The following is a 144,179-nucleotide window of genomic DNA, read 5'->3' as shown; positions in this document are numbered from 1 at the left end:
TCCTGATGGATTTCTTCAAAGAAAGAGGAAAAGCACAAGAAGCACAGACATGCTGCTTAAAAATAAAAGAGAGAGGTGGGCCAAAGGTGATGGAGAGCAGATGACTGTCAACAGAAATTATACATACTACAGGTAGAATAGAAGTAGTCTATGAAATCATTTTAAAACAAAGTTGACTTTTGCTTAAGAATCACCTTTTACTTTGTGAACCAACCTCAGATCAGTGGCTATGTTTGTACCTCCCGTTGTTCTCCAGATGCTTGGTGTTTTGTGAAGGATGCACTTCTATGGGTTCCTCAATGTCCACTACCAGATAGGGGATCAGTAGTCCCATGCCATTTCCTTTGCACTGCACGCTGGTGTCAAGGCACAGGCTGGAGGATGTATCTCCATTGGCTCCTCAGCACTAATTCCTGGATGGCAGATCAGTGTCTCATGTCATTTTTGCACTGGGGGCCAACACTGAGCCTCATGGTGATCACTGGTGGACTGAGCAGTGACTTCAGAGCATTATTTTCATGGTGGTCATGACTTGGCTTCTTGCCTCTCATTGGACAGTGGAAATAATTTGCCTCCATGGCATCTTTTGAACAGTGGGCATGTCTGCACCCTACACTGTTCATTAGCTGATACACACCACTGTTCCTCATCTTGTTCTCTTCTTCATATTTGCTCATGGGCTGAACACAAGCATTGTCAATGATTCTCATGACATAGTGCCTCTTGCTGTGCTCATTCCACTTAGTCTCCATGAGGGGTGTTGATCCCTCATCTGTCAGGAACTCCTCTTTTTAATCCCACGCTCATCTGGGCGGATAGCTGCCTTGCTGCTCTGGCTCCTCTCCCTTTTGGCTTCCAGGGCACACTGCTGATTCAGACGCAACTTGCCATGAATCAGAACTCTGAGATCCCTTTCTCTGGGACTGTTCTCCAACCTTTTGGCCCCCAGTCTGTACATATAATTCAGGGTTGTCCAGCCCCAGGTGCAGAATCCAGCCTCTCTACCCACAAAGGAGTCACTAACTCCTTCCAATTTGGTGCTGTCTACAGACTTATTTAGCATTCATTTGAGTCTTGACTCCAGAAAGTAAAAAGTCATGTAGTTACTTGCTGTGGATGACTAACAGATTATCAGTGGCCATTAAATACTGTATCAGATATTCCAATTATCATTTAAATGATTTATTTCCAATCAACCTGGCCTGATATGCCACATTCTAACATCTTCCATAATAGACTAACTGACCACTTAAAATCTCAGACTCACCTTCTATCATGCTGCAATTCTACGTCAATAATAACTATAAATTGTATAAACTTAACCGATACTCCACCCCAATACCTGTGTACATCTGTCAAACTGAGTTCCTTGCAGCAAGAAAAAACATTCATGGCATGCTGAAAGTAACTAAGAAAGAGCTGGGGCATATTTCTTATATTTACAGTTTAAAACAGTTTGTGTGCTAACAGAATGTTTGCCAACAGAAAAAAAAACACAGAGAAGGATTCAGCACTTGCACTTTGTAAAGAAGCATGATATAACACAGCAAGGACAACAGCTCATTGCTTAACTCCTTTTGAAAAAGGATTACATCATTTTACCTTAATTATAAAGGGGGAACTCCCTATATTTCCAAGTCAAGTAAGCCTATGAGGCCTAGGTAAGTTCCAAATAATATAAAAATTAAAGTTAAAAAAGAAAACCAACCCTGTAAATTATTTCAAATTATCAGTTCAGTTGTCAGTCAACTGTTTTGGATAGTGGAAATCCATGGTCTCCTGGCTTCCAAGCACGTTTTCTTGCAGGCTTCAGAATAGTTTATCAGTGGTTTATCTCTTATTTGCCTACATTCACACTGATACCCTCTCTCTTTACTTCAAGACAAATTTATTCTCTTACTTTGGCTATAGGAGATGACAAGAGTGATTAACGTGACCAGAGACTCCACATATGACCTTTTCTTTTATGGTGTACTCTGTGTCACAGAGGTTCATTACATTTGTGTTTCCTAAACTTACTTCACTCAAGGAATGAACTTTTAAGATGGATGAAAACTCAGCATAGCTGCTTTAAACAAAACCATCCTGTGATTTGTAAATAAGAAGTGATTAGAGAAACTTGCTGCAGAAATCAGTCACATTAATCAACTGGTTACAACAGACTGATGAACAGCCACCAGAGCTGTCCAAACAATTTTGTTAACCTTTAACAAAAATGTGAAAGAATATGCTGCAAAGCAGTTCAGCTTTAAATTGATAGGACATGTTCCTTTTGGAGAAGACTGAAGTTCTAAGTTTATTATTTTATTCAGATTTTGCCAGATAAACCAGTCCACAAAAGAGCAATTTATAGCTATAGTATTTCTTTCCACAAGTTCATCACAGACTGTGAGCAATAAAAGCCTAAGGCAGGACATACAGCATTTATTCAGCATCAGATCACAGCCAGGACTCCTTGAGGGAGCCTAATGCTTAGCCAATGCACAAAGAAAAATGAAAGAAAGCCTCTGAGGATTTACTTCAGCATTGCTTTCTCTCCTGTGCCACCACTGGTGTTCTGGTAAACAAAGCCACCCTGGAACTGGAGAGCAGTCAGTACAACACAGTGCCCAGCAACTTGGTGCTTACTGGTTTGTTTGCTTGTTTGTTTTTTGTTGTTTGTTGTTGTTTCTACTTTAAAGAAGCATTCGATTCATGTTTTGATACAGGCTAGTGGATTTCAGATGACAGTTTCCAGATTTTTTTCAACAACCACCAGAAACAAAAAGCTGACTTATAGAAAGGTGAGGTGCAAGAGGGAGACAGACAGCAACCCCGCAAGCAGTCTTTATCAAATCATTTTCTTCCATGAGCTACAACACCAAAGTAGGTTGATAATGCCATGCTTATGTCAGTCGTAACATATCTCATAGAGCCTTTCAGAAGAAAACCTTGCAAGGATGACCTTTCAACTAAATTTGTTCACAGAAAACACAAACTCATCCTCTCTGTAGCCAAGTAAGATCTGTTCTTTTATATGCAGGATAGTAGACATAAGCACTAGCAGTTCTAAAGATGCACATTTTATTAGATGGCAAGAAATCTGGACAAACTCCATGAGATACACTTTATTTTTCTTCATATGCATCTACTTCCTAAATTAACATCAATCCTTTTTTACACAGAGCAAAATTCAATATGGAGTCAGCTCTTACTGAAGATTTCATAGCTGGAAGGTGTGTGATAAACTCCACTCTGTTACAATAGCATATCTCAGTTAAACTCAGCAGGGACATTTGTTTAAGTGACAAAAGAATTTGGTGACAGTTCCTCTTACGGGGTACACTGTACTTATTCTGTACAGCCAATGAATAATAAATCAACACAAATTACACTGCTTTATCACTAACGACCATTTCCTGGTCAACTATACCACAGACTACAGACTCTCCCACAGGAGGAAAATAACCCCCAGTGACATAAAATAGAAGTTATTTATAGCCTGCAGGGGAACAATTGGGATCTAACATATAATTTGCAATACTCTTTATATTCATAGTGAATTTGGCCCTTAAAATCTTTGGCTGCATGAAGGCGTAAGCTGCTTTCATCATTAATGCATGAACCTGCAAAGTATTCAAACATCAATTAAAATAATTAGCTGCCAGACAGCTCCCCATGCCCCACAAGAAGCGCCTTGCACTTGACAACTGGGTCACATGTACCATGTTACTTCACCACCTCTACTTTTCCCAGGCTTTTAACTGAGAATGTAACTATCTTAGGGTGCAAGCAGCTGAGGCTAAAGCAAAGCTCTGTGTTGGGACTATGGAACTCTTCAGCAAGGCAGGCTTCTGACTATCTCAAGACAGTTTAAAGCTGTTCCTGCTCTGATGGGTGAGGGAGCGCAGCACCTCAGAGCTGTCAGGAAGCCGCACAAATGGACAGAAGATGACTCAAAGAGGCACCAGTGCTGGTCAGGCTCCAAGCACTCAATGCTCAAGAAACAAAGACCACAGTACTCTGCTGATTGTGTGATTTTGTTTGTTTGTTTGTTTGTTTTGTTTTTTCTTTTCTTTACATTTATCCATAAGTTAATGTTAAGCAGAAAAGGAAAACATCACATTGATGCAAACTAAGGGTAGCTCTCTATCTTCACAGGACTGACAAGAGCACAGAATAATGCATTAAACTGCCATAGCTGTGCTCAAATCATCCAGTGTATTCTTGCCCTCAGTGGTTCAGCCCTGACATGCAAAATTCTTCATAAAAAAGTGCAGAAATCATGTGGGATAGAAGGAGGGAGAGAAAACCGAGCCAGGAGAAGGGAGAACAAGCAACTCTCTGATGCTTCTATGCCAATCTCCATCCAGCAAAGGCAGTATGGGCTGCTGCAAGGTCCCACGATATCAGTGCAGAGATCTGAGTGCATAAAACAATGCAAACTGTGGGTGTCTGGCTAGAGTCTTCTCTCTTTGTGACTAAGAAGCTGCCTTTATGGTTGGGTTGGCTTGCCCTGAAGGCTTCACAGAGCATTGTATAATAAAGATAATTGAAACACAGACTGTGTCAACAGACACTTCCTTTGAGAGAGGTAAACAGGAGGACAGTACTTCGCTCATCGAAAACAATGAAACGTACCTATAGGGCATGCAAAGCCAGCCAAGATCCTCTTGGGCTTTCTCTTTCCTTTTAAAAAGAAAATATTTATTATTTTTTCCTCAAATTTAATACTTAAAGAAGAAAATACTGGCAACACCCACAATGATGTCATATCAGTTGCTCGTTTCAGGTCAAGTGCAGTGCAAGGGGAAGCAGGGGCTCAGCAGGGATCCCACTCTGTTCCTCCTACCCACACAAAGAATGCAATGCCGTGTCCAGTGGAGAGGCCATGTTCAGACTTGCCCACCAGCCTTGTCACAAGGAAAAACAGTCTTATATATATATGAAAAGTTAGACACACCAGGATGTATTTCCTATACAATCGAATCCAACAGTTCCAGAAACATGATGAATGTAGTGCTCAAAGCAAATGAACACAAAGACGGAGAAGGTAAAAATGATTTCAAGTTTCTGTTTCTCTATCAGTGAGATGGTATCATCCATACAACACCATCCTCTAGTGTCTTCATTAAAACGTTTACTTTTCCATCCACATCACGCACATTTACAGCTTTTTCCAGCAGATCAGTCTAATGCAGAACACACTGGGGAGCAAGCAGCAGCAGAGCTGTTTTTCGCTTGGCCAAGCACCTTTTCCTAGTAGAGAGCAGGATGTGACTCGCACCCACTGCAAGACAAGCCAGATCTTTACCACTCCACAAAACAGTGTTAGTCACATTTTCTCTTAAGCTCATCAGCTATTTTCCCTGCACCGGGAGTCATACGTAATGTCTCAACAGCACCTATGGAGGTCAGACTGTCACACAGTTATGCCAAGCACCCGAGCTTGTGCCATTCAGCTCCTTCATGGCTCTGCTGTGTGCCTCCACCACCGTGAAGAAGTCTTAACATGACCAAAATGTACAGCAGGAATATCAAACTGCTGCTAACTGCAAATTTTAATTAGAGCATTTGCCTCTGGTGCAAAGCAGTAATAAAGAGAAAATGGGTGCATCTGCTTTCTTTTAAGGATCTCTATGCAGGCAGGTACAGACAGACCTCAGCTTTCTGGCTCCCAGCTGGAAGCTCTGCGTTGCTTTGTATGCAGCGCAGCACGCGGTGCATGAGCAAATAGGCCCTACCGCTTAGCACACCTAAGCTTGCCTAGATGGCTGCAAACAGAAAGAATTGTGCCCCTGCAGCAAGGGAGGAAAAATAAATCCACATTTTTTTTTCCTTACATCCAACACTTGTTCGCACTTGTCCTAAGAAAAACAAGTTTGCCAGTATTGCTCTGGTCTTCTCATAGAGATACGCTTTTAGACATTTTCTGGCTTGCTGTTCATCATATTTAGGTCATTTGCAAGAATTAAGCTATCATCCACACATTGATGATAGCAAGTATAACAGGAGAGCAATATTCAGAGAGGATAAATCACAGTGGGTAGTGGATTATAATAAAGAACTGGCGAAGCCTGGCTGACCCTTTTATCAGTGAGAGCCAGCTTTTGCTAACACCTTTAAACTGGAGTTTACCACATTTGTTTTCTCCAACTGGTTATTTTAAAACAGAATCACAATGCAATAACAGAATGTGAACAGGAACATAAAAGGGTGTAAAGCCAACAGAAGTGTCTGTTCTTTTTATTAGGAGGTTTACCGAGTGGCTAGCCAGTCAACAATTAAGTCACTAGCAAAATACGATAAAATCTGAGGCATTTTTCCAGGACATTTGCAGTTTTAGGGTTGAGCATTTTATACTTCTGTTCTCTCAAAATCTTTTGTTCTACTCCTGGTGAGATGGTTTTATCACAGAGAAAACCCAGAAAAGGCTGGGAACGGTAGGGCTCCTCCCTAGCACCTAGAACCAAAAAAGGCACCCAGCAGACTTCTCTCCTTGTTCCTGTTCCAACAGCTGGGCAGAAGCCAGGTGATTTCCTGCTCTAGCCCAGAGGCAAGTAGCCTTCCTGCCCTCCCAGGAGGGCTGCTCTTCCCAGCAGGGAGCTTCCAACAGGAAATACCAACTCCAGCTTCCATCAGGACACAGCCAGCCCTTCCTCATGGTCTGGAGAGCAGATGCTCCCAGGGCTTACAGCTGACTTAGACCACAGCATGGCGTTTAAGTCACACAACTCTGCTTTCATGTTTCATTTCAAGAGCCCACTTGTCCAGAGAAGCTGCCTTGCTCACTCTTATCTGCGTTTGGTTCCATATTTAGCAAACAGCAGACCATAACAAATGGCACTAACTCATCCTTCAGTGCCTTTGTTAATGGTAATGAAGAAAGATGCTAAAGACAAATAGATGAATATTACAGAGGAAGAATGTGTGTCACATCAGTAAATTAATCAGTTAATATAAATTAATTTTAAAAAACATCAACAGAAAACAACATCCATAGATTATAACACAGCAGAGAGAATATAAACTCTATATATCTTTGCCTTTTTTTCCCTAGCCAGCAAAATTGAGGGAGAACACATAAAGCAACATCACAGCTTTAGATGCTGTCAAAAATCAAGACAGAATATAACCCAGCTTCAAGTGGATCTGAAGAGCCTGAAAGTTGAAGTCCATACACCAGCTTTGTAATTACTGAAACACTGGACCTACCCTTGCTTCTGAGTACTGGCCTAGATTAGCAAGTCACCTGAAAGTTTACAGTGGGAAAACTATATGGACGTATTCTTGTAGCTACAAGTGTACAGTAATTATGGCAGAGGTAAGCAATAACACACGCCTAAGGCATCAAACTTGGTGAGGCATGAGGCTTACGTGCATATCTACAGTTATGACTTCAGACTTCAAAGCACCTCTACTGCTCAAACAAAATCAGTAGCCTACTTTCCTGTAAAACACACACAAGAATCTATTACTGTAAAACACATATAGGTGCTTATATAACATGAGAATTAAAGTGTGGGTACCAGAACTGTGAAAGTGTAGGGAGGATCCTACTTGCCATGTTTCCCTATTTAAAGTGAGCTGACTTCAAAGTAGCAGACAAAAGTTAATGCAGCAGTTAAGCTTTGAATCTGCCAGTTTCACTCTGATGCCTGAAGTCAGGTGACTTACAGCATGCCCCACTTCAAGCTTGTGCTCCCCTTGGAGAAGTGGAGACCATTCTAATACATTACTCACTCAAGAGCTTTCAGACCTATAATCAATCAAGAAAAAGCCATCACGAGCACATGATTAGTGTCTGTGAGCATGGCAATGTATGACAAAAATCAATAAACATTTCCCGTTTACATGATTTTTTCAATATAGAACCACATTTTACAAAAATACATTTTTCTGAAGATTGGTTTTGAATAGCATCAACTTCAAAGCAAATGTTTCTGTGAGGGCTGTTATAACATTCGAGTTCTTACATGATCTTCAAGGCGGTAGTGTGACCTAGGAGGCAGCCATAATGAGACACAGACAGTGAATAAAGCACTGATTTAATTATATCGTTTGATATATTATGACCTCATCTGCTGGTGTTTATACTAATGTAGTGTTTGAAATGCTTTATCGACATATGGGAAGGCATGGTGACCGTCCTGAAGAGCTTACAGTCTCAAAGACAGAAACCAGATGAAGGGTGTTTTCTTCCTGTAGTTTATTGTACAGTATAAAGCTTTGCTAATTTCCCTCAGGCCTTAAATATGCATATAAGGCAGTAGAGTGAGATGCTGGGGTAATGCTCTAAGCTTTCTGGACAAAATATCTGTAGCATTGTTACTTTGAACCATAACCGAGGACTGCCAATATGGCAAGGCTATGTTTTGACATGCAGCCAACAACAGGAAGATGCAAACAATGTGTGGGGCACAGGGAAGCTACAGCTGGTTATGGTATCTCTACCAAATGCCTCCAGTTCTGGAGATATCTCATGCTCCAGTGTGGGCTTTGTCTCACTCTTGTGTTCTGCTACAGAATTCGGAAGAAACAGGTAGAGAGTCAGTACAACTCGCTAGATCCTCCACTAAAGATTTCCACAGAGGTGAAAGTGATGGGCATCTTCCCTCAGAAAATTAAAGCTGGCACTCCAAGTTTGGTTAAATATGCATGCATATATATTTTTGCACTTCTGATTAAGATTTCCTGAAAAATCTGCAGTTAAGTAATTCTTTATGGTGCTAATGCCATTAAAAACAAAAAAACAAAAAACAAAATAAACAAATAAACAAAAAAAACCTCTATGAGGAAGTGAATAGTTCTGTGCTCAGTGCACCATCTGCCAAGCACACAGTAAAAAAGGCCATACAATAAATGGTGAGAAAGAAAACATCAACAACCTACCCACTCATTACGCATTAGCTATGCTGTGTGCTGAATGATATACAGGCCTTGTATGAAATAAAACCAGACAATCAAAATGAATATTTACCAAGGGGGTGAATAAGTAGCTTTAATTGCACAACTTTCTTGCCTCCTATTTCTTGGCTTTGCAACCTTCAAGTTCAGCCCTGCTCTGTAATCGAAAGGCCTAACTGTAGGCATCATTTATCTTATTTTACTTCTGTACAGGAAACCCACAAAACACATACAGTTGACACACATTTATCCTCATTAGGTATGTGCACATGTACAAGACCATTGCTTTCACTGACGCCTATCATAGCAAGCAGACACAAAGGCTGAAGAAAAGATACACTTGTTCTGTTTTATTTCAGTTTGATTTAGTTTTGAAATGGGCAGACGTTCCTCTCAAAGGAGACTTTTCTGAGCTACATGGCATTTCAAACTTCTGTTAAAAAAATGAGTCCTGCTAAGCAAGAATAAAAGATCAAAAGAGTATAAATTTAGTGCACTATTAGTAGAGAAAATATATTCACACACACATGCATGTATTTGAAAGCTTTTACATGGAAATGAACCAGAGAGAAAGCATTTGCAGAGCAGAACTGAAAAACAGCTGAGAGAGACTAACAGTAACATGTTTTCATTTTCTTTTCAAATTCTGGTACAAATTCAGCTAATATCATATTGTATGATCTCATACCAGGATAGGAGCCAGAAGTTTCACTTGAAATCTTTTCAGTTATCAGATCTGGAAAGCTTTTCAATCACTTAAGTTTGAGAAGCATCTAAAAACAAACAAAAAAATAAAAATAATTTAAAAAAATGGAAAGAAAGAAAAGGAAAGACTAGAGATAAAAGGCCAGAGGCTTGAAACATTTATCACTTCATCATACTCCTCCATTTGATGCTAGGTCAGCATCTTTACAGGTACAATGGAATGCCTGCTCTACTTATATTCTGAGAGGTTTTAAAATAATAAAATTAATGAATGTACAGGGTTAGAAACAGGCACAGAGCAACAAGGCCAGGCAATCCATATGAGGTAAAGTTCCTTAGCTAGTATGTTTAGGAATGGAAACATTCTCAAGTATATAGGGAGATTTCCACTATTTCCTTCCAGCAGTGAAAATCTGCAGACATGCAGCACTACTTCGGTGTTAGCCCTGCTGGGTACATAAGGAACCAGGACGGGGGTAACAGACACCAGAGAACCAGCCCAGACAAAAGTTGAAAGTAGAAGATGGGATGTCCTGGAAAACACATCACCATGTCTGGAAGAAAATATTTCCAACGTATTTAAGCAGCTGCTAAAACAAAAATCTTCTCAGCCCCATATAACACAACATAGAAACTTTATGAAGACAGATCAGGGTAAAAAGCACTTTTCTGGCATATATTTGCGTTGCCAATTCTAGTGTATCCCACTGATAAAACTAATATATCACACACACTTCACAAACACACTGACAGCCATGGAAACACAGGCATGAGACAAAACCAACTAAAACCACTCTCTACCTCGCCAAGCTTAGTGTTCTCTTGAAAGTCTGTGCCAACTTGAGATATTACAGCAGCCCAAGGCCTGCTCTGTTTTCTGACAGAAGCCACATCTCTCCAGGTGACAGCCCACTTACCCATTACAGAACAAACACTATTCATGCGAAGCACAAATTTGTAAAACATGAAAAATCATTTTCATCTTACCTTAGGTGGTGAATACACAGGCCACTGTATAACTGAACTCATTTATGACAAACTTCAAAACCAGTTTTTAAGCCATTGGGGTTTTTTTGTTTGTTTGTATTTGTTTTTTTTCCTAAGCAAATCAACATATGAAAGATTGGAAAAACGAGCACATTTTAAAACACAAGGCACTCAGGTGTGGATCTGTAGGCTCATGGTAACTCAGTTGCCTCTCTTTGAAACTTAGAAAGTCCAGAAGGCATTACCAAAATGGTTCTGTTGCTTTCACACATTTGCATTAGTGCATTCTTCATGCCTGCAAACAAATCTAGTAAGCATTTTCATTTCCTTGCCATGCTGAAGTTTCTTTCCTCCAATGTGAGCTGCCATTTGCATTATACTGGTGAATAAAAATGAGAAACCTAGATATTCTGTTTTACCACTATACTTCTTCCCTGTACATATCCCTGCTTTAGAATCACAGAATCAAAGAATCATTAGAGTTGGAAGGGACCTTTGAAAGTCATCCAGACTAACTCCCCTGCAGTAAAAAGGGACATCCACAGCTAGATCAGGTTGCCCAGGACCTGATTTAAACTTGCCTTGAAAGCCTCTGGGGATGGGACCTCAGCCACCAACACTTAGTAACCTGTTTCAGTGCACCCTCACTGCAAAATATTTTTTCCTTATACCTAAACTAAATCTGCTCTCCTCAAGCTTGTAGCCATTTCCCCTTGTCCTGTCACCACAGACCCTGCTCAAGAGTCTGACCCCTGCTTCATGGAGCTCCCCTTTAGATACTGAAAGGTCGCTATCAGATCATACTGCAGCCTTCTCTTCTCCTTGTAGCAGAGGTGTTCCATCCTGTGGATCACATCTGTGGCCCTTCTCTGGATGCTCTCCAACAGGTCCACGTCTCTCTGATACTGAGGCCTCCACACGTGGATGCAGTACTCCAGGTGAGGCCTCAGCAGCACACAGCAGAGGGGCAGGATCACCTTCTGTTGATGCAGCCCAGGGTACGGTTGGCTTTCTGGGCTGCGAGGGCACATTGCTGGCTCATGTCCAGCTTGCCATCCCCCAATACCCCCAGGTCTTTCTCGGCAGGGCCACGCTCACTCTTTTCGTCCGCCAGTTTTTCTTGGGAGTGAGGATTGCCTCGACCCAGGTGCAAGACCGTGCATTTGGATCTGTTGAACCTCTTGAGGTTCCCCTGGCCCCAGTGCTGCAGCCGGTCTTGGTCCCTCTGGAAGGCATCCCATCCCTCTGGTGCGTCAGTTGCACCCCACAGCTTGGTGTCATCAGCAGACTTGCTGAGGGTGCTCTCAACCCCACTGTCAGTGTAACGGAGAAAGATAGGGAAGAGCCTGGGCCTGTGACCACTGCCCTGGGAGTCTCCCAGAGGCCGACCACCCTGTCCGTGATGAACCTTTCCCTGATGCCCAGTCCAAGTCTCCCCTGACGCAGCCCCATGCCGTTCCCCAGGGTCCTGTCCCTGCCATCAGAGAGCAGAGCTCAGCACTGACCCTCCTCTCCACTCATAAGGAGCTGCAGGCTGCCGTGAGGCCTCCCCTCCGCCTCCTCTGCTCTGGGCTGAACAAGGCGAGGGACCTCAGCCGCTCCTCATAGGCCTTGTCCTCTGGATCCTTCAGCATCTTTGGAACTCCCCTTTGGATGCTGCCTGCTCATCTGCGCTTCTATGACGGGTTCCTCCTACATTGTGATGCCCCTGCTGGATCCTTTTTAGGTCAACACCCTTATATTTACACAGAGGGGAAAGCAAGTAATTGGTTGCAAAAGCTTTCTAGTTGCAAATGGCCTTAAGGATGTAAACTCAAAGACTTGGAGGGCTTTTTGGAAACCCACAGGTTCATAGCTGACTGCGCTTTATGAGCTCGAGGTTGGGCTGGACGGGCACCTTGGCTCTCTTGCAACCTAGCCTACCCTGCGGTTTGTGAGCCTGTGCTTGGCATGGTGGAGGATACTCCAGAGCCGTTGCTGGAGGGAACATCTGTGAAACCAAATTCAGCAGAAATTCGTGGTCTGCTTTTTCTTGCATAGCTGCACTTTCACAGAAAGACCCGCAGGACTGTGCTCTTTTTTGCCGTCGGGCACTGGAGGAGAACACGGGTTTGTCAGTCGCTAGGCTGAATCACCTGCCAAATGTTGGTCTACAATCAAATTGTTGCATTGGCACACCAGGGAAAGGTCATACTCATCTGTCCCCCACGCCTCCCCAGACTACCCAAAGAAATAGATGCAGAAACCCTCAGCTAGGGTGTAAGGGGGGGTTTATTTTCTTAAGAACAGGAACGTGTTGGCCTTTTCCTGTTCTCAGGGGAGGGGAAAGTATTTGGTTAGATGTTATTGTCTTCTCAGTGGCCATGGCCGTGTCTCCGTCAGCAGTCGGATGGGTAGCTGGAGCTGTGGCTGCCATGGCCGTCTGATTGGTGGTCGTGTCCATGTCTCAGGTGGTGTTCTGAGCGGTGGCTGTAGCTGTGGCTCCCGAAGCTGCTTGTTTAGTGGTGGCAGCTGTGCATCCCGTCGTTTTGTCCATGTCCGGCATGCCTGGGCCTCACGACATGTCCATGGGCACCACGGCATCCACTGCCGGGTGCGGGATGAGGAGCCCCATGCCATTTACTCCCCAGCAGGTCCTGCTGGGGCTGGAGGCACACTGATCAGAGTCCACCTCCATGGGCTGCACAGCATCCACCGCAGGATGGGGGATGAGGAGCCCCATACCATTTACTCCCCAGCAGGTCCTGCTGGGGCTGGAGGCAGACTGATCGGAGTCCACCTCCATGGGCTGCACAGCATCCACCGCAGGATGGGGGATGAGGAGCCCCATGCCCTGCACTCCACAGGGGCTTGTGCTGGGGCTCGAGGCATACTGGGGGGGCTCCACCTCCATGGGCTCCTCAGGATCCACTGCTGGATGGGGGATGAGGAGCCCCATGCCATTTTGCCCACAAGCGGCAACGCTGTTCTTTGTGGTCTTCTCTGGGCACCTGAGCATTGCCCGCAGAACATTCCTCTCATGGCGAGCACGTTGAGATCTCCAGCCTGCCCGCGGACGGAGGAAAAGATTTGCTTGCACATCATTCTGCAATCGCTGCGTGTGCCTCTGCAGCACACCATTCTTAGGCTGATGAAGTACAGGTGTGTTCTTCATCTTGTCCCTTCCTGGAGACTAGAGACTAGCCTCTGGTGGGCTGCACAAGAGAATTGGCATAAGAGCGATGGCTCTGGCTCTCATGCACTAGTGCCTCTCGTGCTCCCGTCGCACTTGGTCTGCGTGCCAGGTGGCGTCTTCCTCTGCGCTTCCTGGCACTGCCTCTCTCTCGCCCCACACCAAGGTGGGCAACCGCCTGCCTTCCTGCTCTGGCTCCTCTCCCGTCCACGCACGCGTGGCACCCAGAAGGCCTGAGCTCAGCAAGTGTGGGCCTGTACTTGTGGGGCGCAGCACAAGGGCGCGGCAGTGGTGGCCATTGTGATGTCCGCACACCACTGCAATGGCCACTGTGACAGCGTGTGATGCATGTGGCCAACTCTGGCCATGTTGGGCGTGGCAGGGGGGAGCGTGTTCTGTGGCCTCATCATGGAGTTGTGGCCCGTCATCGGTACGGCACAGCGTAGCATCACGTAGCGTACTGGGAGTTAAAGAGTCCGTGCTGCAGTTCCGTGGATTGCCGATGGTTCCGGGTACCTGGTTCTCAGAAGAGAAGAGTGAACTGCGGCTCCCAGAAGGCTTCGTTGTTCCGTTTCCGTTCTCCGTTCAGAGGGAAAGACGAAGCTGACCGGGAGTCACGAGGTTATTCCTCTTCTGCCCACCATGGCTCTGTGTGCTCCCTGGCCAGCTTTTCTACAGCACGTGAGTGAGGCCTTTGGCTTTGGACTCTCTGACTTACTGGATTTATTAACTTCAGTTCCAATTATATTGCATTGCACTGTATAATCTCGCATTCTGCTGTCATTTGTAGCGAGTGTGGGTTTATTAAAACTTAGCTGGTGGCCACTGATTTTCCTCGTCCCGGCCCATCTCCCTACCTTTTCCCTGCCCCCCTTCCCCTTTTCCCCAGGCGTGGAACCGGGAGTCCTATCATCCCTTGTCATGCGAGTTGGCTGAACCAGGCTGAACCATGATAAGCCTGACCTCCCCCTGTGGAGACACAGGATTGCAGAATCCTAGAGTTGAGTTGCAAGGGACTTCTGGAGGCCGTCTAGTCCAACTCCCCTGCAACGTACAGGGATGCCACAGCTAGACCAGCTTGCCCAGGGCCTTATCCAGCCTTGCCTTGAAAGCCTCCGCGGACAGGACACCAACCACCAACGCTCAGCAACCCGTTCCAGTGCCTCAGCACCCTCACTGCAAAAGATTTTTTCCTTGTACCTTACCTAAACCTACCCTCCCTGAGCTTGTAGACATTTCCCCTTGTTCTGTCACCACAGACCCTGCTCAAGAGTCTGTCTTGTTCTCCCTTGGAGTTCCCCTTTTGATACTGAAAGGCCGCTATCAGGTCATACTGCAGCCTTCTCTTCTCCAGGCTGAAGAGCCCCAGCTTTCTCAGCCTGTCCTCCTCGTGGGAGAGGTGTTCCACCCTGCAGATCTTGTCTGTGGCCCTTCTCTGGATGCGCTCCAGCTTCTTGGCAGGGCTGTGTTCAGTCCTTTCATCCCCTAGCTTGTATTGGTAGAGCAGGTTACCTCAAATGAGGTGTGAGACCATGCATTTGGATCTGTTGAACCTCATGAGGTTCTCCTGGGCCCACTTCTCAAGCCTCTCTAGGTCCCTCTGGAAGGCATCCCACCCCACAGCTTGGTGTCATCAGCAGACTCACTGAAGGTGCACTTGACCCCACTGTGAGCATTATGATGAAGACAGTAAAGAGTATGGCTCCCAGCACAGACCCTTAGGGGACATCACATGTCAGCGATCTCCATCCAGACACCGAGCCACAGACCATCACTCTCTGGACTCGATCCTGCAGCCAGTTCTTTATCTACTGAATGGTCCAAAAAGTTCATCCTTTTTACCCTTCTTAAAAATTGGTGTGATGTTGCCTTGTTTCCAGTCATTAGGGACTTAAACTGATTGCCAAGACTTTTCAAGTAACATAGACAGTGGCTTGGCAACCACATCAGCCAATTCCCCTAGGACTCTGGGATAACCCTCATCAGGACCCCATAGACTTGCAAGATGTTTATGTTTCTCAGGTGGCCGCAAACCTGATCCTCACTTACAGTGGGAGGGATGGTGCTTCCCCAGTCCCCTCCTACCAAACCAAACATTTAAGGGCAGTGTGACGATACTTTCCCATTATCTTCCAAATTTCCCCTTCAAAAAAATATTTTTTGTTATTATTGCCTGCACACTTTTCACCCCTGTTTTTTTCCCCAGTTCACAAAGTTTTATTCTTGGCTCTTAACTTTGACTTCGCTTTTTCTCTCTCACCAATTGTAGAGGATGGAGATTCTCAAACTTACTCTCAAATACAGCCCTACAAAAAAACATCTACAGAGGAAAGAAAGTATTTGTTGCACATCGTTCAATTGAAATACTCCCACTCTCTTCACCCTACAGCATCCTTTCATCCCACTCCTTGTTCTGGAGAAGCCATATGAGTTACTGCTTGCATTTGCTTTCTTCCTCTGCTCACAGAGCTACAGCCACTCCAACACACTACTGACAGCCCTGCTGTTCTGATGCCTACCCTGTTCCTTCTCCATGTGCCAAGATGCTCCCACACCTTGTCGTAATCTGCTCCACCTCACTATAAACTTCCCCTTCCTCTCCATCAGTTGCAGATTTGTGGTTCAAGAAAAGCTTCACACTTCCTCCCTAGCATCTTGGAGGCAACAGTATCATCATCAGGACCATTCCTCCTGTCCCATTTCCTCCGGGTTGCAGTGCCATAGGCAGTGTGACAACATCTCAGTGCTAGCCTTCTGAAGTCCTGCCCGGACTCCCATCTCTTTGGGGGAGGATTATTTGTCCTCACTCATGTAAGGGAAAGACTCATTTAGGAAGCCATCCCAAGCTGCCATGTATACACAGCTTCTATTTTTAGCCCTGCTTAAATAGACAAAACAAACATGTGCTATTAGAACATTCAAATTAATACAAAGATTCTGCTCCTAATCTGCTTGCATTAGAGTTCAGTTTTACTAGTTCTTGTGTTACAGTTCAATTTTACTGGTTCTTAACTATTTACTGTTCTGTTACAAGAACAGTAACAAGAGTTATGCAGGCAGTGATATCTGCTATCCAAAGTTCACACTCCTAGGCACTGCTCAACATCATTTCCTACATAGAACTACTAACATCCACCCTGCATGGACAAAGTATGAACCCCATCAAAAAAAAATAAAATAAAAAATAAATAAATAAATAAAATTAAGATCTCCACTACCTTACACTTTTGCAACACAATTTGGATCTACTCCTGCTGAACAGATTGTACTAAGAAGCACATATCTCATTCACTGGTCAAAACTTGAAGTCTGTATGCATTAAATGCTTTCAAGGTAGAAAGAATCAAGAAAGAAATGATTTAATTTCAATATCATTTACTTGCCATTTTCTCATAATGGACCTATGCATCAGTGAGAAACAAAGAAAGAAAGCCAGGAGTGAACTCACACCAGTCCACTTAAAGGGTTTGGCTCCTGATTTCTCTCTTCACTCCCGTGGGCAGGGAAAAAATAAGGGACAGATGCAAGAGAAACCCAAGCCTGTGCTGCAGATGCCAGAAGCAACTTGCACATCTCTACTCCCCTTACATCATTTCAGAATTCTCCAACTTTGGGTGAAAAGTTACCAAATACAAAAGCTCTGCATCAGAGGAAGTTCTGGAAGGCTGAGGAAGGGGTATAATTTGTAGCAACTTCACACTACTCTTTATGGGAACCCTCTTTCCACTAAACAGGAACAGAAAATTCTGAAGACTGGTGTTTGTAATTAAGGGGTGTATCTGCAGCATCTGAAGTCTCTTCTATTCTCACATACATTCATCTGAATTATATCTTCCTGTTTTGACTAACGACGTTCTGAAGTAAGGACCAAGTTAATTATGAATTATCCCATATTCATTCACCTATCCTTCCTGGAGCAGGAAGTGAGGGATTTCAGAGTCCTCCATGTAAATCCTGCAATCACATTCATACTTCTATTCCAGAAACATAAATCCTCACTGCTCTGTGACTCCAGTCTGAAATGAAGGAAGGGAGAGCAGGATGGGAACACTTAATAACTTAATGTAATGCACTGAAAAAGTAAAACTATCATAGTAAGTGCTTTAAAACAATTAACTCACATTATGTCTTGCACATACTCAGGTCAAAGACACTGATTGAATTCAAGGTTAAATGACTGTAAGGCAGCGACAAAACACGATGCTTTTATGACACAGTATAGTTCTATATTTGATGCATTTTCATGCTCAGTTGCAACAAACAAACAAACAAAAAACAGGCACTGCAAACTCTTCCAAAATTTGTCAGGATGTTTCCTTACTAAATACATAAATAATTAAAATATCTTCTTGAGCAGAAACACAACTTGGAACGTGCTGTTAAAACAGAGCCCTGAGAAAGAAAGCTTACCAATCTTTCATGCTATGAAAAAAAGCCAGATTGTGTCAAAAGAACACAAATCTGCCCCCAGAAATTGGTTTTCTTTTTCTTTGTAGCCTCCACTATCTCTGGCTTTCAGTACCTTTTATTTAATTTACCGAATGAGCTCAGTGATCACTCCATAATGCATGCAGAACACTGTGCACAGCATGCCCTTTGCTTACACGCTTTGCCACTATGCAGGGCACACACAATAGCACGTGCCCATCTTAAAATTCTATCTGCAGTGTGTTGGCAGCTGTTGGATTAGCAGCCAAAAGGTACTGCTATGACTTTAGCCTCATTAAGTCTGCAGTAATAAAAGATCCATCCCAAACATTAAGTACAGAAAACTCTGTATTTGCACTTTGCTCATGCAAGTACAAAATATGCTGTGGTACCATTTATTTATTCCTAAAGTAATATCCGATTTTTATATAGCGTTACTATAAAAACTCTTCTAAATCATGCTGTGTGGATTTGCACACACATATGTGCATGTGTGTGCAGCATCTGCTTCTATGAAGTTGGAAGAAATCCAACAAAATCAGGTGTTCCAGCCTGAAACACCAAGTTTTAAAGTGCACATCTGTAACACTGGGAGCCATACAGAGTGAACTAAAAGCACCAGGCCCCTGCAGATCAGAGACATCCCAAGATTTAGCCCCATGGATAGCACTACAGGCTCTTCCAATGCTGAGAAAGCCAAATAAAGTCACTTCTGCAAAACATTTTGAAGAGGATAAAAAAGATGTTTTATCAGCAATACGCTTCAGTTTTATAGAAGGATAGTGAACCTTTGATTTTTCTTTTTAATAAAATAAATAAACCACATTGTGTTTGCATGTGGAAAAAGTTTGAGACTTAGCTAATGCGATCCTTGTCCAAACTAAATCTTGAGAGTGAAAAGAAAGGAAATCACAAGCCTTCATGTTAAAAACATAAAGGAGAGGGAGATGGAACTAAGACATGAAATTGGATTAATTAAACTAAGAACTTGTAGCCACAACTGTGATGTGCTCATATGGAGAGGTTCTGCAGCACATACTAAAAGACACCCTCACAAGTGTGGGTACCACATCATGACCTCTGAGATGTATCAGAAAGATTCCATGATACCCACACACACATTCAGAGTTCTGCAGGGGTTACGGCTGAGGTTGCTGGCTTGGTAACTGGCAGTTTGCGGTTTATGCAAATGGTTTGGGAATTTGCAATCAGTTCTTATACAGCCATGGTGTATATAGACTGCAGAGCTCTCCTGATCTTCTGGAAATGCATCCACAGTTACTGCTGCACAGAGCTTGGACTGCTTTGTCTTTGGAGACCTTTTTGCACCTGAAGCAGATAGAGCATCTGTGAACACAAATTTCTTCCTATTATACACTTACGTGATTACATGTGACTAAACTTAAAATGCTGCATTCAACTACCTTGCTCAGGAATGTGCTACACATTAAACCAGTAATGGAGAGGAAACCACTGAGTTTCATAACCTAAAATCTCAGCCTTCAAAGGATAAAACAGCATCTTTCTCAGCTTAAGCAACTAAGGAAAGATATCCATAGAAACTTTTCAATTAGAGGGCTTTAGGGGAAATCACGTGAGTTTGGACACTCCTGATAGCCACAAAAAGATGAAAGCAAATATTGATAAATCAGTATCATAAAAATGTTCCTCAGATCCTTGACCTTAATAACTGGAACAATTTCTGTGGATCAAGAGGAAGTTCTCTAGCTTCTCAAGCTGAAATAGTAAGAGAAGTCATTAGAAAACTGACAGATGAAGGAAATATGGTCTTGTAAATGTTCATGCACCTTGTGCTGCCTGCCAAAAACATTTAAAAGCCCAGCTGTTACCAACATCTATGATAGCTTCTTCAAACATGCAGAGGCATACACCTTAAAATCTATCAGCAGCTGGTGTGAACAAGAAGAGGCCAGAAGACCCAGCTAGTACTTGAAAAAATCACATTAAATGTACACTTTATTGCTGTAGCATTAAAAATAATAACATATGGGCACCAGAATAGAGATGAGTTGTTTAGAAGGCAATCCTTGAGGTTCACTCTCAAACTTGGAGTCACATAAACCAAAGGAAATCTGGATTTTTTTTTTTATTTGACCCTAAATTCTGACAGCAAAATGTATGCCACAATGTTTGCTTCATTTCTGTGCAACAGAACCTGACTATACAGATCAACCATATTACATTTCCTTACATACTTTCAAAAGGCAGGGAAAATGGAGGAGTTCATGAAAATGCATTAGATAATTGCAGTACATCTTTCATTCACTTAGCTTGGGTTGAAAGTCTGCCTGGCTTCAGGTATCTAATTCTGAATGATCTGATTTAAAGTTTATCATAATCTCTGCAAATTGGAAAAATCTGTTTATTTTCAACACATTCAAAATAACGCTATCTTTATTTAAGATTCAAGATGGCCAGATAGACTATTTAACTTCATTTTTTATGTGACCGTGTGCTTATATTTCATGAAGCAGCTGACTAACTGAATAATTCAACCAAGATACATGGCTGAGATACTGAAGAGTAAATCCCTCCTCTGCATAAGCTCTACTATCCAGGCAGCCAACAGTAAGTATATTTTAATACTTTTATCTTAAAGAAAAAATTAGAATAGTCAGAAAAGCCCAATCTTTCTCTTCAAGACTATCAGAAACACATTTGATAAATGCATATATAAATAATATGCATACAAATAAAGAAGGATCTTTTCAGCATATGGGAGAACATGAGGGAAGAGGAGAAAAACCAATCAATTACAACACCGCAGAATAAATCAGACCACTTAAACACACATGCACTGCCAAAATGGACCTGGCTGTATGATCACACAGCTGGCTGTGCAGGGTGGTGAAATTTTCCTTTTTCCCTGTTTTTAATTCCAACCGCTTTATAACACAGCAGTCTTGAGGAAAATCTTACGTGCATGCTCACACACACCACACAAACGGGTAGTAAGAATATGGGAGTGCCACCTGTGTAGCACCACCAATGAGATAAGGGAAGTTAAAGAGCAAGTGAGCGTGAGGTTTCTAAAGACAGTCTTGATGTTCTTCCCTTCTCCAAATAGTGCTATGCTCGCCCCCACAACAAGAAGGTCTCCTAAAAGTCAACTTCCATAATTCTCTTTACCACTCAGAATCATATTGCTGTACACAATGCTGATGTGACCCAAGAGTTTGGGTACTTTGTTTCCAAGAATATTATCAAACAAGAGAAAAATTGAGTTGTACTGATCCCGGATATCTGGGGGAAGGGAAAGAAGAAAGCCAGCTCCAGGATCCAAGTGCTTCTCACTTTGTGCATGTCTGAAAAGTGCTCATATACTGTAACGATAATGGCAGATCTTGGAAATGTCAAAGAAGTAATTTGCATTTGCTTATATCTGTTCAAAGACCTATCCAATAAAGGTTTTTTGTTGTTTTGTTTTGGTTGTTTTTTTTTTAATCTCACCTCGCCTTCAAGAAACATGATAAAAGTGCCCACTTTCCTTATATGTGTAATTAACCACAGCAACAAATGAATCCATACTTTTAAAGTAAGAAAAAAACTGCAAGCTATATTTTTCCACGTAGTCCTCTAAAAATAAAGAATTAGCAGCTACTCAGAATTAAGCTAAATCAATGAACTTAACTAATCATTTAGGAAAGAAGAAGAAATTTGGCTTATCTTCTGCTATCTATCTGCTATCATATAAATCATTATAACAACTCAGGAAAAAATTATCACCTTCAGAAGACCAAACCGTTTTTGGATGTAAGTTTTCACCACAGCCAACCTATTATCACAGGGGACAGAAACCAAGAAAATGCAAGTATTCCACATTTTCACATTTCCAAGGAAGGTGCCCATTATTACTCAAACACCTTATCCAGTGTTTATTTGTTACATAGTTTATGGATGCTTGACATTAAGTATTTAGTGAAACTGCAGAATACTCTCACTTCAACCTTGTGTCATCAACCCTATGAGGAGAGGCTGAGGGAGCTGGGGCTGTTTAGTCTGGGGAAATGGAGGCTGAGGGGAGACCTTATCACTCTCTTCCAATATCTGGAGGGTGCTTACAGTGAGAGCAGGGCAAGTCTCTTCTCACTGGTGACAAGTGACAGGATGAAGAGAAATGGCCTCAAGTTGTGTCAGGGTAGGTTTAGGTTGGATGTTAGGAAACACTTCCTTACAGAAAGGGTAGTTAAACACTGGAATAGGCTCCCCAGGGAGGTGGTTGAGTCACCATCCCTGGATGTGTTTAAGAGCCGTTTAGATGTGATGCTCAGAGATATGATTTAGCAGAGGGTTGTTAGAGTTAGGGAACTATGGTTAGGTTGTGGTTGGACTTGATGATCTTTGAGGTCTTTTCCAACCTGGGTAATTCTATGATTTAGACTTAACAAATAAATTTGATTTATTTCCATTGAAACTTATGACAACTAAATTCACTACAGTGCCTCTTGTATTACTTAATATATTACATGCTACTTCTTTTACATCTTCCCGAATTTCTTCTGCTGCTGTAAGTTATGGTGCTGGAGTAGAAGTTGCCAGAGAAAAAAGATTGTTGTTTGCTTTTTTTGTTTGTTTGTTTTTTAACTGCAGAGAAACTCATAACATACAAAACTGGACCAACTCTTTCATTATCATAAAAACATTGGATATTTCTAAATTCTCAGCAGAGAACCAGTTAAAATGAAATACCAGATATTAAATACCAAGCATTTCTATCTCAGAATACAACACTACACAGATGCAAAAGGGCAATTCACACTCCCCTGACCCACAGCAAAAGAAATCAAGACTTGCATTCAGATAATGCTTGGAAATTTTCTCTGGTATTATTTTAATAATATATTTCTATTTAGCTTCTTTCCCAGATCTGATTGGTATTTTCTGACAAGAATCTCATTCATCCAAAAAAGAATCCTAATCAGCTGAACAAAAATGTTTCAAGAAAACAACAGATCCAATTAGCTGGCAAGGAAACACAGTCACCCAGCCAGGTTCCCACCATTTTCCCTGGCAGGCAGAGGGAACTAACATTCCCCTCTGTAAAGCCTAGATGAACTTTGAGTTCTGCAGCAAGAGCTCCCCAAAACAGGCTGGAGCACAGTCCAGAAGAACACAACCAAACAGATTTTAGGAAGAATTTTTTCACTTGGGGTGTGGTGATGCAAGCAGGTTGTGCTCGCCCCACCTCTGGAGGCATTTAAGGCCAGGCTGGATGTGGCTCTGGACAGCCTCATCTAGCAGTTGGCAACCCTGAACATAGCAGGGGGGTTGAAACTAGATGATCTTTAAGGTCCTTTTCAACTCAGGCTATTCTATGGTTCAATGATTCTATGATTTAGGGCCAGACATCCCTAGTCCGCAAAGAACAAGGTGCTGCAGACACAAAATTGGCATCAAGCAATGGTGGAACAGGCAGCTGCAGAATGGCAGGCATGGGTACGCACACAAACAGAGGCAGAGAAACGGTGCATTTACAGCTCTGCATAGACATAAGTATCAAACATGACTTGATTTTCTAGTGGACATGAAATGACTTGGCTCCAAGGCTGCTAATAGGAATGTCAGCCCTCCACTGTTTCTGTGCTGGAGTACGGTCCATCCTACTTTCACTACATAAAAACACCAACTTACACGGAGATGGTTCAAGAACTTCTGAAACAAAAATGTACTGGGGATAAAGGTCCTAAATTTCTTCATAAACCCTTCCTTGCAAACACTGACACACCACTTGGTTTTTATCAGTGGTTTGAAAACACTTTGTGGTGTAGGCATAATTGTCCTAGTAATGTACAGGACACCAAGCCACACACAGATCTGTCACTTCTGCAGAGCATCAGGATAGATGCAAATCCGTAAGAGATGTCACCAGAGCTCAGTATTGCTAGAGCCTACTGAACTTTCCAGAAGAAAAACCCATTCAAATCATCCAGAACAAAAAAAGCTATTTCTGTTTTTTTTTTGTTTTGTTTTTGTTTTTGTTTTTTAATTTGTTTGTTTTAATTTATTTTTTTTCTTGTCAATTCGATGTTTAAGAGGCAAAAGTTTATAATGGGCTCTGTTTTAGCTACTCTGGGTTCATATTTCACAGAAAAGCATGCCAGCCATCACAGTATTTTGCCAACCACCACAGTATTTTGCTAAGATCACCAGTATTTCTGAAGGAGTTGTTTTTGAAATGTTTTTATCAGAACAACATAAAAGCATTCAGAATCAATGCTGGCTCTTAATATTAAAACCTTAATTCTCTTCGTCCCTCCACACCTTCCCAACACTCCATTAAAGACAATCTAGTCCCATTTTCCTTCCAATGCTTTTTGCTCTCTTGGCAAAGACCAGACTGCAAAGCTTATCAGAAAACAGAGAATGGAGGAAGGAAGGATGAAACACAGCAGGAGAGCTGTGCCTAAGGCTGACGAGGTGAACACAATTTAGCTTACAGTTAACACACAGCAGGACTTTCGTAATGTCCTTTATCACCTCTGAAGCCATTTCCTCATTACTCATTATCCTTACACATAACAAGACAAGGAAAGATGCTTCTGTGCAAAATGGAAAACCATTAGCACAGTATCACAAATTAGAAAAAAAAAAAAAAAAGATGATTTTTAAAAAAGAATCTGATTCTTGTTTCTGTTTGATAGAGTATAGAAAGAACAGTACATCCCACTGCAGGCAATCTGAAGCAATAACCCTGTACATCCTGTGTGAAACTTCCACTGGACTGCACATAGTCTCTGAGGAGAACTAAAGAAACCCATGTGGCTTTGCATCATCCAGTTCTCAATCTTATGTTACATACAGCACAAATTAATACTTTTAGTTTGTTCTAAATATCTAAATACAGGGGAGGGCATCTACAAAGAATACAAGAAATCAGTGTAACGTACATTTCAGTTTTGCTCATTACTGAAACCCACTGCTAAGATACTTTAGCCACAGTGTACCAGAAAAGTCTTAGCTTATTGTCATTTTTCAAAGCTGCAGTATGAATCACAGGGACTTAGCCCTCTGTTGCATTCATTTGTAAAAATGCACAAAATAGGTTTCACCATCACAGACAATAAATCTGTGTCACTAGATAAAGACAACTAACTAATCAAGCCAAGAATCAAAAGTATTTCAGTGCCAAGCACCAGTCAACACGGCATTTCCTCTATCTGGTCTTGAACTCTGCTTGTACGTGGCAAAAGTAAAACAAGCCAATAACATTTGTGCTGTCTCACTGTTGAAATTGGATTCGTATGCACCTGTGAGAAAGCAAAGGGCATATTGCAAGCCCTTAGCTTCCTTTGCCAAATTAAGGCATTTTCTTTATGATGAACAGAAGTCTGAAAAAAACAATACCTTGGGAGAGCAGAATCTCTTCAAATCAGAGCCATGTGGGAACAAAAATAAATAAATAAATAAATAAATGATGACCAGAGCTTTTATATTTCCACAAAACAACAATTTAAGCTTTAGTGAAAAAAAATCCTTCTGAATGTCGATGACAGAACAAAGACCATTTACCTACACATAAGTAACAATCACAGCAAAACACAGCCACTAAGCTTCCTCCCTTCTGCTAATCCCCTATACTATTCACTTCTTTCAACTGACTGTTTCTTCTCATTTGACCTGTTTAACCTCATGGTTTAAGCTTTCTACTCCCAGACCACTTCTGCTGCTCTCTCAGGTCACAAACAGGCTTCCATTAGAGCTATTCTCAGCCTGGAGGAATGCTAATTGTTGTAGAAATTACACTGTAAAAATCAATGTCACAAAAAAAAAAAAAAAAAAAAAAAGCTGAGCAACAGAAACTCAGCCACTAGTCCATCACATTTGGTTCAGTTGACATCAATGAGAAAATACAAAAAGCAAATCAAAACAGAGGCTTTGTTTTGAGACGTGAAAAAAAAAGGGAAGAACATTACACATCTGAAACAAAAAGTTGAGTATGACAATTAAAAAAGAAAGAAAAACAACTCTGGAGATGAAATGACATGATGCAAGAACACACGGAAACCACAGACAGAAATCTTGGCAGAGATTAACACTAAAAGACGTAGATATGATTGTCTGAAAGAAAATATAACCCATCCTAACACAAGAGGCTTATTTTTCCTGATTGTGCAATTGGGCACTTGTCCCAGATCGTACACATGTGCATACTATGGAAACACCCAGTGGTGTTTTGTTTGTTTCTTTATGTTTTGCTGTGGGTTTTGTTGTTTTTGTTTTGTTTTTAATACTTTATGTCCACCAGACATGACTTATTATTTAAAAGGTGTTTCTATGTAAAATCAAGTGCATTTTTTATTGTATAGTTCTAGTAGCTTCATTTATTGGGCCTTAATGAACAGAAGCAAAATACATGTGTGAATGGCCTGGAGCACTGTTCTAGCCATACACCTGTTGCAAAGTCATGCCAGTTGCGCCTGCCCTAGGAAATCACCGAGCAGACAGAGGCAAGGCAACTATGCCAAGAGGACTGGTGGAGTCAGGACAGAGAGGCTCACCAAGATTTCCAGAGGGAAACATAACAACACGTGCTCAAGTAGCTTTTTCTGACAGACCCAGCAGTTAGATGCAAGCCTTTTTTAAGCCCACTGGAAAAGACACACACAGAAGGCACCAGTAAATTACAGAAGACGTTATACCAACCTGCCACAGCTGAAATGTTGTGGCCTCTGCACTGGGCTTGGTACTCAGCTTCTGCCTCCACCTCTTCCCACCACAAAATATCCTTGCTAAATGCAAGATGAGTTTGTGGCCTCACCGCAGTCCAACTAGAAGTAATTTGCTCTCCAGCTTCCCTCCAGCTACCAGATTTTTAGATTGCCCTTAAGTCTGATCTTTAAAAAGACAACTTCCCAGAGGGTGAATCCCCTGCTGCCACTGGAATGGACCACAAGGGTCAAATCCAAAACTGTGACCCTTGCACAAGGCTCACAAAGATACCTGGACACTTCTTTTCATCATTAGTGAAAAAGCAAAGGATAAAATAATATACCATGAGTATATGAGCCCATCCATGAGTGACACTGGTTGTTCCTCTGTAAGAGCAGATCTAAGGAAGGAGAAAACTGCTGGGCAACAGCAGCTGGGAGGGAAGAGTGACAAACACTGAGAGAAACAGCCATGCAGCCATCAAGGACAGTGCAGAAGGAGGGCAGGAGGTGATCCAGGTGTGGAGCAGAAGTTTTCTGCAACCCAGGAGAGGCCCGTGATAGAGCAGGACGTCCCACTGCAGCCCATGGGCTCCATAAGGAACATGGAGGAGCCCATGATACAGTACTGGATATGTCCTCAAGTAGGTCACAGCTCATGGAGAGACTCCACAGCAGTAGGCCCCTGGCCAGAGCTGCCGCCCAAGGAGAGGCCCATGGTGGATACGGTCTGTCCTTATGAGAGGGAGTAAGAGAGAAGAACAGTAAAACTGAGTAACTCAACGGTATTAAATCACTACACCTCCCTGCACAAGACACATAGCACACCCTTTTTAGGAGCAGACACACTGATATTTTGACGGGTTTTGACAGATCTTCTCATCATCTTCTTTGAAGTCTTAAAAGAAATGCACTTTACTATATTTTTACCATCAATACAGAGGATCTCTACAAGCAGTAGGTTGACTCCCAGCTACAGGTTTCCTAGGAAGCCCACAATCAATGCACAGAGTATTTCCCTAGAAAATCCCCACTGGTGTATCAGTACTAACTGTACTTCATAGGTCAATTCCCTTTCCATCAGCAATTTAGCTTACTACTATGTTGTTCCCAGAAGCGCGGCAACTACACTCACCCCAACTCAATTCCCACCTTCTCCTAAAAAAGTAATTTTTATCTTTTTGTTACTTCATCAATCCAAGTGAGAGAATGCATGTATATGTGAATGAGCATGCAATGGAAAGGAAGCTTCAAAGCCATCCCCCAACCCAAATCTCTTATTAGAGCTGTAAAATCAGAATCAGACAGGATGTTTCTTTCATCACATCACTTGCACACAATCAGTTGCATCTGATAACAGGCTGTCATAATTTCTCCTTTCAGAAGGACACTGGTTTGTCTTGTTGCTATCCCTTCTGAAATCTAGTCTGACATTTAAGGGGAAAGGTGAAAAGAACTGCATCATTGCTGGAGTTTGCCTTTAAACAGAATATAAGGAGTGGAAATGACTGGCAACCCACGCGTCAAGACAAGAAAATGCTAAATGAGATGTTTCAAACCTCTTCCCAGGTAACTATTTGCACCTTCAGATTTGAAAGCACAGTCTTGATTAAGCTACTTCCACTAAGAAAAAAAAAAAGAAAAGTTACTTCAATCAAATCAAATCATTATGGAAACCTCTTTTAAATACCACTGTCTACAGTCTCACTAAGTCCCAGCTGCAGTTCCTAAAGATTTCAATAAAACCTTTGTCTGGGAAAACGAGTGCTAGATTTGGCCCAATTTAATGCATTAACTCTGTGGTAGGTGAAAAGCTGAGACATAGAGACATTGTGAAACTGCCCTCATAGCCAACAAGATAAGAGAAAACGGCAGTGTTCTTCCCTGCAGTGTGCAGAAGTGTAACGGGTGGATGGGAAAATTAAAGAGGAGCAGGGAGCAGGAGTTTTAGGCTAAAAAATATTTCATATCCTCCCAGCATGAGCTGGCCAGGATCGCAGTGTGCTTGTTAGCAAAGCTGGCTGGAGCGGAAGGCTGAAAAAGCTTCAAGGGGGTGTGGGTGGGCAGGGGGTGTTACAGGCCAGGCTTATACAAGTTCATGAGGTTCAGTAAATTCTTCTGCCAGCTCACCCAGGCTGGGGGCAAATAGAGATAACCTTGGCTTAACCCAACTGCAAGCAAACCTTCCCTTCTCACCCTCACCCTCAATTAGCAAACTTAAATCCAGGGAGTCTAAAAATAAACTATGAAATCACTTCAGTTACAGCTCTAGTAATGCACTTCTCCATAAACTCCATATCACCGAAACTCTCCAAGCCTCATTAGTTAAAGCTCTGATTTGTTAAAAAACAAATAAAAGTATGGGAGGAGTGAAGAGGCTTAGTTTTCAGAAAAATCTCTACTCTTCTATCAGTTTTTATACCCTTATAATAAGCAAGGTATTCCTGACTGCATTATTGTTATCTGCTTTTGCTTTTAAGATAAGCAATGCTAAAATAGCTAGTTGAAGAACTTTTCAGGTAAGATAGGTTTCTTGCACTGCGAAACTAAGGACTAATAGGCTTATTTCAGAATTTCAGAATCTTTTTTCTCTCCCTGTCCCCCAGCTGTGAACATTCATGCTCACATCAGTCTCTGACATCAAGACCACCCAGATTCATCTTCATCTCTCAACCATCTGCCTCTGCTGTGCCCAGATAAGAATCTAGACAGAGTCTTTATTATTATTTTATCCATAACTTGTCTAAACCTTCATCTGCAAAACACTGACTCATTCCATTTTCAAGCACCTAAAGAACCTAAAGGAAGAGAAATTAACTAATGGATGTGGAAATTAAACATGTAACAACACAAACTTGCAAGCTAAACAATAAAAATCAGATCAACAACAAAAGCTTTTAAAGATGATGATAAATCAAGCCCTAAAAATAGAAGCCAAAGGAATCATGACTGATGCATTCCTTTCTACCATCAGATGATATCTGGTAATATTTGCCCTTATTAACGCCTCATCAGCCCAAAATAATATCATTGAATACAGAACAATCATCTACTTCATATCCCGAAAATGCCAGTTCCCATCCTTGGCCTGCAGCAAGAAAGTAAAAATAAATAAAAAATGCACTCACACTGAAATACAGTTTTAGGCAAGATTCTCCTAAGAAAACAAGACATTGGCAAATAGATAACACCTTCAACTCAGGTGTTACAACCAAAGGAAGCTATAGCAAGCTTGGTTGTTGCAAAACGTGTTGAGCCTTGGTAAAAAGCTGGTGGATCATGAGCAGTCATCACTTCAAACTTACAAATGAACTTTAATGCTACAGCACGCTTCTTCTTCCCTCTTGACTTCAGCCCACATCTCTACGGCTACTTCAGTGACAAATTGGGGCAGCTCTCCTATGGGTATAATTACACGGTCTGGATCACAAAAGCTTCTGGTGAGAAATAGGAAGCACAAACCACTGGCTTTCATTTTGACAGCTACCATTCGATGTGCGGAAGAACCTTCTGCCTGCACATATTAGCAGATCTTAATGTTCACTGTCTTGCTTAGCAGAATGCATTAACAGTTGTTAATGGTGGCAACATGCAAGGCTCTTCTACTCTGAAGGAAGCCTACAGTGCTGTCCCACTGAAAGATCATGCCAGATATTTGAAAAGACAAAGAAACCTCTTAAAATATACTTGAAAATAAGAACAAAACACCACCCTTCAGATTACAAGAAAACCTTCACCAATCAGTTTGACAGTTCACACACCAGTATGACGAGATTATCATACAAGAACAAATGTGCTGCGTTAGCACACTGGAAGCAGACACTTGATCAGTTCCCTTCCAGACCTCTAATTATACTGAAATTTAAGCACCCAAAATACTCTGTTTTGAATGTTACAAAAGTAAAAACATTTACACTTCCAGCATTATAAATGATAACACAGTATCAAAAGGCAACCATGTAAACTATTTCTATGGTGTTAACCCCCAGCCTAACTTTGTTTCATTTTTCTCAAGCAGGAAATTCAGTCCTACAACCCCAAGTGGAACAGGAGGAAACAAGATGTCATTAGCAGAGGGCAGCAACTCCAAGCCATGATCACCTTCATGCTACAGCTTGAAAAAGAGACATATTCAGCAGGGGCAAATCAGGAATTCATTGGCTTTGTCCTCAGCAATTCGAGGATAATTTGCTTTTTGTTATTCATAAAATAATGAAGAAGTCATTAGTTAAAAATCCACTGTAAATTCATTGAGTGAAAGGCACTTAGGGTAATAAGGAAGTAAGGTGAAAGCTACAGGTGACCACAATTAATTTACCTTACAGCAAAACTTGAAGTGCTTGGTATCCCTCTGTTTTTGCAACCAGCTACTAATGCATGCTCCTTACTGTGTGATACTTTGGGGAGGGGCTGAGAAAGGAGCTGTCCTCACATTGCCATGCTTCCTTACTCACTCAGTCTTCTGTTGAAAGTCAATATGGTTGAAAATGTTTACAATAACAGTATCTCCATATGTGAGTTACAAATACTGATTTCTGTTTTTCTTTTCTTTTTTTGCCAACAGGAAAGAGACATATTCTAACATCATTTTCTCAAGGAAGTAAAGTCCTTAGCTGCACTGTGTAAAGTCAGGGTAAGTACTTAACATGTTTCTGCTTGTGACACTGAAGTGGTTGACATATATATACAACAGGATCTGCTGCAACCCTGAATCCAGTGCAAACATCCAGGAAAAAGCAAATGTTGTTTGAATATATATATTTTTTTTCAATAATTACGTGCTTGGATACTGTCCTTGCATTTGTGATTTTGTATTTCAGGAGAAAGTAGAAAAGTATTCAGAACGATTCCCTGCAATTATTCATTATCACAACAAGAATAAAGAAATGCCTTCAGTTGATTGGAAAACCTCAGTTAAATTAACATACTTTATTAATTCTTTGCTCAGTTTAAGTAAATAAGCATGCTTCATGTGAGGTTAGCTCCAGGGTTTATTCAAGTCACAAATTAATGTTTGAAGCAAGTGCATTATGCAGCGATTTTCATGGCCTTCCTCAAGAGGAAAAGTACATAAATAAATAAATAAATAAAATGAGAGACTTCAGAACATTTGGGAAAGGCAGACTTGGTATTTTCACAATCCTGAGAAAATCTTTGGCTTCTCCCACAGTGCAATTAAAAAACAAATAATCACAAGATGACACTCCCTGGAGGGGTGGTGCGGGATTCCCAGCCCTTGTGCCTGAGCAGCAAGATCCTGTCCAGATGGCATCCAGATTTTTCTACAGGCCTCGACTAGGCCCAAAGCTGGAAATAAAAACCACGGCAGGCCTGCTTCATTCAGATTACGGTCAAGGCAATCAAAGACCCGAGTTTACACACACACACACACACACACACAAACCCCAAAAAACAAACAAAAAAAACTCCAACACAGTACATCTATCACTGTAAGTTTGCCCTGCAAGTTTGCCCCTACAGAAGAAATGAGTATTTTGAGAAAGTGTGAGGAAAAGAAAGCAAAGCGAATACACTGTAATTATAATATCTTGCTGTGAAAAGTAGTATTTTCACAAACTGCTCCAATAAGTGGAAAGACAGGTTTGCAGGAATTTAAAATCTTTCACCTGAAGTGCTAAGAGCCCAAACAAAAGAGCACTGTTCTGCAAGGGTGGGAGGAAAAGCCATAAAGCAGAACTAGTTGAATTTCTTAATCCGAGCTGCCTGACAGGGTGAAGGCAAGCCAGAAAGTAAAATGATTAAGTATATTACTTCAAAATGTATCCTTTTAATAAGCCAAAAGAATTTCCAGTAAAGATTTTTAATACTCAACATATATCTTCAGATTTGTAAGTAAATCAGTTTAGAAGTCTTGGCCAAATCAAGAAACAGCTTCAGCAGAAAGATTATTTACCGTGCCATGTGTCCAAGACTTACAATAATTCCAGCATGGTGACAAGCTTTCTACAACACACTTCTCTTTTCTTGTCTACTCTATTTACTATTTGCCATGAACGTCATGAGAAAACCAGCTATTTTGATCTTCATTATGGCTATTGGTTCTAACTTCTTTGCAGTCCACCAAAAGCACTGCAAAGAAAGGCCTTTTGTTGTACTGCCTTAAAGGCTAAATTCTCACAGCAGAAATAGAAACAGTACTGTGGAAAATCCATAAGACACAGTAGCTTTCTTCCCAGTCTACAAATGATGAAAACAAACAGGAAATAGAGATTAAAATAGGATAAGTAAAAAGAGAGTTTGAACTCTTACTGAAAAAATGACAATTTTCAGTTTTTCTTCCTAATACTCAAAAATAATAATAAAATAAATAAATAACACACTATTTTAGCTATAGCACAAAATATCTTATCCAAAGTAGCAACCCATTCTTTTTGACAGTTTAGGCACTACTGTTAGATTTTTGTACATGTTATTTCCCTTACTGGGGGAATGAAATGTGATTCTCATGGAAGGAAGGTGTAGTCTGTTTACCTTCCCAATCTACAGAAGAGAGTGTTATGTTCTTATGTGGCACAACCACAGTAAGTTCAAATCTGAGTTTGTAAACATACTGTAGAATTTAGACAAAAATGTGATACAGCAATACAATGTCAAGGTACAGACATTTGAATGCTTAATTCCCTCTGTATACTGCCCATAGTTCAACAGAAACACACTCTGATGCAATGGGATCATGCAGCTGCCCTGCAACCTCTCCTCTTTCAGTCACTATTGCCCTTCTGATGGCACCAGGGAGTCCACTCTGACTCAAAATCTTGTCTGCTTAAGCAACTTCAGCACCTTGCCTTCTATTCCTATTCATAAAATGAGAATGTTCATCCTGGCCCTCATTACTGCTGCTGAGATGTGAGATAATCTCCTTCCTCCTGGCCATGACAGAAGCAATCTTGTCCCCAGAAATCCATTCAAAATGCAAATGCAAAAATCATCTTTCTGGATTACTGCCTCAAGCACGTTCCCCCTATTTCATCCTGCCAGCTCTCTTATGGGCTCCCCCTTTTTCTACTACATTAAGCACAAATTGCTCGCCTTCATTTCAGGAGTTGTTCTTGGATGGTGACAACTGATCCAAATGCCCTACACATCTATTTAAAACCCAGGTAATGAAGCCTAATAACTACATACAAAATCTTTCATGTAATGAGAAGACAGCACTCAATGCTGTGCACTTTAATAACCAATTCAGTGGAGTATGCCTTCTCACAATAAAAACTATGGCACATGGCTGAAGTATTTTACATGGTCCTTTTGCAGGTGGAATTCAGCGCAGGCTTTTAAAATATCTGCCCCTTGGAACCAATTTATAATGAACTATTAAGCTTCTGATAAAAACAATTCTTTTACATATCTGTTACACTGAAAGTGTTGTGGGTTCTTCTTGGTATGAAAAGAATTCACAAAAAACAAACATCATAGCATTCATAGAAAAAACAAACTTCAAGAAAGTGTTGGTTTGGTGTTTCAAGAGAGATTCTCTCCAAGAGACTCCCCAGGAAGAACTACCACCTCCCTTGATGCACTGCTCTTAGCAAGCTGTTATGATTTCCAAGAAGCAAATCAAGCTACCAAGAGAAACAGCTACAAGCCGCACATCTTTACAGAACAGAGGTGTAGTTTCCAATGCACAATAAACACAGAGGTGCACAGCCTGTAGGTATAGAAGTATTTTTTGCACAATCTCCTAGACCCTCTGCACCTAGTGTCCGAAAAAAAGAGGAATAAGAATGCAGGTGGAGAACCTGTAATTCCAGTTTATCATAGGGAAAGAGGAACAACTTGAGTTTCAAGGTTTGTATGTAGATATCTGCTACAGTCCAAACCTCTGGCTGGACAAGTCCTAAGCAGACATTCTCTCCACAAATCTGGGGGATTTCTGGCCTGGCTTGTATGGAAATGAAATCTAAAGTATTTAGACTAAAAGAGTAGGGGCACGTTCTATCTTGATTTCTGCAGATCATTTCAGAAGGTGCCAGAATCTGTTTGGAAGAGTCCGACAAGTGTAGAGGTTCACATTCACAAAACAGGCTCAAAAAAAAAAAAAAAAATCCAAGCAAATAACAGTCAAATATTCTACATGTGAAAGAAAGTTGAAAGATAAATAAAAGAAAAAGAAATTCCCAAGAGAGCACAAGAGCATGTGCGTGCTGCGTAACAAGGAAATGTCTGCACCCAGAGACTATTTTAGAAGACACCACACATCTCACCAGCAGACTAAGTTTCACGTGAGCAAAGTCAAGGGAATTGCCAAGGCCAAAAAAGCCCACAAACCAAACCCAAACAAATGAATTACAGTAAATATTTAGGCCTGTGCATACTTGAGCCCTGTAGGAAGACTAACTATGAGGAAAAGTCTCTCTTTTGTCAAGGGTGGTTGGGCAGTGGAATAGATTGCCAAGGATGACTGGCAAATTATCATTAACAGAGGTTTTTTTAAGAACAGATTAGACAAACATCTGCCAGGAATGATACAAGGACAACTGATTCCAGCTCGGACACAGTGAAGGACACCTCATGCTATTTTCCATGTTTCCAAACAAACTACATCACACAGTACTCCATATTCTTCACAAGGTTTCTCAGTGCTTCAGTCCATTACATTAAATTACATTAGTCTCTCCCCACAATGAGTCTGCATTGCCTTTGGTGGTACCTGGTGAGGTATCTTCCTATCCTTATCTCAACCCATGAGCCTTTTTTTCATCATATTTTCTCCCCCCTTCTTTTGAGGAAGGAGGTTACAAAGGAGTGGTGTGGTAGTGCTTAGCTACCCATCCATTTGAAACCACCATCAGCAATTAATATAGCTCAACTGTGCTTCATGTCTTATACTAGACTTGCTCTAAATACTCTTATATACTTCATGCTTAACTCCCCATTTCTACAAAATTCACTTTGTGGAATGGCATCCATTGGTAAGAAGTGTATTTGGAAGGATGAAGGAGGAGTGCTGTTCTATACTAGCATGAAGAATATCACAGTTTAGTATAAGGTTACAAATGTGCAAAATAAAGACAAAGGAAATGAATCAGCAAACAAAGAGTAGCACAAAAGTAATATCTTTCTTCTGACTTGCCTCCCACGTGACCACAGAATAATCCCTACACAGGAATCTGGGGTGAAGCACAGGGCATTCGGCTCAGGCACTGGAAAAGAATAGGGTTCCCTATACACAAGGTGGAGATATAGAATGTACTGACAATATATGATGACAACTTTTTCATAGGTAAACATTTCCTGCTGATTAGAACAAATACTGTGATAAATCCAGGCATTTATTTTAGCAGTAGGGACTGACAATCATGTTTTTTCCTCACTCTCAAGTATAACAAATTAACAAGAAAAAACTCCCTTGCTCCACTACAAAAGAAATACATGTTTTATTTCTATACACATGTACACACAAAAATAATATAAAATAAAACAAAAAACTCTATATTTAGACTGTAAAAATACTAAAATTATGGTGGCCAGGGACCAAGAGCACGCATGGTAAACCAAGGATCATCCTTTACATTGTGTGGTGATGACGAAGCCTAATAATACATCTAATTGCAGGAAATTCCACAGAAAGGGATGAGAACAGAGAAATCCCTTAGAAAAGCAATCACAGCCCTGATGTTTGCATTTACTTTCCTTAAAAAGGATCAGAAAAAAAGAACAATTAATCAACAAATCAGCAACAATGCAAAAATGTGTTAGAGGTATTGCTACTGTACTAATAAATAAATTAACAAATGTCTACTCAAAAATGAAAGCAGAGGAAACAAACGTGGAACTACAATTTTTATTTGGTGATTATCTTTTCTTAGAACCCGACTCTTCAGTGCTTTCAGAAATCACACAGCAATCAAATATAAAAATTATTTGTAAATCGTGGTTATTATGGGTGTGAAAACTGAAAGCGTCTCTTGCTCAAAAATAACCTCTGCGGTCTCTGACTGAAGAAAAAAAAAATGTACCAGATGATGCTGCCATTCACTTTGCATCTCATGAATCTGGCTGAAAGATGAGACTGTTTCCATAAGAGTTAAGAACCCTCCCACCCTTTTCTCATCCCCCATCGTTTAAAAAAACGCTGCTGCAAACAACAGCTTCACAGAACCTGTAAGTGTACATTGTGCAAACCCAATGTCAAAATGAGAGATGCCATAATCAAAATATAACAGATAGAAAATGTCCCTATCGCATCTTGCTGAATGACCTTATTTGTATGCATCAGTGAAAGTCCCTCGCAGCGGATAAAAGGCCTTCATTAAATCCTGAGATGGAACCGTAATGCGTATGATTGGAAACATCTCTAGATTAATTCATTTATTACTATTTGGGGTGCTATGGAGTTGGTTTTCTGGTTTTTCTGTTTTGGGGGATTTTTTCTTTTTTTTTTTTTTACTTAAGTACCCAGGACATAGGCTGAGATTATTTTTGAACCCCAGGTATCTAGATAGGTTTCTTTTCCAAGCATTAAGCCAAGGAAACAAGCCAAGAAAAATGGAAATTCCTAAAGATTCTGAACTTGTTGGGTGGTAGGTAAATATTTAGATGTTGCTTTCCTCCTTCCTAGCCATGACTTCTTTTTTTCCATCGTTTCACTGGATTTAATTTTTTTCCTACAGAGTGATTTATGAAAAACAACAGTTAGCCAGCAGCAGAAGCAGCAACAGCATGAGCTCCAGGTGTTAGGAAAAATCACTACATAATTAATTTTCTCTTTGATATACTATCACATCTCAAAAAATATTATCACAAAAGATTCAAAGATCTATCACATCCCAGCATGGTTTTATTCCATTTGTGATATTTTCCTTTGACTCGGACAAGAATGTATTCCCTCCCAATGTATTCCCACCCATGCAAAGAAAGAAGGATTCAAAAATGAGTTGTTCAGCAGCAACTAAAAACATATTAAACAGTGCTTCAAGATTGACACAGTCTGTTGTTGTTTTAAGGCAAGAGCTAGCAAAACAGATGGCATTGGATTTCAAACTCCTTTGCCAACTCAGCTAACCAGTTAACTGAACGCTGACTTTCCATGGTTATCAACTTCCAAGAAGTTTCCAAATTTCAAATCTAAATTCCTTTTTAAAGGAATTTCGGTTCCCTTGGTACTGTTGAAAGTTTGAACGTGTTGATATAACATATAGCATATAATTCCACAAGCTCACTCACAATGACTATAACAGCATTTGAAGCTTGGATGTTTTTTCTTAGCAAGACATTATGTTGCAATCCGAAGTTCATAGCTGGAATTGGATTATTTTGCTATGCTGTTGTACACTTTTGCAAAACAGGTATTCTGGAATTACGTATCCCCTAGTTTATACTCTGTAAAATGGCATCTCTTCCAGAAATATGGAACTGCTTAAACTAGGATGACCAGCTGCCAAAAGCTTATTGGGGCTGGGAATTTTCATCATGCTCTGAACATGAATCCAGAAAACAAATGAACAAAGTGCAGTGCAAGCAAACAAGGTGGGGTACCTAAGGATAAGTTGGCACTGCAGGAAATGATGAGCTGAAAACAGCCAAGATGAGAGATCCCTGGAGCATCAGAATGGTTACTTAAAGCTGCTCTCAGAAGCAGGAAAAGATACAGGGAAAGCTTTCGTAAAGTTTCAATTTATCCAAAGGCAGGAAAAAGCACCAGAGATCTGTTGAATAGTTATATTCAAATTCTAAGTCTAAATGTTTTCTTTCCTCTCTACTAGCAGAGCAATAACCTCACCTGACTCCTTCTGTCCAGAAGAGCCAGGAGCTGCCAGCTCAACATGCAGGTCAGGGGGCTGCATGCATCCAGCCCCAGGCCTGCTCTGGAATAGGTTTGCAAAAAAGCCAGGTAGATGCCATCCCTGATCAGTCCAAAAACGCCTGAGTAACTTCTGTACTAGCCTCTACATTTCCATATATTCCATTTTGAGTGTCATGCCTCCACCCAGTTTTGCCATGAGTTTAATAGATTTTTTTCATTGCCACACAATTTGAAAGCTTCTGGAAGTGTACCAGTGTCATTTATATATTATATTGTGAATTAAAAACAGAAGCTTTTCTCTCCCTTTTTTTCTGAACAATGTTAAAAGAATACCTGTTATTTAAATAAAATGCATGGGATGATAAAAACTGACATAACAGTTTCCAAAGTTTGATGCCGAATGCATTTACACAAGCACCAAGAAGTAATGTAGTTATGTATTTATCGCTAGATTGTTTCAAAGAACAGACAGAATGCTCTGCATTCAAGGATAGAGAGAGAGGGGAAAAAAAAAGAAAACCACTGTCTTCCTTCAATCTAACTCTATTTAGGAAAGCCCGCAAATATTTCATTTCCAGCTTTCTCTTGAAGAATAATCAAGTTGAAGAGACACTGCTGGCGGCAGCTCTGAAAGAATGAAGAAATTTAACAAAGTGAGTGCCTTCCTTTTTAATCCTAACATTTTTAAACTGAAAGGGATTATGATTCCATTATTTCCCCTCTGAATCTAAACAAGGAGGCTTTGAAGCAAGAAGGAAGTAAGATAGCTCGTTTAATATCCTCTAAGTGTTCTGCATGAGAGAGATTGCTTTCTATGATCTTGAAGGAAAAACCTCTGAAGGATGGGAGCTGGAAGAATAAGGTAACAGTATCCAGTGGTATATTAAATATTAAGATTCAATGTGCGGTATTTCACAGGAATTAATTTTTATCTAAGACTTATCTACCCATCTAGTGGTGGCAGGTTTTTCTTTACCTGCCTCATGTAGAATCTGACCGTCCCCTGATTCACACTGAGTACCAGCAAGTACAGCAAGCTTCCCCATCCCCAGTAACACATACAGTTGTTAAAGGACATCACTCTTCCTTTGTGGGTTTTTTAAAAGCCATTCAAATAAGTTTGGAGACTGAGGAGAGAAAAGGGCAGCTTTGGCCTGAAATTAAACCAAAATCTCTGCCATAAGGCAACTCATGTAGAGCCTTCCTAGATTAATGCACAGATTGCATGTGGCTGGATATAGAGGCAGCCCCACACTTACACTGCATCAGCAAATTTGCATTGAACAGTTTAAAAAATATATATATAAGGGGAGAAAGGAGAAGGGAGGTGGGGAAACTGAACTGTTTGAGCACTGCGGTCCTAAGCATGACATCATTCAATGACAAACTGGGCTGCACTGTGTATTTTTAGGTCATGTGTGGGTGCTTATATGCCATATGCAGCTTTTTACCGCTATGTGTTATATCCTATATATAGGCTCATGCTCCTGTGTATAATTGTGGAAATTCATGCTCCAGCCTGAAGCCACAAGGGAAGAAGCAGCTCTTAGCAGCAATGACTCTGAGGTTAGAAATTCTACCCCAAAACCCTGCCCAGCTTTCTTGCAGACTCATTTTAAGCTGAAAGAGATTTAAGGATCCTTTACTCAATGCCCAGTCTCATTGTAATTATAACTTATTTGCTTCTCTTGTCAACACCTCCTAAACTCTCAGGTCTATTCCCTTAAGATATCCCTGCAGAGGCCATGCCTGGTGTTTACTAGAGGAGGGGAATAATGGAGACATGACCATTTAAGACAGTTCACGGAACTGTAACTGCATCATCATAAAAATAACCTTGTAGATTAAAAACAAGCAGCTTTTAAAGTACAGATGAGGCAAGAGCAGCTTACCAGGACTGGGGAGAGGTGGAGAGGTCTGGCAAGCCCTGTACTTCAGAAAGGGAAGTGCTGCATTTGGAGTAGAGATGCAGCAACATCCTGCCTTTTTTTTAATTTTAAAAAAAAAAAAAAAAAAAAAAAAAAGTAGGCTGAAAATCACAGGGTTTGGAGAGAGGAAGCAAATAAAAGAACTGGCTTGAAGGCTGGACCACCAACATCAATGAAAGAAAAGACATCTACTTGTCTACAGTTTCCTTTCAGTTGCCTCCATTTTTATATAAAAACCATAAACAACTCGTCATGGCTTGCTTGCAAAGCAATATGCACCTCTGCAGCTCCCCAGAGCTGCTGCGCACTATAGGAAAGCCATGTGAAAGAACACGCCTGGGGAAAAAGGAGGAGGGGAGAAAGGTGGAGTAGGAGGAAGCTCCAGATGTAAAGTGCTACTAAGAACCACTCCTGCCATGCAGCATTGCCACCAGCATCACCCTGAGGCCCTATGTAGCTGCTCCAACCACTTTGCGTGGGATTGGGTATCTGATAGCAAGCAATGGCCTTGCTTGCAACGGCTTGCATCAGATCAAACAGCAGCACAGGAGGAGGAAGCAGCAGCAGGAGCAGCAGAACAGTGCCTTTCCTCCTGGATGGAAAAAGCAGTAATACTTCTTTGAATTGCTAACCTTATCCAAGCCAGCACCTGCACATAAAAGACCAGCTTTGGTTGCAGCTCACCTACAATTATAACTTGCCAGAGGCTGTATCTAACCTGGAACCCAGAAATAACCGTAAGCCATTTCATAAGGATGACTCTTTTGCCTCCTTTTGAATCAGTCAGTTTAAGGATCTGAAGCATACAGAGAGAGAAGATCCAAAAGTGTTTTTAAAGGAGTAAGCCAAACTGCTTGCTTAAAGTCTTATTTATCCTAAAACTTCCGTAAAATCATACAATTCAAATTATCCCTGAGCAGGTATGCGAGACTGATGACAGAAAGGAAGTTTTTAGTAAAAAGGAAATAGAAGAAAAATATTGCAATAACCATTTTCCTATATGTTTCTATTTATACAAGCAAATTCATTCCACTTAAGGCTTTGTTTAGAAAGGGGGGGGAAGGAAAAACCAAACCTTATTGCTAGACCAGCGCAAGAGCCTTGGAAAATATGACAGTCCAGCTAATCCCAAACCTCAAGAGATTTCTTGCTCACAGTCTTCCCCCTCACCCCCCACTCTTTTCTTTTCTAAACAGCAGACTATCATCTCTCAGAGTAAGAGTATTAGAAATACTGGCTAATTTGCCATGCATGCCATACAGTAGTAGTATGCTAACTAAAAAGCCCAGAAATCCATTGATAATCTTGCAATATAGCAGTACTGTCTAGAAAAACAATGTAATTGCATACAGTGTCCTAGATTTTGCAGATATGGGTGGGTGGAAAACTTACCATTTCTACAAAACTACATTTGTCCCTTCGGTTCCACCCCTCTTCATCTACTCACCCTCCTTTTCTCTAAACTGGCTATCACGGCATTTGACACTTAAAAGCTAGCTTGAATCTCCCACCTATTTCATTAGTAATGAATTCAAAGAAATGCCAACTACTCTCAGACAAATGTTAAAAGGAAGAAAGCAAGAAGGGCACACGCATGCCTATCTATGTATGGTAAGACAGAACACTGCCAGACTCAAGAAAAGACCTAGGTGTCTTCTGTAACCTCAGAAGTGCAATAATGTCCTAAAAACATGCTATCCTGAAATGGAATTTCTGCAAATAAGGAAAGCTAATCACTGGGTAGAGTAAGATCAATATGACATCAGCAGCTGCCAATCACAGTACTCCGTTTGTTTCTGGTGTTTGTGCACTACTTCGTATTTATGGATAATCACCAGGAGGGTGTTAACCCTAAAGCTCTGTTTTTCCTCCCTATCATCTTCTAAATAAGGCAGCTGCTTCCTTTCGGCATCAAACCTGACAGGACAGAAAAAAAAGCAAAAAGAAAAAATAGCAGCCTCTCATCTCAGCATGTTCTCTGGCAAATCCTGAAACAATATGTGGAAAGCGGGGGAGAGCAGCTGGAGCTACGTGTCACCACTTCCTGAAACCTGTAGGCAGCCCAGAGCTTCAGCTTAGCTCTTCCTTAGCTCTGAGGTGCAGAACCAAGGGAAAGGAAAGCATATAAGGTCAAACATGGGGTCAAGGGTTTTGTTGTTTATGGGAAAAAATGAATGCAATTGTTATTTCCATCCAGACATTTCAGACCCTCTGAATAAGCAACATGCTGCACTTCTTCCACCACCACCACAATACCCTCTAATGTCTTCTTTCCAGGGGAAAAGCCTCTTTAAGATAAGAAGTGAGGCCTTTCGCTCACTGACACAACTGGTGTGAACAGTTCAGGCAGGTGCTGAAAGGCCACAGCTCCCCAGTCCATGAGCAACCAGGCTCCAACTCCTGGACTGACTCCGTACAGAATAAAGGGCAAGCACATCTGTGTTTGACACAGCCCACATGTGCCCCATCCAGCAGGCATTCAGGGCTGGACCTTTGATGCCGTACTGTTCAGGCATAGCAAGAAAATGTGGATGTTGACATCAGAGATTAGAAATAGCACCCCTTCCCAAAAGAACATGAGGTTTTTCTCAGTGCCAAGCAAAACCAGAACAGCCTGCACCCATCCTTTTCCACAGACTTGAGACTCAGCACCCTAAGTTGTGTGTCCATATTCATGCTTGTACACAGATACTCTAGATGCATGCAAGCCTAACAATAGGCATTTTTTGACCTCCAAGCCTTCACCACAAGAGTAGGATTTCTGATGCAGCCATCTTGTCAGAGAGCAAAAACAAGGTAGAATTCATCACATTGACTTCCAGCTAAGCTGACACACCTCTCAGGCCATTCTAACTAACAGATTTAGCAACTTTGCAAACGGGAAACAAAACAAAACAAATGACCAATGTCATCTTCAAACAGATCTCCTCTGAGCACTTTGAAAGACACCATTTCTCTATTTGTACATAAGCTCTATGATTATGTTACACACCACCTTTTAGATAGCATGCTTAAATGACCAGAAGGTGCAACATAGATATAATGAGTCTATTTAAAAGGCAGATCATGTAATGCAAAACCATAGGTGTTTTTTTTCTGGCCAATACTATTTAATCAAAACCCATTCATTTTGCTTGTACTGTATTGCTCAGAGAGAGCTAAGGTCTGTTGAGCTGGCTCTGCTCTTTACTACTTGTTCAGATACATCTGTTTTCCAGCTGTGACAATATACATATATATACACTCACGCATACAGTGCATATAAATAGCACAATATTGTAACTAAATACAAGTGAATAGCATCATATTATAACTTACCTACTCAGTTATTTATTAACTGCCAAAGATGTACTTACTTTCTTTCCTCCAGGACATAACTCTGCTAGTCCAGGGCCCTACAGCATAGCTCATCAAGACAGCTCATTGCTATGGGAAGGGAAATTCCAGCTTCACACTAGGCTTTCCTTGTACATTATTTTGGGGAAATATTCATTGGTAAAGGTACTGTACTGTAACTCTGCCTGCAGCTCAAAGGGCCACTGGGCATCATACATCAAGCATAACAGAATAAATTGGGATACTTTTGCAAATGAACCTGTGTGGAAGGAAAAAAATGTATTTCAGGTGGTAGGCCTACAGTTACAGTCTAAATCCCATTAGGGAGATTTTAGGTTATGTGCCACAGCACGGAAATATGCTGCATGAAGAGAAAACATTTCTAAAGGCACACTGAGATGCAGTATAAGCCTACTTTCCAAAGGCTAAAAAGTCACCTCCTAATCTCCAGGGGAATGCATTAACAAAAAGCTCCGCATGTATAAGGAGGAGCTAAAACTGCACGTTTGAGATTTATGAGATCAACAAGAGATCATCATCAAGGGATAATATTTCTACCACACTCACAGTGCTACCCTGCCTAAAACCAAATTACACAATGTAAACGCTGTTGTGCTTCTCATTGATCAGAGTTGGCCAGTAATTGCCCAGCTTCATTTTTTTTCCCACACAAAGAAAAATATTTTCTGTGGTCAAAACTGTGTTCAGTATGTGATTAGGACTAAAACCAGTTTAAAACCCTGCACCAATGTCTTTTATTACACAAATCTGTATATTTTTTGCTACCTTGTAAGTGATGATACATGAAATCTCACAATATCCTCCATCATATAGGATCTATCACTGTGTCCTCACCCTGAATTTTCTTATGGTTTTGTGATCTGTATGTACCACTACCTGAAAAACTACAAGACACCTGTAGTTATTACTCTTGCAGGGCAGCGGAAAGGCAAAGTCTTCAAACAAGGAAAAAGAATAAATATACATCATTCCCCGTCTTTACCACTCAGAACAACTTCCACCAGAAAAACAATCTTGCATTCTCCCATCTAGCTTACATCTCTTCCAGAACTGTTCAAGTTATTACACATCTCAAATACATCCAGAAAATTAAGGATGGAACACGTAGACTTGCATTTACTAAGACTGAAATAAACTTCACTAACAGCAAGACTTATAGCCAACGTAGCTGCAACAGCCATTAGGCAAGAAGACCCCCCTCAAAAGAGGCATCTTTTCCCTGATTTGGGAGGGGGGAGGGGGGGAGAGGAGATTTTGTTTCTCTTCAAGCACATGAGCTCCACAGCTCCCAGAACCCACAGAAAACAAAAAATGAAAACTATGATGTCACTTATGCATTCAAACTTCTCTTTGAAATCTTCCAGTTGCCACATTTCACTTTATTTACTCCATCAGGAAAATAAATAAATAAATATTGGTTAATACTTAGCATAGCAGAACTTTGTAGAAAGGCTCTTCAGTCTTCAGAAAAAATTTGCTATAACCTAAATATAGATGCTATAGACCAGTGACTTGGGCAGAATAATTATATGACTGAAAACTCAGGAAGGGTCCAAATTTAAGTAAGGAAATATGTAGCAGCTGTACTTCAACTGCACAATAACAAACTTTTTTTCAATGACAAAGACCCTTTTTGTGCATTTTGCCATTTCCTGAACAACCTTTCAGAAGAGACAGGAAGCCTGGCCATGAGACTGGGCAGTTCCTCTGACACTGGAAAGAATGAAGAATCACGTTCATTATTATTTTAAGTTATACTACCACACCAGAATTTCATTTTTGTGGGTATATGTATATGCACAATAACCTGAACCAGCTTCTATAAACTTTTATTGAAAATGCCTCTGAAATATTCCGATTTAAATCATGCAGTAAAATAAAATGTTGCCAGCAAGCCTGCTTTCTCCCTTTCTCACAAAGAAACACACCCCAAAGACACCAACACAGCAAGAGGAGTGTCTGTAACCTCAATAGCATGCTGTGTTGGAGTGGAAAAAAGGGCGAGACTGTATGAGAGAAGAAGTTCTGCACTGTGTCACAAGCACCAACTCTAAGACAGAAAGCAGCGCAGTGAAAGGTAGAAATGGGCTATTCCCATTCTTAGAATGTCTGGGATCACTTAAAAGAATTATTAATTCTTCTCATCCTTTTACTCAATCATATTTGAGTATGCCAATTTGGAAGCATATGTTACAGTATCACAATTCACCAATAGAGGGAAAAAAAAAGGGGGGTGAGGGGGGGAAATTTATCCAGCTGTTTATTCATAACTGCTCCCTGACTGACAGCTCCTGCTCAGGAGCTGGCAAAGCCTCCTGGAGGCATGCCCGCAGCTCAGCGTGCTCCAGCTCTGCTCTGCTAGGAGAGGCCACTTGTGCAACTCTAATAACATGAGTTACCAGAATTCAGCCCTGTAACAGGGAGAACTGACAATTGCACTGATCAATTTATTTTTCCAGTCTTATCCAAATAAATCTATTTTTACTTTAATAAGCATTTACATATGGTGAGTATCAAATATCTGATCCCATCGCTTCCAGCGTTAAGCATTATTTAGCGAATCTTTGAAGGCAAGTTGCTGTGACAGAGCAGAACACTTGTTTTGGTCACCAAATACTTTTGTTTGTGGTTGCTTTGCTCTGATTTTTAAATTTTATTTTACCTTTTTTCTTCTCAACCTCTTTTCTGTTTACATTACTTCGCATGTGAAAACTGGCAAGAAATACAAGGTGAGCTGTACAGACACAGGTTTACTCAAGAGCAGCCACAAGGTTAATCCCCAAATACGCAGCAGCCCAAATCCTGTCATGCACTTCCAGAAGGAAGAATTGATGACATTTCCAATAAGGTTTCTCTACAAGGAGCCCAACACGAAAAAGTGCCAATTAAGACCAAATGCAATAAGGGCAGTAGGCTATGTGGATAGAAACCTGCCTGCAGGCAGCCAGACAGAAATTCACTCCTCATTGGGTGGATGCTAGGTGACCTACATTACCTCACAACAAGCAGGATGCTGCTTGCCTCAACCTCATCTGCCCAGAAGTGAGACATCTCCCAGCGATGACAGGCAAGCATCTCCTTGCAACACAAAGCAAGGCAGCTTCCTGTGCCCATCACCAGCACTGAATACCTCTCTGGGTGGCAAAGGGACAGCCCAGTGCCTGCCACTCTCCCATAACACAGTGACATTTCAGTGAGGTGAGCCCTGTCCAGCTCAGCTGAAGCAGATTTGGGTCCTGCAGTGTCCTGCTCCCAGGAGCAGTTGCTCTCCTTACTTCTATACAGCAGCCTTGGATTTTTCTGAAGGCTTCTGGTGACCTGTGTTCAGTTGGTTCAGCGTATGAGCATTCTTAGGCATTTATTTTGCTGTGTTAGAGCTATGGAATGTGTTACTGAAATCCATTCCAAAAGATGTCATGAAGTCACTATCAAGGAGCTCTTGTATTCTGCTTTTTCTTTCTTTCTAAATGTTTCATTCAGTCTCCTGTTCCGAAATACCTAAAGCCATATTGTAGACTAACGTGGAACTTTTAAGGTAAATTAAGTAGGGTTTTTTTTTATTCCAATAATACTGCTTTTCTAATCACTGGACTAATGGCTTTCATTGCATTCCTTTGGCTTAAAAAATTATTTTAAAGAGAGGAAAAAATAGCTTGCTCCAGGCTCAGTATTGTATGCCAAATTTCAGTCGGCAGTGAATTTTAATGGCAGAGTTATAAACCCTTGAAAGCAAAAATTTATAATGGAAACATTGACACAATAACTATAGCTAGCAGCACAGGTGACACTCCTATAATATATTAGTTCTCCTAGTTAACCTGTTCCTAGGAGCCTGGGTTTTTCTGCATTTTGAAACCTCACATAAAAAAGATTTCTGTACTTGTATTCACTCCAGTTGAAGTCAAATTCTTTCCATACATACAGCAGCCATTCCCACTTTGCTCAGAACCCAAAGTACCAGATCAGTAGGATGCCCCTCTTTTTCAGCAGGCTAACTACTTGGAAAAGTACTGATGACAGGAGGACCCTTGTACGGCAAGTGGGCAAGGAAGGAGAGAACAAGAACAAATATACACTTTAAAGTATATAAAAAATGATAGGCGAAGAGGGACACGGAAAAGAAAAATGGATACTAAAAGAAAGAAATTGTAGCTAAGTGCAGGAAGCAGAAAAAAATCTGTGTTCACAGAAGAGCAGAAAAAGTACACTAGAGAGCAGCAGCTCAGGAGAAAACAGAAAGGAGACAAATAGGGAACTGGAACAGAGAAGGAAGACAAAGTATTTTTAATACAAGCTCACACAAATGCACTACATAGACAAAAACGAGAGGACAAGTAGCATACAAAGCAAAGAAGCTGACTCAAAAGAGCCTACCGCTGGTGTCTGACTGAGTTCTGTGTTTTGTTTAAGTGTAATTCTCTGGCAAAAGTCCAAAAATTCTGCCAATGCCGGGAAAAGAGGTGACCAAAACATTTCACACATTCAGATGAAGTCAAGCAGCTGCTTGTTTTGGGGCACGTCCTGAAATTAATTAAAGGACTTTTTTTAATCTGCCTATCTCGACTGCAAGAAAACATCACTTACATTTCAGACTCCATGTTAACAAATAACGCCATCATCTGAAATGACCATTAAAATGATGTGAGAGTGCTTTCAAAACAAAAATAGAGAGATTCACAATTAATCAAAACACTCTACCGCCGCATGAGTCATTTTCTGAACATATGCTCACAGGAAAATATAGCACATGAAACTGAAGTCCCAGATGCTTACAGGTAAGTATAACATTTTAAGCCGTGTAGGAGAAGATGGTCTTTTGTTGTTTTGTTTCTTAATAAACACCATATGAACAAAAGAACAACACATACATTGGAAATTGGACCAAGAAGAGAAGTGTGAGTGATCTGAAGTCTGCTCTGGGGATGTGACTGCAAAGGTCAGCAAAGGCAGGCTCCATCTGCAGGATGAGCCTCCACATTCCCAACTATTTTTATATACCTGCCAGAGCTGTGGAAGACCCCTACTTCAATCCGAAGTCTTTTTTCTTTCCAGAAACTGAATTAATGAGGCATTATTTTAAGAAGAATCCTCTCCCCCACTGCACCCCAAAAAACAAAACCACCACATTCTCTGTAAGGACGTGTTATTCTTTAGTTAATAGCTACAGCAGTGTGCCAGGCCCAGCAGTCATTGGCAACAGTAATTCCCCAGCAGCCCTGAAACTCTCTCCCAGTGCCTCTGGAGTCTCCTTGTTGTGCCCATCCCATGCTCTCCTCACAATGGCCCTTCTGGTTTGAGGCAAGTCTTGCAGAGCAGTAAGCAGGTCAAGCAGTAAGGATGGGGAAAGACTGTATGATTTCTCTTTAAAAAAAAAGAAAACTGGTGAATTTTGTCTGTACTCGGCAGAAATACTAGATGACAGTAAAATGATATTATTTAATCTCTGGAAAAATAAATGGCACACAGGTTTCTGCTGGTGTGCTACTGTAACATTTGGCATGATCTCATTGGTAGGATTGTGTCTTGCTGATGGATTAATGAACTCTCCAAGAGAAATGAAGAGATGAGTATGTAATAAGCAAGCAGCCTGCACTGACAGCTACTGCGAGTGAATGCTCCATGTCTCACCTCTGTTTGTCAGTACTGAGCACTCGACATACATGAAACTGTGAATGGAACAAAGCCAGAATGCAACTTTTAAGGTTGAAAAAATTCATCTATAACAACCAGTCTTCATCCAACCAATTAAGCAGGCTACATATACACATAACATATATATAAATAAAATGAATGGATACATGAAACATGTTTCATAGACATATGCATTCATGTAATATAGAAAAATATATGTGAATATATACAAAACTAATCTCAAAAGACAGTAATTACCAGAATAGACCTGAAGAATCTTGTAAAACAAAAACAAACAAACAAAAAAAAAATCTTTCCTTCTTTCCTTAAACAAGAGCTTTTTGACTTAACAGTATGTTAAACCACTTTAGATCTGTGTTTCAAGCTTTAAAATAAATATAATGTATTTTATAAGAAATGATAAAGACAAGATTATATGCTTCCCACACAAGGCTGAGCAGCTAATTATTTTCTAACAGTTTGCCTAGGCAAACAAATAGCACTTCATTAAACAATAAATATTGAATGCTGGTTCTAATGGGATACTTTTTCTTTATGATCTATTTATGAATTTTGTTAACTTATCAAAAATAATGAATCCTAAAACAAAATGAAGAATACTAACGTTTCCAAAACTTTCTTAGTTAAAGTAAGGAGAGGGCTCTACAGTTCTTCAGTATAGACTAGAGATATGAGCAAACTCAAGACTGCCTATTAAGACTTTAAAAATAAAGGAAAAACACTGAAGTATTTCTGAAAGAATGAGGAAGATACATTTCAATTCTTGCCTCTTCTAAACCATTCGAAGTCAACTAGCCCCAGTAAACCTCACAGTCAGTTGTTAACAGAATTTGGAAGGACGAGCATTGGTTCTTTTTTCAACTAAACCTGCTCACTCCTATCAAAAGTGGTATTTGCTATTATTATGAGTTGGGGGGGGAAAAACACATTATAAAAAATACAGAAGTAGCATGCAAAAAAAAAAGTCCTATTCTCCTTCTGAAGTATTGGCATTTCCAGGACTTCTAAAACATGTGGTTCAGCTGTGGTTTGTGTGTATTCTCCTTTTGGGAAGATGCTGAAGGCACTGCAGCTGAAGCCAGCCAGTCCTAATGCAGAGGGCTATGGTGGGTATTCCCTCAGCTCATCGCCTCCCTACTGCTGCCCACCCAGGGTTACTGAGTACACTGTCTAAGTATAAGGCTGCCGAGAACACAAAGGTACTGCTTTGGTTTTGTTCTGCTCTGATGAGCTGTGATGAAGGAGAAATTCAACAGGGAGGGTTTCCACTGAGAAGGAAACCTCTTGGGATAGTAGGGGCTAACAGCAGCGGGCGTTAACCACCTGACTTTCAGCCCAGCTGGGACAGTGAGCTAACGGCATGAGGCACAAAGCAACAACAGGGCATGCCACTACAGTAACAGCATGCAGATGCAAACATAGAGGCAAGAGGACTGTGACTTTAACCAATTATTTGCTCCAACCAGATACATGGAAGAGGTACAAACAAGAATCTCTAAAATAATGAGTTAGGGCAAAATAATAACACACAACCACAGCCGTAAGAGGCCTGAAATAGCAGCCTTATTTGCTCTTGTGACTAGATATCAGTTACTTCTTGTACTGCGGAGCTAGATTTCTATTTTGTATTTCTTTGATGCTCTGAGTGATCGCTAACACCACCAAGCTACTGTCAGCTTAGTGAAGCAGCAGCAGCATCTTCTGTTTCACTGACAAAAAAAGTCAAAACATGAAGGTAAGAATGGCTCAGCAGTTCTGGAACACATAGGAATTACTACAACACATCCTTCCAAAATAGTATTATTAAATAATAGATTATGATTTTTAAATAAAAATATAGAACAGCCAACATAATTTTAAACATAAGACATAAAATAATTATGATCAGGATGTTTGATCTTTTACTACAAAAGCCTTCTGTATGCATACACCAAGGAACAACAGCAGCAGGTAAAGCAAGGTAGAGACATAACACCGCAATGAAAATAGAATGTAGAAGATCCATGGACTATATATATACATATATTAATAATGCAACAGCTTATCCCATATTCTTACACCATTCTTGAACAGCAGTGGCTGATTCAAAGCAAGGCAGGGCAGGAGGAGAGGGGGTTGGTAGGAATAAGAAGCACAGGGATTATTTGTAGCATTTTACTTTGTGTTGTTGTAAAGTTTGAGGATTTCAGTAATAACCCTAAATGAGAACGATGCAGTAAACTCAGTGCATCCTGTTGAAGACTAAAAGTTAAGATCATTCTCTATTTGACAACCGTAAGCCCAGTTCTACGGGCTTCCTTCCACAGTGTTCTGTGGTTCTACAATAAAAGAGGACCCTGATCTTAGATTTGCACAGATCATTGCAGTAAGAAAAACAATTTAGGGTAGGGAGAATAATTCTAACAAGCTTTTTGCCTACTTAAAGTCATTTAACCACACACCATGTGTTAAAAGTAGACATACCTTGAGATATTCCATTCACTTCAACACATTTTTTTTCTGCATCTCCTATTACTTAAAGTTTCCTGTTCTATTCTTTTTTCCTTTTTTTTGAGGGCAGCAGCTGCTCAGAACATTTATTTGCTTTAATTACTTTAAATGCTCATCACAGCTGACCAGCTAGTATAAGGGTACTAACTTCAGCATCGCATGGCATAACTAGCTGCAAGATGTCTTCATTTTGCAGTAGTTCATTTAAGCATATATATATATATATGCTTATATATATATATATATGCTTATATATATATTATAATATAAATTATACATATATATAAAATGTCTGTACATAAGTCTTAATCTCTTCCGTTAAGCCCATTAGGAAAAGCAAAGGGCCTAACAGAAAGAAATTCTGATGCAGGAGTAATGTCTTTTCTGAAAAATACACATCAATTTTTTCAATGTATGAATAATATCAAAACTCAGAGCCTCTCAGTAATGTCCAACAATCCATAATTTCAGCTAAATTCTGGGGTGACTTCCTCTCCTCTGTTTCCTATAGCCTTTAAATTTTTATTTCCTTGCTTCTCTGACAGGTCCAGAGCAAGCAGCTGAACACGTAGAGGCCTGGCCTTTTCTTCATAGTAATAATTTATTATTTGCCAGTTTTCAGTTTCAGCCAATGTGCCAACTCATAAACTAGTCAATTAAAATGATATTTTAAGTGAGATATCTTTAAAAAAGAAACAAAACAACCATATGTTAGTTCTGTAAAAAGAAGCCGCATTATGTGAACTGTAGTTTCCTCCTACAATCAACAGTATGATTTTGGAAAAAGAAAAAAAAAAAACAAAAAAAAAAAAACAAAAACCTAAAGAGCTTCCAGTTTTTCTGGCCTGAGTTCTGCATCTGTGTAAGTGAACTACTTAGCATCTCCAGTTCTGTCATCCAGGCACAGCTTCTAACTCACAATTCTGTTATTCAGAAACACAGAGTTCCCATTTTTATATCTATTCATTAACTCAGTGGTGTATGTGTTTACATGAGGACTAAACTGAAGCCTGCTGGGCAGTAGTTCCTGGTTTCTCTCCTGCCCTTCTGAGCAGCAGGACAGATTACCTTTTCTTCTTGCTTCTCTTGCCCAACTCTTATTTCACAACTCATGCAATATATTGGCCAACAGTGTTCCAAATTCATCTGGACATTCTTCCAAAATTGTTCTGATTTGAATCAGTCAAGCCTGCTGGTTTCTACCAGTTATTCAAATGACATTCTTGAAATATTGTATCTGAGCAGACAGATTTACTGAATAGCTAGTCTCTTGCTTGGACCTTGCCTTCACATGGTAGCATCTATAGCACTGACTACTGAAGTATCACAACCACAGCTACCAAGTGGTGAAGAATAAGGCAACGAGCCTGTACACAGATGTGAGGTGTTAACTAGAGAAGCTTAACTAGAGAAAAAATAAAAGCACTGAAGAGCTCAAGCATTTTATTTTCCTAACTTACAAGACTTAAAATACTTAGAGAAGCACTGCATCTCTGTCCCACTGTGTGCATTTTAGAAAAAAAGGACTATGGAAACAGTCTTTGCTTTTGATGAGTGGTTTACGTATCTGAAAATATGAACAGCTTGTTGCGTAACTACACGCTTCCTTTAAAATCAAAGGACAGTTGGTTTTTGCTAGTTTGTTGCTGCTGTTTTGTGATGGGGGTTTTTTGTGATTTTTTTTGTTTTGGGTTTTTTTTTTTTCCCTTCAAACCTGCTGATCCCACAACAATTGTATATATACTAAGAACCTTCAATTCTGGACAGCATGCCCTTCCACAGAGCTGTCAGAATATCACAATGGAAGTTTTCAATTATCCCACTTAACATACATCGTTCCTACTGGAAGAACAACACAATCCACAGACTGGCCATGAATTACATTTATATTAAAAATACAGTATCCTGCATTTTACGAGCTAAACTAAAACAGATGTAATTAAAGCCTTTGAAAGTAATTTTGGCAAGTGCTTCATTTATATCTACAGCTAAAGCAGATACTTTCTCAAGCATTTTTGCCAAATTTGAGTAATTCTCCTGCTCTGTATTTTAATTACTACATATGCTTTCCTGTTACAGTTCAGAATATCCATTACACCCTTGAACAGTCAACACCATGAGAAAATGTGTTTTTCTTTTTAAGCCTAGCGATGTTTCAAATCATTGGAGTGATACTGGCAGAGCACTGCAGCTTGCAGATGCTTTTGATATATACTGCTATAGATAGTCTGCACATACGCACACACACCCATGACCTGCATCTGACCTTAGCTGCAGCAATACACTGTGAATCCAGAGCTGTCTTACAGATCTAAGGGAAGATACACAGCGTCGTGCTCAAGTCAATGTTATGTCTAAATACCACAGCAATTCTTCCCCTAGCATGGCACCTAAATTAAAGCCAATCTCAATAAACATTTGCTTCTCAAAAAGACTGACTTGTTAGGTTTCAGATTCCTTGTACCCTTCCATCCCTTCTGTGCAAGCACACATAAAGCAACCCTGCAGAGAACATACAGCATGGCTCCATATCAGCATCCTCAGAGAATTGCAGCCTCCCAGTTTATGGGTGATTGTTCAGAGATCAGTATCAGTTCCTTTTTGGCTCAAGAATCTGTATCAGAAAATGAGATGGGGAGATGATTCTGTCTAGGACAAGTGTGAGCTACAAGTTTCAGTCTGCTTGTGAAATAAAAATGGGGAATTTTCAGTTTAAAAAAAAAAAAAAAGTAAACCACTGCAATCCAGCCTATACACTGCTTGGCTTAAGAGCAGAGCTACCTGCCCAGGCAGACAGATGAAAAGTGTTAGTGGAACTGGAGCTTTATTTCATTACATTTGGTGAGGCTGCAAAAACAGCCTTGTTCCTCTGCTTGGCTTTGTAGACTACAACACACAATGAAATCTGCTCCAAACATACATACCACATACTGGAGGTATGCGTGCATTCAAGTCTATGGTTAGCACCAAAAGTTCAGTGAGCAAGTTCCCCTCAAAGTAAACCAACAATGTCTAGACCAACTGCTTCCGTCAGTCCAGTTTTCAAGTAAAAAGGAACAGCTGCAGGCAAGAGAAGGCAATCACAGCTGCTTTAAAACTTAAAGTAAATTAAGTGGGAGGATTTGCAGATAAAAATGAAGCGTATTTAAAGTAGCAGCTCTTGAGTACTGAAAGTCTGCCACATTTTAAGCAACAGTAAAATGCATACCTTATGCACAACTATAGACCAGAGTCTCCTCTCAGTTGCATAAGCAAAACTTTGAACCTAGTTCAGAAAAATCAGTAGAAATGTCTGTTATATCTCTGTGCATTTGAAAAAGTAGAACTCAGCAACAAACTCTTAGAGAAGAGGAAAATGTTTCTTCACATGTTAACTACTAAAAATAATACAACCACAAAAAGAGGTATTGTCATGGTTTTTAACGGTACTCCATATCATTTCCACATACATTCTATCATCACTTACACTGGAAACTTTATCTTAATCTGAAGAAGATTCAAGAGAACCAAATGTGATAATCTGAATTACTTCATTGTTACCTTAATGTAGAGAACATACAAATGAGATAATCCATCCTAGTTTTTTTCCTGTGAACAAACAGAATAGCACACATTTCTACTCAGTGTCAATATTATGGCTTCCTTTGTGAGCAATCTTAAAAGAAGACATGAATATTTTATGCCAGTTTCAGTGGGATGTTTCAGTAAGAACTGACAAAAAAGTGAAAACAGAAAGGCCTGCCTAGAATGTGGAAGCTATTCCAAGTGAGTCCAAAATTACCAGGCTTTTCCCTAATAAACAAGTCACAGAACTGCTCTACACTCACAGAGGTTCATTCAGATTTGCAGCTTGTCTGTGGTGAGCCACACACATCCACATCTAGCTTCCTACCTGGAACATAAAATCAAGGGAATTCCCAGCCCCATTCAGGAGAACAGCACTGTAAGATGGATCTACAAGTCCAAGAGCTAGTTTCACATGCAGGACCCAGATTCTACCTGTTTTTTCTTACAAAGACAAAACGTTACAGTGCATGTCTATACTGAAATGCTATATTTGCTAATTAAGAAAACAAAATAAAATAAGAAACCAAGCTGAGGAGAATTTGGTTCCAAACAAAGTCATGTGTGGTACATTTCTGCACACCTTTCCAAAGCATTTCAATGCATCAAAAATCTCATTATTTTGGTTACTTTCATACTCTTCATTCAGAAAGCACAGGACATTAATCAAAACCTCTCAACTTTGCCTACTGTTTGGAGGGAATAAGTACTGAACTTTTCCTTCTGACAAAGGCCTTACTGAAGTTTCTGCAAAATACAGAAAGCCTCCAATTTCCTTTTTGCCTTACTGGGAACCATGCAAGAAAAGACAACAGAATATACATCAGGGTGACAGGGTGTTGCCTCTAAATAACAAAACATCCATACTCGCTCTTCGAAACGTACGTAGTTCAAAACCTGCAACGCTGTCCTCAAAGAAAAAAGGTTTATATCAGGTGCGCATTAGGGAAACTCTGAGAAACCAGGACTCTTCCTCTCTGATGCGTACCTTTATTTTTATTCTGTTTTCTCCTCAGAAGAAACAAGTGTAGTCACCACATTGCTTTTTCCCAGCTTACTGGTGATGCCCTTGACCATGGTACATAAGTGGCATTTACCAGCACTCTACAGGTGAAAGATGTTTATTCTAAGTTAAACATCACAGGAGCTCAGCATTTCTTTCCCACTGAAAAGCTATTTGAGTGTTTCCACATCTGTATGCTAAGTGGTTTGCTCCAGCCAGGGGAGGCCAAAAATTGCTGATATTTCAAGAAATCTTATCTTTTAATGATTGGGATCAGAGGAAGGGCATGGCCATGACACAGCTTGAAGCAGGCCTAATCTCCGGCATGGGTGAACCTACAGAGCTGCAGCACTGCCACCAACATTACTTCCCCTACCTGTAATCTGCTCCCCAAGGGTGGTCAGCAGGGAGATTGAATTGAGTGAGGAAGTTTCTTACTATGATGCTTCTGTCATGGGCAGTCTCTCTCCCCATACCGAACCATGGCTAATGCCAGTAAAGAATAGTAGGAATAACCTCCATCAGACAACAGCAATACAAATCTGCCAACAAGATCATATTCCTACTCTGTCCCACTTGGACTGTGGCAAAATTCCTACTTCCGAGTTTCCAGAATACTGGTTTTCACAGGTCTGCCAGTTCAGTACTTTGTCTCTGACTGAAGACATCCCAATGTGGAGCACTGCTCTGTCTTCAACTGATGGCCACAGCCAGGTCATCGCCTTTTAATAGACATTTTGAACATTCTCCAGTTCATTCCTCATATTGACTACTGCTGCATGCGGTTTTAGGCATTACATTATAAGAAAGACATAAAACTATTAGAGTGTGCAAAGGAGAGCTCCAAAGATGGTTAATGGTCTAGAATGCAAGACACACGAGGAGCAGCCGAGGTTCCTTTGCTGGGTCAGTTCAGAGAAGAGGAAAGTGAGGAATGCCCTCATAACAGCCTGCAGATTTCTAAAGAAGGATGCAGAAGGTCAGATGCTGATCTCTCTGATAGTGACAGGGATGCACAGAACTGCATCGGGGTTGGGTCGGGTTGGATGTTCAAGACAGGTTCTTGATCAGAGGTGGTCATGCTCCAGAACAGGCTCATCAGGGCAGTAGTCATAACCCCAGGCTGCCAGAACCCCAGAAGCATTTGAACAATGCTCTTAGAATTCTGGGTGGTCCTGTGTAGAACCAGGAGCTACCGGGAGCTGGACTCTATAATCCCTATGGGCACTTTCCCAGTCAGGACATTCTATGATTCTACACCAACTAAATACAACACATCTCAGCACCAGGGCACATCTCAGAGTCTCAGATCAACCCATCAAATCACTCAGGGCAGCAATACACAGGGGTGCGTTCCCTAAGGCAACCTTCAGCTTCCTTACAGAGATAAGCTACCATGTTCTTTGCTTCCTTAAGAAAAAAAAAACAAAAAACAAAAAAACACAACTATTTACACTTAGTCGAGCTTCTTCTCATAATAAAGCCTGCATGCTAATTGTGATTCATAAATAAAGAATAATAAAAATAAAGCTGTGTCTTAAACTATCCAGTCTGGTTTTCAGCTAACAAACTAATGCAGCCAGAATCAGTCAGTCACTCCCAAGCATGTGGAGAAGAGGCAGCCAACCCATGGAGAACTGGGATGGGGAGAGGGCCATCCTCCCCAGGACATCTGTGCAATGGGATGTCTTACAAGTTAAGGGCTGATGTGTTTTGCCAGTGGAGGCAACTGGAGCCAAGAGGATTACAGTCACTTTTGTGGGGCCTGGGAAGGTAGAGAGGGAGGTCAGGCACCGGGGGCATATTTGCACAAACAGCCAGACACACACACAAAAAAAAGCAATTCTGATCCTTGCCTAGGCAAAACAGCAGCAGCATTCGTTCAGCTGTGAATTTATTGCGTGGGAGTTGCTACAGCTCTCTCAGGGAGACTTTTTTTTTTTTTTGTGCCAACACTGGGTTTTCTGTCTGGTGTGTTTTTTATTAACTCCTAGAACATGTCTGCAAGAGGAGGTGGGTGGGGGCTGGGGAAGTGACAAAGGATGTTTTTAGCAGACTGGCATTTCACAAGTTAAACTGACTTTTCTGAAGTACTCAGCACTGTAGACTGCTTAATAATGTGTAAAAAACTGAGAAAAAAAAAAAAAAAAATGAGATAAGCCCATCAATCCCCATTAAATTTGACCAAACAGTTTAAAGGATGGCCTGTCAGTTTTCAAATGCTCTAAGACAAAAAGACTTTTGTTTCTGAAGTCTCTAATACCAGGGCCCATTTGGGATGTCAGAATACTTGAGCCCATAGCTAGAGTGAAGATGACAAATTAAAGACCAGTGCAGAAGTCACTGAACATAAAATCAACACGATAAAATTAGTTCCATGTTCCTGTTTGTAATCCACTCCAAATATTCTACAGCTGACAAAATGAACCAAAGTCTAGTTACGACCCTAGAAAAACATAGCTAAGGGTACAACTGAGACACGTCAGGCCAAAAACGTAAAAATATCGTGTTTCTGAATAACTGAGTCCTCTCTTCAGTATCTGTGATTGAAACAGATGCTTATCTTTCAAAAACTTTACAGGAATTTAACCAGAAGTACAAGCCACAGACAGCATGGATGAGAACAAACCTAAACTAGAAACTTCAATGCCAGAAATCACCAGAAACTACCTTACAAGCAGCTCTGGTTACTTTGTTCACCTAATACCTCTTGCACTTTCATGTTGCTGTATTTTCAATGGGAGTCACAACTTGCTGCCAGTACCAAAGCTATTGTTCCCATTAGGATGAGCAAGACTTGTTTTAAAGATAAGACTTCTTTTAATTTCTGAAACTAATGTTTGCTGTGCCTGTTGAAGGCAATTCTGCTTTAGTCATTTTCCATTTATCTGGAGACCCAGTTGATTCCAGAATCCAAGATTTTCCTCAAAAGCAGGCTCCAAACTCTTCAGACACTTACGTTTGACGCAAGTTATGAAGCTCATGACTCACTCCATAGCTGGTCAGAAGGACAGCACACACTTGACAAGAATGTTGATGTAAGGACAGCAAATTGGTCCAAAGTTTGGTGGCTGAGATTTAAAGAAAACAGCCTGTCTTGTTCTGGAGACATAAGTCGGCAAGAAAGAGCAGCCTCCTTTGATGCTGTAGTATCAGATTGCTTCTTATGACAGATCAATGCCACTCTGAGATAGCTGTTTCAGTCTGTGGTGTAGCAAATATGTTTTGATTAATTTTATAAGCAGTTGTGATTGGAATTCCATATTTTCTGTCTTAAATTCTGCAGCCATACTTGTTCAATGCATGAAGTGCCAGCAGTGCAGCAACACAGCTGATAAGAAAAAAAGCTTATATAAATGCACTGATCATTCACCTGAACAATACAGAATTTGCTGTCGCTGAGAATGAATAGAAGATAGGTCAGTCTGCCCACATCTTTGTTTAACACTTGACCAGAATTTTACCACTCTTGTCTCTAGTACTTAAAGACTTATATATATATATGTACATATATATATATTTTTACTTTCTCTCCTTTAAAAAAAAAAAAAACGTACATGTTCACATGGCCATGAAAAGATAACAAAATTCTGGTATCCCTCTGAACCACATCAGACTGCTCAAGTTTTTGTTTTGTTTTTTTTTTAAGAATTAACTGTCAGGAAACCACAGAAGTCAGACAGAGTAGGAATTTGTAATAAAACAAGGGGTTTTTTTGTTTGTTTTTTGGTGCTTTTTTTTTCCTTCAGGCCAGAAGAGCCCTCCCTTGAGCTTCTGTTATATCACCTGCAAACCATCAAAGAACCCTGAAACAAACTGCCTCAGCATTCAACAAAAGCCTCTTCTTAATTTGGATAAGTTACTGTTGTACCTGATAGAGCAGGCAGGAAGTGATCCAGCCTGATCTCGTAGCTCAAAAACTGCTTTCACCACTGTCAAGAATTTAAAGCCAATGAGCCACCAGCAGCAATTCCGTAAAAACAGAAAAGGTATTGTCTAGGGAGAATTATTTTTGGAAAGCTATTCAGAGAGACCAGTTTCTAAGCAGTCAGAATGACATGGAGCTGTGCTTGAAGAGATGGTGATGAAAACGAAATTAAGGCCTAAATGTATTAAGATAACCATATGTATAATACTATTAACAAAAACAAACAAACAAAAAAGAAGCAACTCTTATCTGCTGATATGAAAAGCTGAGCTTATTCCATGGGCATCATGCTTTTACCAATCCTCTGGAATTGTTGCTGAAGGAACAACAGAGCAGCTCTCAGAATCTTGGAAGGGGCGATTTTGCAGATGATCAAAGTAAGTTTATGACAGGCAGTGGAATGCCTTCCGTTCTCTAAAGAACACTGAACTGTGATATTGCATGGAAGGCCCAAAGTTAGGGAATTCACACATGTGCAGGAAACCTCTATTGTATCTACTTGCAGCTTTGTGATCATCCTCCACATTCTGCTGCCCTGAAGCTTTCAGAGGCAGATACTTGCATTAGCCAATGGGAAGAAGTCTGTTTAACAATAGGAACAAAGACTATTCATGAATGGATTTTAAGTGGTTTTCCCATGGAAAAAGAAGCAAGCAGAAGCCAGTTCCAGAAATTAAAAGTTTCTTGAAGTGTTCACACAAAGACGGACAGTGAGTATCCTCAGCAAATGTCCTAATCTTACAGGGAAAGACTGGCTATGTGCAAGCCAGCAGATATATGACTTTTTCTTCCTTGAAATACATCTTATGAGTTAAGAAAAAACCCACAAATTGCTGTTTATCAACAAAATCGCCATCAATATTCTTAAAATGTCTATATATTCTGTGTAATCAGCATTAATTTAGAGGAAATTACCTCAAAATTTCCTTCTATCCCAAGAATAAATCTGCTCCTCTACAGTTCTGCTCTAAACAACTTCAGTCTTCAACTTGAGAAGAGCCAGTCAGGAAGTGCATTTAAAAGTAAAGATTTGTTTGTAACAGCTTTCTGTTAAGAGCAATTTCTGAGAACTTCAACATTATCAGCCAGAACTGAGCCCTGGTTAGAGCAGGAAGAGTGTCCCAAAGGCAGCAGGTTCCAGTGCAGTGCTCACCAGCTGTGCTATTCCACTCTCACATTATGAGCTCTTTTGCCACCAGGGCTGTGGCAAGCAATGAAAAACAGATCTGTTCTTTTAGCGAGGATAACTCCTTCGTTTGACTCCAACAGTCAATTTACTGATCAGGCCAAATGAACTGCAGGTGATAATTATGATAGAGTATAATGTTTTGTGCATGATGAGGGGAAAAAAAAAGCACCTTATGTTTAAGAGTTTTGAGAAGCCATCTCTTACTGTTTCTGCAAAGATTTAAGAAGCACTTCCAAGGATTTTCACCACCATTTCGCAGACAGCTATACCACTCAAACTATTCACAATCTCAGAGTCTTAAAGAAATAACCACAGTATATTTTTCTACTATTTTCTTCTCATTAAAATTAAACATCTTAGCCCTATTCACTTAATACCTCAGAGAATAGAGAAACAAAGAAAAAAAGGGAAGAAAGGTCATTGTCAGGCCAAGATCAAGTCTGGAAAATTTCAACTTGAGACATGAGCATTTCAGGAAGTTATAAGCAACTGGAATAATAAAAGAATAACTGAAGTACTGTAGGAATTTTAACTAGAACTCTTGCTATGCAAACCGAATATTATTTAATGCATTCTAGCAGCATGCAGAAAAGCTTCTTGGCTGCGACATAAATGATCTATGTTCTCAAGATCACACCAGCCTGCCTGAGGTAGCAAAAAGAAATGGTATATAGTGCTGATCAGCACAGCTCCCCTGCTTTCAATAATACCATCAAGTCAAAGGAAAAGGGAGCACTATCAAAATCCTCCTGTTTCCAACAGATCATGTTGTTCAGTGCTTCCATACTTTCTCTCCATCATAAAACCATCAGCTTGGCCAGCATCTCCCTAGGCCATCTTTATCAAAATCTGGCTTGTTCCAATGCCTACTACAAGAGCATACAAAAGTGAAAAAACATTTCTTCAATTTAAAAGAAAGCTGCTGTTCAAATCACAGGTTCAGTATTTTTTGTGCCTACCCCCTCAGCACATTCCCCTGAGCTTCTTTGCAGAATGATCATGAATCAAATGCAGCCTAATCAAAGCTTTCCTCATCTCACTACAGAAGAATTGTCAACAGATGAAATCCACCTTTTCCTGCTTCGCTGTTCCAGAGGATGTAGAGAGGCATTCTGCAATTGCTGAATTCCTGCTGAAATAACTGGAAGAATGATTACTTTTCCAAATAGTGCTATGCTTAAAAAAAGAGTCAGACATCTATGAAAACTCCCCATGCCAACCCAGGTATTTAAATTATGAAGCCTCCTGCAGAAGAGAAAAGCCCCACACTTCGGAAGTTGACTCCACTTGACTCCACTTAGCAAGTATTTGCAAAGGGTAGGAATGCCTAAATACACAGAGTTGCTCCAGAGGCATTGCCACTAGCATCTTCTTTTAAGTTCCTTCCATACACTGCGATACTGTGAGCATTTCACTCTGAAACTAGGTCATAAACTTCACTATTGGAAAGCATTTATAGCTGTTTGGACTGGATTATTCTGTTCAAGAGGTTATAATAATAATAAAGGAAGCCTGCAAGTATACTTTTTCCAATCTCCTAGTATGCCATTGCCAGTTTGAGAAACTGGTTCATTTCTTATCCTTGTTTGGCTCTACTAAACTCAATTTTTTGCTTGCTTTGACCTCTTTCTGGACACATAAAGCTTACTGTTTCATCTAATTAACAAGAAGGAAAATATAATAAAGTTACTCACTTAGTCCTGTCCTAGAAGAAATTTAGAAGAACACTGACAGAGTTTCAAGAGCCATTCAGGTATTTGAGTCTTGCCAAAGTTTACAGTTAGTTATATCCTGTTACAAAGAAGAAAAATAAGAAAAACCCTCTGCTCTGTTTTTTCAATTTGTTACAAATTTCCGTCAAGAAACAATCTGCCTCTGCATATTCACATACATCCAGATGATCTGTGGCTAAACCTTATTCTCTTTAGACTAATCAAATTGGCCTGCTCACTTTCTCCTCTTCCAAACATCCTCAGCTACTCCTTCCTGCACAGGCAAGCACAGAGCATTGGCTATCTTTCTTACCAGCCTACCTTTTACAACACTTAAAACAGTAAGCAATCACACCAGCCACAGTTCAGTCTTGCAAAGTCTGTCATTTGGGGTTTCTTCTACTTGCTCTCCATTAAACAGCTGGTCTCGCCAAGTTCACCATCCAGCAGCTTCCCAGAAGGGATTCTCAAAGGAAAACACCTACCCATTTTCTGGGGACTTGAGGAACAAGGTGTCCAGTTGTTTTCTTTAAGTGAGAAAGATGTCTTCGCAACATTTTGTGTGCTTTCACATGAACCATCAGAAGAAAAGCAAGGGAGTTGTCCTTGACTGAAAAATTCTTAAGTGATATGCTGCACCAGACTTGCTTTCTATCTTACAAGGATTCATCTGAAAGCCCTGGACAATATGGTGACCCTTTCTAAGAGCAGTCTTGTTATTTTCTTTGCCAAATACAAGCACAGAAGGAAAAATGAGGGCAGACTGGATGAAAAATACATGTACAATATTAAGTTGGCCCTGTAATCAGGATCAAATTGCAAGACCAAGACCTTCATTGCATTTGGAAGAAAACCAAAAAATTGAGAGTAAAAATAAACCCAACTTTTAACCAGACACAATAATTTTTTTCTCCATAAGATTCTTGGCCAACAAGGAGAATCAGTCTAATTAAATTATTAGCCTTCAACTAGGTTTTAGCTAAGAGTTGTTTTTCTGCTTCTGTCTGCTTTTCCATAATTTTAAAAGCCTTTACTCTTAAAACTATAGTAATGTGTATTCAATTCTTAATATATCTATGCTTTTTCTTCCAAAGAGAATCATCTTCGGCACAGGAGCTACAACCTTCCATTTGACAATTCTACTGCAGTAGTTAATATTAAATATACTGCTCAGTATATTTTCGTGACGCATCATCTAACCAAGTCAGGTAAATTTATACAATGTTCACACTTCTTTTTATAGCCTTGATGTAGTACCTGCAACACATGGAGTCAGGCATTCAACACAATGATTCTGCAGCTAAGGCACTATTAAACACTTTTTTTCCTTTTTAACCTACCTAAATTTCTGTGAAGCTAACAGCAGAGGTTTGAAGAATATATATCTTTTTATTTTTATATATAATGTGTAAATATTCTGATTAATATCCCAGTGTTTTAATGCATTGCCAGGAGGCTCAATTCAGAACCTATGTCCCTATTATATCACAACTTAAGTATTTTTTTCCCCACACACTCTTGAATTCTAATCAGCGAAAAAACAACAAAACTGCCAGGATAACTGCCTCACAGCTTGGAAGACTGAGCACCTTCCTTTATTTCTGAAATTCAGAGGAGTGGAATAAAATAAAAGCACAAGTCCAAATTACTAGATCTCCTTGTAAACAGCAACAATAATATGTGCATTAATTAAAAGCATGGAAAATTAGCTCAAAGTGAAAAGTGATACAGATGTGAAAAGTTGCTTCAAATCTATTTTGAAGGCAACAGTAACCAGAGTCACAGAAATCTCTCAGTTTCATTTCACTCCGTAACTCTTTAAAAAGATACTTTCTCTAAAATATAGCAGCCATCCCCCATTTCCACTATCCCACTAGAGCAGAAAGGGCATTTTGCAATTCCTGGTTCTCCTGGCACATTGTCCTAGTCCCCAGATTAAGTGACATCAGCAAGCAGGAGGTTTAAGACAGACAGGGAAGACATCCCACCTCACTGCATAACATTCAGTTGGGGAATTCCGAACTGTGCAGAATCACTAAGCCCAGAAATCATCTGGGATGAGAACACAGCCCCCCCCCAAAAAAAACATGGAATGGGAAAATTATACCCAAGGCTACTCAGCATAGATTCCACCACTAACACGGAGGTCCATCATCTGCAGATTAAGAGCAGTTGAGATAGAAAACAACCACATGTTTGTTCTTCACCCTTCTTCCCTGGCATCAGCTACCAGCTACCCCCTCTAAGACAGTAGCCTGCTATGCCTTACTAAAGATTTAGACTTAAATTGGATCCTTAGTCTAATCAACAATGACACTTCGATGTGTTTGCTGTGTTTATGCTCTTAGAACCCAGAGTAGTTGCAAAACAAAGTAACATCCCAGAGTCATCTATTTGGGTATTTTGTATCTTTATCTGAAGGCCAGGTAGACATCTGGCTCCTGCATGGACACAGCACAGTCTTTGCCTTGCTTATCTCCACAACACCTTTGCAAAGGAAGAAATGAAAAAAGAGGACAGCTGGACACCAGAAATAAAAGCCATGCATGTACTCAGACACCACTCTTTTGCTTCAGTTGAAATGTATGCTGGCAATTCCATGCAGCAACTTCCCAGTAGCTCTACACTACCAGTGTAACAAGGCCCATATGGACAGAGAGCTCTATGGAGCCCAGGAGTTTTGCCCATAGTACTTTTTTGTCCATCATCCTCCTAATTGTCTTCATTAGGAATGCAAGCAAGCACATAGGTACCAAGGCACTTCCCACTGATGTGGGCACTGGAGAGTTCACCCTTGGCTTCCCAGGAAGACTGTGACAGAGCAAGAACTGAATCAAAACCATCATTCCTTGCTTGCCTTTGGGTAGGCCTTAAAGAGCTTGGGTTAACTTCCAGGAGTATCAACAACTTGAACGCTATTTTCTGGATTAGCTCAACCTCAAAGAACAGGTATTAAAGTCACTCAAGAGATTCAGAAATTGACCTTATTTTCAGGGCTATAGTTGTAACTACTAACAAAACTCAAAAGTAAATGAAAGAAAATCTTTTATACAGTGGCAACAAGAAAGACTATAACAGCAGCCAGCTCATTTGCACCCACAATTCTAAATCAATTCCAGAGGATAACAGCATGTTACTGATCATCTTATATCGTTTATCAACATCACATAACTTTTGTACATGGCAAGACTGAGAAAAAGATTTTGCAGCTTTATGCTGAGAAAACAGTACGGCACACATCTTCATACTCACACTACATTCTTGACAGTTTTAATGGAAATAGATCTTTTATAGATATTGATTTGTTCAGAAAAAAAAAATTAAAAAAAAATGAATTTTATGAAGTCTCTTGTAAAAGTTGGGATATGGGCAGAAAGAGTAGAAACCCTCATCAGGTAAATCATGACCACTACAGATCTGAGTAACCAAACATGAATCACAAGGGGGGTTAAAAAAGAATTTGCTGGATCCAGTGCCTCCCCAGTGAGACAGACTGGAATTCCCTACAAACATGAAAAAAAAAAAAATATTGCTTCCCTCTTTATGGTGATATTTTTAGAAAACTATGAGCAGACTACCTGGTAAAAAGTTTAGTAAGGGGTCAACCTCACCATTTTATTCTTCAGCAGAGAAAGTGTGGCTTAAGAGAAGTAAAGCCTTCTGGAATAGATGTTCCAATCTGCTATAAGTTAAAGTAGATGGAACTAATTCTTGAAGGAGCAGGTGGGTTGATGGAAGAATTAGTAGTGACAGACTGTATTTTACAATAATCTTTCGATCATTAAAACCCAATCTAACATGTAACGTCATCTGTTGTCAGAGTTACCAAACCTGGGAGGAAAACCAAAAAGCTGTTCATGATGATTTACAGAGAGACATATGCAAACATTCATGTGGACAAGAGATTATTTATATTTTATATTCAGTGAATTTTGATGCTGTAATGTTGAAGACTGCTACTATTGAAACTTAACCAAAACAATGTGAGGAAAGTTAATGAACAACTGTACCAAATGGAATATATCTGGTTTCCTACCTGAAGTGTGTTCATCAATCATTACTGCTGTGCCAGGAAAATGCTTCAGCAACCATATAACAAGAAAAGATCTGGTGAGTTCCTACATGTTTAAAAAGAAATATAAGCAAGTTACATGATACAGAATCGCACAGCAAATAGTAGAGTCATACTTCAGAGTTCAGTCTCATGCTACACTTGTAAGGATTTTTTTTGTTACTGTTCTTTTTCCAGTCTAACTTCTTATTTATAACAAACAAAATTGTTGTGCATTCATCTAAGGCAGAGCTAAAACAACACAAACTTTAATTAATAAAAAGACTGGAAAAATCAACATGATTTGCAATACCAAAAGAAAAGCAGTTATCCCTACTTGGTTTCATGATTTGGCAACTATGCTGCATCCACATATTCACATGCAGATATTAATTCAAAATGTATACAGAGAAGTTTTTCAGTTCTCACTGGAGAAGAAATAACGTTTCTAAATCATGGCTATATTTCACAGTAAGAATGATTTAAGCCAGATGTGAAACACATGGATTTTCTTCAAATATTCCTTTTTTTTTTTTAATTTGAGTTGGAAAGCTCTATTTTTCTATAACATCCAGATAAACATCATAGATAAAAAAATCTAAAATTCCAGAGCATTCTTCAGAGTAGTTTTGTGGTTCTAAGTCACACTACAAGTTTCATAAAACACAATGTAACTAATCCAAGTTGCAGTATCCCCACTGTCTTCTCTTTGTAAGTGAAATACAAAATTGGAAAAAAAAAGAAACAACACTAACGTTGTTTACATCTGCTTGATTAAAAGAGTAAATACACAGTACACATGTACAGCATTTCCAGGACTGATAGCACATCACCATAAACTTCATTGGCAAAACACATTTTCTAGAACACAAGAACAGTAATTTCTCATAAAAGCATGTCATTTTATAAGCAATAGCAAAACTCTGAATAAATTCCATCTGTATTACACATACATTTTTTCCCTATATTCAGTTACCTTAAAGTAAGATGCAAAGTGCAAACCCTCAGTAGGTTCTACTCAATTCTTAGCAACCGACAACGCATGAAATCGCATTCTCTGCTTTGAGATTTAAATACCTATGTCCCATGGATACCCTCCCTTTCCATTCCAGTAAATAAGGCCAGCAAGTTATCACCTGAAGCATAACTACGTTTTTTCACTGTATTTCACATATTATGAAACAAGGTTCAGATAATCCACATGGATTACCCACAGCCCATTTTCTACAGGATTTATAGTGTCTAATCAGATGCACATGTATACTTGCATAAAAATTAGAATGTCCGCTGAGAAGGAAAAATAGATTTGCAATCATTTTTCTCATTCACATCCCTTCACACTACCAAATTCACACTGCTATTTTAACACAGTTAGAACACAGTCAGAAAAATGACAAGGTCTGGCAATACTCTTATTACTGACTCCTCATACTTGCTCTGCTTAAATAAAAACAAAAAATAAAAATAAAAATAAAAATAAATAAAAATTCAAATCATTACCTCTCAAATCAAACAGTCAAGTAAAAATTCCTCCACTAAAATTGTAGGATCAAAAGCCTGTCTTGGCTAATGCATATCTTCATTTACTTCTACACAACCCACTCAGCCTCCAGTGAGAATGCCCAGAAACAAGACAGAGCAAAGACAGGACAGTGTGTGGTTACCCAGCTGTAGCTTACAGAGAACAAAAATCTCTTGAGCCTACATGACTGATGACATGTGAAACAAAAAGGACCATTCACCTTTCCAACTTGTGAATGACTTAAGAGAAAACCTAACAGGTTTTAACTTGCAGTGTTAGTTCTAGTTAGAACGCAACATATAGGATTGACGTGCATTCATGTTATTTGGTGGCTTTTCCAAGAAAACTGCAATCCTCTGTCCACTTTTATATGCTGTTAGCACAAAGTACTCAATGCAACTATAGAAGACTGCAAAGAACTGACAGGTTTATCTAGAAAGGTCTAAAATTTAAACCTTGCAACATACTAAGTTTTCGGAAACCTAAGCAGACTAAAGTGAAACCAAAACACTCAGGAATACTGCAGATTGTTTCCACAAAATGTGCTGGTGTCTCTCCCAACATTGCCTCTGTTATTTCCATGAAGTGACCTCTTTCAATGAGGGCACTAAGGGACACAGGAAAAACAGAGGACCATAGTAAAGCAGAGACTGCCTTCCTGAACATACAGCCAGAAAAACCACACCATCCAAGATTAAAATGAAGTTGAGAAGAAGAAATATGCCTATTTCATCTACATACAAGTAGTATCTACCTTTAAAAGATCACTGCCACTTGTGGCTAATTAAAGCCACATTGATTTCATTTTTGTTTTTTTAAAACAAAAGACCATCAGAAGCATTTGATGCCGGGTGCTGGAGCAAGGGTATAACACAAGCCAAAAAGTTATATGGATTCCTGTGCAGACTGTGGCTCCCCAACCATCTCTGCAGCCTGTTGGTGGTCCCTGCAGTTTCAGAAGGTGGTCCACAACATAATCATGAGGACAAATTGAAGCCACATTTCTGTTTGTGCAAGCAAGAAAACAACAGGAGAGAAATAAAAGAAGCAGATGAACATTTGAAGTCTAGCATGATTTTCATTAGGTCCCAAATCAAAACCATTGTTGAAGCACAGCACAGTATTGTCCCTATTCTCTTCTCTGAGAAAAATAATTAGCTTTGATGAAACCAAGATAGAGGAATAATTTCTCAAGTTATCTGTTCGCAAATATAGACACAAGCAGGTCTCAAAAGGGCAGCACCTTTGAAGTAAAAGTAAGAAATAAAAGCATAAAAAAGAATCCACAATGCTCTCTAGTTTTAAGTGTGTGCTCAATCATCACCTCTGCTCCGTACCAAGAAGGATTCTGTTCACACACCAGACTTCATTCCTTGGTTACAACACGAGGAGCTCCTGGCAGGCAACCTGGACAGGCACTATGGCATTCTGTAGCCAGGGCTCCAGTAGAGTTAGCTGCCTGCGTACCAGAGCCATTTCTGCAGCCAGATGGAGTGAGTGACAAAGCTGAGATCTTGCTACCAGAATTAGAGAACTTCTTTCTCATTTCTTAAGCAGTGCAGAATGAGGAAGCTCCCAGGTGCCCCTCTGATTTCCAGTAGACCTGAAAAAAGGTACACAGCAGCTGCTCTTAAAGTAATGCCTCCTTTTTTATTATTTACAATATAAGAGGAAGATGGTGGTGGTATGGAAATAGAGGTTGAACCTCTCCATCAGTAACTTATTACATTTAGTTGCCATGCATGTCACTGCATGTGAGGGGCAGTCTGACAAAATGGTGTCTGACATGCAAGTTTGGAACTGAATTCCTCCATATCAAACTGTTTATGGGCAGGTTTGGCCCAATTCCGTGACTAGTGGGGTGGAGGGATTTCACAAAATCCCTGCCACTGGAAAAGGGAAACAGGGGACCCCAAAATAATTAGAAAACAGCAGCAACGATCTGAGGAGAAACAAACTGATTTACTAAATATGGAATTGGAATGCAAGATAACACACTGTACTACAATATAATTAGAATTGAAGCTAATAAAACAAATATAATGAAAGAGTATCTGAAAGCTGCAGGCCTTAGAATAATGCTGAAGTGATGCATGCAGTTGGGACAGGCAGCAGCCAGGAAAGATGAAGGAGGAGAGAGACAAAGAGAAAAACCCAATCAGGTGACCTTGCCAGGAGTTCTATCTCCTCTCTGACCACAAAGCCCCCTGAGGAATGTAGTTTTTCTCTTCCAGACAGGTACCTGAAACTGGAGCATTAACACTTTAACTCCCAGTGCACTTCACAATGTTATGATGTGGAATACCAGCAGCCAAAAATCATAAAACCATGACACCCCTTTTGGAAAAAACTGCACCCACTGATGTTTTTTGAATGCTGCTGGAGAGCAAACAGCCAATCTAAGAATAGTGAGGCAATGGGTAGTGTGTCTCAGCAGTGGCAACAGCAACAGCGAGACTCCTCTGCTGATGCAGATTTCCACAAGCACAGCATGCAGGCTGTTCATCAGTGGTGAAAATACATAGTTAATGGTAGCAGTGACTATTTTGAAAAAGAATGTTTTGTAACTGAGAGTTTGCTCCATCAAATAGGTTATTGAGCTCTTTTTATCTGACGCACTTTTAATGGAAATAGATATTTATGGAGAAACCTGCATACAATTTGGAGAAGAAAACATGAGGTCCATGTACACAGATGAAGAATCGCCATAAACATTTTCTGCTTTTGCCAGGAGTTTAAAACCAGATTATATTGGCTGCAGGAAATAACACACACTTCTGGAGCAATGAGACTCAAGCTCAACATTTACAGCTGTTAGGATCAGTCCAACCACAGCTATCTGCATAAAGGCCAAAGATTGTGTGAAATAATGAGCGATTCCTGATGTTTCATCTTCCTTCATAAGCAACCTCCTTACCACTGAAAAAACTAACACAGCATTTAGTTAAACAAAAACTTGTAGTCAAGGAATTAAAGTGCTCCCATGAACTAGTTCAGTCCCATCCTTCATTACCATTTGAGAAGTGCAACAGAAGCAGAAGTAGAGCTGAATAACCATTTGTTAGCAATTTTAATAGTAAAGCTTTATGCTCCCTCCACCCCTTCCATTGTCTCTTGTACTTATTATAGTGAAATTAGGAGTTTTTACTTCAAGTGAACTCCTGCTAATCCTTTTATTTAGGTTCAGTGCTACAGTACTGACCCTGCAAGAACATTCATCTACATTCACAGCTGGAGCTGCAGAATCTGGCTTGGAGGAATAAACGACTTTGCAAGGCAAAAGCAACTGAAAGGCCAAGGGCTTATCTAAAAGAAAATCTAAATTTGACCATCTTAAACAAAGAGCATGATGAAAACAGGACAAATAATCAGACATCTTAAAAAACTGATATCCAAGATATTTGACATTAAAGAAATACAAAGTAAAACTCCAGGTATTTTTTTTTCCCCTATCATACCATATAGCGTAGATCAGTTCCTAAAAAAGAAAAAGAAGAAACTGAATTTTAATACCAGATTAAATTCAACCCTGGTGATCTGCTATGAAGAGAGCAGACAGATTTAGAAGCGCTCAGCTCCATCCATTTTGTCTGACCTTTTATTATCTCATACCTTCGTCAGATACTCGCTCATTTGCAATGATTAATCTAAAGTTACATTACCAAATGAAACACTGGCACTTGCTTAAATTTGCTTGTCAGCTTCTCAGACCATTTTCTTTATTGTAAGTAAACAATAGAAGAGATGCAAAGGACAGTGTAAAGTAAGGTTGTATGCACATAATGCACCCAACTTATGGCCATCGGGACAGGGAGCACAGAAGGGCATCAAAACAACTTGTGAGCAGGCAGAACTGAAAGCATGAACGGCAACACGCAGATGGAAGCTAAAATCTGATCTTCCACTTTGGATGAACTTCAGGAAAATTATATTTTTGATATTAAAAAAGAAAATTTATAGAATATTGTTCAGGTTCAACACTTCATACAACACTCCTTTGCTAAACGTTCAATAAATGCATCACCTCTGTTTCGCACAGAACACATTTGGTGATTTTAACTTGATAACGAGTGCATACATTCATCACCATTTCAATAATATGAAAGCTTGACCCATTAAACTGATCCGGAATTATTTGTACATCCACATTCACAGCAATTTATTTTGGGCATATTGCAGTGAAATGCTTACTTAGCTTTTCTAAAAGCCGGGCATCTCTGACATTTGAGACCTCAATATCTTAAATTTTTCAAATCATTGCCTTCCTAATCAAGGAATAAATGGACATAAAAGCTTCATTCAGTGAAAATAATTCAGAAGCATATTCCATTGCAAGGAGAATCTAGGCACAGAAAAGCCAGAGCATATTTTATTCTTATCCACATTCTAATCTCAGTGTTCACCTTACCTGCGTTCTCAGAAAAAACATTTGCAGCAAAATTTTACATCCACGCTGGAACTCTTACAAATGTCCATCTGATGCAGAATGAGCAGCTCTTTACTGAAGCTTGTAAATCAGTAGAAACAAAGTCAAAAAACCCTATAGACTTTTGTAGATCCATACTATTTGCCACCAAAACTCCCTTAGGTCCAGGATTTTTATCCATCACAAGTGAAAATACATTTAATTAAATCACACCAATGATGGAACATTCACTCACTTTGCCACTCCACTATCCATTTATTTTTACTAGTCCATTTAGCATAGATGCCCTTAGCATTGTGTTTCCAAAGAGACCCAACTTAAAAGAAGATCCAGGTCAAGCTGATTGAAATTATCACTCTGACACTGCACATCCACTAAAGAAATCATATGCAGCACCAAGCACTTTTCAGTCTATGAAGGTTTCCCTGCTGCCAGCTGCTGGATGAGGAGGACAAATCTAGCAGGCAAGGCCAAAGGGAGCATGGAGCCCTTTGCTGCTGTTCAGGGATGGAGCTGGATCTGCCTGACAGATCCTCATCCTGCTGCACATTTCAGTTCTTTGACAAACTATCTGCTGCACAGCTTCTTCCTTAAAAATGTTTGAATCCAAATTCTATTAAATGCTTCTATGCATGGAGCTATGAGCAACTGAGAAAGAATGGTGTAGTAATGGTGTTTTAACTGTTTTTCCTCATTTAGTCTTGCTTAATACTGCCAGTCCCCCAAAGGGACAAATTCCCTGGGCAGGACCCATCAGGTCATACAACTTAAAGTGGTCTCTGCAGGTCAGCTATACCCACAGTGCTCCCAGGTTGAGTTCAAGCAATGAAGTTGGAACTTGATACAGAAAGAACAGTGGATGCCTTGGAGCAGCCTAGATGACCTATTTGTACCACATTGCCAGAACCAGAAAATTCACTCTATGCTTCTTTCCAAAGTACCTAAATTAAAAACAGCCTTCAAATTAAAAGCTTGCTTAATTCACTTAGAGAAAAAGAAATAGAAAAGCCATCATGAGCTATGATTGTACCAACTTGTTTCTTCCCTTTTCTAATTTTGTTCTTTTTATTATCATTATCCCATGTGGCTTTCAGGAAGTCCCTACAAGCTAGTCGCTATTATGAAGATGGCCTATTTTAATCAATCCCTTGACAGGAACAGCTAATTATCTAACTTTTCTGACCAAACTACCAGATGGCTCCTGTTCTATACTTAACTCAATTTTAGTTTTCAGTCAGTAATGTTATTTGCATATTAGATGTCTGTGATGACACAGAACAGAAATAAATACCAATACCTAAGGTACACACCAAATACTTACTGCACTCTCTCATTAACGAATAAAAATACAGTCACTTAAAACGACAGGCATCTCCCACATTTTCTTTTCTTACTGAGTTCCTAAAAGCCAGAGGCTTTCCCTTTTGCCAGCAGGTTCCCACCACCACCAGGCTGTCAAAGCTTCAAGACCTCACAGCGCACCCACCTGCACCACACACCAGAGGCAGTCATCTACAGAAGTAGGCAGGCTTGGGCCAGCTCTAAATCAGGCAGGATTTGACTGTGTCTATTGTAGTATAACACACCATGTGATAGAGTAAAAAACAGCGAGGGCACGAAGGCAGCAGCCAGTTCTAGTATGCCCTAGGAACGTACAGCTGTGTCTGAACAAAAAGCCAAAAGGAACCCTCTATAAACAAGCTGAGGCCAAGATCACTCACAAGTGAAGGTTTGTGAATAAATCCTTATGGCCACGACAGCACTGGATTTATTTATGGTACCTTGTTTCTTTTTTAATTGTTTTTTAAAAGGAATAGACTTATACAGGAGAAAACATGGCAAAACAAGTAGGACTGAGAACACAATCTTCAAGTTCCTAAAGCATACTATAAGCAATGGAAAGCAAGATGTCGAACAGTAATACTTCTTATTTTAAGGAGTATACAGTCACTCACCTTTAAGCACCTTTTCTAACAGGTTTTGTAAATATTTCAAAAATAATAGAACCCATCCTAAACTGACAAAACTGTTTGGTTTTTTTTTGTTTAATAATGGCACACCTATAGACCAACAAAGCTGCTAAAAGTTTTCAGGTTTGGGTTTGTTCTCCAAAAGTGCATTGATCTTCTCATCCCAAAGTGAAAAACAGGTTTCATTTTCTGTCACTACAGTCCAATAGAAATCAGTTCCCAGAATAAACACTCCAATAGAAGCACAAGGTAAATAGAAAAAATTTAATATTTGCTTGAAGATTTTTATGTAGGATTAAGGCAAGCAGTTCCAAAACGTGACTGTAATTTACTTTCATACCATTAATCTTCTAATCAAAGACTGTAATATCTATTTTTAGTAATCTGCAGAAATTTTGGAGCTGATTTTAGAGTCAAGGCTGAGCATAAGAGGTCTTGGGAAGCTGACTGGAGCAGAACATACAAAGACAACCTCCAGTTATATTTCACAGAGCCATAGATCCTCTTAAATGGAAAACAAGGATAACCACTGCCAAGAAAACTAAGCTTGCTTAGATTTTCCCATGTAGTGCTGTTTAATATTCAGCTAACCAGCCTGTATTCTGACTGACTGTTAACACTGCAGTGCCTGCTGCTACTCAGTTTCAGCTGCACTAAATCAGTAGCAGTGTGCTAGAAGTTGTGCTTTAAAATGAAGTTTCCTAGATCTCTCAGCTCCTGTCAATTGGGTGACCAGCTGTAGTCTGAGCAAGTTCTTACCTGCCTGCCAAACACCAGCATAGAACAATATCCTGTTTTTCGCCACAAATCCTACTTTCCATACACCCTAACTGGTGCTAGAACTTGCCCTTTTGGGGGATGAACATATTCACTCCCAACAACAAACTCTGTTTGGATGTCCTGTGACTTCAGTTCCCCTTTTACACAAAAAACTCCTTCACCACAAAGGTGATGGAAAGTTCAATCCATTAGAGAACATAAAATGAACAGTAATGGCTGTGTGGGCAAATATTGACAAAGTTTCAAAGAAGTGACTCAAGCACTCTGAGTCTTCCTGAGTCACTCTGTGGGATTTCTGATCCTCAGTGACTTAAAAAAAGAAGTCTCAGCTATGCCACAGCATCTCATTGCACATATATGTGCTGCCTGTGTCCATTCTAAAGTATGAATCACTTCCTGTGAGCAACTTTATTAACTGGAAGTCTCTTAAGAGAAAAGAATATCTCAAATACAGCTATGAAGAACAAAGATAAGAGTTTTCTTGACCAAGACAACAGGATATTTCAAGAGAAACAGTTAATGCCACTGAACACATACACAGCTACAAAAGTTACTGCATATTACTACTAACAGAAAATATTTCCTTCCTTTCTACTTGAAATAAGATGATTGAATGGAACAATCAGTCTTTTTTACCCTATTTGGATCCTTACCCTGTATGTATAAATATACAATTCCTTAAGTGCCAGTAGTTTAACATTAGGTCACTCCAAAAGTAATGCCTCTATTTTATGTCCCTGAGAACTACAACATATACAAAGAGCTCAATAACACTGCATGTAAGAGCAAATTTTCAGCTACTAAACACTGATTTTTCAAGATAGTCACCACCACTAGCTACACATTTTTGCTGGTGATGAACAAGAGTTTGCACGCTGCACTTAAATCACCACCACCTCACTGTGCCCACATACACTGTTTGGTCTCCATCAATGTTCTGCAAGTGCCAGTGGGTGTCACTTTTTCCCCCCCACACACCAAGGAATTCAATTTCACATTTTTTTGCTTCATCCATTCCTCTATGGAAGCCACCATTTTGTCAGATTGTCCCTTTGCAACTATCTGTCACACAGCAACAGAATGTTGAACCATCCAGCCAATGTTCTGTTACTTCTACTGCCATACTACTTACATCCACCTCTGACATCATGGACCAACATAATAAAACATTACTTTCAGAGCCGCACTAGTTTATATGAAGACCTTAGCTCCACCTGATCTCTATAACCTTGTATTATAAAATGGTTAAAAGCCATATCTTAACATAATCTATTAAAATGACTAACACAAGTGAGAAACAACATTACATGCCCTGCACATAGACATCAGTCAGGACAAGTCACATTAGCAAGCTATCATTTTTTACTGAAAAGGACCTGATCAGGTAATATCTGCAATGTTTTAAATCCTAACTTATACTTTGTCCCACTTAGCAGCAGGAAGGTTTCACTAATGGGCGCCTGTAGGACCAGAATATATCCCATCAAATGATACATGTAAATAGCACATCAAGTGATACACATGAAGTTAGTATTAGCACACAATTTGTGATTTGACTTATGAATACATCCCTGCATTTTACATTAGTAACATGTACATGTTAAAAAATAAACAAGCTTCAGTGAGGGCAAGTAATGTTAACACTAAAAACATACTGCAAAGAGAAATCCATGGCTACACATGGTGCTTCCAAGGTGCTTTTTTTTTTTTTAACATATATATGTATATATATATATATATATATATATATATATATATATATATAAAACAGACTGAGGGTTTTTGTTTTTTTTCTTCCTTCTGCTTTCCCACTTTTTGACTTCATCATTGTACAAGGAGCCTTTGATGCATTCACCCAAAACAAACAAAGCTTTGCAACTCTTGCAATCTTCTTTTGGCCACCCAGCAAGAATCTAACAGGATCCCCCATCTGAAGGCCACCAATGAACAGGGAAAAATAAAAGATGCAGTCCAAATGTAATAATTACATAATATTTTTTCTAATATAATGTAACCCTGCATTAATGTAAACAATATGTTACAACCTTCATCAATGTTGACGAATGGGCAATATTCAACGTTTAGCATAGCGAAACCGAAAGAGTAGAAAATCTTTCTCAGTGGTTAGATGAAAACTAAAAGTGACACAACTCTCAGCCAAACAGTAGTGCCAGTACCCTAATTTGGACACCTATCTTAAAAGGATATTCACTTGAGATACACCAAGAGAACCCTTCACATGCATACAAAAACTATATTAAAAAAAATATTTAAAAATAAGATTTCCTTTTTCACGCTTTTTATTATGAAACAAACCAAAACTTTTAGGTAACTCAGGAATTACTGCATGTTATTTTCTTGTAGTTATTTTTGAACATTAATATCATTTTTAAAAGTACACTTAGAAAATTACAATATATTGTAATAACAGTTCAGTATGATAATTAACTGTGGATGCAGAGATTCTGAGGTAATGCTCATAAAAGAAACAGGGAGAAATACTAATCCAGACATATGGATGCACAGAAGCATTATACTGCCAGCTTTGTCTTTTATTTATTCTCATATGAAAGCTGCAAAGCTTATCTTTACCCTTCTTAAGGGACAGTAAACCAAGGACCCTGAACAGTGGAGGAAAAACAGGCTGCCAAATGTAATATTTCTGCTGTAAAACATTATGATATGAGTACATATGCAGGCTGCTCTGAAAGTAATGAAACAAGAGGCGTTATCTTGGCCCATCACATCAGGGGCAGAAGCTGGTGGTATGTCAGTAGAAGCTGAACCTTCCTGCCAATATCCCATTACATTTTGTTGCTGTGTGACAAATGACACGATGTGGAAGTGTGAAGGAAGCAAAGATGTGGAACTGAACTCCTCCTTGCTGAAAAAATGGTACCCATTGACATTTCATTGATGCTTGCTGAATGCTGAGGAAGACCAAACAGTGGATGTGAGCAAAGCTAATAGTGGCAACTACTTTGAAAACAAAAAGCATTTAGCAGCTGAGAATTTGCTCTTTCAAATAGTGTTATTGTGCCCTTTTCATCTGTTGCAGTTTCCACAGAAATAAGTAGAAGACATGACTTTTGGAGCAACCTACATAAAACAGGTCATGTCAGAATTGAGAGAAAATCATGTGAAATAGCTGTGCAAAAATGAATGCTATAGTTCAAGAGCATGTTTTGCAAATCAGGGCAGTGAATATTTGATTCATAATGGCAATCCTATGCTATTTCTCTTAAATGTGAGAATGGCAATGATGTCAGGTAAGAAGGTTGTAGCTGTTAAACAAGACAATGATAGGAAACTGTTTGTGAAAAGCATACTGAAATGTCTTGATTCAAGTGGCCATTAACACCAGTATCCAGACTTTCCAAGTCTTACTGTCAAGAAAAAAAAACACGTGTCTCTGGAACAAATTCAGGGCCACTTATTTATGCCAAGCTCCATACAAAATCTGAAGGAATAATTCTTCACTGGTGCAGTTGAATTTGCAGCAGCTAATAAGCAAACCGGTAAGATATTTATATCCTAGACTACCATCACCCAGCAATGCAAATAAACTCAATAGAACTCAATTGCATACTTAACAACAGAATTCAAAATAAGAACATAGAAAAATTAAACATATATAAGCTTTATTAAGAACAAACACATCTTAAATTATTTCACAATACTTCCTTTCTCCAGAAAGGGAATTACAAGGTTTTCACAGCACACACCACTACAATATCATCATAGTATCATCATAGTATTGTGCGAGTTGGAAGGGACCTTAGAGATCATCGAGTCCAACTCCCGGGATTCGAGCCCTCTGTGTAGCAGAGCGGCACTTCTACCCCCTGCTCCACAGGGCGGGATTCGAACCCGGGCCCCCTGGTGTTGCAAACGGGAATTCTACCGCTGCGCCACCGGAGGCACACAAATATATATATATATATATATTATATAATATATATATAATATATATATATATATATATATTACATCACTGAACAGAGACAACACACAGGGTACTCAAACACTACTGCCGTTAATCCTGGCTCCACCCTTTGCACTCAGGTGCACTGCTTGCACCTGAGATCCCCTGGGTTGGCCCTGCCTTCTCACCAGGTGCTCAATCACCATTTCAGGGCATGACTTAGTATTTCTGGTACCATGGTCCATGCACCATGAATAAGGAAGTCTCTCTGCAGGGTTTGGCTTTTTGAAGGCATTCCTTCACCTACCAGTTAATGGAATGGAAAACTCATCTTCCCTAGTGAAAATTTTCTTTTATTGGGATATTTCTTTCAAATGGATCTAAAACATACCAACCAATAAATCTAAAATAACTAAAATGCCATTTACAGAAACAATCTGGCTATGGTTGAACATTTGATAAATTTTATTTGCAGAAAGATCAAATCACTTTCAGAATAAAGCACTTTTTCAAAGGCAATTGGTGTAAGCTGGATCTATTAAAACTATTTTCTGAAAACATTAATACATTCCTTTCTGTGAAATCCAGTTCTGCATTTTCAATAGAAAGTACATCAACCTCTTAAATAAGCAACCCACATAGGCATGTTTCCAGCTTCTTGCAAGCAGATGAAGACTGAAAATACTCCAAATCTGGAGGTTGGGCCCAGCTGCTGTCTTTTAAAAAAGCATTTGTTTCATCCCAACATCCTTGTCAATACGATAAAAATAAATATTCTCACAATTTGGAATAGTCTTTTTCCTAAGTCATATAGAAAAGAATTAACCTTCCATTTGCAGGAAAGCACTCTCCAGTCTTAAAGACTAACACGGAAATAAGAAAAACTCATAAGAACTCATCAATAAAATAAAATAAAATAACAAAGAAAGGAAGAAAATTATATGTATGGTATTTCCAACATAGCTTCTTGAAATAGCAGTTGTCTGGAACTTCTTACATACTAATCACTGTGATATTGAAAGAAAAAAACAAAACAAAACACACAAAGGCATGAACTTCTCTGCAAAGTAAATCCATATGTTTTCTCATATTTATCCTCATTTATCCTCATGCAGGATTCAGAGAGAATACATGCAGCGTTCCATGTATTTTGACTGCCAGAATGCTGATTTCTGCACCATAAATCAGCTAGCTATCAATAACAATTCAGGGGAGATGGGAGTAAGTAGTAATCCAACACTAATGCCCATAAATCATTATTTTTTAAAAGGAAAAAAAGCAGAGACACAGAAATGGATACGACACCTCCTGAAAGCTACCAGGGGCCACTTCTTAGTGGACTTTGTGTCCTGGGGAATCCTCCCTCCCACTCACAAGCAAGAAGCAGGAGTCTCACACAGGCATTGCTTGCTTATTTGGAGGGAGGTGGGTGGTAAGTAAAATGTTTAGTGTGGTTTTAGCTTGTTCTTGCATGATTTTACCCCTGGAAAGAGGCCTAACAGAGCTCCCACAACATGTCAGCTCCTCATGGACCTTAAGTGATCCATGAGATCATGGTTTGGAAATCTTCACGCTGGGTCATTAGAAAAAGACATTGATAATGGAGCTACAGACCATAGTCAGCAAAAGCACACTGCTTTAAGAAAAACATCCTTTACAACTAGAGCTTGTTTCTGCAAACTGACATCTAAAAAACCTCCCACAGGATGGCCCTAAAGAAAACCACACAGTAAATATTTAATTTAAACACCATGTGACTGGGCCAGGGGCTGGTCCTATAGCCTTTAATTGATATTCTCCATTAGCAGACACGCCAGAGAGAGTGACACAGCACCCCTCCACAGGAGAAGGTCCAACCTCGCCTGCTCCTGCCACCCAGCAGCATGGCCTGCCCACATAGGCCCACTTGCAGCCTGCATATGGTCCTGATCATCATGAGGACAGGGAATCAGCTCCCTAAATTGATTCCATTTAACATGAACTGGGAGAATGTGGATTTCTGTCAGTAGCTGCAAGAAACCAAATGCAAAGAGCAATGAGGAAGTTTTCCAAACAAGTGTTTACATCTTCAGTGGAAAAAAAGAAAAAAAAGGAGAGAAAAATCCACAGACATTTCTGATGCATGTTTGTTCTACACCAGACTTCTAAATCGCCTTCAAACTCTTCACATTTACAACTCTGTGTACTTAACAGCATAGTTCTTCTTACTAACCTTACAGTTTTCTTCTATTGTTCCCTTCATTTAGATAAGCTGACAGACTTGGCACAGGACAAGCTTCTTCATCAGGGAAATGTGTGCATGGACATCTGAGTGTGTGAATAGCAATACCATAAATGGACATTGGAAAAAAGCTGGCATACTTAATGGTTACCATTTTATTAACTAAGTCACATGCATCCAGTTTCCAGTGGTGTCTGGCAGTATATTATTAAGCTTAGTCCTAAAATCACTGAGATGAAATAAATATGAGGTATTGGCTTTTTCCAAATAATAATGGATTTATTTCTCTTTTCAGGTACAAATAAACACTGTCCATAGGAGAAAGATGGAGAAAGTACACACTAGGAAAGCACAAAAAAGTTTCCACAGCACACCTCAAATCTGTGGTACCATTTAATCCATCTGCTCTCTCCAGAACTATTCAGTCTAGAAACGTGACGAACATTCCCTTGTCCTCAAGCTACCAAAGCTGAATGCAAAGGTCTGACAGAATCAGTTACGGGAGCACATCAAATCCACCTGCATCAGGCATACAGAGGCCTAGGTGAAAATGTAGCCTCTTAGTTCAGCAAACTGTCATTACGACTCAGGACTTCAGTACTTCTACAACGTAACTACACGCAAGTTGGAAAAGCAAACAATTTAACTGAGATGTTTTTGTATCATCATTAAGATTATTCTCATGCGCAACAATAAAAAAAGAGCTAAGTCCACTCTAACCATGAGTTTACCTCAATAGAAGAGCTCACTGTTCAATCTCACTACATATGTCATAATTTAATGCAATGAATCAGTGACAAAAGAAGGAGCTTCAGGTTCTTGGAACAGCAAATTTTGTGAAGCCAAGGAAATCAGTGAGGTCACATTCAAAACACACTCAACACAGAAATAACTCAAGTGAAAAATACAGATGTTACTCAGCCTTTCCATTCCAAGTGAGAGGGGGAAAAAAAAAAAATGAGTTAGGAAAGACTGCAGACTTGCTTGCATGAATAAACACTTTTAGCAGCAAATTAAGAGGAAGTCCAGGTGCTGCAAAGAGAGAAAAGATTAGCAAAGATGACAATGTCTCAGAATAAGTGTCAAAACTTTAAATTAAGAAAAAAATAAAATAAAAATAAAGTGGCTTCTGGAATTTGATGCTAGCAGTTCATCTGCTCCGAAATGCAGGACAGCTTGCTACTTCAGCTGGAGACGCTGCTTTGGGTGTATTCTGCTCCCATTAGATAAAGCATAGGCTAACAAAAAACAAAATGAGACTCTTATTCCAGGCTAAAAAGTTCTACAGAGTGCTAAGCATCCAATCAGGCTAAAACAATGCAAATGATGCAGCCTTCAGAACTGGAGAGAAGATGTCAGAGACAGCTACTGCCAAGCTATTCTAAGCATCACACAAATAATTTGGGCCAAAGTAGTCAATCTGAAAGCCTCAGCAGGTCACAGGCTCAGCATGGTGACTCTCAGTGTATTTCTGACCCTCATAAAGGGCTCTGGTACTCCTCCAAGCAGAAGAACCTGCTGTATCCTCTCACAAGACCTAAAAGATCATCCAGTCCAACCGTTCATCTGTAATCAATAGCTCCCACTAAACCATGTCCCTCAACACAACATCCAGTTATTCTTTGCACACCCCCAGGGTTGGTGACTCCACCTGGGCAGTCCATTCCAGTGTGTGACCACCCTTTCTGAGAATATTTCCTAATGTCCAGTCTGAATCTCCCTTGCAGCAGCTTGAAACCATTCCCTCTAGTCCTATCACTAATGAAATTTAGGAAACGAACAGATCCTTGTTGCTAACAAAACCATTCTTGTAATCCTTATCCAAAAACTTGACACAGCACAGAGCAAGTCCAACTGCTAACCGGTAGAAGTTAGCGTGGAATATTCTTTTTCTAATAAAACCATAATAGTTTTGCTAGTTATGATATGGTCAGGTCAACAGGTCCCAAAATAAAGAGATAAACTTGCATATATCTAAAAGTCCCTTCCAACCCATACAATTCTGTGATTCTCTATATGTGGTACTTAAACTTTTCAAGGGTAAAAAAGGAATCTGCTGGTGCAATTTAAAACCCAATAAAATAAGAGAGATGCAGTATCTCAGTTCAAAGCAGAGGTACATCTCATTTCTTTAACGCATGCCAATGCTTCTATGCATATACAGAAGTGGAAATAACATCTATGCACAACATTCTGCAGTAGCATCACTTCCCGTAGAAATCATGATTCCTCTAGACAGACTGCATTAGTGCAATACCAAATGGCAGAAACTGATCACTGCTCCAAGTCTTATGGAGAAGCAAAACTAACTCAGTCTTGCACCAGGGAAGGACTGGAAAAAATACAGCAACTGCCACTACACTATTAAAGCACAGCACAGCTTCATATAGAAAACTCTCATACTAGTAAGAAGGAATAGAGAGAAACTTGCCATTTCTCTGCCCAGTTTCCTATGAGTCAGCCTGTATCATAACCAAATGAATTTCAGCCCTGCCTTTGATCTCTAGTGACCACCAGGATGTTGCAAGATATTGGTTTTATCCATTTTGGACTTTTTAAGGTCAGAAAACACTTGAGATTAGTGGTAAAGCTAAAAGACAAGCACAACCATAGAGGCGGCTTAGAGCAGACTTTTCTATACAGCACCTCTCATTCAGGCTTGGTGCATCAGAGCACATATTTGTTACCCTCCCGTGTATTGCAAAACAGACTGATTTCTATACATTTCACTGGAAACTTGAAGGAAAGGTAACAGTTCTCTTTTATTGCCATTTCCTTCTACAATTATTGATCTGGATATCCAGAATGATTTATGAGAGCATTTTCTTTTTGTATTGCCTCTTTGTACCTTCTCTAAATGCTAGACAAGTACAGTCTCTCTACAAAACAGTATTTTTTTAATGATTTTTTTTTTTTTGCAGAAAGAAGCAGAAATAGAGACTGAATGACTAATAAAGAAATTCTTCTTTTACAGTTTTTTCCACTGTTCAAGTTATATGAGTACAACCCAAGTTTTTCTGCTGCAGTGACCAGAAACCATTTGTATTCTTGTTCTGCTCTCTCCCTTGTTTATTTCATCATAACTAAAAAGTGGACAACAGGGTATATATCAGACCTGCACTTGTTTACCAATAGTAACATTCAGTCATGAAACCAGCACAAAATTCAACCAGGAAGTAGATAAAATTTCTACAGATTCAAGTCTATGCATTTAAGTTATCAAGCTAGAACTAAAATAGAGATGATAAAAAACAGTCATGTCTATATAATCCTCAGATATTTCCACCATTCTGCAAATATTTGCTGTTTCTGTAAATCTTCTCTCAGCACCTGTCAGAAGCACAGCCAGAAACACCGGGAAATAAATACATCAGCATGCACAGATTTCCCATAAATCCAGTCAACTTGGAGTGAGCAAGAGAGAAATTTACTAAAATTGTTAATCTGCTGTGTGCTGACACAGCACTGCACAGCTTTGATCACCCTGCACTTCCCTGAGCTGCCAGCCCTACGCTCAGCAGAGGCACACGCAGGGAGCAAGAAAAGGAACAGGACTCCAGCAGCAGTGACACACAGCTCAAGCAGAAGGTCAACATTCAAAGACAGCAGGCACACTGTAGTGGGAGGAGAAAAAGATGAAGCATGTGGAATCAGAGTAGCCACACAGTTACGGAGTAGTCAATCTGTTCTCATTTTCCCCTCCTATCACTTCTTCCAACAGGCTTTTTTCCTCGGTTGCATATTTCACCACATTATTTTGTTTGTTTCCTCCCTTATTTACTTATTTATTCTTATCCTATTTTATGCTCTACAAAAATTATGCTATTTAAAGACAATACATTTTCTCAGCTGAGCCTGACAGTGTCAGAACTCACATAGAGCACTTGAACTGCTGTTTTAGAGCAAGCCACATTCAACATGGATCACTATAGACAAAGCCCTTTGATGTTTACAACTATTCTAGTTCATGCTAGGGTTTCTGCTGCACCTCTTATGTCTGACACCATGACAAGCAGCAGTACTAACAACGAGCCAGAGCTACTTAGCTGAGGGAGAAAAATCTTCCAAGCAACCAGGTCTTTATTGCAAGGAAACCTGAAGGTTGCAAGATTCGTCAGCTTTTCTTCAACAGGGTGAAGGAAGTGTCTTGTTTGGCTAAACTGCACCTACTACTTTCTTCCCTTTATCTGGATTCCAAGTCTCAGAGATATCCTTCTGTGTAAGGGCAAGCCAAATGCAGGCACTGATTGCATCATGAAAATTCATGAGGAAGGGTGGCAGTAGGCAGCCACGGGAAGAAAAAAGAAAAATAAAGGAAGTTGCCCATTTCTGCTAGTCCAGAAGTTGTGAGCTGCCTTGGGAAAAGAAAGAAATAGAAAAAAAGAACTCCAGTTAGCGTAGCCTCAGAGCAGTCAGTTATTGGTATAGACTATGCCTGTATGCAAAAGTAAGTGTGATACCACTCAGCTTCCAGACCTGACCACTTGTGTATTCACAACATTCCCAGACACACTTCCTCATTTCTCCACCATCCTGCTACCAACAGACATTGTGTCTGAGCAGTATCTGCAGTGCTGAACTGATTCTCCCATCAAAGAAGGGATTTCAAAGGGAAAAGTAGTTCAAGTTGCTGGTTATTCACCTCTGGAACTTTGAAGGGCCTATGCTCACATTCTTTTCCACCACAAGTTTTCCTTGAACACTTTGCACAAGTCCCTTAAGGCAAGGCATTCAAGGAATCCTTCAGAAAACTCCAGAATTACTTGTGCAACTTGAACAGTGCTTACACTGGGATCAGACATATTTTGCCCTTCTTCAGTGGGGGAAAAAGGCCTCTTTTCCTCCCGGTAACCCTCAGCCTTGTTTCTCTGCTCCTCCCCAGTTCCCTGCTGCCAGCTGTCCGCAAGACCTTGACCCACTAAAACAGCGAGAGAAATACCAAGCTATTTCTCCTGGCTTGCTTTTCTGCAAATTCAACCAGTTAACGTAGCTGAAAGCAGGTCTGGTGAGTGTCAGCCAAAGGTAAGAAGCACATACTTGGGAGTAGGGAGGGCGAAAATGGAAACTCCCTGTCAGCTGCAAATTGTAAGACTGTTCACCACATGCTGAGCCAAACTTGGAGTTTGAGAGAAAACACAGCAACAACTCAAAGAAAAAAAAAAAATGGGAGGGGAGGGGAAGGAAAAATCTGCCCTACAGGGAGAAGTGCTAGGTGCATGGTATGGCCCATCTACAGTTCACAGATGTTGCATGAGCCCCAACCCACACCTCTCCTCTTCCCAAAGGGCAACAGGCCCAAACACACATACCAGAAAGGCACTTTTTGATACTGTGACATTTTACAGAATAGCAAGCCAGACTAAATGCGCATGATACAATGATTTGGTTTATAGGGTCAGGACACTCCTTGGGAAGAAGGCAATGCAGCTTCCACTCTCAAACTTCTTATGGCTTCTAATCCAGGAATGGGTAAGTATAGAACTATAGAAATTAGCCTGAAAGAAGGGGCCAAAGCCTTTGCAATAAGTAGTTCTTCAGTACATGTCTGAGTTAAGTGGAAAGCTGGCATAGCAGCAGCTGTACAGCTGCTTCACAATCATCCACCATGACAAGCAGACCATGCTTGATAGTTTACGTCTCGCATGAAATCCTTTAATTATTTTGGGCCACAGAAAATAAAGTTAAAACCAAAGCTACACATTAATATGATATTTCTCACTGTGGCACTTGCTTTACCCAGTCGCCCAACATCCAGTAAAGGTTAGAAGTCAATGAAAGGTAGCACTGTGTTCTCAACTTTTTCTTAATTATTTGGGCTATAGTAATATAGATACAGACATGCACAATGTTATTTTAACAGCTCAGGTTTTTAATAGCAAGTTCAAGTAAGAGTACAATCGTTCTGACTGTATGGCTTCATCACAATGTGGCATCTCCCCTCATCATAAAAAAAATAAACAAGATCAAAACAGCTTCTCAACTGGATCTGTAAGATTGTATACTTAGATTGCAAAACCCAGACAGAAAAGTGTGAAACTGAGACCAGCTTTCCTAGCACACTTCATTTATATGCTGTGACAGAACAAGTCTTGTAGGTGAGAGGTCTGTTGAAATTTTGCTGCACTGATGCTCCTGACAGTTGACGTGACTACACAAATGAATTTTCTCTCACGTATACCTGATGTACTTCATTTTTTAGAACAGTAACAATGAGAAATATACCAGTAAGAGCATCAGCTGGCTTGCTCAGGGCGCTTCCAACCACCCTTCAGAATTTTCCAAGGAGGTGGCAGAATTGTACCACCTACGTGTAATGATGCGGATGGAACTCAAAAAGGCAAACTTCTTTCCTTGTACATGAGGAGCACAGGGCAAACAAAACAAGACCCTCAAATAAAAGTGCAGATTTCTACAGACTGTATGTCACTAGGACTGTGACCTCTTCCCTAGTATTGCTAACAGAACATCATAAAACATTTAGTAAATCTTTATATATTGTTTGCTATACCATTAATTTACTGTCTAGAATTATTGGAAGGAATAACTGAAGTCCCATAATTCAAATACTCCAAAATACTAAAATAACCTGAAACCCCTACAGCCATGAAGTATCACCCAGTCTGATCACAGTTGAACTAAGAAAAACATTGTCAGACTTGTTAAACAGAACTTACAGTAAAAGTTTCCTGAGCACTGCAAGCCCCTCATTCAAGTACCATAGTCAGAATTATGACTCTTCTAGAAAAACAGTGAAATTAGTACTCAAATGTCAACTAAGCAATACCTGCCAGGACAGCACCTGCTGCATTCTCAGGTAATATGCAATGCAATTTCTATACTGGAGGTCAAGACTGGGTCTTCAAAACAAAAGTAGGCAGCAGGAAAAGATAAGGAAATATTCCAAGGAAGGAAAAGGAAAGCTACTAGTACTATTTGATGTGGGAGGAATGAAGGTGCAAAAAGTTGCTAGAATGAATGAATATCTTATCAGTCACGCTCCAAATGATATCTGAATGAGAAGGGGAAAAACACAGAAGGAAATGGACAAAGCAATTTTTAAAACACGAACCTCTTATTTTTGAAGAGTTCTTTCTAGCATATGTAATTTATTAAAATGAATTCAGTTCTACAAGGAAAAGGGTCATCAAGGTAAGTTAATTACCCTTCCCCATAGCATGCCACAGATAAATTCTGTGCTACAAAGTATAAAAAAATAAGCTAATGTATCACAGTCACAGTAAGCACTGATATACTGAAATAGTACACTAAATTCAGTACTATATCATATTCCAAGTCATTGCTCCCTCCACCTTCTACCCAGTAAGGAAATCGTACTCCTTTGCTTTTGCATTCTAGGATAGAGATTATCAGATGAAGCAGATTTTCTTTGTCCATACAGATCTAAATGACTTACCTACATGCACACAGCATCACAGAATCAGCAAACTACATCACAGTTCACTTTAGAAGAAAACATTTCCCCACCCCATCCCAAAGTACTCAGTTGTTGTAAAAGTTACTCCATGTCCCTCAACTAGTCTGAAGACTCCTCAAAGTAAAGCATATTTGCATATTTCATTAACACTATTGTCCTTTTTTTTCCCCTTATGTTAGTCTATACCTAGTTTAGAAAAAACTGCTGAAGGTTTCTTTACTTAGCTGAAGACACAGTCTTGAACATCTCACAAGTCTCAGCATTGCTCAATCTCACTTTTCAAGGCACTATATAGAGTAAGGGCTGCAAAACTGACAGGGCACATCTGAATAAAGTAAGCGTACTTCCACCACATGCCACTTGGACAAGCAGCAGAACCTGGCCTTGAAAACATGCAATAGTACTTCACCCAATAGTATTAACATGCCATTACTTTAAAAAGGGAAAGAAAGGTTCAGTGATAACACTGACATGAGGCCACTGCAATTAACATAGGTATCTAAACATTGTATATTAATACACAGGGAGATTCCTTATTATTCAAGTTGTCCCTTTGCTTGGAAATTCAAAGCTTCACTTCAAAATAAATGAAGAGCAATGACTGCTGGTGAACTTTCCCTATTTTCTAGCCAGTTAATTTCCTCCCTCTGGGGAAAGTCTGCTGTGTGCCACATATCCTGCTTCAGGCTATTGCTGAGATGGGAAAGCTGTGGCTCCTTTCTTCCTATTATAAAATTTAAAACCAGGAAATACATCCGTTATGAATTTTTATGAGTAAAACAAATGTTAAAGACATCAGCAGGAACGCTGGAAGAAAATTCCCAGGACTGTGATGGCACACACGAGGCAAGAAACTTAAAAATAAATTAATACAATCCTTTGAATTTATCAGGAAGTGCTGTTAGATGCAACATTACAGATATCTGAACAACATTCAAAAAAAAAAATAAAAATCAAGAATTCAGCATGTGGAGAAAGGGGCACCAGAAAAACATATTTTTAATTCATCTATTTTTACACAGACTGTGCACACACAGGAATGCTGTAATCCTGAGGAAGACCTGACCCCATTCTCCCTCTTCCATCTTTCCCCTGGGGGAAGGAGAGCTCCTTATTAATACATTGCTCTCTACAAAAGGTCTTTAAAGGCCTTGCAGTTTAAAAATAGCTTTTAAAAACAATACTGAAGTCAGGAGAGAGCCTTAGCTACAGCCCAAGATATGCAACTTATTATAGTTACTCAAGCGACAAATGGCAGCAGTTCTACTGAAGCCCATTGAGAAAATGTGAAACAATTTGGACTTTAAGCCCTGCAGCCTTAGCACAGCAATCTTGGCAAGTAAAGGCAGAGTGATGACTCATATCAGTGTCTTGCAACACTGCGAAGCCTTTCACTGTCTTAGTTTCAGCTGGGATGAGTTGTTTTCTTCAGAGTCTCTGGTATAATCCTATGTTTTGGTTCTAGGAGAAAAACAATGTTGATAACACACCGATGTTTATAGTTGCTGCTAAGCAGTGTTGTACAGGGCCAAGGCCATTTGCAGCAAAGGGCCCAAGGAGCTGGAGGGGAACAGAATTAGGACAGCTGACTTGAAATGGCCAAAGGGATATACTATACCACATGACATCATGTGAAAAGAGTTTTGAAGGGGGTGGAAATTCATCTCACTTCTCTTATGCTGCTTGAGAGCCTAGCTGGGCATCAGTCAGTGGATGGTGAGCAATTGTTTGTACATCGTGTTACATAAATTTATATATACAGTCATACCTATTATCCGTTTCCTTTTCACTGTCTTAGTAAATAGTTTTATCACAACTCAGAAGTTCTTTCTCCTCCCCATCCCCCCCCCCAATTTCTCTCTCCTATCCCACTGAGAAGGACAGGGAGTAAGTAAATGACTGCTTGGTGCTTAGCCACCTGATAGATTTAAATAGAGTACACTAGGAAGATTCCCAAACAGTTTTACAAACAAACCCCAAGCACAAGTTCTCATCAATCAGCCTCTAAGACTCAAAAGCCTGCAGCTGGTCACCAGCACAAGGAAATAGTGCAGAGAGGTTGAGGACAGGGAGATGATGGCATCACACAGATGAAAGGCAAGATCAGCCTTTCACTCCCCAGCCCTGTGAAAATGGACAACATGGCACACTTAGTGCTGCTGCCAGCATCAAGCATTCTTTTAATAAGAGGTCAGGCCCAAAAGGGGGGACTTTTCACCAAGCCTAACTCAAAACTGTTGTAGACGCTGGAGTCAGTGGTGACTGCAGAGAACAACTTCATGCCAAACTGACCAGGCCTCAAGTGAGCAAGTCATATGCATCTCTAGAAATAGATCGCTCAGACAGTGCTTAACCTCCAAGGACTGTGATGGCACTATCTCCCTGGGCTTAGGAAGGTTGAGCTCTCTCAAGCAACCCTGACTTAGTCCTTGTGCTTTCTTGTGGCTTCTTGTCCTCCTTGAGCACTCTCACCTGGCATAGAGATCTTTGAGGCCTAACTGGTGAATACTGGGGTACAGGAGCAATGAGTGACTCAGCCTGCCCTGTGTCTACTGCCTTTGATTCATCCACTCCACTCAGCAGCAGGGCCATGCTTTCCTTATTCAGCATTTTCTGTTAGTGTAACAACAGAAACTCTTCTTATGACCCTTAATTTGCACAGATCAACTCTGAGCTGTGGCTTTTGTTATACCAGACCTGCATGCATGAACGATTCTAAATTCTTTTACTGCTTCCTCCTCTTTATGCAGCCTTGTCTGCCACAAGTTCCTTGTTTAACCAGCCTGGTCTTCTGATACATGAGCTCATTTTTCCCTAGCATGGCAATGGGTTGTTTTTGCGCATAGTTCAAAACCAACCAGTTTTTATAAGATCTTTTACCCTTCAGATCTCCAGTGTTATCCCACATACCAGTTGTCTGTTGAAGTTAATGTTTGCTTAGCTGAAGCCCAGGCTTTTTTTACCCTACTACATGCCTTTCTTGCTCCCTTCTGGACTCTGAACAATCCTATTTCAAGGGCACTATGATAGTCACTACAGCCAAAGCTTTCATTGATGATCACACTATTAACCACTTTTGCCTTCACAGTGAACAGCAGATGCAATTAGGTGTCACACCTATTTCACTCCTCCAATGTCTGTACCAATAAATTAATCCTGATACTCTCTAAAATTCTCCTGGTTAACTTACAGGTCACTAGAAAATTTCAAAGCAGTTCAGGTCACTCTAGCCTCTGAACTAGAGACTTCCTTAAGTTGTCTAAAAGCTTTGTTTGCCTCCTTTTCCCATCACAGTGTTTCTTCCTCTACTGGCCTATCCCTGGCCATGACACACATGCTCTCAACTTGCCTGTCAGATATCCCACAGAACAGCTCCTCTGCTTCAACATGGTCTTAGAAGAATGATTCCTTGGACCCTGACCTTTATTTTCTACCCTTGAAGAGCCATCTGCTGCTGCCCCCCAGTCATGCAAGCCCTCCCACCATGTTTCAGTTATTCCAGAAGTCATAGTCATTACCACACATATAGTATGTTCCCACTCCTTTCCCAGGCTGTGTTTTTATGTACACACACCAGAGGTGACAACCCCCTTTTCTTTTTTAAAAGCAAATTTCTGTTTACCTTCTCAGGCTGACCAGCTTGTTGGACATGATGTTCTTGCCCCATATGTCAGGTGAGAATACAACACTGACTGCAAGAGCTAAGCTGTCCTACAGACAGGACAACAAAGATCCCCTGCCTCAGAGAAGTGGCAAAACAAACATGAAGCATGATCATCTCTGCTTCATTATGGGAGACAGAAGCATGGAAGACTTGAGACAAACAGTAAGTTTGTAGTACAGAAACAAGACCTCCTGATGTCAGCCTTGTGCTTAACCACAGAACTGTTTTCTTCCCCTCTGACATAACTGTCCTGCATTTTATGACCCCACATAGTTGTTTTGAGAGGGTTCAGGAGCATTTATGGTCCAATTTCTAAGAAAGCTTTGTTCTCTGTCCACAAACGTTCACTGAGAAGAAAGGAGAAAGATGAGAAAGAAGGTTGTTAAAGCTTTAAATCACTGCATGATGTTACCAGAGAGGTGGCTTCTGACAGCAGCAAGCCAAGTCCATCAAGCAGCTGTACATGTGCTCCAACACGACCAGCAGCCATCCAACCTATGGGCAATGGACTTTGCACTAAACGGATACATTCACAAGCCCTGACCTCTATGCAGTGACTTCTGGCAGGGAGGTGTAAGAGCCAGCACTATCACCTTCCTAAAAATGCTTTAGTTGACAGCCTTTTCCAGTTTTGACATCATCATCCAAGTCAATGCCACGAGTCAGAACAGGAGAAGTATCGTAACATATCTTTGCTGAAGAGAAACACAACAAAAAGTGATGCTCAGCTGTTAACTCTCCAGACTCTTTTTATGTGCAATTATTTTAAAAGCCACTAATTAATATAAGTTCAACTTTGTAATGCATTTTCAGTTTGTAGTGCACGTTGACATTGCCACTTTGTTAGGCTGTACACATCTAAACTGCTTATTTTTAGTAGCTCCCCAAGTCTGGAGTACATCAAAACCTTTTCTTATCTCTACTTAAATTTAACACTGTGATTTATCAGCCCAGCATTTACTTAACTACAGCAACTATATATATATGATTACTTATAAGATTAAAAAAAAAAGAAAGAAAGGAAGAGTAGCACAAGTACTGAAATGTATTAATCATATACTTGATGTCACTGCAAAAGAAAGATAAGTTCTTGTAGGCTTCTGTAGAGTAAAATCTCTTCAATTGGTTGTGTTTTTACTTTTTGTGTTTGTGGGTTTTTGGTTTGGTTTTGTTTGAGCCTAAGCTTCCCTAAACTTCCTCACAGGTACAGACATGCTACTGAATTTTGTGAGTTCTTACCACTGACCAGGGAGGTAGAAATGATGATGTCAAGACAAGATAGTTCTAAGTTTACTTTATCAGTTAGCATAAGACCTACCACATTAAGTTAATACACAGAGAGACATGTGGGTAAAACAGCTGTGAATAACAGTGAATATGGACTTACACTCAAGATTTGACACAATGCTGCACACTGCATGGTATGGGTAGCACTATTTCTTATCTATAGGAAACACTGAAAAAAGAAGAGCTTACTCCCCTTTGCTAACACTGCAACATGCTTTTTACTTAAACCGTGACCAGAGACTGATGTGCTATTAAGTGAAAAGTACTAACCACTTTAATTATCGCATTCAAAAATCCCCAAGCAAATAATAGTGTTTCACTTCCCCACTCCAAGTTCACATCATAAACTTCATTATAAAAGGTGTAAGCTGATTCCAGGACTGCGATTAAATCTGGCCACCAAGGCCATATACATGTCCTTTTGTCTTAAGGAACAGGAAGGAAATTCAGGATATGTGCTATTATAAGGGTAGCAAAGATTTTATCATGTTTTAAGTGTCTTTGAGAAACTGCTTGCACAGCTCACTGTAGGTGACACTTCCAAGCGTCCATCAGTTAGAAATAATGCCTCTGGTTCTCTAGTTTACGTGACAGTTTGGAGGTACATCAGCTGTCCTGTGTTCTCTACCACATTAAGTTTTAAACCTTGTTGTCCTATCCTGAGCACTCATGTTTCCTCCCCCAAACCTTATCCACATGAAATGAGAAGGAAAAAAAAGAAAAGCCCACAACACCACAGGCTCAAACATGTTAGTCTGAGGAAGATTGTGAAATACTCATCAATCATCTCTTATAACAGAAGGAGTAAGGTGACAAAAAGGCAAGCTGAGGTTGAGAGGTTAAATTAATGCTCTTCAGTAAGGTGTTTCCAGAGACCCAGTAACCCAGAAAGGAGACACACAGATTCACAATGATTGCTACATTGCAGAGGAAGGACAGGAGGAGTCTTTGATAGCCTACTCCACCCCTAAGATTTCTGGATGCTATTGTGCAGCTGTTTGATGTCACATCTGGTAGCAATATACAGCACACCACCCAGCTTTATCACCCTTGTTAGAGAGCACACCCAACCCATCATTAAAGTGTCAACAGAACAGCAAGAGTTCTGCATCCACGTGGAAATAAACTGGCACAGGAGAAGTCCTGCTGATAGGAACAGAGGAAATGCTCCAAGAACCAAGCCCAAAAATCAACCTTCCTTCTCAATGTAAGCCACATGTACTTCATTCATCACACCAGCATGAAACCTTGAACCTATTTGATTAGGGATCATGGCAACACTAATGATATCCTGGCAACAATGATAAATTCCTGCTGTCTCCAGCTCTCCAGGAAATGAGGTGCCATTGAGGTTGTTACTGTCTGGGGCAGAGTGAAAGCAGCAGAAATTCTAGCTTATGGGTTAACTCTCCCATGAGTATGAAGCCCAAAACAAACACACTGCACATTCTCAGCTGGGTCCCAGACTACCTCAAAGATCCAGTCATAGGGGATTTCCACATGTTTGGCTCTAAATACATCAGAATCTTTTTGCATCCATTGGCCATATAGATACTCCTAGTAAAAACATGGCTATCACTGCAGTGGTGATAGCTAAGAAAGCAGTATTTTATACTCTCCACAGTAATCTGGGTCAATGGGAAACAAGACACATATAACACAGTTTTCACAGTGGGCTGTGCTCAGCATTTCTTACTATGTTTAACTTTCAAATTCTGGGAAAACATTATCTTTGTGATTAATAGTGCACAAATTATCTTGAATGGCCACAGACAACATCTATGTCTTACAATACAGTGTATTCTCACAGTGAAGGGAAAAAAATGCTCAGAACACTGTTTGCCTTTGGGGTATATCTAGACATGTAAGCAAAAAGGTCTACCTCCATTAGTGTATTTTGGTATCTTCACTGTGGGATTTTTTTATTTTTTTTGTCAAGAAAACTGACAGTAGGAAGAGGAAATTTTCTACCTATCCCTACCTCAAGTTATATCAGGACTCTGCTTTAAAAAACTACCAATAAAATTACTTAGAACAATTTTGATAAGGGCAGATTCTTAAGTGCCTTATGCTTGATTTCTGACTATTAAGCTCTCAGAAGATACAATATAAATCTAAACTCACAAAGTGATTTTTCATCCTTTAAATAGTCTGCCGGGGAAGACTTACAGGGGTTATGAGAGCAAATACATGGGGATTCCACAGGTCATTTTATGTTCAACCAGCACGTTTTTAAATTACCACACACACCATTATTTTGTTTCTGTTGGTGCTTCTTATAATGAAAATCCCCTATTCGCACACAGACTGTAACCTCTGTATACTATTTCCTTGATTCATTAACTGAAATTGACTAAATTGTCATTACAGTCTCAGACAAAATTTGTTTTGATAAACCCTGGGTTCTTCACTGTGAACGAAGGTAAACATCACCCAGTACTCCACTGGGTTACTAACAGCATCTTTTTAGGTTAATGTTCCAAGCAGATCATTTGTCAGTGACTACAAAATCATTAAAAATTATACAAGGTGCTCCAAAAGTAATGCCTCCTATTCTATAATAGTGGTCCACAATGTCAGTGGTGGGTGTCGGTAGTATAGCAGTAGAGGTTGAGTGTTCTAAACTATTCCACGACTTTCTGTTGCTGTACAATAGATGGTAGCAGAGGAAAAGTCTAGCAAAATGGCATCTGATATGCACATTTGTATAAAAAAGGAGAGTTGTACCATTGAATTCCATTCATTGATGCTTTCTTGTAGAGACCAAGCAGATTATGTGAGCACAATCAGGTGGTGCATGGTGTGTTTCACCAGAGGTGACAGAAATATGGAAAACAAGCCATGTTCTTGGACAGCCATGCATAACTACCACATCACAAATTAAAGAGCATTTCAATCAGCTCATCCATGCAAATCAACAGATTATGACCAGGAAACTGTCAGGGCTGAACTTTGGCTTTGGTTAACTAGAAATGATGGTAACACTGCAGTATTGCAGTTTGTGCCAGGATGGTGCCACACAGTGCTCACACTGCATGCAAATTAGTCAAAACCCACTAAGCCAATATGAGACAGAATGTGACTGTCACATAAATACCAGTAATCATAGAATCACAGAATTACCCAGGTTGGAAAAGACCTTGAAGATCAAGTCCAACCACAGCCTAACCAGTACCTTATCTCTAAAAACCCTCTGCTAAATTATATCCCTGAGTACCACATCCAAACGGCTGTTAAACACATCCAGGGATGGCAATTCAACCACCTCCCTGGGGAGCCTATTCCAGTACCTAACCACCCTTTCTGTGAAGACGTTCTTCCTAATATCCAACCTAAACTTGCCCTGGCAAGTAATGTAGGATGGTGCAATATTTGAATCCCTGCAAGTCTACTGAAAAGTGCATATCACAACAAAAATGTGTTTTCTGCCTACAGTCACGTAGGCAGAATAAAAAAAATCCAGTTCTCAAATTCAGAATACTAAGGCTTTCAACAAGTATTTAATTAAATAAATTCAGAAAATACTACTATTCTTTAGAGTTTTAGAGGATGTATGGAAAATAAGTCAGAAAATAGACACACGCTTGGTCAGTTGTTATTCACAGCCTGGAGAGGTCCAGTGTTCATTCATGAGCTATTGCAAAAAATAACAAATTACATGTTTCTTTTCCACACAATGGCATTGTATTCCAGTGTCAAAGATGCAATGTTTGAAATCTTTCACAAATAGAAGACACTAACATCATTAATTTCATTTTAGCACAATGCAGTGATCTACTAGTTTAATTTCTCCTAAAGACTTTCCATTAGAAACCAATGCAATGGATATGAAAAGACTGATGAGACTTCTGTGAAGAAATATTTTTCTTTACTTCTTTTCCTCTCCATAAAGAGGTATATCTCAAAATGGAGACTTTTGATACAAAAGGCTATTTGCCCAAAAGCACAGAAATCTGAGGCTACATTCAAGCATGCCATTCAAAGCAGAAACGTATATTTCACTAGTTGCTTTCCTCTTGATGAAAGAAAAGCAATAAAAATTACCCTTCTGAGGGTAACATTTCATCTTTAATCCAGCATAAAACCAGGGATGCAGGTAATAGCATCTCACCTTACCTGTCCCCCTCTTCCACTATTGGCAAGCAAAATTAAACAGTTAAAACACTTTCTTTTGCCCCACTAAATTAAACACATTAACAGGATTACATCATGAGATAAACAGTCATAACAAGTCTTTTTTTTCCCCACAGCTATAATTGTCCTAATTTTAACAGGTAGTGCTGAAAGTGATTAGAGCTTTGCAGCAGCAGTCTAACAAACAAATCCAAATTTAAATTAAAGTATGTTAAAAATCAGACAGTGACAGAACAAGCAAGCACCAGGACAAAGTGTTCAATAACCGTGAAGATATTCAGTAAATAGCACCCTACACCTTACTCAATCTAGTGCAGACACTGCTTAGCAGTGCTAGAGGCTGTAAGACCGTAAGTGCTAATATTTTTCCTAGGCGGCATTTTAACAACTCTAGAACCCTATAAACCTGATGTATTTGGGGCAGTTACAAGGAAACCTCTCAGTGCTGAGCACAAGTGCCATAGTTACTGCAGAGCGCATATGGTTTCTGAGCAGCATCAGCCTCGGTCCTGGTTTAGATATGCCTGACAACTGACCACCTTCCCTCACACTGCCTCACAAGGAAATAAAGAATGAGTCTGTCTCTGTCACCTCTTGCAAATCACAGATTAGTAACTAAGGAGTTTGAAAGCACAACAAAATAGCAGATCCAGAATGCATGCACAACATGAAAAAGCCTTGAATAACTGAATTTCCTTCTAGAAAAGCAAGCTTATTTGCTGTGTGCAGCAGAGCAGCTACCAAGGTCATCCCCAGAGAGAATTTAAGATAAACTTTCTGCCTGACCTTGTCCTTCAACAGAAAGTATAAAACAGGCCAGCCAGAGGGCCTAGAACTCGATGGATCTTCCACAAGAGGAAATATTCACTACAACTGGCTCAGGAGCACATTTCATGGGTTACATTGCTTTGCTCAGTGTTGAGCAGCTATGAATGTCAGCCAATGAAACTGCACTCAAGCTACTAGCTATAATGATTGGGAATGGGGATACATTTGATGTAGAGACCTCACTGCAGCCTTCCAACACTTGAAGGGAGCTTACAAGTGGAAGACGACTGAATTTTTACATGCTCTGATAGTGACAGGACAAGGGGAAATAGCTTTTAGTTTAAAGTGAGTAGGATTAGGTTAGTTGTTAGGAAGCTTTTTTGTTTTTTTACTCAAGAGGATGGTGAGGCAGTAGAATAGGCTGCCCAGAGAGGCTGTTAATAACCCATCTTTGGTGTCATTCAAGGACAGGTTCGACAGGATGTTGGGCAGCCTGATCTAGTGGTGAGCAACCCTGCCCATGGGATGGGAGTTGAAACTAGATGATCTTAAGAATCTATTCTAAAATAAAGCCCCATTCTATCATTCTGTGTCTTAATGGTGCAAATGATGCTCATTCATAGGTACATCCTAGGGGGGATCCTTGTAAGGAAAGAAGGGACACCATCCTTGACTGCTTGCAAATACTGTAAGATCAAGTACTGGGTAGATTTGGATTCTTTGCCTCCTCAGAAGCTTTTCCATTACAGTCAGGCACTTGGAGCCAGGAAAAAGATCAAAAAGTCCTTTTGTTTTGGCAGTATTACAATTTGTAATGCTTTAACTTCTAAGTTTGAAAAATCAAAAGCCTGAAAAAATGTTCAAAAATGAAGAGAACCCCAGACAGTGTTACAGTTACCTTTTTCAAGTAATAAGCTCTATTACCTTAAAAAAAAAAAAAAAAAAAAAAAAAAAAAAAAAAAAACACCATAACTGAGTGCATACAGCATAAAGTAATCTAGAATGTGGCTAAAAGTTATACTTGCAAACAAAAAGAGCTGGACTTATCTTTGAATCCCCACTGAAGTAAACTGCACTGAAACAGTTCAAGAGAACTTTTTCCTTCAAAAAACAGAAGTTAGGAATGACACTTGCAACATTAAAATCACAATGACATCACTATCTCCATTATAAATCACTGTTCTAAGGACTGTTAAATAAGTCTTTCCAGGCTGAACTTTGACACAAGGTCAGAATGAAATAGCATCTGTATCTTTGAAAGGCTAGTACAGTTGGGTAAAAGGGGAAATGTCAAGTTACACCCACTTTAAGACCTTTATTTTTCTTTCCAGAGAAAATACCAGTACTTAAATTAAATTTGTGCTGGTTGACTTTATGTATTTGCAGAAATATGCTTAAAATGTGAGGGTTCTTGATCATGTTTTTTAATAAGATAGATATAATAATAGATAGCCAGCAGGGAAAAAGAACATAATACTGAACCACTAAAAAACGGTAAGCTACTTTTATTATTTTTTCATTTTCACTTTGCAGAACAAGCCTCCGCATGATTAAGCTGCGCCATTGCTTTCTTGGCTATAATTTGCACTTGCACTCTGACGTATTATCATAAGACAACTCTTTCACGCTGTTCTAATGCAGCAAGTCCCAAATGAAGGGTCATTATCCCCGAGTAGTGTCACAGCTGTTATGACCAGGGTCACAAGCCCAACAAAAGTGCACTTGTTTATAATGGTATCTGAAGTCACAAGACCAACAGAAGCAAAACTCGTATACAGGAGGCTTTTAAGTAGCTAATAAGAAATTATTTAAGGCAGGCTTCAGAAGAGAATCTTGCATGATGATAAAACAACATAAATGCTAACTGTGCTTAAGTGGCCATTAATAATGAATACTTGTGCTTTATCTGCAGTACTGTGATATCTACACTCCTAAATTATAAACTACTCAACTCACCAGCATCAGTCAAATGGCAATTGCCAGCAGTTACTGAGAGGAGCTCCGGAAACCTGAATGGTCTAGTTACTTCAAATAAAATACATGTTGTTTTATTTGATATTATTGTTCAAAACCAAAAAGAAAATTCCTAATGAAGCCCTGGTACAACTCAACAAAAATCTTTACAAAGGTTAGAACAAAAACTCTTCCAGAGAGTTCACCCAAGCTAGATGAACATGCACTGCTGCACTTAATTTCTAGGACACTCCAGACACCTCTTTATTACATCTAAGTTATCACGTCATATTCCCCACCAGAAACAGATGACTAGAGCTACACTGTTGATATCAATATTAATGACATGACACTTGAACAATCCATGTGTTAGGAGGTTTTATTTCAGACTGGCTCCAGTCCAGCCTCATGACAGATCAGGTGCTGGTAGGTGAGGTGCTCTAAGTACGCTCTAGGCATGAACTTCCTGGCTTCATGTCAGCTGAAAGAAATCCAGTTCATACACTCCAGGACTGTTCCACAACATGGATCAAGGGTGGATATGGTCAGCCAAGATTCCTGATCACTGGTGCAACTCAAGAGGTAATTCCTGAGCCAAACTGAAGTGCTAATGTGGCAAAATAAATGCCCATATCTTAAAGCAAAGCATTGCATTCACATCTTCTACAGAATCTTTTGGGATTCACTTTGATTAACTGAAAGTTGTTCATGAATTACATTTTGGCTAAATGAAGAAAGAAATACTAAAAACAAGAAAAACTACACGCTCAGTATACCTCAACTAAAATGGAATTCATAAGTGCATATGCCTTCATCCTTCCTCCCCTCCAACACAGTTGCGAATTATTTTCTTATGGGGGAAAAACAATTCACAGCAATATCCACGAGTATGTGGAAAGTGTGGGCTGCTAGAAAATGGAAAGAAAAGCCTATGCCTTCTGTTGCACGTTGTTAAATAAAATATGTTCACACTTAGAATTTAACGATGTTAAAAAAAGAGTTGGTAAAAGCATGAGCAAACTATTGGGAACTGGTCTAATTTTCACTCTGCCTTCATTTCCAGATTTAGGGGCATGAGCCTACACAGTAATTTTTTCTCTCTGAGGCTCAGGAAGAAGCTTACTCTTTTTAGATAAAAGTTAGATGTATTATGAGCTCATGTATTTATTTCTAAATAGTAACAAGTATCTCTCATTTTGCAATACGTATGTGGAGAAGTTTAGCAAAACTTCACCGAAGCAGCTTTTTTTGGTACCTCCACAGAGGTAATTGCAGATGTTCAAACTCAACTGAAATTTTCAAACAGAAGTGACAGGTTCTCTCTGACTTTCACAGTCCATTAAACATCCTGATCTGATGTTAGGATACTACAGATGCTTAGCAATTTTAATTCTGTTCATCAGCTAGAACAAGAGAACTAGAAATTCTCCTTGACAGGACTGTATGAAATGCATACGTACATATAAACTAGTATCTTCTCCAAGCAGAATATTGAAAACACAAAAATGGAGTACCTTAACAGCAGAATATCCATACCCGAGGTTCTCATAAGATGTATCATTGCAATGAATCAATCATTTTTACTTGAATACAACAAAGCCTCGGGATAATGATTTTAACATGTAAAATCAAACAAATTAAGTGTTCTCTGTAATACAAATGTGGCTCTTCATCTGAAGAAGAAAAGGAAGATCTTGCAATTAACACAACACATTCAGATTCACAAGCATTAAGGGCTTCCAAAAAAACAAAAGCAAAAAAAATGAAATTACTTCTTTAACTTCATAGTGATATAAGCATCACAGGCATCCCTAAAGTCCTGCTTACCCAGACAGAAACTTTATATTTCACACGGTTGCAGATACCCTTAAGATAAGAAAACAGATAACTGGAAACCAAAGAAGTTACATTCCTTGGGCTGCATGTATGGAGTTTGAAGTGATCAGCTGAAGTAGGAACTGCCATTGCCATCTCATTCATTAAAATTCACCACACACCAAAATATCTTTCAATGTCTCTAGCTGTCACAACACAATTTACTTTTTTCTGATGTCAGTGTCCTCCAATAATTTATACAAAAACAATGGACTGTTGTTGTGAAAGGCTGCAGTATTCCACATCTAAGACATGGAAGCACCATTAAATATTTGGCAATTAAAGATATATTTAACAGCACATTGAAACTGGAGCACCAGCTCTTTTATAAAAGCAGACCAGAAGAACAAAAGCATGTTTGATGAAACAGAATTTGTTATCTGTGAAAGTCCACCGCAGACGCATTAAGTCCTTATTACCTTTACAGTATTAACTATTTCTTTTTCCTGAATCTAAACAGCTACCTTTGCAAAAGACATGAAGGAACTTAAAAGGGAGAAATTCTACTTCCAAGTATGGAAGATTTTTAGGCTGGTGTTTGATCCTCCAGAAGTCAACAGCAGAGGTAGGTAATATGTAGATCAAAGTGCAGTCAAGTCTCAGGGTGAATAAAACTGCCACCTATTTCATCTCTGCTCACTGGGTATAAAGAGAGTCAGATGCAAGCCTGTAGCAAAACCTTTAGAGGAACACAGTGCGCTCAGGTAAGCTGCATTCTGCTTGTTCCTGAGCTCTCACCTTCCTTCCTATGCATACTTTTAATGAATTCTAGTGAACTCATCCTCAGAAAGGAAAGTGGAAACAAAACAAGCCTTAGTACCCACATGCAGCCTGTGCCGGGCCAAGGTGCTACCCTCCATGCCACCACATTGTTAGGCCGGGAACTTGGTACCGTAGGGTCACCCCTCAGCCTGCATTTCTTGCGTATCTCCTCCTCCTGCCTCACACTTTGACATTTCAGCGTGTGGTCTCTAACACACATGCAGAAGGCAGCAGATGTTTTATGTCATGTGAAAATGTTATTATGTTTCTCGACAGAAATGGTAAAGCTTTCATTCTAGTAATAACCATCCAAGCATCTGAGCCTTTGAATAAGGGTCACAACTGAGCTGGGTAGCAGCAAGAACAGTAACAGTATAATCAGACTAATCTTACTCTGAAGACTATTTTATTCTTCTCTATGTGCTACATGCATACGTCATTTCATTTACCTACCAAGGCTGATGATCAATTTAAAGATGCTGTTGTGTCAAATTAAAATAAATATGAATGTTACAGAGAAATTTCAGTTGAACAAGAAGTCAAAGCTTAAAATCACTTTCAACTGCAGGCCCTTGGCCTGCTGGCATTTCTCAGCACATAGTTAGCATACAGCATAAGTATTAACAGCACACATTCTAAAATAAACCCTTGTTCTTGCCAGACAGCACAGCTGACTTGCCTCGCTTAGGGCTTCCTCACCCCAAAATCCTCACAATTTACTTCTGAAACAAAAAGTCATCATTTCTATGGAACACTGCCTGTTATTCTCTTCAAGCTGAAGAGAGCAGTGCTGGAGATTGAGGAGGACAAGAGACTGTAAATCCCATGGTGTTTCTTACTCAAACTCCCATGAAAGACTAAGGGATAAACCACCCAGCTCACCCCATGATGCACACTGAGTGCAGCTGTCCTGGTGGTGTCCAGGCCCTGCTGCAACTGGAAATCTGTGGCATTCCACGAGTCAGAGGGCAAGGCTTCCTTGAACATATCTGAGTGCAGTCAAGCTTTTTCTGGCTAATTTTGTTATAAACAAAGAAAAAACTGAAACCAATTAGCCCCCCAAAATAATAACACAGAATAAAAAGTTAACAATAACCCTCAATTTTGATTAGGTTTTTGTTTTTTGTGTATTGGTAGCTTCATAGAATTTAGTTATTTATTTTAAAGGAAGTGATGCATTTCTACAGTGTAATATTAACATTGGCTTGCTTAAGAAGTCTGCAAGTGGAGTATGGTACTTCCAAAAAGCTTGACCTTTCCCTCTGCTCAAACATAAAAGCAGCCCTTACTGGCAAGCTCCCAGGCAGCTGCAAACCCACAAAAGAAAGCCCTTACTGGCAAGCTCCCAGGCAGCTGCAAATACACCGCTAGTATGTACATTGTGAACTGTGGGGCAAGAGCTACCTTTAGTCTTGCTGAGTTCCAGCAAAATACAATCTCTTCCCATGACAGATTCTTGATGCATATAAATAACAGTACTGAAGACAGGTTTAACCGTGTTAAAGTCTTAAGTGCACTAACAATTCTATGGAAGAAAACCCAACAAAGCACAGTACTAAAGTTAGACATACATGTGAAGATCAGCACCCTACTCAGTTCATCCAAAACAGATTTTCCATTCTCTACAATTGCTGTTCATAAAACGCACACAAAAAAATGCATCCAAGTTAATCTCTGACATTGTTATGATCACCACCTTTTGCCACTTGTAGTAAAAACTACACTTTGCTATTAATCCAAAAGGAAAGATGCAAAACTAGTACAGCGCATTCTCTGTACACGTATGCTCCAAGCATAAACAAGACACAGTGCCTGTATTTCAGACCAGTTTTTAAATCTTCGAAAATTCCTTATCCTGAAAGTACAGTCAAACTATTTTAGAAGTGCTCTGCAACCAAGGAATCAGTTTTTCACAATTTAACTCCTGTCAGACAATACATACAGGACTTTGTAAAAGTTTAAACAAAGTGCCATAGTTTGATGTTGTATTAGAAGTCAATGCAAAATGAAATGCAAAAATATGAGGGCTGCTGGGCCCACAACACAAGAGACATGTTGGTGGTATGGTAGTGAACCTCTTCACCAATTTTCTGTTACATTTTGTTGCCATGTGACAGATGGCAGCAGCAGGGCAGCCATATAAAATGGTGTCTGACATGCAAGTGTGTATGAAGAAAAAGTGTGCCACTGAATTCCTCCATGCAGAAAACGAAATGCACCCACTGACATTCATTGGTGCTGAGCATCCATGGAGACTAAACACTGCATGCAAGCACAGCATGTGGGTGATGCATTTTAGTAGTGGCAACAGTGACAGTGGGTCGCCTTGACTTATGTAGATTTTTAGCAGAGTAGTATGCAGGCTTTTGTTCACTGCTGGTGAAAATGCATAGCTAATGGTAGTGAGAATTTACTCTATCAAATAGTGTTATTGTGCCCTTTGTATCTGTAGTAGTTTCCACAGATACAAGCATGAGGCATTACTTTCAACACAAGTACAATTTTGGTAAGAGCATTAGCTGTATGCAGTTAGTTGCCTGATGTATTTTTCACATCTTTGAATATAGCTTGGCTTTTCTGGCATTAAATCTATTCTGCAAATACCTTGATTTTATTTTTTCACTTTAAACTTTTAAAGTGAATTTGCAATAATATCTCCCTTCCATACAGTGGATGCACCTTCTTCCATAAGCTTCAAAAACATTTCTTAGTTTTCTGATAAACGCACTATCAGCAACATAAAATGTTTTCTCAATTGTCAGCATAACCCAGCCTTGTTTAACAGATTAATAGCATGGATCTTAGAGCAGCCTTGCAGAAGGCATGTTGTCTTCCATTCTTTAAGCTAATGCCACTCAGTTATATTCATTGTGTTTAAAATGGTTTGAAAAATTTTCTGGATTTTTTTCCTATTCTCATGCTGTGTTTGTGACACAGAATTATTCCCTGTTCATATACAGCAAAAATTATGCTTGAAAAATGTAATTTGAAGACACCACTGAATGAAAGCTGCACCATTTCTACATAGACTGTGCCAAAGTGGGGTGGTTCTTATATGGCCAAGACGTTAAACATACCCACATACACCACTACAAACATTTGTGCTTCTGAAGAAAAGAAACATACCACTAACAGACAACAGGTAGAGTTTGTTGGAGCAAGTTTGGTTCAGTTTGTGTACTTGATGAACTGTACTGTTTTTCTGCATTTTCTTAATACAAATAAAAATCAATATATGATGTAGAGGACATTTAAGATGCATTTTTCAGAGCTTTCAGAAGGAGCAAGGTTAGTATGGTATGTCACTCTTTCAGAGACCAGTAATTTCCGAAAACCTGTCACAACCTTGATGGACTCCAAGTCTGATAAGTGGGAAAAATAACTCATGTAAAGAGTTGATAAAATGCGTTTCAATTACAGTTGATCTTACAAGAAGAAAAAAAAAAAAAAAGTAACACTCCTATTCAGTACATTACTAAGCAAGAACACTTTAGAGCAATATTAAAGAAATGTAAGAATTATAGTTCTGGAGGCAGTCCTAAGTCGCGCCTGGGTAAAAGACTCAGACTTGTATTGTTCCGCTGTGTTTTCTTAGCACCCTGTAGATCTACAGTTCAATGCATTCTGCTTGAATGACAAAATTTGGACAGAAATGCCTATATGAGGCAATGAAAATATCTCCAGGCAGTCATTCTTAAGATTCAGAGAGATAAGCCATAAAAAAGATCTCCATTTCTGTTCCTTGTGCAGCATTTGTTTTCCCTGTATTTAAACCCACAAGTTAGGATCATCGTCAACACTACCAAGACAAGAGAGGAATTTCTCAGCTTAAAAGCAAAAAATGCTTGTGAGCAAGAAAAGAAAATAGAAAAGAAAAAAAAGAACAAGAAGAAGAAGAAGAAGGAGAGTGTGCAGACCAAGATGAATACTGGCAGAGAAGCCTACTGAGCTGTGATAAAAACTTGGGGGGGAGAGAGGGGGAGTACTTGCCACAGTGTCACTGAGTTACTTCTGCTGAGCATCTGGCTGATCTCACTACAGAGCTGAATGGGATAAACTGAACAGGAAGCATGAAGGGAAAAAATAGACAAGATATGATTTATTATGTACTATAGAAGAACCACTGGTTTAACTGTCTGCATTTCAGTACATCCTGACAAAGAAGAAAGAATCAATATTTATCATAAAGCAGCAGCTCTTAAAAAAAAAAAAAAAAAATAAGCCCAAACCAAGCAAACTGCACTTGCTACTCAATGGAAAAAGCAAATGAAAGAACATCTGGGGGAAGTACTATAAAGGGACAAGGTTACAAGTTAGTTGCTAAAATGTTTAGATAAAACAGATCACCTTTGAAATGCTATGAGAGCAGCACATGTGTCCTCCTTTAATGAGTGGCAAGACTAATAAATCATGAATAGTGAAATCATGAACTTGGAGGGGGTCTACCTCTTCATCTGTGACAATTAATGTGCCACCCTCAAAGCAGCCCAGAGGCAAATTCCTTATGCTATTTTTTTTTTAAATGCATGTATTGTTTTAAAACACATCTCCTCCAAAATTATACTTGACATTTCCTTAATGGGGTGACTTGCACTCCAGCCAGCATCTTCGATTTGAAGACATCAGACACGATAAAGATCTTACAAAACTCATCTAATCTCTATTTGTCCCTTAAGATACAGGAAAATCTTCCACCTGGAAAAAACATTGGAGGTAGCTACTTCACTTATCAGCAATAACGTTACAGAGGATTAAATGTTTCTCTAAAGATTCTTCGTGAATTTTTCATGGTTAAAGTATTTCAAAAGTATTCTATGATTGTGACCTATATTCACAAAACAAGGAAATGTTGTAAGGACAACAAGAGAATGAAAAAATATAAATATCCTTTCCACCCTATATACAGAAACCATAAAGCTCACCTTAGGGTAAGCTTACTGCGCTTAATATTTAGGTTAGCATCTGATAACAATCACAGCTTCTATCATTTGTCTAGAAAGTCTGAGTCAAACAGTGCAGTTTAAAGTCTCAATGATGCAACTTGCTTTCTGAATAACTTTTCATGCTGCTTGTATATACCATTTCCCTGTGGGTTTTTTCTTTCCTCTTTTATTTTCACCTTACATTCTGTAGCATTTGTAGACAAGCAACTACTCACATAAGTCATTTTCTTTTAAAAAAAAATAATCAGACCATCCAATAGACAAAGCCTGAAGTCTGCCTTTCCATATAGACAAGAAAGGGGAAGAGGTTCACAGCGGCAAACGAGGAATCTGACAAGGAAGCTGCAACAGCTCCCTTACTAGGGGGAAGAATGCTGTCCTCTCAAGCCTATAGCACACTCCTGCCCAAGGACCATCATCACCTGTGCAGCTGGCATTAGAGTACACTGGCCCCCAACACCTTCTTCATAATTTGTTGTCAACATATCAATTTAAATCACCAACAAAGGCACCATAGCACTAAGGTAATCTTTCACTGAATAGTAATTGTCTGGACTTCATATTGATTCATCTTATGCAGTGGCATTTTTCATGTAACAGCACATAAAAGCCACTTTTAATCATGTCTGTTTTTTGGTATCTCATTTAAAAGGCTGGTGATGTACAATTTTTGCTCTGCTCATTTACACTCAAATGAGCATATGCCAGCAAGCGCTACTGAAAGAACAGTCTTTCCTTTGCAAATACTGTCCAAGGATGGGGGTGAAAAAACATTCAAGAATTTCTGAATGCCTTTTCATAACGGTGCTGTACATCCACCATCATGCATTTGAGCCAGGAGATGCACAAAACAAAAGCCAGTTCCCTGTTGTAAAGCATCAGATCGGTACAGGTTTAGTGAGCTCTAGAGCCAGCCTTGCCCCTTCTGTATCAAGCTGCTCATAGTCACAAGCAAAGACGAAACTAAGGAGAGCTCACAACCTGACTCTGCTGTCCTACCCAAAGGTTTCAAATTCCAGTCCTTTTGCAGCAGAAATAATTTTGCTGCCTCAGTGACAGCAATTTCCACAGGCACTGAGCAATGAGAAAAATGCTGGGATAAGCTGTTATAAGATCTTCACCTATCATACAAATAATTTAGGTCTTTTCATCACTATTTGAGATACACAACCTGAATTTCTGAATGCATAAACTTTTAAACATATGGAAAAATGGAAAAGTATCTGTGCAATTAAACTCACTACTATTTGCAATATGCCAGAAAATCCACAGCCACATCTTTTCTCATCAGAATCTATGGCTGTTACTTTCAATCTGGTGATCCTGGAAGCAGCTAACACCTTAATCATGTGATTGCCACAGTACAGCACAACCACTGCATACAAGGGGAAGGGATCTGAAAGTCTTTGGCACTAATTGGGAAATGAACTGGTGAGAATTGAATGTTAGTAGCTGCTATCTAGTCTTAAGGGGCTGCTGAGACATGTTTTCCAAAGCCCTCTAAGGGTCCTAGGAACTTGCTGTTGGCTGCTCCATCAAGCTATGGAAATCTGATACTGGAGAGGAGACTGAAAGTCCAGGAGCAGACAGTGCCCAGGTGCTACAGAAAATAATGTCTTCTCACATTCCCTGCTATTCCAGCAGCAAGCCGCCTTGTACCAGCAGACCACGCTCTCCCAGGAAGCACAGTGGGAATACAATTTTGCAGGTGCCTGATGCCTTCAGTTCCCTGCCTAACATCCAGGCTCCTGTTACACAGGTACACTAATATCCATGAGATCCCTGAAGGCATCTGGCACAAAGTCAGGTCTTAACGCACAAGGAGACTGGGGGTAGAGGGGAAGATGAAGCAAAAAGATGACAGAAAACCCTAGTGAGAGTCCTGTATCTCGAAGGAAGAAAAGATATCGTTGTGAGTTCTATTTCCTCACACTTACACTAGAGAACTCCAGTGGGCTATGCAAAATTAATGAGGACTTGAACTAAACTTGTAGCCACTCCCCCTGTGCAACAAATACATAGACATTAAAAAAAGAAACCTGCTGCTCTTCTCAAGGCATATGGAGTAATGGTCAGCAGCTCTGGCTTTGAATGCATCAGGTAGTCAGACATTCCCTTTCACAAAGCTCCTCATAGCCATAGCACAGAAGAGCTCTCCAAGTCATTTTGAACCTTCATAACAGTTAAAACATGGCTTTTAATATTACCTAGCAGTAAGAATACAAGGTATATTGGTCTGGATTTGCAAATTTGCAGAACAAGCTCACTCAAAGAAATTATATGTGAGCCACATATCTATGAATGCATCAGACATCTGCAAAACAAAAAAACAGGAGCTATGACTACAACAATCCAGTGGTCACTAAAAGACTGCCTACATCTCCAGAGGAAAACCAGCCCTTGGTGCTGCAACAGTGGCAAAGTGTAACATGAATGTTTCACATGGCACTGTCCACACCAACTTAAATGCTTTTCTGTACATTCACTGGGTATTTTGAGAAACAATTCATTACTTATTCCTCTGAAATAGTGAGAGCTAGGAATCTCGCACAAGAAGCATTTATGATTCAACTCCTTCTAATGAACACCGAGGGACTTTTCATTCCATGAGGCTGTGGCACAATAGACAGCAGACTCAGGAAAGCTCCTGTTTAAGGCCCCTTCATGCCTGCGGCTGGCCAAACAATGAGACCATTGTGGCCTGCTTTGCCAGCTCCCCCCTCCATGGCAGGGTGCTCAGGCAGCAAGTTGTGGAAAGAAGGCTGTAGGATGACTGCCCTAGAGATGGGCCCAGCATCCAGCACATCCTCACGGCTTAGGCTCAGCACCTGCACTCAGCCCAAAGGCTCCTGTGGGTGACACGGCAGTCTGTTCTCCTATACAATCTGACCCAAAAGCAAAAATAGGGTCAGTACTTGGAATTATATCCCTTCAGCAGCTGGCAGCCATTTCACTAGGCCCCCCAGTCACTGCTAAAAGTCTGTCACACGGTAAAACCAAAGCAAGTGGCCCCTGCGAGCACACACTGGGGACCAAGGCACATGAAAGGCTCTCACACAGAACCAGCCAAATATGTATTTTCTTCTCATCTTGCTTTGGGATAACGGTTATATGACAAATGAAATTAGGATAATATGTTATGTAAACAGAGACAGAAATAATTTTATATTTGACTGCACTTTTTCATATCACCAATTTCAGCGTATCATTCTGAAACAAACATGAGATGAATATCCTGTTCCAAATCTGTATAACACACAAATGATTCCCATTATCAAAACAGTATTTAACAAACATGCAGAATTTTTAAAAGCCACTGCCTTTAAGGCATAAATGCAGTAACAAGAAAAAAGATTTCACCAACTTATTGTGCTCAATTTACAGTTGCATAATATTTGACTTCCCAACATCTTCAAAATGTAACACAATCCACTAATCTGTGATCAACCCTCACTAGATAAAGTATGCTTTAATTTCATGCAAAATAAAGTCAATTGTTTGAAATATTAACTACATAAAATACATGACTCACGCTCCGATGCCCAAAATAAGATGCTTGTACCAAATTCCGCACACCTATTTCTTTACGGGTTAGTTATTAACAGGGATTGGGTTTTCAAAGAATATTCTTTAAATAGTAGCAACAGACAGTAGAAAAACAAAAAAAAAAAACATGGTAGGCAATTATATTATTCTAAAGTTTTCTGTAACTACAAAGTTACACTCACATCTCCCCTCCCCGCAAATTGTAGGTCATTGTTAAACATTCTTTTAGCTTTCACCATGGTGAAGGGGAAAAAAAAAGGCAATGAATTGTGGGATGCCTCTTACTTCAGGGGAGAAGTTTTGAATAGAACAGCTGCCCAGGGGCCAGAAAAAAGCACTCCCCTCTGAGAATAAGGGGCTTTTTGTGGGGAAGGAATAGAAATTCAGAAGAAGAATGTATGGAATTGGGTAGACACAATAGGAGGTTACAAAGAGAGGTCTTCAATCAAGAGGAGAGGGGAAAAAAAAACATGCTGCAGAAGAGAAGAGAGGCATCACCAGCCAGACCAGCAGGAAGTGAAAAGCTGAAACAGTTGTTAGCTAAAAATATGAACAGTTGTTGGACTAAGGAGGGGAATGCACCAATCCCCTGGCCCTGCAAGCTCTGTGACCACAGCCTGCACCATCCCACAGTCTACCTTTGCTCTCCCTCCTACACAACGGCATGGCTTCAGCAAAATGACAGTGTACAAAACCAAGCTATGCAAAGGTGTGGTTAAGGTACTCCGGGAAGGTGAGATAGGTGGGTTGGGATGCCCTCAGAGAGCACTGAGACCAATGTTCATCTTGAAGTGACTTCTTACAGAGGAAAACAGTACCAACAGCTGAGTTTACATGTCTCCTTCTAGCAGGCCTGCATGTACTGGGCACTCTGTGGCTTTCATTGAATACAAGACAGCAAATTGAAGCTTCTATTACAACATTGTCACAGCATTTGCCTCTTACATGCATATTTCTCCCCTTGGGGATAAAAAGAGAGAGAGATTGAAAGGTAGCAAATGCCTAGATTTTGGGGGTATACAGCAAGTAAGTCTCACACTTGCAAAATGTGTTATTAATAACTAACATCAGGAAAGCTTATATTTCCATATTATTGAGTCTGTCTCCTTGTATAAGAGTCACTTAATGCTTACCAACATAAGACTAAGAACAGTGACAGTGCCAAAGGTAGATCACTTTTTAACTCATTTCATTTCTCAGGTATCTAGAAACTGTTACAGGATGCACAGAAAGGGCCACATCCTGCATAGAGTATTTGCATGTCTGTATACCTACGTGGGAGCTACCATAAAAACATATCCAAATTTTCAGAAGCTTACTTCACTTCCCTCAAAGCACACCCACTGTGTACTTAGGTTTTTTTTCTGTACATTATGTGTTAATGCAGACACAGTAGTTGTGCAGATACAAGCTGCACTGTGGCCTGACTTCATGCTGTGGTTGAAAACTTCAGTTACACTTCTTCAGATTTAGCAGTCAAAATAAAAATAGAAGGAAGTGACAGGTATGGAAGCCTATGAGAACTTCCTTAAATTTGAGCTATGAGGTTGGTTAACCACACAGAACTCAAATGCCTGAAACAGGACTTTCTGCAGCAATGAAAGGTTACCCAGAGTTTGGGACTTTAGAGACAGTGCTGCTAGACCAACCCCCACCTGCTGCCAACCACCTTAGGGCCACCAGCACCTGGAACAATGCACTTCAATCCTCTGAAACAGGCACTTAGACCGCACACAGAGAGTTAATTTCACTGCACCTGCACAGACAGGAAATAATTTACAATAATTTGTCAGGATTAACCTTTTGATACAGCATAAATTTTTCTAGATTTAAAGCACTTTATAAGGTTGCAAAGGTTCATTTATATTAAACAAACGCTGTATCAGCAGTTTGACAGTAGCAAAAATTCTGATGCTGGGAATAACTACCGCTCCACTGGCCTTAATCTTTACGGCAATAAAATGAAGCTTGGCATTTCGGCATGGCAAGATATGATTCATAGCAAACTATCATTCTTACTTAGCTTTAGAAATGTCTCACAGAATAATTAACAGGAGGTACTCGTGAGTTCACACATTCCAGATGTAAAGATTTCTGAGGAGGCTGCATCACCCAACCCAGACAAGTTATTTGTAGCCATGCGTTTTTAAACTGCTGTTACGGTTTCATCATATTCAGAACTGCCAAGCAGTCAGGCTGTGAAGCAGTACCATTACTGCTCCTGATCTTGTCTAATCTAATGAATAGAAAACAGTGCTGATTCATTATTGTTTTCCACTGTAAATCCAGCTATTTAACAATATCATTTTTATTTAACAAAAAAAAAAGTTTTTTTCTTCTGTTCACATGCAACTTATATTCTGTCTAAATAAATAAAATACACCTAAGAAATCTATGGCTAAAGATAGCGGTTTTAACCACCTGCCCCATTTACATTTATATTTACAGTACTTTTGTTAATTCTAACAATTAAGAAGGTATTTTCAGCCCAGCTATGATGCAGTCTAAATACTAATACTCTATAGCATTTCCATTTGAAGAGTACACACCACATACACTCTTCTGCTCTATCAAGCCTCACATAATATGATGCCAAAGCATTTTATTGTAAAACAGACAGATCCAGATGTCATCTAAACAGACACTACCATGACACACTGGCAAGAGCCCAAAGCAACCAGTAACTATGAAATATTACTAGATTCATCATGAAGCTATTTCCAGTCCTTCTTCTTTTGAATGACTACCTTGCTTTGGGGTATGCAGAATATCTAAATGCACATCAAATTGTCAGAACCACCTCTGCAATCAGTGAAATATCAGAAATAAAAATTCTGGACACAAAATATGTTGATCCACCAGCTCTGACTGATACCAAGTGCTTCATATACCATACTCCAACTCATTTGTGCCTTTATTCAGAAAAATAATAATTATAATAATAGTCTTGCTACTTGCCTTAGTCTTGATACTTCTATCCCTGCTGCATGAACAGGCTTACCAGCATACTGCAGACAGTACAGCTTTCTGGAAGCAGTGTGAGGGATTCATTTCATTTGACCTTTTTGGTTGTGAAGAAGGGAAAGCAAAGAGAGTAAAACAGGTGTTTACTGTTACTGCCTTCTAAGAGGTTTGTTTTGTGGAAGAATTCAGTTTTAATCCCATTTTAAAAGTTGTTTTTATAAACTGTCGCCTTACTTCAGTTTACTGTTTCTGTCCCTCAGCTACAGGAAATTAAACATCATTTCAGAATAAAACATTCTATTTTTTTGAAAAACAGTCAAAATCCTACTAAACAAAAAGAAAACTCTATTGGCAGAGTGAAAGGGAGAAAAAACGGACAAAACACTCTCCAGACAGAGTCCTGGAGACCATATTCACAGCTCACTTGGGATTTCTTTTCAAGCAAGCAAAGAAAGAAGTGATGTTCATATCCTACAGATATTTGTATGGATTCTTAACTTCTGCCCTGCTTTTAGTGCCAGTAAATTCGGTGAGATTACAAGTCCTCAGAGAGGTGCACAAGCAGATTTTAAGATATATGTTTCATTCATCTCTAGACCCACTGAAATCATAGAATGGACCACAGTGATCATCCAGTTTCAACCCCACTGCTATGTGCAGGGTTTCCAACCACCAGACCAGGCTGCCCAGAGCCACATCCAGCCTGGCCTTGAATGCCTCCAGGGATGGGGCATCCACAACCTCCTTGGGCAACCTGTTCCAGTGAGTTACCAGCCTCTGAGTGAAATACTTCCTCCTAATATCTAACCTAAATCTCCACCGTCTCAGCTTAAAACCATTCCCCTTTGTTCTACTTCTATCCACCCTCATAAACAGTTGTTTCCCCTCCTGTTTTTATGCTCCCTTCAAGTATTGGAAGGCCACAATGACATCTCCCCAGAGCCTTCTGAGGCTCTAAAAGAGTCTCTAAACTTCAGAGAAAAGGATAAAAGGTGGAAAAAGGCGATGAAAAAAAATATTATGCTTTTCAGTAATTACTAAAATAAAAAGAAACAGCCCTCCATAGACTCTTACTTTGATCACATTAAATCGATTTAAGTCAAGGGACTTACAAACAAGTTTTAATCACTTTTCACACCCATCAAAACATATATGTATTTCAAGCCTGCTTTGTATTTGTGCTGAGTTGCTTTACTTAAGGAAAAATAATTCTCATATTAATGACCTTTGAGGCATTTTGATTTGAAATTAGTTATTATTATCCCAATTAAAATTTCTGGCAAATAGCTGAAATGCAACCTGTATTTACTGAATTTTATTAACTACATCAGGAGAGCTTGTGAGATGAAGCCACTGGCTTCCACTTCCAGTTTACTTCCTAATTTTGAGAGGAATAGCTACTATCCTGAAGTAAATGGGAAAGAGATATTCCCACTGTATGAGCAGGTTGTGTTTGTCACATGCTTATACAGCATGTACAAAAACCCAGCAGCCTCTCATGATTTGAACATATTTCCTCTAAATGTTCCACAGTAAATTCACCAATAGTTTTTATAACTATAATTTTCTCTAATTTAAAGAGCTCATCTCTCCTGTCAGTTTCAAGCTCAACATTATTTCAAGGAAATACTGAACATCCTTTACATTAATTTTTATTATTTTTTAATTAGCTCAGATAGTCTTTGAGAAAGAGAAATAATATTGTATTTTTTATCTCTAAGTAAAAGGGAAAATGTTTTACAGCCTTCTCTCTGTTCATGCAATCAACTTCTACAATTTCACAGTTGCATTTGAAGATGGAAAAGAAAACAGTAAGAAATGAAATCTATCCACCAGTTCTATACAAAAACCACCCTGGAACTGCCAACAACATCTCATCCTGTTTCTCTACATAGCATTTCTTCCTACAACTGTACCAATTTATCTTTTTCCTCCTTATTTTTCTAAGGTAACAGCAACTGAAACAGAGCTTTAGTTTTACTATTTTTGCACTGGCAAACTGCACCCAACAATATAGTTGGAATAATACAAGTGTATAGTTGTAATTACAGAGTAAATAGCCAGAGGGTATCTAAGAAAAGACTCACCAGTGCTGAGGCTTTCAGTCAAGATGGATGCTTGCCAATGTTGAGGCTCCCCACAAAAGCTCCACAAAGGAGCAATCTCCAGAAAGAGAGGCTACCTAGGTGGTGGTCAGCCCTTAAATGGGATCTAGGAGAGGTGGAGTCAAGCTCCCCCCCTTCCAGGAGCACAGCTGAATTACCTTCACCTGTGCTCCCACAGTTGACTCCTTACTTGCCTCAGGTGGTTAATCAAAGGTTCAGGCTGTGATCAGCAGTTTCCCTTACACCAACCAAACATAGAGCTAGCTGAAGTAACAAAAATGTTACTTCATTGTAAACTAAAAGAGGTAAATGCAGAACAGGCAATGTCATTCCACCTGCACTTCCATAACAGTACAACAGAACACACACTGTATTATTTGATTCACTCCTAATGTTGAAATCCTCTACTGGGACCATTGCAGTCTCTGTGTACTATCATATAATTATAGAATCAAGAAATGGCTTAGTTTCAAAGAGGCCTTAAAAGTCACCTCCTTATTTGCTCATACATGCAATAAGGAAAAAAAAAAAAAAAATCAAGGCATGTTATTTTTAAAAAGAAAACTGACGCCTCAAGTTCTGAAGAATCAGTTTTCTTCATCTACTACTGGGAGTATTTTCTCAGCATTTAAGAAGAGCACACAATTAAGATCACCACTGTAGAAAAAGTTCCTCAACTTGTGCTGGGCAATTTCAGTAGTTACAGCATGGAAGCTGAAGTCTAACCCATTATAAATAGTTTAAATGACTTCTGTTCAAAACTACTTTATTTTTAGTCCAAGTAAATAAATACATTTTTAAAGTTCTCCAGAAATAAGTTCCTTTTTTTTTTTGGCCCAACTAAATAATGCCATGTCATCATTTTTTATCTCTGACACCAATCAATATGTAAAGGTTCCACCTCTATACTTGCAAAAGCTGGAAACAGAGGACAGGCTTCATTTCAATTTAAATGGGACTGCTTGCAAAGCATATTGTTCTTCTGGACAAGGGAAAGGAATGAGAGTTAGAAACACCTTACTGGATTATTTAAGCATTATCTACAAATTTGATAAATATCACATTGCATAAATCCAGAAAGACACAGGTAATGTTGAATGTCACTGGGTTCATGTGATAATGCGAGCACTAGACCAGAACACACGTCAGACAGTTTAGCACTAGTACTGAAAATAAAGTCCAGATATGAACTTCTTTTAATGTTTTTTGGTTGCTTGGTTTGGTTTAAAAAAAAAAAAAAAACATACAAGAAAAAAAAAATACATTCAACAACTGTAGATCTCCATTAGGTACACCTTTCAAGGTGCAGTCTGATATCATACTGGATTCAAAAGGACTGTCATCAACAGATTACACTTAATTCAACTCAAGAGAAATCATTATTTACTGAACAAAAAAAGCACTCTTAATAAATCTGCTACTTATGCAATGTTCAACTCCCACCTGATTCTGTGGTCAGGATCTGATTCATTGGACACACTTAGCATTGCTTGCATGTTGGTAAGTGTAAGGGATACTGTTTGGACAGGCAGGGCCCTAGCTTTTTCTCATTTTCTCCCTTCAGCTCTGCTTCAATGACCCAACACACAGAGGTTTCTACACAGCTCCCAAGCACTGACAGCTTCCCAGGATCCCTCTCCTTCCCATGCTCACTCCAAAGGGGAAAGGGCATGTTGCAGCTGAGCCATCCATCACTCTCCCTAATGAGGTCTGTGAGCACATCCCCTTCTTTCAGGCAGCCCTGCAACACAGACACAGCCTGGAGAATGCCATTTACACCCTGTGCTAAGAGTGGTGGCGAAAGGGCCATGTGCCTGTGGCTTGCTTGTGACATTTCAGCACCATCAGAAAAATTAGAAAGGCAAGCTCAAGTAAGCACTTCTTCCAAATCCCCCCAAAACAAGGCATTTTTCTAACCATATAAACCCTGCTTTAACACGAGCCTTGCTGACTTCTACCCATTTATATTCAAGGCTACTGGCTTTAGTGTAGCGAATAGGAAACGTAGAAACTAAATACCCATGTGAATGGCTCCTGATGCTCATTTCTTTATGAACAGAGCTCACTCTACTCTGAATGAATTGCATGTATGATACCTGCAGAGAAGGTGCCAGGGGATGATGCCTGTGGGGGCACTGTAACAGCACACACCCCAAGTAAAGGGTGTCCAGCAGAGGACAAAGAGTTTGCCATCAATAACCAGCCTTATAGAAGAGAAAAGCCAGGAATGCCATCTATCAGTTATGGAAAACAAACTCAGAGCTAAGTTCTTGCCAGATTTAGTGTATTACCCTGCAAAACAAACAATACCCATTGAGCATCACTGGCATGAACAGCATACTTATACCCTGACCACTGCTGCGTCCTTTAAGATGGTTTGTGCAGTGAACGCTGACCCCTGAATCCCCTGTGGGAGGTCAGCACTACTGGTAATGCTCAACCAAAGCTCACTAATTCTCATTTTCTTTCCCATTTCTTTTTTACAGTTGCTTCCCACAGCCTACTTAATTCATCCATTTCGCCCAGGTGCTTTTTCTCTCCTGCTGTTTTAGGATTTACAGAGGTGACACCTATTCTCCTAAATTGATACACACACCTCTACAGAAATTCTTAAAGAAAACAGAAGAACTAATACCTGTATAATTTCTAGGGACAAAAAATTCCAAATTTTTAGTAACACTAATTTAAATAATTCTTGTCTACTTGCTCAGAGCTCATTTTTGCCCCTTTATATCCAAAATGGGCTCTTTGATATGATTTGCCTTTTCTTTCTGTGATACGTAAGAATTAATAGCTTCTTCAACCCCATTCTTTTGGGACCAGTTTAGAATCATTCTGGTTCTTAACTTTTTGATCTTAAGTGAATTTTACATCCTTTTTTCAAAGTTTAACATTTAAAGAATCATACTTCAAATTACAATATATAATTCAAACCCAAAATCCTACTTAAAACTAAGAAACTTACATTGGTGATACAAGATGAGAATACACTATCTGACTGCTCTCTGTATAATTCCCTGAAGTTGTGACTGAAGCTCATATTTAATCAAACTAGATGCATGATTCCTAGCTTCACAGAAAAATAAAATGGAATGCAGCTTGACTTAATTTTTTATTTATTTATTTTAATCCAGAACTGTAGAAAAACATTTGTAACAGCCAGGTAATACATGGGTTCTCATGTGATTTGCAAATCAAACACTGTAGGATGACTGTAAAAATACTTCCGACTCCTGTAATAACCAAAGAGATGCACTTAGTTCTGAATGTTTCTCCTTTCAAATTTCTGCATCACAAATCCCATTAATGTCTGCACCCTTCTTTCTCTGCCAGGGTTTTATCTAGACACTGCAGTACCAGCCTCCATCTTACTGTGCTGTATCTTTTATTCAGTTAACATGGAACAAAAGAAATACATATATTTTTTCCATCATATCTCGCATAGTTTGAGGCCCTTTCCAAATGTACCTGAAGCATTTGGTTGGGTTTTCCCCCCCCTCTTCCCAGAACATATAGACTACTTGAAAAGCTTAGTCCCTTGATTAGGATAAGAGTTGATTTTACTTTTTCCTGTGAAGATCTCAGAAACCAAGCACAATAAATATCTATCAGTCTGGAAATAACAAAAGCATCTCAGAACAGTCATGATGAAATAATAAACAGAAAAACTTTCTTCAACTTCTCCTTTCCATCAGCACCTCTTAGTAAGCAGTAAACTACATTCTCTTTATTACACTGGATGCAGGAGTAGGAAACCACTGCTGTACTTGAGGCTTACAGGAAGACAGACTGCCCTACTCCGCTGACTTTCATGCTGATTGCCTGACCCTTGGGGAATGAGCCTCCAGCTCTGCTTCAGTCTGTACTGTCAGCCAGGGCAGCTCTGCAAGGGCAAATGTTTTTTGGCTTTATTCTGATGAATATTTCCTTAGTTTTCAGTATCTTCAGTGACTCCAGCATTTAAACTATAGCTAAAATTCAATAAAAGACGATAAGAGTGTATATGTAGAGTAGGAGGACAGCAGGGAACACTCATTCTTCCCTTTGCTTACACAGCTATGAGCCCCATCAGAAGGAACAAAGTTCTGGGACAACAATAGCTTATTATATTAGAATAGGCTAGTCCTATTCTCCATAGCAGCCTGAAAGTAAAGCAAAAAAGGAAGCAGAACATTATAAATTATTACAAAGTGAATTCAGAATACAAAAAAAAAAAAAGCTATATTAATACATAAATCTAATTTCTGCTCTTAGTGGTACACAAGAGAACAAGAAAATGAAGACCAAAGGACTAAATAATAGAAGGTATCAATCAGATGGTTCCCACATGTGGCACCTCACCCACTTTAAAGAGATCACAGAGGAAAGTCAACACAGTAAGGTCCTTACAGGACACAGTGGACTCTACCGTGACAACTACAGACAGGCACTGGGAGTGCTCTGCTCACAGCAGTCTCAAAGCAAACAACAGTAGAGATTTCCTCGCATGAGGTCAGTTGTTGAATTTGGTGCTTCTGCACACAGTCGATAATAAGGCTTCCCATGGGGTCACAAAGCAATGAGACTTAAAACCCACAGAGATTATTAATTATGAAGACACTTCACGCTTACAGGTCCAAGGCTCACAAGCCATAAATCACTGAAAGCTGAGAAGATCGTGGGAACACAACAATACAAACTGAAACCACACTTGAGCTCTTCCTGAAGTACCCACAGAAGCTCAGTAAAATCTTGGGCACAATAGCATTTAATCAAACCACTTATATTCCCTACCATGAAGATCCTGTGCAACCAATGACATTGTCATTGTCTTTATGCATACTGTAAGCACTCAAATGTCCCATATCAAACACAACCTAGTGCATTCATCACTGTCTTTTCCCCCACAAATGACAAAACTTTGACCAAGTAGCACGATTTCTTCCTCTGATTTGCTCCCCCTCCTTACCAAAAAATTAAGTCCTTCCTTTTTCAGGCAGGCAAAATACCAGTTTCATGTTCACACTTTCAGACCAGCCTTAGATGCTAATAACCACTTTAAGATTATTGTGGAGTACGCAACGCAATGCAGATGTTAATTGAAACTCACTCTCTCTCTCTCTCAAGGAAAAGATAGGGAGGACTGATAGCTTGCTGATATCTCACTGCCGTGCATTTCAGAAGTGACAGAGGAAAAAGGATCCAACCACAGAAGCAACATAGTAAAAACCAGGTAGCACTGAAAAGAAAATGAGTGCTTTCATCACACAACAATGGGATCAGATCAAGGATGCCCATTTCTTATATACGATAGGTGCCACTGACCAAGTTCTCAATAAAATGCAAATTGAATTAGTCATAAAACAGGTTGTGTCAGTTTAACTATTTCCTATCACTGTCTACCCCTAGCATGGTAATTCTTCACTCCAGCTGGGCACAAAGTCCTACCACAAAGAGATTCGTGGTATTTGTGGTAAGATATGCCAAACATATGCCAAAGCTTTCCATTCTCCTTTTTTCAAATCGAGTAAACTCGTTCTTAAAATTACTAAATAGCTCAAGTTAGATACCTTACATCCAGAGCTGGACTAGACAACCTCGAGAGACTCATCAAGTCAGTTGTAGTATCACAACACTCACTGGTGGTGTTGCCAAATGCTGAAAAGAGCTTACAATAGGGTTACCTGGGATTATCTCATCAGAATCCTTAAAAGAATGAGATACACCAGCCACCTCTCAATTGGATTAAACTGCTGTGAAGGCACCTATTCTTCAAACTCCATTCCAAAAAATCTTGCTCCAGAACAAAATAAGGGCATCTCCGTCTTCTGGCCCCTTTTCCACAGGGGTCACAGTTTGAATTTAAAAGGAGCCCTGCAAAACTATGTAATATGCAGATCATACACTAATCCCCCAACCCTCAAAGGTCAATACCCAAATAATAAGGAGTCAGTGAAACCCTTGGGCACTTGCCCAGATATACGAATTTACTGGACCAAGTTCCCAGCACTAGGATTAATTAAATGCACATGAGTCAGGATTTGCTTATTCTCTGCAGTTTCTATTGGTAGTCTCCAGTATTAAAACACCCAGGGATGCCAATCCCCAGGGATTACAGGAGAACAGTTAAACTCAGACTCAGTCATCCACAAATCACTAATGACTTGGGAAAAGACATTCTCTTGTCTTGGGCACTGACATTCCCTAAGCCCTCAAAAAACAAAACAAAAAAAACAGAGAGGAAAAGTGAATGTATTACAAATATTGTCTTCCAAATGTCTGGCATGGTGAGAGTTTTTCTGGCTTTTCTTTGCAGGTTTTTTTTGTTGTTGTTTTTAAATCAGATGAGAAACCAGCACACAATTACTTTAATTGTCTTTGACAGAGTCAAGGTTAGAAAAAGGGAAAAAGAAAGGCTTAGTAAAGCAACAGAACACTTCTTTTGTAGTAAGACACTTAGCATAAACTGATTGCAAACAAAATGCAGTAAGCCAGACAGGTATTTTCCCATCTTCTACATCAACATTCAACACTGATCCTTACTTGTCAAAGTACCAAGAGTAGAGCTGTGTTTGCAGCTCATAATACTGAAACAGCTTTCCATGTCTGACTACAACAGTGACACCACTTCTCCAATACATTCAATGTACTTGATATAGATTAAAACATACCCATACTAGCCCTAAGCATCTAAACATCCCAAATCTAGAAACTACTACAACTTCCTGAGCCAAGCAGCTACCTTATGATACAAGCTTCTAAGGACCTTTCTGAAGCGTGATACAAGTCTAACGATCCAAGAATGGAACAAAGCTGACAATTCTTAGCACAAAAAAGTAGAGCAATTATGAAAATTAAGAACACAACGATCCTCCAGTTACATTTCTACCAATAAAATTATCTTTTAAGTGTTCAAAGGTCCCCAAATACATTCTAGAATATGTCAGCTCTCCCTTATGATCAGTGTTAGAGGCAAGAAAAGAAAACAAATGTATGTATACTCTTACAAGCTTTTGAAAAATCAAAACTGTCAGTATCCTTGTAACTCTATTTGTTCTTGCAGCAAATAACCTGAACTCTTGGGTTTTATTTAAAAACCATCCACTCTCAATATATTAAAAGGTTAGCTATCAGAAGAAGCCTTTGAATGTGAAATTTTGCTGCATTTGAAATTAAATCCTCATTCTTTCTCACCCACAACCTTCTCTTATCTTCACCCCATCAAACAAGACAAAAGAGACAACACAAAGGTTTGCATAGTGCATGGGAAAAAAAATCTACTTGCAAATGGAAGGAACACAGGCAGTTGACAGAAAACCACACAAAGATAAGCACAAGTGAAACAAATTCTCAGAGCTCATCAACTAAGGATCCCTGCAGGAAATGTGAATAAAAGGTCAAAGATAAATATGCTAGCTTCCTTTAACACCCACCCAAAAGCTTGCATGCACTCATACATGCATACGCATACAGATGTTCTCCCTTTTACTTGGATCTCTAGTTTCCTCATTCCATTTAGATGTATGCCTTAGGATCCATTGCTTAGAAGTGCTTAATGTTATCTAAGCCTTTCTCAGACACCTACCCTCTCTCAATTCCAGCTAATAGAATTGTTGCATTCATCCTGTATATTGGCACATAGAATTTCTTTTAAGATTTAAAGTGTGTAATAAATATGAAAAATGCCTCAAAATTGCTTTGAAGTACAATATTAACCAAATCAAGACAAATCCTCAAACTTCACCAGTTACTAAGCAAACAAAAAGAACTATAAGTAAAAGTATTACCAAAGAAAAAAAAGGATAAAGAAAAAAAAAGCATTTTCCCTTAACATTTGTATTTAATCACAATCAAAACATTATGTAATTTAGGAACATAAGAATCACAAATGTTTCATTTTATTCTTCAGTTACTTCACTGGTCCACTACTTTCAAGCATACCAAAGAGCATCATTAACTAACCAAGAAGGACTACATTAAATTTATTCACAAGTAGCAAAGACCCTTGTCTTCTGGTGGCATATTTTGCCTACATGGAACTGCCACATAGCAGCAGTATAGCTGTACGCAGATCCTGAAGTCCCGAGAACACCAGAGGCTCCAAATTTTACCAGAGACACTTCTCTGACAGTGAGATGGTGAATCTGATAGGCAGCATTACTCAGACTGATCCCAGTGACCACCTCTAGCTTTGGCTTTCATACTTCAGCTGTGAATTAGAGAGACATACCAGATCACATCATTCCACATAGACATTCTGAGGCCAGCTCTTGCATTCTCCTAATTCAACCGAACAAATACATGGATACTGGACTCATGGTTCTGTTCTAATGCACTTTACTGAGTGCTTTGATAGATGCACACAATTAAAAAAAAAAAAATAATCGCACATTAAATACAATCTATATTCACATGAATTTGCATAGGGATTTCTAGTTGAAATTATTATTAACAAGCACAATAAGATTACCAGCAAGTGCATTACTACTCTATGAGCGTCAAATATGCATCTTAGGCTGCCTTTTTCTCCTGCTTATCTTTCCTGTTTGGAATGTTAAACTTCTGTGCTATGTAAATGAAAATATTTAATCATGCAAAGCAGAAGGGAAAGGTTTATATTATTATAACAGAGTTAAAATTCTTTCTGCTTTAAGCTTAAATACAGAGAAGATTGCCGAGCATCTGTTAAGCATTTCAAAGTATTAAACTGCTGCTTTGTAAATTTTAAGAGCTACACGTGAACAATTTGAAACCTTTTGATGTTAATAAAATTACAGCAATGCATTCAGTTTTCATGGTTAAAATTAAAAGAAATCTGAAAGTTTAATGCAAATTCAAGGTGAGAAGCAAATGCAGAAAGAAGTTGCTCTCTTGCTGTAATTTTTCAACTCTCATGGTAACCAAAACAGTCTCACTAGGATTTTATAATTGCAAATGAACAAAAGGCTAAGTAAGCAAAAAGGAAAAACTTGTCAGGAAAACAGGACCTCAAAAACAACCTGCTCATAGAAAGAGATCTCCTTCCTACCAAAGTTACCTACTAAAGGTACTGCCTTGCTCCAGAATCACCCCAGCACTTAGCAGCAAAGCAGATTTAGGCATTCAAAGGTTGATACTTCTGGTGTGAATCCCTTCTCCCTTGACAATGCCTCCCTAAGCTGTTCAAGTCCAATTCCACTGACCTAAGATCTTCCAGGCTTCCCCAGACATGGAAAGCAATACCAGCCTCAAACTCTTACTCAACATTATGACCTCCTCTGAGACACTGCGGAAGTATTTTGGGAAAAGTGCTATGGAGCCACTCAGTAATCACAATGCGCATTTCCATTACTGCATACACACTTTCTTTAGGACAGGTTTGTTGAAGGTTAGATCAGCGTTATGGTACAGATGTAACTCTAGCCTGAGCCAGAATTCCTGTAAGGTTTCTCTCCTGGCACAGCCTACACCATACAGCATTCTAAACACATGTTCTAAAGGCTCCACCTGATTTGCTTCTCCCCCACCCCCCAAGAAAAACCTCACACCACTGAAGGCATTAAAATGCATTAAGCTAGGTGACTGCAAAATGTCACAAGTTCTCACAGACTCCACGGTTTAAGTGTAGGTTTTAATAGAAGCAATATTTCTTCATCGCCAGCCAGTGCAAGATTTGTTACCTATACGGTGACTCAACTATGACATTTTTTATGAGTGATATGCTAAACTAATTAACATTAACCTCACAGAAGAATCTGGCATAAATTAGGGACTGTTTCAGTTAAAGATACAAAGGCTTCTATACTGATAGTTTTCCCAAAATAAAAGACTGTGATCCTTGAAGTATGAGATTTAGTTTTAAAATGAATATTAACTAATTTCGATTTTTTTATGCTGATTTTTTGGGAACATATTTTCAACACACAATAATAGGGCACGTGCATCTAGTTGACTAATTATCAATCCAAGAGTGAGAAAACTAAGATAGGACAAGAGCCACACAAAATTTTTAAGAAAAAACAAGTATGCTATTATGCTTAATGAATTATTTGCTCCCCTCTCTATTTGGAAAGCATGAAAATGAAAGAGATACTATTGCCTATATATTTCACCAGTATTTTTCAGGGCCTCAATTTTTCATCTTAAAACAGAAAGATAAAAGGAAGACCAAGTCAAAAAATAACTGAAAATACATATTGCAACACAAATTGTCCAATGAATATGCCAGCCTTCCAATGAATGTACACTGTTCCTCTTTACAGAGAAACCAGATTCACTAACTCCACAATGCATATTACCACACATCATTCTGACAAGGGGTTGTTATGCCACGTGCAACCCTTGTCTCTCCCTAGAGCTTCCCTTTTTTATGTGGAGGACATTGATCTTGCCTGAGCAGAACTGGAAGTACACCGTATCACTTCCTATGATGTGCACTGATTGCCAATTGCAACCTATAATAAATTATTGCCAAGATGTTAATCCAGGCATTGACCTGAAATCATAGTGTCTAACTTCACAGTTCTCTTCAGCCTGGAAATGTTTAGAGTTTAAGAACAGGAGTAAAAACACACCACTGTACCACCACTTCAAGAACAACAAACAAAATCCACACACAACTTAATACGCATAGCACTGGGCAGCAGTCTTAAGCATAGAGGTCTGCAAAAGTATCCTTACTCTTTTTTTCTGCCCTACTATTTCTCAGGCCTGTCATCTTACCTCACTGTCTTTTGCAGCTGAGTTCAAGGCAAAAAACTATTTCAAGTGCAACATGTAATCCAAGGTCAAAGCAGCAGATTGATTTCTGTCCTTTTGTGAATATGGAAGAAAAATCAATCTGTGAACAGTTCTGGTCTTCCTTTGCAAAAACCCTTCCGCCTGCCTCAGACACAGCCACTAACATGTTTGCAAATGCATCAAGACCACAGCAAGCACACACCGCTTTGTTGGCAATCAGAATAATTCTTACTGAAGATGCTAAAATATTTTTAAAAGCATAAAAAACAACAACAAAATATCAGTTTCTCCAGCTACTTCAAATTCTACATTCTGCTTGATTTATAGCAATTCTATCAAGTCAACACATGTATATACACTAATACACACAGTCACATAAAAATTAAGCCACCTCAACTGCCAGTTAAAAATAAATAAATAACCTATTTAATGTTTGTCATAGTTCTGCTTCAGATAGGCCCCACTGCCTTTCAGCAACATCTTCTGAAAGAAAGAGGGAGAAGGGGAGGAGTTAGCAGCATGCCTGAGACTGAGATAAAGCACTTTACAACTAATTACAGTAGTATTCTCTCAGTATAGCCCTGATCACTACTAATTCAATAGTCGCTTTTCCATTATGTTTCTGACCGATAAGGATTTGCACACAGGATGTATTCTAAGAAACAAATTGGTAAACTGGAACAGGTTGTGTATTTCAAGTAGCTAAAAACTCAAATGAAAAGGGAACACAGCAAAGAAAAGCACTAACACAAACAACAGAAGTGGGAGCTGGGAATGCATGAAACATTGCTTCAAACAGAAGGGAAGAAAAATAATCATGTTTCCTTCACAAAGATGCTTTGAGCATCACTCCTTTGGTTTTGGGCTGTAAGTACAGGGAGCGCACACACATACAGATTCACACAGGTAATTCTAAGATACTACACTAAAATGCATTTAAACTCATACTCAATACCTTTCTTATATAAGACACATAGAATGAGATGGAGTCTACATAATCTCGCATCCAGATGTACCGTGTGGTCCAAAACTGACATTAAGCAAACTGTTTGATTCTTCAGGGAGGAGGAGTGACTTTATGCTTTTGTTGTCTTTAAAACTCCCTTTTCAGTCTTATGACCAAGTGTAGAATGAACCACTGTCATGAGCATAAGTCAGGGCATAGCCTTCTACCTCCACTGACCGAGTGCTGGAATTCCTGCACGATCAAGACCTTAATCTCTTTCCAGCGAACGCCAATAGCCGATGTCTAGAGAGTAACTGAGTTGACAATATAGATTTTTTACAGACTAATTTGTTTTTGCAAGCTGTACTCTTGTTTATGCTTTAGAAGCAATAATCACTCAACTTTTCTCTCAATTTAAACATGGTTTTTCACAGTGCATTCAAATCATCAAATAAATTAGGCTGGAAGTATTCATGCATCAAAGTCTTCTGGAGATCTAGGACACAGATTTTAACCCTACACAAAAGAGAAGCTTTAAAATGATAAAGCCACAAAATGCATAGATTAAGAAACTATGAAAACAGTGTTCACAAGTCCTGAAGCTGAAAGATATCTGCATGATAAAGAAAAATCTGTTGATTTTAGTAATGTTTTCCAATATTTATTTTTCAACTGTAGCAATAATATAAATTTTAAAATAAAAAAAGCAATACAGTGAACACAGACAGTTGTGAACAAGTACCACTATCTCTGCTGTCTGTTTTTCACTAAGAACCAATTCTTAAACACACTCCACAAGCTTGAATAAACGGAGTTGCAGCCTATATTGCAGGACAAAACTTTGTGAATATGGCAAACTCAAATCTCAGACAAGGAAAGCACATCCTCATCTCACAAATTCTCATCTTTACCAACACCAGTTCTTTGAATGTTTTTGCAGTTTCTAACAGTTGCAGCCTGAAGATGTCAAACAGCAGGAACTCCAGAAAGCACAACCAAGCCCATGCTGCCATCCTACCAGGGCACCCAAGGGGCTACATCAACTCAGGTCACCCTCATCACCAACACAAGTGAAGTCACAAATATGCAAGCTCAGCTGAGACACACAGCACTTAACAGATCACATCCAGCAGTACCATCATAGAGCTAAACTGATTCTGGACCTAGTATAGCGCACAGATCGGTGTTGTGCAATGCACAGCAAGAGTAGTAGTTTGCACATATACCTCAGTGCTCACTGCATAGTATAGGTATCTTCTTTTGTTATTTCCAGGAGTATGCACAGATGTATAGTTGGAATAATACAAGAATAGTTGTAAATAGACAGCCAGAGAGTATCTAAAGGAAAGACTCACCAACTCTGAGGCCTTCAGTCAAGCTGGATAATGTTGAGGCTTGCCAACAGAACTCCACAAAGAAGCAATCTCCAGAAAGAGGTGCTACTTTATTGGTGGTCAGCCCTTAAATGGGATATAGGAGAGGTGGAGTCAAGCTCCACCCCTTACAGGAGCACAGCTGAATTATCTTCACTTGTGCTCCTGTAGCTGATTCATCACTTGCCTCAGATGGTTAATCAGAGGTTCAGGCTGTGATCAACAGTTTCCTTTACAACAGAGTAATACAGAAATACCAACTGAAAGCCAGCCTGCAAATTCTGAAAGATAGCTAAACAAGCAGCCACACAAAATCTCAGCTCCAAGATAATCTCTAAATTGCATATGCAATCCCCGAACCACTTACCTAAATGAATCCTTGCCTTAAGCAATATTGCAAAACCAGGCAGCAGAGGCTAACTCATATCCTCCAACAATGACAAGAGTTGTTTTTGGAGCAAATTTTACTCAAAACATGCAGTGCTAAAGTTAACTTCAATTCACCATGCAGCATTAAGCAGAAACAATTTTATCATTTACCATAAAGAAGCCAATACTGCTGATCCCTGAAATATTTATAACCTGTGTTACAGACGTTTAAGGATTTCACTTCATTTTCCCATTAGAAATACTCAGATGGCACAAGCCTTCAGGCACATAAATTATGACAATTTCTACAATATCCACCTCTCTCCTCTCTACCACATCAATCACCAGATACCAGTCCTTGCATTCAAGATTCTTCACCACTTCCTTTCCTCACTTGACATTGCTAGCTCATAATTAAATCAAACCTCATCTTTATCCACACAGAATAGCTATTCATAATGTCCACCTGCTGCATTTTATGACTACTGTGTGCCTTCACTACACCACCACCCCATCCACCTGCCATGCCTGTAAGGTTTCCCACAGAAATGGGTGGGTCTACTTCACTGAAGAAGCAACAGAAGGGGCTTCCAGGTCAACACTACACTCACGTTCATGTGCAGGACATAATGCAACACTGGAACACTTAAATATAAATATAAATGCAATATAATTCACAGGTTGGCAATACTGTACCTAAATGAAAGAATAGCTTATTTTAATATTTAGGTATTAATAAACTATATAGAAAATTTAATCATTTTGCTATTTTTTTGCAGGAACAAGCACATTTAGATTAGGTATGAGCATTTTCTTCATCTTTCTTCTTTGTACAGAATCAAACATGGTATTGTATAGTGTAAGATATTTATATATATGAATATAGACTCTGCACTTGTAGCTGTCTTATAACTTTTCATGAGGTGTACCATCCCTGTCCTCCTGCCAAGATCACATTTAATCTTGTGTTAAAAATATTCCGAATTCTCCTACCTTACCCATCTCCCTCTACCTAACCAAGCCATGTCTATGCATTTTAATCACAAAAAGGTCAAGGTATATCAAGCGCAGTAGCACACTATCTCAGACTTCGTAAACAGTTTGTGACAAGTTTCATGTTACAACAATGCAAGCAAAAAAAAAGGAGTCAAAATAGAATCTGCTGGTGAGTCAGAAAGCTTCCTACTACATAAACAGAATCGAGAGAAAGGAAACTGTATTCCATAAAACATATGCATCTATTCTAACACAGGTAATAGCACTTTACACGAAGTACCTCAGAAGGTGTGGAAGCTTCCTGTTCGTTGTAAGTTTGCATGCAGCGTTTCTGAACCATAACTATAACAGATTTCAAGCAGCAACTCCCCGTCTAGCCTTGGTGAACAATCCTTCCTCTCTTCTGGAATTTGCTCACACAAAAGAAAAACAAACCTACTCCAATATTGATTTTGTTTTTCTTGTACCTCAAGTTATTCCATAAAGTGAAAATCAAGTGAAAGCAGAGAAAGAAGAAAATACCAAGCTCAGTGATACAGTTCATGAGATTCCATCAGCACTGGGCTAAATAAAGGAAAAAACAAGACCAACAAAAAATAACAAACCCCACAGTGTTACCAATACTATAATCATTGGAGCCAAAGCTACTAATTCAGCTGCATCCCTGGGATCTGAGGCTGCTCCCAACATCTGCACATGGAGAGGCCACATTCCCTAGCTCCCAACTTGCCTTCACCTTGAAGACTGCTTCCCATTGTCCATCTCCTCCCAGTCACACATTACTCCTCAGATCATTCCCCTTTTCAGGGAGAAAACAACCAAATTTCTGAAATCTGCTTCCCAAACTGTACTCCACGTGCCAAGGAGGAGGACTCTCTAGCAGACTTGCTGGAAAAGGAAACTCCTACACCCAGCACTGCCAAGACCTGGCCTTTCCTGTGGAGATGAGAAAGGCAGAGACTCAGGAAACCATTCTCATCTCTGTTTCATCACAGAAACCGCATGTGTCTATTGCTTCTGGGAAGTTTTACCTCACCTGGGAATTCTGGAACTCATACTTCAACTGAAGGGAAAGAACAATCAAAACTTGAGTCCCTACTGCACTTTCTATTTTCCTACAGATTCTTTTTGAAGAAGATATTCTACACATCTCCACCATCAGCTACCTAAAAACACAGATGTCACTGAGCCTGCTCTTTTCTCCTCTGCCCACTCCTCACAGCTCCAGCATTGCAGCTCACCCACCCATGACACACTGCAGAAACACTTCTTGCAGCATATTAAATCTCTTCTCTGTGGATGCTTGGTTGGCCTCAGACATTCCCACAATCCCCACCTTGTGCAGAGCAAGGCATTTTCACACACAACAAAGTACACAGACTTCCTAAACTGAGAGCATAGCCAAAAGGAAGAACCATGTCTCTGAAAGTCTGAATTCGGTTTACTTTGGTAAGTGAAAGTTCTGCTAGCAGCGTGATTACCTCATGGGAGGTTTGTAAATAGGAGTTCAGAGCTCAGCCTCAAGCCCAGGACTCTTGCAAAGACTTCCTTCTTGGACAGCCACAAGCAAAGCAAGCAGTGGACCAACTGCAACCACAAACCACCAGAACAAACCAGGGTGTAAAGAGGACTTCACGCCCTTCTACAGAGCTAGTGGTACTACCCACTGAAGACCTGAAGATCTCCTCGCAAGAACCAGTTCCTCACAGCCAGCTTCCTCTGGAAGCAGTGAGGTTGATTCCTACACATTTTAGGGCAGGTTCTCCCCATCGCTCTTCCTAGGGTGATCCTCCTTCCCCACAGCACTAATCCTGCATGCCTTACCAAGGCAAGCCCAATGGTGTCACAACCCTTTTGCTGGAACCACTCCAGAAGAAAGGGTCTGGGTCCCTTCTGCTGTGTCCTGCCTGGAGTCACCAGAAGTACAAAGGCCGCTCCAAAAGTAATGCCTCCTATTTCATTATGTTGATCTACAATGGCAGAGGTGAATGGTGGTATGGCAGTAATGGTCGAACCCTGCTGCCAAAATGTTGTTACATTTTATTGCCATGCAACAGACAGCAGCAGTGGAGCAGTCTGACAAAATGATGTCAGATGTGGAAGCGTGTATGAAGAAAAGATGTGTCACTGAATTCCTCCATGTGGAAAAAATGGCTGCAACTGACGTTCACTGCTGTTTGCTGAACATTGATAGAGACCAAGCAGTGGATGCAATCACAGTGAGGTGATGGGTGGTGCATTTCAGCAGTGCTGACAGTGACAGTGGGTCACCTCCACTGGTGAAGATTTCTATGAGTACAGCATGCAGACTCTTGTTCATGGAAGACAAAAATGCATAGCTAATGGTAGTGACTATGTTGAAAAATAGTTTTTGCAGCTGAGAATTATTGTGTTATTGTGCTCTTAGTATCTCTTGTAGCTTCCATGGAAAAAAAAACAAAAAACAAAAAACAAAAAAACAGGAGGAATTACTTTCAGAATGACAGATGTGTTTTATGGGCCTAGTCTCTCACCAACACAGCATACCTACCCTGTTGGGAGTTTTCACGGAGATGCTTCCTAGCTGATTTTACCTTCTCTCTCTCCTCTATCTCAGAATATGAGAACACTTCTCTTTGTTTTATTGGAAGTAGCTCAAAGTAAGTTGAAGATAAACTTTATTCTTCCTCTTTATATCTTAACAGTTCTGTCACTTCAGTAATCACTGTCAGAAACACTAATGTATCTAATAATTTGCACAGCATATCCTGAATCCTACAGCATTCAATCTATTTCAACTCTCAAGCCAAGATAAAAAGTTGCCCCTGTTTACACTATGTAAAAGTTCAGGTTTCAGTGTTGGTGAAAATAAATGGCTTTTGCCTTTACTGTTATGAAGAATAACCACCTTACGGATTAGCTTTCAGAAAGACATGAAAATGCCTAAGAAAAAAACGTCTGAGAGGAAAATCTGCACAGAAAAAAAAAGATTGCAGTTTTGATTTCCTTTAAATATAAAAATATAATAAGATGCCAGGTAGCAGTTCCAAATACTCTCATCTGCTACAATCCACTTCTTATTCTTCTCTTCCCCTTTCCACAAACAGTGTGGGACATTCCTTTCCTCAGACTCCAAATTAGTGACTCTCATACCTCTAAAGTCATACAAAGTTCAAAAGTAGTATTGATGCAGAACAATATTAAGAATAAAAATTTAAATGTACATAAATTGCATTTAGTAAGCAACAGAAATCCTGTCCTCAACAGTCATGAAAATTAAGATTAGGTCTTTATTTAACAAGTCAGAACCAGGAAACGAGTACTGCATTTATTGCCTTTTGTATCTCTGTTTACAACTGGAAAGGATAACAAGTGATTATTTGTTCAGATTCCTAGTCTGCTCCAAAGTAGGCCAGCCAGCTCAGCACTTTTCTTAAGATTACAAATATTTGTCTGCCCTACATATGGACTAGAGCTGAACCAATCCGATGGGCAGAAATATACAGCAAAAGCAATTTTCATATCATTCATTTTCAGCTGTAACTGAGAAGTACACAGAACAGGTGCAAACTGATCAGTTTTTAAAGAGGTTTAGAATTTGTTTTGTGATTTCAGTAGCTCACCAAGGGGAGCAATAATTTCCTCATCACTGGATTAACACTTAATATCTAGGTTCTTAAATAATGTGTTACTTGTGAACAACTGCCCGACAGCTTATTGTCTCCACTAGTTTTCATATCTGTTTTGTACATTGGTTATCTCATATAATCACATCTGCATCCAAGAGACCCTTACAGCACTAGGACATTGATGATGCAAACACAGTCTACAAACGCCATTTAAATCATACTTTAGAAACATATGAAACAAAAGCATTCCTGGAAAATTTAAGCTAAAGATTTCTATTTGCTCTCTCACACAAACTGTCCATAAAGCACTTTGTCACTATTTGGAAGAAGAGAGGTTAAATAATAGCATGTTGCAGTCTTTAGTTCAACTCAAAATAGTAACATGCCTTAAAACAAAGTTGGCCATTTGGAAGATCACAGCTGTGGAAAATGCTTTGCTTAAACTGTTTCTAACTTATTTTTAAAGGAAGTCAATTAATCCAATTTTCAATAGAGATGCTAAGCACTCCTTTACCCAACAAAGTAATTACCTTACAAATACTGGCTAACTCTAAAAACATAAATATTGTCATATTCAGTTGTTCTTCCATCAATTCTTTCATTAGTAAGGCTTTTCTGTGTTATTACACCACTCAAAACTATTAGTAGACATAAACACTGAGGCAAAGACAGAAGGAAAAAAAAAAAAAAAAAAGAAAGAAAAAAAAACAGGTTAAAAAGCAAGTTTACTTAAAATTTAGCCAGCGTGCTTAGAATTTTGATATATGAGACAGTGTTTTTGGAACAGTCAGAGGGAAGCATACCTTACGTTATCTGCAGAACCTCTGTGTCAGACAGCAATATAATCCAAATGGTTAGCAGCAGTTATTTCCCACAATATCCTCATGTTTCTGCAAAAGTTTCTTCATCTTCTCCCAGTAGCCTATTAACTTACACACGTTTCTGAGCAGCGAAGACATCAAGTCTTCACACTGTCACTGTGTGGTACAGTTTGATCCACATTAGTCACCTCCTGAGGAGACCCAAGTTGTATTCCACCAATGGAAGGATAACAAGTATGGCACCCAGCAAAAACTGATGTTTTGGCGAGCATCCCGTTCTCCAGACAGCCATGTTTTGACCTGTTTGAATAAGAAAGTGTTAGTTTGGCACAACAACTCTGCCGCACCACTTGGGGACCAACAGAAATGCGAAGTTACATTCTTCTGAATAATTTCAAACATTATTTTCTCACTGTTTTAGATACTCAAAGCCTAGTGATAGCATCTCACTTCACAAACATTGCCAGACTAAAGTGTAACAGACAATTTGAGACGGACACTGTTAGGTTTGTACTTCCAAGGCTTTAAGAAAAAGGCTTTAATATTTCTGCTGCAAGTAGTAACAATGAAGTTTACCAACCCTTTGAAAGGAAATCCATCAGGATGGCGGAGGGGAGAGCTAATGATGCTGCCTGCAATGATCTTTGCTCTCACTCCAGCCCCAACTCTGCATCCCACACAGGCAACGGCACCAGCATCACCTGGCTCTGGTAGCACAAGCATAACTGCTGACACTCAACCCAGAAAGGAATAAGACAAAGACAGCAAAGAAATGCCTGACTATGCTGGTACTCCTGCCACGTCATTGCTTCCGGAGTACCAGCAGCACATTTGTGCTTAGGTTGGCAAGGAAGAGAGAGAAAAGTTGGAGTTCTCTGCACAAGATGGAATAACTATACAAAAAACAGCACTGGGTCTGCCAAGAGGGGAGGGAGAGCAAGAGGGGAGAAAACAAACTTCCATGTCAAGGACAAGGGAGAGAATCACAGAATCATAGAATTACCCAGGTTGGAAAAGATCTTGAAGATCATCAAGTCCAACTGCAGCCTAACCAGTACCCTATCTCTAAAAACCCTCTGCTAAATCATATCCCTGAGTACCACATCCAAACGGCTCTTAAACACATCCAGGGATGGCGATTCAACCACCTCCCTGGGGAGCCCATTCCAGTACCTCACCACCCTTTCTGTAAAGAAGTTCTTTCTAATATCCAACCTAAACTTGCCCTGGCGCAACTTGAGGCCATTTCTCCTCGTCCTGTCACTTGTCACTAGTGGAATAAGAGAGGAATAAGAGGAAGCTTTGAGTGTGAAGGAGGCATGTGCACAAAGAAAAAGAAAACAGAGAAGCAGAAGGTGAATATGTGCGGATGCACAAGAACTTCTGTTAGAAGTTCTGTGTAACGGAGTAACATTCATTTGGGGCTTATCATAGAAGAATAATTTTGGAAGAGAGAAGGAGAATAAACTTTGTTATTTGCTTGACATGAGAGAAAACCTTCGCGTATCCATGGATGCAGTGAGGGACATGTGAAATGAAAGACTCAGGAAGAAGATTTTCATGGAGAATGCAAATATAAGCATAGAGCTAAAAGAGTAGGTGGAAAAGACCATGAGGACAATGTGTGACAACAAAGAGAGGGTGGAAAAGCAGAAAGGCCAGAAATTCTGGAGTGCTGTGAGAAGGGAGAAGGAAGATGGGAAAGAAGTAAAACAGAGTAAAACAAAACAGCACAGTAAGGGAGAGGACTGGGATGAAGAATGAAGAAAAGCGATGGTTGTTAACATAGAAAAATGGAAAGGGAAATAAGGAGGTACTAAATTAACTATAGAAAAAGAACGCAGAAAAACAAGAAAGTTTAGAAAAAATACAAAGAGCATAAGGGCAAGCTTTCAGAAGTTGTGACGCTTCATAGAGAAAGTGCAAACACCAGAAGGAGCAGAACAAAAACCCAAGGCAACCCAACTTTTTCAGAGGGATGAAAGAGCGCTGCGTAGGGGATGACAATCGAGGACGGGCCGGACCGACCCTTCTCTCTCTGTTCCCCTTCTCTATCCTCCCTCCGGTCCCTCCCAGCTAAGCGGTCCCCGCGCACCTTGCCGGGAACTGCGGGGCAGAACGCTCAGCAATAGGTCTTTGGCGCCCTGCGGGACCCCACCGCCTCGGTACCCTCGGTCCGGCCCCGGCACCCCCTGCACTCCCAAGGTTTTCCTGTGTTCAGCTTAGTTCTGTTCCACCTCTTAAAAAGTGCACTCAGGCGCACGGAACTCTCAGAGCCCACTCTCCTCCCCGCAAAAAAGAAATCAATGAAGCCCCCGAAACAACTCACCGAGCGGGTACAGCGCTCAGAAGGGGCGAGACATCCCCATACCCACCTCCCACCCCCCTCACACACACCCCCTTCCCCGGGTGTCGGTGCAGAAGTACGGGTCTCTCCCCCAGCCCATACCTGCATGTGCTCCACGGAGTACAAAGGGCGTCCCCGGCCGCAGCCGTCCCCCTCGCGCACTCCGCAGCCTGAGCGCGGCCGGCGGGGGGGGGGGGGAGGGGGGGGGGGCGAGGGAGCGCGCAGAGAACAAGAGAACAATAAGCCCGAAGACAAGTCGTACCTTCTGCTTTCTTTACACTGCTAACCCTAATTTCCTCACGAGCCTACAGCCGGGCTGAGCGCTTTGAAGAGGCGGGAGAGATGGGAGAAAGTTGCCTCGATCTCTCCGGATAAAGTTGCCGAAGATGAGCTAATCCGGGAGAGATGCGGAGTTCACCCGAGTTTCTCCTTTTGTTCAAGTTGCCCGAGCAGACAAAGAGCCGCCGGCGGCGGCAGGTCCCCGCTCCCCACCCCCCCACCCCCACCCCCGGCCGGGTCCTGCTGTGCCCTCTCCCCTCATCGCACCCCCCCAGCTTTCCACCTCCATCGTCCCCCCACGGCCCTGGCTCAAAACTTCCCTCACACTGAACCTCCTGGAAGAAAAAAAGATAAATAAAATAAAAAGAAAAAAAAAAAATTCAAGGCTGGTTGAGGGGTGGAAAGGGGGAGCAACATCTCTCAAATCATTATTTCCGGTAGATGCACCTCTTTGTTTGGATTCCCCCGACTGTCAGTGAGGACAGCCTCTGGGTATCGCTTAGTCGAAGCGCGCAGAATGAGACGGGTAAACGCGGGACGTAAAGGAAAATAACTTTGGGAGAAGAAAAAAAGAGAAGAGAGAAGAAAAGAAAGTAAACCTCCGGAGTTGCGAAACGAACCCCTTCTACATGGACACGGGAAGTACATAAATAAACAACTGAAGGGGAATTTGGGAAGACTGTTGCATCTCCTCCCCCCTCCCCTTCGTGCATTTCCCGAGAAATGAACGAAGGAGTCCCCCCAAAGCCCCGTGCAGCGGCCGGCCCCTGGCATCCCTACCTGTTGCGTAAAGAGCGAAGCAGGGGCTGACAGCATCCGTCCCGAATAGCCGAAGGATGAGGACCCGCGCCCCCTCACCTGCCCCCCGCCGCCCCCACGGGTACAACGTCTTCAGCCCCCCCGGGCACTGCCCGGAACCCGCGGCCGCCCCCAACCCTGCCCTGCCCGGCCCCAGCCCGGCGTGCGGCGGCCGTCGGGGCGCCGAAGTCCCCGGCGAAAGTTTGGCGGGGCGGGGCGCGCTCGCAGCGAGACAAAAGAAGCGCGGCGATGAGCGGCAACTCACCTTGGAGGGAAGAAAGAGAGCGAGGGAGGCTGCAAGGGGACCTTCTGCCTCCCTCCTCCTCCGCGTCCCGTGGGCGCGGAGCCGCGTTACCGGGTGCGTGCCCATCTGCGCGGTCGGCTCTGCTCCGCCGCAGGTCCTCTCCCCGCTGAACAAAGGCGCGGGGCAGCGCCCCCCCTCCCGCCCCGTCGATGCCGAACTTTCTGTCCCCCCACCCCCTCCCCTCTCCGGGACGGAGCGGCACGTCGAGGCCGGGGGTGCCGCCGCCTTTTGTCTGCACGCGGGAGCGTGTGTCCGCACGGGCGGGGTGCGCGCCGCGGGCCGCCCCCGTCCCCCAGCACTGTCGCAGAGCGCTGACTGGGCTCGAAAGATACCCCATGCGCAGCTCACGGCTTTTTCATTTTCTTTTATTTCTTCTTTTTATTATTATTATTTATTTTATTTTATTTTATTTTATTTTATTTTGCTTTTTTTTTCTTCCCCCTTAAGAACTTGAGGAAGTGAGCTGGAATTGATACTTAGGAGCCGAACGCACCCACCATAATAGGACGAGCTTTGTTCAAAGTTAGAAAACAGAGGATGATGCCGAGATAGGTTTTTTTAGATGAGAGAAAAACAGGATGGGAAGGGCACGGTGAGGCAAAACTATTTATCCTTTGGTGTCCTGTTGACACCTTCTGCAGCCCCTGCTCATCTAAATCCCTTCCTTTTTCCTTCAGCTCCCTCCTCAACAGTCCTTCTTCCAGCTCCCTCTCCCTCTTTCCACTTTCCCAAGTTGGGACTTTCATTCAAACCATTCCTTCCTACCCAACACAGTCAGCCTTAAAGCCTCATTCTCCCACATAATTCTCCTCCCTGGGTCAAACTTCTATCTTCATGCCACAGAGAAGCTTCCCGTAGCCCCCCACTGTGATCTTAGTCCCTCCAGCCTGCTGTCACTCCAGCTATCCCTGCCCATGGGCTGTTCCCTTTGTCTCCCTCAAGTACCAGCTGTAGCCATTGCACTGCCCCGGCTGTGCAATGGGTGCTCCTCTCCTTCTGTGTTCTGCTGCAATTCACTTTGCTATTACTTTTGCTCCTGAAAAGGGAGTGCCAAGTGCAGGATTGCACTGGGCAGGTGACATGCCCTTATTAATTCTACTCTACTATTCCTTTCACCTTATTTATCTCTTCTGTGTTGTGCCTGGAGCAACTATTGCAACACTTTTGTAACTTCCTCCTGAGTTATTTTCTACAGACTGCTTCCCCTTTCCTTCATTTTCTGACTGCTCCCACCAATCCTAGATTTCTATTCTCTCCACCTGCACTGCTTCCAACCTTTTATTCTCTTTTTCCTCCTCCTCACCTTTGGTGTTTTCAATCCTTCAGTATTGTGAGCGGAAGAGGAATGCTGCTGGCATTGTAGCCCTTTCATTACTTCCATCCTTACTGCCTCCATTTTTCTAACATGCTCACTTCTAGTAACATTCATTGATCTCCAACCAACCTGTTGAAGACAAATTCGAGCCATGTGTATATATATATTTTTTCTGCTGTTTTTTTCTTTCAGATGGCCCCAAAACCAGTGGAAGGGCAAACTGTGGCACAACCAACGAACATAAAGGACAGTACTTTGCAGTATGTTCTGGAAAAGCAGAAAATGCAAAAGCAGCTCCTGATTTAATGGAATTTGTGGTTTTTTATCCAAGACATCTTGCCCGAAGATACTGCTTGCTAGGAACTTGTGACAATAGATGCAAGCTGAGTTAGAGCTTCATTCAAAAGGAAAGAAAGGAAGGAAGGGGAGAAATGGAAGGAAGGGGAGAAATGGAAGGAAGGAAGGAAGGAAGGAAGGAAGGAAGGAAGGAAGGAAGGAAGGAAGGAAGGAAGGAAGGAAGGAAGGAAGGAAGGAAGGAAGGAAGGAAGGAAGGAAGGAAGGAAGGAAGGAAGGAAGGAAGGAAGGAAGGAAGGAAGGAAGGAAGGAAGGAAGGAAGGAAGGAAGGAAGGAAGGAAGGAAGGAAGGAAGGAAGGAAGGGGATCTCTAGTACAGGCTGCTTTGAAACAGGATATGTCTCTATCTTTTTACTTCATTATGAGGAATGAAGATTAACTAATCATTTGCACAGAAGCCACTGGTTGCCTAGGGTCCCCTAATCATGGCCTGGTTATATTCAGTACACACAAAGAAAAGACAGTTGCAGCTAACATGTAGGTAATAGAGCAAAGATGAGAGAGTAGGGGGAAAAAATGATTCAAAGGGCAAATATGTGATGTGTTTTACAAAATAAACCACTAAATAATTTTTTCTATAAGAAAAAGATAAAATGCCATCTGCAGTCAAGATAATAAAACACGGTTAAAATCTTTGTCTAGGTAAAGGCAACCATTAAACATTGAAAAGGAATACATAAAAAGCAAGGAAAAGAGAGCAACTGTTGATAATTAACACAGAGCAGAAATTATAGAGTGTAGAAAATCACTTGGAAAAATCAAAACCATTACAGCAAAATCCATGTCTGGAATGGATGGAGCACACATAATTTTACAGTAAGAGCAGAATAACACATCTGTCTCCTAATGATGCTTGCAAGCTTGTTGGTAGAGATGGGAACATTTTTAATTATTAGACAGAATGTACTACTCATCATATTCATGTTCAATAAACAGAAAGATAAATACTGCACATCAATCACGACCCACTCTTTGGTCTGATAGCAACCAAAAAGGCTTTGGGGCAGCATCTAGTCCCAGTAAACATTATATCCTTAGCTTCAGATGCCTTAGCATTGGAAATGTCTGAGTGAGGAGATTTATGTCACAATGATGTTCAGTTTAATAAATGTTGGAACTATAGGGAAATTATAGGGGTCTATTGCCAATGTTGTGTCAATATGAGAAAAGAACATGCCAAATGACAGTACTGCCTGACATCGGTCTCTTGCAAAATAATGGAAAATCTAACACAGAATTAAACTAGAAGATGAATACAGAAAACAATCATGATTCTAACACATTTAATTCTTTATGCATTTAGGTTTCACTAGAAGAGGGACCCGAATGCAGACAGGCAGCTTTGCATGCTGATATGTGCTCTGAAGGACATCACAGCAGTGAAGATGTTGCCCATGGCAAGCTAATGGTTAGATACTTCCAGAGAGTAGTGATCTCTTGCTCCAAAATAATGGGGACAAGTGGCTTAAACTACTGATGCTCACTCTTTAAATCCTTGATTCTCCACACCGCACAACTGCATTCTTTTTAATTTTTTCAACCTCAGATTCTTCATCCTAAAGGAGAAAGCTTCAGTGGGATTCACTCCCTGAACATAAATCCAGGGCTTTTAAAATCAGAAAAGGCCATTAAGTGATCTAGTTTGACCTTCTACATAATTGAACAGAAAACGTAATCCAGTTTTTCCTTGGTTTATCCCAGTAGGTGATACCCTTTTGAAACCTCAGTTCCAGGAAGGTTTTCCATCTTGTTGAAACATCAAATGATAGACAGCCAAAAACTCCCCTTGTGAAACAAGTCAGCTCCAATCCTTACTGTTAAAAAACAACAAATCTGTGTTTAATATATATATATATGTATGTATATATTGGCTTTGTTTACTAAATTGTTGGATTTCTTTCTTCTTGTTTGTTTGTTTTTTTCTCTTTTTGTGTCTTACCACTACATTAAATTAGTGTAGAGCTAATTTTATAAATGGGGACCTAAAAGCAAGACTGGCTGCATAGGACAGGAAACCTTCCTGCAGAGATAATACACTTACAGGATTGTTTTAATCTCTTTGAAGGATTACTTGCATTAACTTGTTTAGGTTCCATTACATTTAGCAAGAAAATACACAACTGCCTAAGGCTCTCCAGATGAAAGGTCTTTTGGGCTCTGACACGCAAGAAGTGCTCGGTTGCCATTGATGGCAGTTGTCATTA

The 144,179-nt window shown here is 40.0% G+C and overlaps 1 long non-coding RNA gene across 1 annotated transcript; it reads right to left on the bottom strand.

Moving 5' to 3' along the window:
* Positions 1 to 59,520: 59,520 nt before the first annotated feature.
* LOC140249039 (uncharacterized) lies at positions 59,521 to 130,840 on the bottom strand. Its single transcript, XR_011902931.1, has 3 exons — positions 130,768 to 130,840; positions 67,474 to 67,555; positions 59,521 to 59,939 (listed from the first exon to the last, which is right to left on the bottom strand). It is a non-coding gene; the product is annotated as an uncharacterized lncRNA (long non-coding RNA).
* Positions 130,841 to 144,179: the final 13,339 nt, after the last annotated feature.

The sequence above is a fragment of the Excalfactoria chinensis genome, chromosome 2 (assembly GCF_039878825.1).
Source record: "Excalfactoria chinensis isolate bCotChi1 chromosome 2, bCotChi1.hap2, whole genome shotgun sequence".
Classification (NCBI taxonomy): Eukaryota; Metazoa; Chordata; class Aves; order Galliformes; family Phasianidae; genus Excalfactoria; species Excalfactoria chinensis.
This window is presented reverse-complemented; position numbering and strand designations above follow the sequence as displayed.